The sequence below is a fragment of the Asterias amurensis genome, chromosome 10 (genome assembly GCF_032118995.1).
Source record: "Asterias amurensis chromosome 10, ASM3211899v1".
Taxonomy (NCBI): domain Eukaryota; kingdom Metazoa; phylum Echinodermata; class Asteroidea; order Forcipulatida; family Asteriidae; genus Asterias; species Asterias amurensis.
The window spans coordinates 7047281-7187583 of NC_092657.1; the positions used below are offsets into that span (position 1 = coordinate 7047281).

A 140303-nucleotide genomic window follows, 5' to 3' on the forward strand; every position below is an offset into this window, starting at 1 on the left:
TAACGAAATGGTTATTTTCCAAGTCCATGCACATTAGGACAGTTTGTGTTATTTTTTTTTACACATATTGAATGGAAATGAGGTTACTAGCAGGGGTAACTATTTGGGGTTTCAGTACATAAAGTTGCCTTCCTTTAGGTGGTTTACGTAATGGTATATCTTTATGTGTGTATACTGCATATACATGTAGTCACTGATGGTTCAGTCAGGTGACCGCTGTATGGGCATGCATATTTAGTTTGTATGAGTTGTGTTTTGTTTATGCTTCAAGTCACTGTACTTCTATTATGTGTTAACCACTTTCTTAACACATTGTTGTAAGCAATAGGATGGTTTTGAAAATGTACCAGTGATCCAGGGAGGAGCTTAAGAAAGCATAAATAGGAAACTTTTTGCCCGAAATAGAATGGCCGGACTGGGAAGGGACCCGCAAGGAAAAAGGAACATGACCGAACAGGATTTCACCAGGAGGAACAGTGGACGACTCAAGGAGTGAGGACTGGATTGGGTCATCGAATCCTTAAAGACACTGGACACTATTGGTAATTGTCAAAGACCAGTCTTGTCACTTGGTGTATCTCAACATATGCATAAAATAACAAACCTGTGAAAATTTGAGCTTGATTGGTCGTCGGAGTTGCGAGATAACTATGAAAGAAAAACACCCTTCACACGAAGTTGTGTGGTTAGATGCTTGATTTCGAGACCTCAAATTCTAAATCTGAGGTATCAAAATCAAATTCGTTAAAATTACTTCTTTCTCGATAACTAACAATGTTTTATACTATTAATCTCTCCCCATTACTTGTTACTCAATCGGATAATAATGAAAGAAAAATCACCCTTGTCAAACGAAGTTATATGTTTTCCAATGCTTGATTTCGAGACCTCAAATTCTAAATCTAAGGTCTCGAAATCAAATTCGTGGAAAGTTACTTCTTTTTCTAATACTACATTACCTCAGAGGGAGCCGTTTCTCACAATGTTTTATACTATCAACCTCTCCCCATTACTCGTTACAAAGTATGCTAACAATTGTTTTGAGTACTAATTACCAATAGTGTCCACTGCCGTCAAGGACTGTTTAGGGAAATAGTTGTAATGCCGACACTTGGTACCTCTGTTTGGGTTAAGAACCAACCCACTACACAGATACCGATATCCAAAGGATTTGTTCCACTAGGAATCCCCTAAACACTGCGCCATCCATTGTCTTCACCTCAACAGCCGTTTACTGTGAATCCTGGTGGGTCATCACCACACTTCAGCCCTTTTCACACTACATGCATGGAATTGTTTTTTTCGATCTGTTCACACTACAAAAACATTCCCGGGAAATAGCTTATTCCCGGGAAATAATTAACCCTGCTCAGTGGTAGGGTTAAAGGAGTTAACCCCGGGCAAAAACGTTTTTACCGGGAAAAGCAGCTAGTGAAAACGAAAGCGGGTTTAACTTACCCAACCTTTTGCTTCCACTGTGTTGAGACGTCATTAATCTCGAAAGGTCACAGACGTCAGAAATAGCGCGCCAAATAATTCGTGCGGTAACAATAGCCCTTCTTTGTTTCCTCCTTCTGAAAGTGTTAACATTTACGTACGAAAATAAAAGTGAATTACATATGTAATATACGAATAAATATAATTTATGAATTTAAAAAATATACCACGTGAATGGAATAGGAATAGAATAAATAGTTGTCGTGAACAAGCTTCCTTCTCGTACACACGACAGGTGTGTATGGTATTTCTTATTTACATGTACTTGGCCGTTGAAGGACTTGTGTTGCCCATGAGTCAGATTTGAGTTCTTCTATCGACATTGCTGTCTGACACCTGACAGTTAATATTTTAGTTCAATTCTTTTGCTCAATTTCTTACGATGGGTAGAAGTGACCGATGGAGTCATGATGAAATTTTGAAACTAGTTGCATTTTGGGCCGACGATGCAGTCCAAAACAGCTAGATGGGCATAGGCCTTCAAGAAACGGGAAATTTTTGTCAACATTGGCTGACTGCCTTCGTGGTGCTGGATATGAACGGACCCCTGCCCATTGCAGAAAAAACTGAAAACCTTGGGAAAAAGACTATATGTCGGTAGGATGTAAGTTTTGTTTTTCAATCCCTAAATATTGTCTATTGCATAAGTGTTCTCCTGCAAAAAAATAAATGCTAGCCAATATGGGGTTAAAGCCTATTAAGTGTTCATTCTTTGAAAAATGGAAAAACAGCACTATTGAAGATGGAAAGGAAGATTGCTTCTTTTTCTTTTACTTCTATTGTCAGATTGTGCAAAATCGACCATGCGGTATTTTTTCTATAAAACCTTTATTTACCTTGGCCCTAACATCATGGACATTATTATGCAAACCTTCGAAAATGCCATTCAGAAAGTTAGACCAGATTGACCTTTGACCAATACTTCCAGTGAGTGCCATGAAACCCGTCATTCGCACGACAAATTCCATCCGATTGTTTTACCGCATGTCTTTAAAACACTGTCACAGCAGTCGTCTTTTCCTGCAAGCCGTCAGCGACGTCTTCCCCGAATTGCAAGACTTCTTCTCCGCCGTAATCAAACAAATATTGGTATAACAACCCGCAAATACACAATGTGCAGCCATTTGGATCGCATTATGGCAATGATTTTGCAGCCGGCCACGTGGCATTGTGGGAATGGACTTCCGTCCTCTAACATTGGTAACTTCCACATGGGCTGACCTGTTTACCACATTTCCTGGGGTTTGATCGTAAGTGTGAAACGACCGTGCATATTCCTGGGGGAAAAATGTTACAAACTCCAGGGGTTTTCCCGGAAGTATATTTCCCGGGAAATAGCTCTGTAGTGTGAAAGGGCTTTAGTCACACCTAGTACAATTTTACTCATTAAAACAAAATAGTATTGATAATTTCCCCCTTGATAATGTATACCCTGTTGTTGGAAGTTGAATAAATATAATACTTTTGTTTCGTGTGAAGAGAAGCTGTCCGAACTTATTCCTTTACCTTCTGTTTTCATGTCTTTAAGGAATTACCCCTTTATTTAAAGTATTATTTATTCTAAATTAATCAATACCTCACACAGTTTCTCTATCCCTATTGGTGGAGAGCGCGTCACGTGGGGTGTTTAAACGGTTGTTAAAGGCGGTGGACACTATTGGTAATTACTCGAAAATAATTATTAGCACGAAACCTTACTTGGTAACGAGTAATGGGGAGAGGTTGATGGTATAAAACATTGTGAGAAACGGCTCCCTCTGAAGTGCAATAGTTTTCGAGAAAGAAGTAATTTTCCACGAATTTGATTTCGAGACCTCAGATTTAGAACTTGAGGTCTCGAAATCAAACTATCTAAACACACACAACTTCGTGTGACAAGGGTGTTTTTTCTTTCATTATTATCTCGCAAGTTCGATGACCGATTGAGCTCAAATTGTCACAGGTTTGTTATTGTATGCATGTTTTGAGATACACCAACTGTGAAGGCTAGTCTTTGACAATTACCAATAGTGTCCACTGTCTTTAAAGACCAGCTGGAGCTGTTTATAACCGGTTTGTTTTCAGGTATGTTTAGATGCATAAATAACTACGCGCTAGTTACGGGCGATGTGGACACTATCGGTGAGTCGCCTTTTAACCAAAACGGCATTGAATGGGAATAAAAGAGTATAGTGACTCGTTCCGTTTTAAATCTCGGCTCGGGCCTTTATCACACGGTAACGACCCTGTCGGTTTTAAACGGCAGTTTAAGAATGCGTCGCTACCCTTTTATTCCCTTTTTTAGTGATAAATCCTGTGTCTTTCCGTCCAGCGGATCCGCGTACCTATCTGCTGGCAGCCGCTCGTTGACAAGGGTTTTAGGGTGTCAGAAGTTCGAGTAAAATCACCCACTTGTATAGTCTTGGCCCAAGACGATGGTGCTTGATTCTGGATAGTGTACTACGCGCGGTTGAATCGCCAAAGCGCGCCCGCCACGGTATGATTTAGTTACGTGGACGGCTTGAAATCTAGACTACACTCTGCAAGCTACCATCGTCTTGGCAATCCTGCAGCGCTGTGTTAACTTTTTCATTGTTTTCTGCTACAGCTTTGCAACGGACCAATCAGCGTGCGATCGTTGTAATAAATTAACATAATGTATTAGTTGACCCCGGGGTCATTCATGTTATGATTACACGGCATTGGCAGCTCCGTGTTTGTCGTGGAGGAAAAATCGTAAGAAAATAGGAAATATTCACAATTATGAATGCTAAAGATGAACAAGTGAGCCGAAGCTATATTGATCTGCTATCCAGATGGCAATTAATGAACGACTATGTCAAAATATACCAGCTAGTGCCCTCTCTGCGGACGGTCTGGTTTTGCGATAAACTCCGTCAGTTCTCGTGTGCTTCGTCTGCTGCAGTTAGGCAGTTGGACCATGTCCGGGTGTGAATATACTATGGGAAACTAGAGCATGATACATACAACCAACGTTTGCAACTGAGCAAGTCATGGATCCCAAGTCATTATGTAACTGTCAGTGTCACAAAGTGGTGAGTGGAGAGAATCTTGTTTATATTGATCGAATCTGTCTAGAATTAGAAAACGTAAAGTCATAAAGTAGTCATTGTTTGTCATGTTTGAATACTTCAAAACTTGTTGTTATTTATGTAGGTAGACCTCCTTCCTGCTAAATAGTAGTGCTATTTCATCATGCGAAGCACAATTTTCTTGTGTCTCACTTATGGAAGGGCAGCTCGTAAAATGATTGCCTCACCAAAATTCACTTCGCATTTGCATTCGAAGGAAGTATGAGCCTACTCCTTGGTTTTGTTTCGGTTTGGAACGAACATAGTCCAGCTTTATGTGAGATTGGATTTGTCTGACTCGAGTCACCAACACTTCAATGCACACAGATACATATCCCTTGATTTGAAAATGGCTCGTGGCTGAAATTTTCTGTTTTTAACTTACACTTTTCTTCTGTGCACATAACACTTGTTTACAATTGCTATAGTTGGGTTGATTGATGATCGTAACCCTCGCTGGTCAACGGTTTAATATTAATAATCAAAACAGATATACATTTTACATTAAGCTTGATGCAGAAAAAGTTTAGCACAATGAGACCCAATATAATCACTGAACTTATTCTATGATTTGTATTTGTTTCATTCTTCTGATAGGGCACATTTCCAGGACAGGAGTCTGTTTTTAGAGAACTGCTGCATGCCCACCTTGGAGTACTGATGCTTTTTGGGCCTCGTCTTGTCAGATGTCGACTGCTCTGCAATTAAGGAATGGAGTTCTTGATTCAAGAGAGACAAATCTGTGACAGAATCAAGATTCAAGCGTATATAATTGTGGAAGAGATATTTTGCTGTTTTGCAGAGGAAGTCTCAAGAGAAAAGGAAAAGATGGAACATCATATTAACTGTCAATCAAGAAAGACATATGTGAAGAACTGTCCTCTACATTTTGCTGCAAAGTTCCACCACTGTATCACAATTTATTGTCGACATGTATCATACCATACCAATACAGAGATGGACTTTCAATTTCAAGATGAGTTTACATAGCTTTTTCAACCCTGTGGGAACTGTGTGCATACTCTTAGCAACCGATGCTTTTGGACTGGGGTTGATGTTTGTCATTATTTTGAACACCAAGATGAAAATGTACAACTAAGTGGAAGAGTTGGGCGAGATGAGCAACATGGTCTTTCAACTGCCATAAACTATCTATGACACAGAGAATCAGATGAAAACTGCATTGCACCCCACAATGTAGAAGAGTGGTCGTAGGCTCAGCCACTCACACAAGTACATAGTACAAACAGTATTGTGTATAACTGCTGTGATACCTGTGCACTTTAAATGCTGCTGTGGGAAAGCCTGTGATTGGCGACTAGTGGTGCGCACTACGATTGATGTCGAAATCGCAACTAGTTATTGCTTAGCCGAGGTTGCGACTGCCATTATTCACCTACTCCGTAAATCGAGCCACCACAACAACTAAAATAGTTGCGACTATTCCTGCTTGCTGAACAAATTGTGTCGCTCACAGTCACGACTTTTCACGACAACATAATTTACCTATGAAACACAACCAGACATCAGTAAGCCTATGGGCCACTAGTGTAAGTTACTACTCGACTAGTCACACCTCAAAAAGTCATGACTACGACACTAGTCACGACTTGTTTGCCGCAGGGGCAATATGGTAAATTTCGTGCTTAGAGGATTGAAGGATTTGTCACTGGTGTCACTGACTGTGTTTCGTAAGTAAATTATGTTGCCATGAATAGTCGTGAGCGATACAATAGACAGTTCACCAAACAGGAAGTTGTTACTATTTTTGTAGTACACGATTATTTAATTAGGAATTAAAAAAAGTAGTCGCAACACGACTAGTGATTTTAATAATCTCGACTGTGCGACAAGTTTGACAGTGTGTCGCACTAGTCGCCCAGCCCTAGACATAAAGTGACACAATCCTTAAATCATTTCAGCGTGAGTTTTACTCCATTGCACCTGGAGCAAATAATACGCCGCAATGCATTTTGGGGCATGAAAAATGACTATAGTGTGTTGAAGTTGCGACTATTTGAGGCACGAATAGTTGAGAAGCAAATTTCACTAGTCGCTCAGGCTTTAATTGTGGGGTATTCTTGTTTTAGCCTGTTTACAAACCTGATCATTTTAATAGCCACTGTTCTGTGAAGAATTTGTGTTTGGCAATAAAGAAATCAATTTTATGAACAAGTAATTTGTGTTGGCCTTTATTTAGAAATAATTTTAATTAAACTGTATCAATTGTTTTTAGACACAATACATCATTGTTAATTATAACATACTATTAGGTATTCATGTGATTGTGACACAATTAGTAGCCCTAAAGTTTAATACATGTGCAAAGTCGATGAGTCGATGCATGAACGACAATTAAATTGTACATGTTCAGTGAATAGTGTTTGCTGTAGTAAAACTACTAAACTGCGCCAATAAAGTATCTAAACACTTACAAATAGTCAGATTTATCGGAACCTGAATTAGTATGCCAAAGAATAATTATTCATTTCTATTCACCGTTAATTTCTGCACATTTTGACACATCTTGTGTTGCGCTACGATGTTGTTTAGTGGATTTATGGACACTTGAGTGGCTTAAGGTCGAATTTCAAAAGTTGCAAAAGCCCCTATTCACCCCAATTCCAGAAGGGAACTCACATAAGCATCACACTCAGACAAAATCAAGACAAAAGACACAAACTCGTTTCGTTTACTTGACCATGAAATTTATGGCCGTATCTTTAACTCTAAAACTGCTGATATCCTGTCCTCAATACTTGGTGTGTCCTCCATCACTGTTAACGGCAAGGAGTCGTCTTCTCATACTCCAAACGAGACATCTGATCTGTCCCTGGTCAATCCCCTGCCATTTCCTGATCAGGATGCGTCGCAATCCCTCGAGAGTGGTGTCAGGCTTGATGGACTTGTTCACTTTCTTCTGCTGCAGAAGCCACACTCGGGCGGCCACTCCTTGGCAGGTTGTCCACATTTCCCTGAGCTTGGTAGCCATTCCACCATTTTACTGACCGTCGCTGGTGACGTTCCAACTTGATGAGCTGCAGCTCGAATCGACATACCGGCTTCTATCAAACCAACGATCCGTCCTCTTTCCTGTTTGGTCAGTTGAGCCATCTTTCCTGTTATCTTGAAACACCTTTCCCTGTCTTACCATAATCAGGGATTCTGGCTCTTAACCCATTTTGTTGTATGCCTCCCATCTTTGACCCCTTTGCTTGGTTACTGACAATTATTGCTGATGTTCATCGCAACCGATTTATCCAAAACGCGACAAACAAATCATTTATAAAGGGCGGGCAAAAGAAACGCTGATCTTACTCGTCACAATACAACGATTTAGCTTGAATAGGGGCTTTTGCAACTTTTGAAATTCGACCTTAAGCCACTCAAGTGCCCAGAAATCCACCAAACAACATCGTAGCGCAACACAAGATGTGTCAAAATGTGCAGAAATTAACGGTGAATAGAAATGAAAAATTATTTTTTGGCATACTATTTCAGGTTCCGATATATCTGACCATTTGTAAGTGTTTAGATACTTTATTGGCGCAGTTTATATACGGTATCATGGAGGTTTCTACCTCCATGTGAGTATAATAATATGCACTGTGGGTAGTTCGTCTGTCAGTGGTTCATGTGATCTGCCTGCCCACGACAAATCATTCGGGGAAGTATAAAACTATGAAACAAACACGACACGTAACGAAGATGCAAGCATTTTGTTTCTTAATTCCTCCTTTGTCAGTTTTCTCTCAGACATTCTGTAGTCAGCTATTCTTCAGAATAACGACAATAATTATTATTGGGTTTTCTGGGAAAAGGTAATGTAGAATTTAAATCCCTGCAATGCGTTCGTTTAGTATGGCTAGGCAAACCACACTATAGTATCACTCGTTCGTCCGGTACGTCCGACCGTGGCCCGACTTCATTTCATGCTGCTGGGCGCTGCCATGTTGTTCATATTATATCGAATATGCATTATACAACCTTGACAACGGCCTTATTTACATAATACGGCAACGCCCACAGTGCACGCAGCGCTGCAGGATTGCCAAGACGATGGTAGCTTGCAGAGTGTTGTCTAGATTTCAAGACGTCCACGTAACTAAATCATACCGTGGCGGGCGCGCTTTGGCGATTCAACCGCGCGTAGTACACTATCCAGAATCCAGAATCAAACACCATCGTCTTGGGCCAAGACTACCACTTGTATGGTATCCCTCCTTTCTGCTCGCCGGCGGGAAGGGGGGTAAACAAAACTGTCATTTACACACACATGGATTCCCACTTTTATCATAACAACATATTTTTCTTCAACTACGATATTCAGTAACAAATGCATCATTTAAACCGTAGCATGAAATATTGGGAAATTCTTCAACAGAAGTACGTAACATATCGTTATGTTTAAAGCTATGAGTTAACTGGTGTAAACGTTGACTTGTTTTTTAAACAAACCAGAAGTAAACAAGCCAGAAGTGTTTTTGTCCATTACAAGGGTGTTTTTTCTTTCATTGTTATCGCGCAACTTTGACGACCAGTTGAGCTCAAACTTTCATACTCCTTGTTTGAATCTGTTTTAACCAAGTGCAACTAATTAGTTGCGTGTAAAAGACGAGAAGTAGTCAATAAATTCAAAAAGGGAAATTTAATAAGCTCAGTAATAAGCAAAACAAAATAAATTTAACTTAAAGACGAACAATCTCATAACATTATATAATATCGTGATTAATAATTTTTCATTTGTTACTCGATTTCACGAGCTGTATACAACCCTAGTTTCACATGTTGATTGTCGTTAAAAAAAATATGGTAAATGTTTGACATAAAGAGATCTGGGCCCAATATTATAGAGCTGCTTAAGCAAAAATATTTGCTTAAGCAGAAACATCCTTGCTTAGTAAAACCAGACTACCGGCCAAGACTCAACCCAATTGTTATGCTAAGTAAACAACAGCTAAATACCAGTCACAAGCAAGATATATGGCATGACATTTTGGCCAGTAACATGTGTAAAATAAGCGAGCTATTTTCGTGCTTAAGCAAATTTTTTGCTTAAGCAGCTCTATGAAATTGGCCCCAGGGCTAATTAAGTTTTAAAAATTTACTTAAACTTTTCAACGGGGAGATTTCCCCAGAATGCCGTTACCTGTTATGGGTTACTCACCACACTAGGGCTAGCTTAAATTCGGCTTCTAATTTTCATCTCGGAAAACTTGAGTGAGCGGTAATTGTTAAAGCTATTCCACATGAATCCACCCAGACGGCTGTATTCGGCATGGTGGAAATAAAGCCCGTTCAGATTGGACGAAAGACAGAACCTGAACCACCAGCCCCCTGGATACTCATGTGCGCAGTTGCCTACGGCATTGACGTCGTTGTCTTTGTCTTTGGTCGTGAAGCCCATTCTCTGGTGGGATTTTAACCCGTCAGCTGAAATATAAAAACACGAGGTCATAGTCATAAAACTACAGGTATGTGATATAGGATACAGAGGGGTAAGTATGAATTGGGCTTTTATGTTGCCTAGGTTATAACCACAATGCACAAACTGAGAGGATTCTTTTGTGAGAGATGTGAGATAATTCTCACAATCCGACACAGCTCAGTTGCAGGGCCTATTTGACAGAAGAGTATGCCGCAACATGAGTACACCAATCACTCTTACCATGTACGTACACGATGAGTCCAACATTAATAGTGTACGTACATAATAACTTCATGTACGTACACGATAGGTTCCAAAACTGATCGTGTACCCTCCGTGATAAGTCTAAACAAATATCGTGGATAATAAATACATGATAACTTACTGGGTATAGTTTACATAAATGATAGATCCAAACGTATCATGTACTTATGCGATAAGTCCCAAACGAACATGATGCACGATATGTTATTATGTACGTACACGATAAGTTAATGTGTACGTACACGATACGAGAGATATTTTGTGTATCTTTCGGGCGACCATACGCTTCAGAATCTTTACTATTCCTATTCAGTATAAATTGCTTAAGGCAAGGCATTCTGTAAGTTACCCCTCCTTGGTTGGCATTAGAGAGTTTCCGTTTGACAACGGATGGTTCTGGTGACGGTCAGTAGTTTTCAGCCAAACGTTGTCGTTTTCAGCAAAACGCAGATTCATCCGAAGTACTTTCCTAAAAATTTAGGGAAGACCGTCCTCAAAGCCGACGCATGCGCAGATTATGCCAAATGTCATCATATCCTCCGTAGAACCATTCGTCGTCAAAAACGAAAACTCTCTACAAAGGCGCTTCTGATTAAATGTATCACTGCCTTAAAAAGTGAATTCGTCTTACTTGCATTTCCTGTGTAACCCTCCACTCGCAGCATGTAGTTCTCACTCGCATCAGCGACGGTGAAGGAGTCATACTTGGCATACCCGGTAACCTGATCGAAATCTTGAACATCCACGCGTAGTTGGTACTCGCCCTGAGCGGTCAGAAGGTGCAAGTTGTCATTACCGAGCCAAAACTCTCCATCTACATTCCCAAAGCCACGGCTGTAGCTGGCATAGTCCAAAGAGAAATCTACACTGCCGTCCTGGCGCCGCTGGAACACCTAAAAGTTCACACAATATATTTAGAAGTTGTAAATTTGTATTGAATTTGTGACGTCATTCATTCACTACAGCGTGTTATCTTACCGTCCATCCACCACCGTCTGTTTCCATATCACAATACACCTGGAAAGCCTGACTGGAGCGTAGAGGTCGTACCATGTACACACCGCTCACCGACGCACCGATCGCAAGAATATCAGAACAATCCCGTGGGAACACATCTGTTGAGGTAGGGAGAAAACAAAACATAAACCCTCAATTACATAACTGCTAAAATTACTGCTGTATTGCTTTGATTGGACGCTCCAGAGCTTTAAATTGAGCCTGCCATTGAGATAGAATAGTCCTCATCTGTAACAGGCCCTTTTCGCGGGCTTAGAAACCTGAACCCAAACTTCATTATAATACTGACTTCAAAACTCATTTTAAACCTGACACTGGAAATGGGTTAATAACTGAAAAGAAAAAGAAAATTTGCTGTTAAGTTCTTGAGATCTGGTCCAACTTTTTGTCGACCCATAAATAATGTTCAAACAGGGGACATGGTAAACCCAATTTCAATATTCAATGATCATCGGGTCTATAACTAAAAACTACTTCCGGTTGACCTTTAACTAAAGGTCAACATGGGGTGAAGGTAACCAGAGTTCAACCGTCATTGCTCAAAGGTTCTGGAACTAAGCAGAAACTGATAATGGCGTATGTGCTTCATGAGATAATTAGGTCCCACTTTCGTTTGACCAGAAATAAGATCAACACGGAGCCATGGTAACACACGAGTTCAATCTTCAATACTTATGGGTTTTAAAACTGAAAGTAAATTGAACTATTTTGGGTGTATAGTGCTTGAAATTTGTGTTCGACTTCCGGTTAACCCGGAAGTAAAGGTCAATTTAGGATCATAGTATCCCAAGGCTAATGTTCAATGAGCAAGGGGTTCAAAACTGAAAAAAAAATTGTACATGTAGTTTATGAGATAACTAATGTTTCTCTCCTGGTTGACCCGGAAGTAAATGTCAACGTGGAGTTACGGTAACCAGGTCAACTTTCAACGCTCAAAGGGTCAAGAACTGAAAATAAATTGAAAATCGGTTGTGTAGTTTCTCGAGATAATTGTCCCACATCCGGTTGACCCGTAAGTAAAGGTCAACATGGGGTTAGGCAAACCAAAGTTCCATATTCAATGCTCAAAGGATCTATAACTGTAAAGAAATTGAAAATCAGTTGTGCAGTTCTTGAGATATGATCCCATTTCCGGTTGACTCTGAAGTAAAGGTCAACATGGGGTCACGGTTACAAACAAGTTTTAAAATCGGCTGAGTATTTTTTAAGATATGATGCTACAACGATTGAGTATTTTACACATTTAAATGAAGATCGGGTGGCTATTATAATAATAAGCTTTGAATTACAATAACTCGAGACCCAATGACGTCACAATGTGCTTGTCATACCATGGTCATACTAACCAATCCGTTAATGATGTAACTTAACCCAATCCTATACGCTTACCTCCTTCCGTCGTGGTCGCAAATTCATCAGTTGCATCAGAATCGTCAGTATCGGAGGTATCTACCAACAAAAGTAAAAGCAAGAGGACTTTAAAGTCACCTGGAAGTGGTATTTCGTCAAAATAAAGCTTTTGTCACCAAGATTATATGTTTTGATGAGTGAAATGTAAATAAACAATTAACTAAGGTTCTAAAAAACTAGCTCTAATTTTGTTCACTAATTTAAGATTAGGCCCAGACTCGTTAGGGCGCCGACCGATGACGATCGAGGGGTGGGACCGAGATGAAATACATCACTATCCAACCGCCATTTTGGACGAATCCAACGCGAAATTCAAATATTCATCTTCCCAAAAACATTCGTCACTCTGTAAGAGCAGGAATACGAAGTACTTCCTAATGCTACTCTCACACTAGGGAGAATGGAAATTTGCTTACGAACGGAAATATTTAACAATCGTTCAAACTTCGCAACATTCGCCGTGTCCTCGTAAGCGTTGGTAACAAATTCGGTACGTTCACACGTCATTCTCCACCTCCTTATGAAATCGGTCACTTTATGCTGCTCTCACCACACGGCAAATATGCTAGCGAATATGCTAACGAACTCCTTATTTGACAATCGCTCAAACTTTGCAACATTCGCCGTATTTTCGTAGGCGTTGGTAACAAATTCTACCTTCACAAATTATTCCCCACCTCCTTACGAAGATCGGTCAATTTAGAAACCGGTTTCTTAGTGTCAGCTATGGAGGTTCACAAGTGGACATCTGCTTTTCTGCTATCAGAAAAGCAGAAAAGCAAGTTAAACGTTGTTTCCTGAAGCATTTTACCACTTTTCTGCTTTTCTGCCTGCCTCCCTAACAGTGGATTGAACGTTTTAATTACATCCATTTTCTGCTTTTCTGCTTTTCTGATTTCAGAAAAGCAAATTTTACCTATTCACCTACACTGGTGGTCTTAAAGTGGACATCTTTTTTTTGGGTTTCCTGGACGCAGAAAAGTGGATTGAACGTTTTAGTTCAATGCCCTTTTTTACTCTTCCGCTAGCCGAAAATCAGATTGGACGTGTTGTTTCACAGTGGCTCAAAAAGGGACATCCTCTTTATCTGGATTTCCGCAACCCTTTACCGCTCGACAACCCCCTGTAATAAATGGACGCTTCCCAGTCGCGCGGCTTAATTGCCTTTGATGTTCCTTGTCCCGATTATTTGACCCGTCTAAAAGAAAGAACCAACATCCCTCAACAAATACCCCCCCCCCCCCCAAACAATAGAGGTATTTGTGTGGAAATTTGAATTTCCCCAATAAACATATAGTTCAGGGGGGCGGGGACGCGTGGTCCAGTAGTAGTTGGCATAATGTAGTCACAACCTAGAAAGTTAAAGGGGATTGGGATAACGGGCATTGGGCCCAATATACCAATAAACGAACCAATATACGAACAATATTATTGTTTGGTAGAATCAAATTAACGGCCAAGACTCCACTCGATTGTTATTATGTTTCAACTCCAATGCCTAAAACTTGTTCACATGTTGACAATTGTTTTTGCTTACTGCCTCCTCTGCTTATACTAAACGCTTAAGTACGGTCTCTGTTTCCTATATACATTTATTTTTTAGATAAATAATTCATAATATAAATTATTTATCTAAAAATAAATATATATTACAATTATTTTATTATAATTATTTTCCTTGGTTTCTTGTATGTCCTTCCTTTTCTTTATTATTGTTACATATTTTTAATTGTTTTATAGTATCAATCTTAGTTTTAATTTTATGTTTTATGTGTATAGTAAAAAAACTGACATTTTATCCTTTTGTTTGATCACCAATTCTAATTTATTTGTGACTGAATGGGCTTACCGCTTTTAAATGTCAATAGTCCTGTTTTTCGTTTACTGACTTGATGTTTTATTTTGTTTAAGATTGTAATTGGTGTGACTATATGACTTAAAGTCACCTGGAAGTGGTATTTTTTCAAAATAAAGCTTTTGTCACTAATGTGTTTTGATGAGTGGAATGTGAATAAACAGTTAACTAAGGTTTTAAAAAATCGGTTATTATGTTATTTACAAATTTAAGAGTAGACCCCGACCCGAGAGGGCACTGTTCGTGACGTCAATCGAGGCAGACTTTGCCTGTAATGCGTAGAGTAAACACAATTGCAAAGTACATGTACGGACCAAGTCGTGAGTTTGTACGCTTCAAAAAACAAAAATTGTTTTTTCCGGCAATGCCGACCAGGTGTATTGCTGCTGAATGCAGAAAAACACTTTTTGAAATGTACCAACTCACGACTTGGACGTACATGTACTTTGCACGTATGTTTACTATACGCATTGCAGGCAAAGTCTGCCTCGATTGACGTCACAAAAGGGGTAGGCGGAGTCAGCCCCCCAAACAACTTTATATATTTTTTAAACATATAAATCGTGACAAACAATTACTAAAAAAATTGTTTTATTGTTCGTGAGCATATACTCTTGTGTTTGAAAGAAAAAACAATCTATTTTCAGGTGACTTTCAATGTATTGTGTAATTTTGTAATTTTACATGATGTTTTATTATATTTATTGAATGAGTGGCCGTGTATAAACAAGTTTAAAAACAGTTACATGAGTTTATAGGCATTAATTTTCCGTGCTTCAGCAAATTCTGTGCTTTTAAGCAGCTCTATGAATTGAAATTTGGCCCGAGGCCCGTTATATCCCCGTCCCCTCTCCGTGACTGTCTAGGTTGTAACAACATTTTCAACTACTACTGGACCCACGCTTGTTTTTCCCCGGTACTTTGTTTATTGGGGAAATTCGAATTTCCATACAAATACCTCCCTCTCTTGTTTGAAGGGCGGGGGGGGGGCATTTGTTAAGGGATGTTGGTTCTTAATTCTTAAACAGCGTCCATCTGTTACAGGGGGGTGTGGAGCGGTAAAGGGTTCCGGGAAACCCAGAAAAGCAGATGTCCACTTTTAGGCCACTGTGTGACAAAATGTCTAATCTGCTTTTCGGCTAGTAGAAAAGTAGATTAATTGATTTGCCCCAACGTTCAATCTGCTTTTCTTGTTGTTTTGAGAGCGGAAAAGCAGATGTCCACTTTTCGACCTCCATATAGTCAGCGAATCTTGCGAAGACGTTTATTCGCCGTCGATTTTCGTAAGCATCGGTAACATGGTAAAGCGTGCGTGAAAGTTGGCATCGTTCGTAAAGCCATTGTCAAGCGTTGGTGTAAGCATTCGAAATAAAATAAAACAATCGTAAGATATTGGTAAGGGGAGGGCCGACCGAGGACGATCGAGGGGTGAGACCGAGATAAAAATATTCACTATCACACCGCCATTTTGGAGGTATTCAACGCGAAGTTCAAATGTTCATCTTCGCAAGAACATTCGCCACTCTGTGAGAGGGGCAATACGAAGCGCTTCCGTACATTCAGCGAATGTTGTGAAGACGGTAATTCGCAATCGATTTTCGTAAGCATTTGGTAAGCCATTGGTACTGTTGGTAAAGCGTGCGTATTATGCGTAATATATTGGTAAGGAGAGGTTTAAGGACGACAGAGAACATATTCACTGTCAAATCGCAACTTTGGGGCGATTTCATCGCGAATTTTAAATATTCATGTTCGCAAGAATATTCGTCCAAGTGTGAGAGTAGCATCAAGCTACGCTCACACTGGGGAGAATATGCTTAGCGAATGTGATTACGAACGGAAATATTAAACATCACTCAAGCTTCGCAACTATTATGTCGTGTCTTCGTAAGCGTTGGTAACAAGTTCGGAACGTTCACAAATTATTCCCCACCTCATTACGAAGATCGGTCAATTTAGAAACCGGTTTAATTTGTGAACGCGGTTAAGAAGATACGGCGAATGTTGCTAAGTTTAAGCGATTTTCGAGAATTTCGTTCCGTTTGCATAAAATTATTTGACTTGTGAACGTAACATTCGCTAGCATATTCTCCCCAGTGTAAGAGTAGCATAAACTCAGCACATATTATGAAGACGGTTTTTCGCCATCGATTTACGTAAGCATTGGTAAGAAATGGTATTGTTGGTAAACATGCAGTATTAATGCGTAAGATATTGATAGGTTGAGGGACGACCGAGAACACTATGAACTATCCAATTACAACAATTTCAAATATTCATATTCGCAAGATATTCACCACAGCGTGAGAGTAGCATTATAGAGTCTATTCTCTGACTTAAACTATTTCCCTCATAGTTTATGTAACAGTTTCAATGAAAAAGAATTCTAACAACTATAGGTAGTCTTATTTCGTATGCGTATGTCAAACGACGGTTTGTCACATTTTAGAACTATTTTACAATATTTTTAAGTATATGGGCATACTTTCTTGCAACATTATCGAGTACAACCTTAATATATTCCTAGAGTAATCTTTCTCATCTAAAAAAATGTTTAAGTAAATTGAAAGATAAAATTTGTCCAGCTATGTTTTGTTGCCCATGATATCTTTCAGTTTTGAAAGATAGGAATTTGTCAATTGAATTGTTAAAACTGTAGATTGTGTTCGAATCTACACTTTAGTGTAGATTCGGAGCGAAGTGTAGATTCGTAAAAATAATCTACACTTTCAACATTAGAGTGACGTCACGGAAATAGTCTACAATTAGGGAGTTGCGACAGAACTTACCATTAGTAATGAGTTTCACCAAGGCAGACACTGAGACCTCTAACTCTTCCACTTTGCTTCTTGTTTCTTCCAGCTCAGATGTTATCTTTTCTCGATTATCAGAAGTGGCCACCTGTAACTCGTCTACTTTACCTCTAGTGGCTTCCAGTTCAGTTGAAACAGCTTCTTGAGTTTCAGCCATTGAATCTTTCAGCTCTCCCACTTGTTGTATTATGTTCCTTACTTCACCGTTAACCAGATCTAGGTATTCTATGAGTATGCCCTTTAGCTTGTCTACAATTACGTCTTGATCACACGAACCCGTTGCCTGATTGCTGGAAGATGCACTTTGTCGTGCAGCTATAGACTTCATGATCATAACGATCAAGAGTGAACGGATCAACAACCCCATTGTGCTTAGCTAACACTTCAACAACAAACCTACACGAGTTCTTGACGTTGATCCTCTGCGTACAGATGTTCGCAGTGAAATGAGCAAGAACTTGCCAAACCGTTATTTTATATGTTTGAGGTAATGGTTCAAACGATTCAATCTTTGTTATCCTCCCTATATATCTACAAGGCTAAACCGAAAACGGAAAAGAAACAGGAAACCGGAACCAGAAGGAGCCTCGTCCTCACAGCTCCGGATGCAACTACTAGGACTCAATAAATAGCTTAGCAGAAGAAACCTTGAAGATATGTAAAATCTAGTTAAGTCAGTTCACTCCACCACCAACAAGCTAAAGCCGTGTCCAATTTGGCATCCACGGCTACAGCTACGGCTACGGCTGTTGCTAAGGGTATTGCTAAGGACATCCTATATCTCCACGCACGATGATACGGAAATCTAGCTGTAGCCGTAGCTGATGCCGCCCATTCTCACACGGCCTAACTGTCTGCATGGATATAAAGATCTTGCAGTAACTTGTAGTCCATGTCTCCCATCAGCTATCAATGTTGTAAACTACCCTTATTTAAATGCTAATAATGCTTATGTTAATAACAAAATAAAACGTGTTTGCTTTTTCATTAAGTAATTCAAGAGCTGGCAAAAAAAATATCGCAACCCCCTCGATAACCCCCTTATTTTGTGTCATTACAAAGTGTCCACTGCCTTTAAATCTTACAATAATACTTCTTAGCAAATACTGGTGACCACAGAGGCCAAGCATAAGTCTGTCTAGGTTTTCATTGAGAATCACACATATTATTGGTGACCAGTGGAGCATCACAAAGAATTACTAAATCAGCCCTTTTAATAGACAGTAACCCCATTGCCCGTGGAGCATCACAAAGAATTACTAAATCAGCCCTTTTAATAGACAGTAACCCCATTGCCCGTGGAGCATCACAAAGAACTACTAAATCAGCCCTTTTAATAGACAGTAACCCCATTGCCCGTGGAGCATCACAAAGAACTACTAAATCAGCCCTTTTAATAGACAGTAACCCCATTGCCCGTGGAGCATCACAAAGAATTACTAAATCAGCCCTTTTAATAGACAGTAACCCCATTGCCCGTGTACAAAAACATTTCCTAGGTATGGTGCAATAGATGGTGACATTTCCCATTCAAATACTCGACCAATCAGAGAAGGTCCGAACGTACCAGGCGGTACAGTGACACAATCCCTTCCCTGGATATAATTATTAGCATATAATTGGAACTGCAAAGATTTAAATAATACCAAGGGTTGCAAAGATATAAACTAAACCAAGGTTTGTAAGAAACCGCCTCAGTACAGTCAACATTAACAATACCCTGGGGGAAACAAAGAGCAGATAATTGAGTGAAGTAAACTGCAATTTAAGTGTTTACACGAGTCATAAGGCCAATTAGGCATGTCTTGAACAACCGAAATGAACGAGGGATTAACTCCTGCTCTGGCAACCGTATTATGAAGTTTCATATCAAATACAATAAATAGCCGGGAAATTGAGTACCATTTTAAAACATAAGCTCTTTTTAAGGACTTGTTTTATACTGTACATCTTCTAGTGCAACTCAACCACATCGGTTGTCATACTGTTCATTCCTTTTTTATGTTTTTATGAAATAAACCAATAAATATAATATATATAGGACGTGGGTGCATCTTCCTGGGCGTCAAACTGTCGAGCCATCGTCCTCTCAGTGTTTCGTCGTTTGAGTTTCAAGCAATACACTAATGGTTTTTATAAAGGCAGTGGACACTATTGGTAATTTTCACAGACTCGCCTTCACAGTTGGTGTATCTCAACATAAGCATAAAATAACACACCTGTGAAAATTTGAGCTCAATCGGTCATCGAACATGCGAGATAATAATGAAAGAAAAAACGCCCTTGTCACACGAAGTTGTGTGCGTTTAGAAGGTTGATTTTGAGACCTCAAGTTCTAAATCTGAGGTCTCGAAATCAAATTCGTGGAAAATTACTTCTTACTCGAAAACTATGCCACTTCAGTGGGCGCCGTTTCTCACAATGTTTTATACCATCAAACCTCTCCCCCATAACTCGTCACCAAGAAAGGTTTTTTGCTGATAATTATTTTGAGTAATTACCAATAGTGTCCACTGCCTTTAAAGTTAAGTTTGGTCCATTTTATGAAGATCAGTGCTGTATTTTGCCAAAGTCAAACAAAACAAAATCCATGTTTTTTTAACAATTTAGTGTGGAAATTCAAAATCATTTGAACAATGCAAACTACATCGACCAAATCTTTCACGGTCACAGATGTCATTGTAACACCAAGTTTACTCAATGATGGCGAATATTTCAGCTATGCTTATTCAACCACATTTTAATTATGCACAAGGGTTAGTAAAACAGTGACGCCCTCAAGCGTTTTCAATGTATAATCTGATTTCAAATAATCTGTTGCATAGACATCAAAAGCTCTCTGTTTTTGCTGATCCAGCAAATGAACCTTAGATGACTCCACATGGCATTAGTATGATATGACGTGGAGTAACGGTATTATCTTGTATTCATTAATACGTTCGCTGGCAGTGAAAGCATTTAATGTATCCACCATATGCAAAAACTGACAAACCTGTAGAAGCTCGAGATCGATCGGCCATCTGGGTCATGAACAAATAGTGCAGAACATACTTTCCATGACATCGCTGCAAAAGAAAAGAATAAAACGTTCACTGAGCGATAAACTCCAACGTGAAATTAGAATGTTTATTTCTCATCAAATATGAAATTTCAGACAGAAATTTGTCAAGGGTGTTCTCCACAATCATTATCATTGGACCGAATGTTTGATGAAAATCTGTGATATCGCGATTTAGTTTCTTACCAATATTTTAATGTTCCTTTAACTGTAGATTTGTTACCAACCAAAGTAATAGTTCAACTGGAATGTCTTTCAAAATTGAAAGATATCATGATGTGCCAAACTCAGCTGACAACATTTGATTTCAATTTCCGAAAACATTTTAAGTTTATAAAATAATGTTACAAAATAGTGTAAGGGCAGTGGACACTATTGGTTATTAGTCAAAATAGTTCTAAGCATAAAACCTTCCTTGGTAGCAAGTGATGGGGAGAGGTTGATAGTATAAATTGGCGTGAGAATCGGCTCCTTCTGAAATGACGTAATTTTCGAGAAAAAAAGAATTTTTCACGAACTTGATTTCGAAACCTCAGATTTAGAAATTGGGATCAAGCATCTGAAAGCACACAACTTCGTGTGACGAGTGTGTTTTTCTTATTGTTATCGCAACTTGGACGACCGATTGAGCTAAAATGTTGTTATTTTATGCATATGTTGAGATACACCAAGTGAGAAGACTAAGTTGACAATTACCATTCGGGGTCTGGGAGGGCACATCGCTTTGATGGCAGTTTTTAACACTTTCGCCTGACCCTGGACGGCCCCAGCAAACAAAGCATGACGTCCGAAGATTTAAAATAAAAATACACATAAAATATTGTCCCGTGTCTTTAAGTCGGTAAAAAGACTCTAAAGTGTAGATTCGTTGCAACAATGTACTATTCCTTCGGCTCTCATATTCCACGAATCTACATTTTTTGGCAATATTAACAGCTTGGAATGCTGGTTATCCTTAGTTGAAGCTGAAAAGCTAAATATTAAAACGAAGGACCCGGCTACAACGTGTTCGAGCTACACGTTAAGAGCGCCCCTGGCAGCCTTAACTCGACCAGACGGCAGAGCACAGCCAGAGATCGGAAGTGTTTTATTGATCCGGAGAAAGGAAAACCAGAAGGTCACAAGATTATACTCCTGTATAATCTGTACCACTTTGTACCATTTGTTACACAAAATCAACATTGTACCACTCTATGTAAAATGTGTACCCCATGTGATTGCTATTTTCTGTTGCTCTGTGATGTACCTAATAGGCCTGCCATACTATGTTTTACCCTATATGTACCATTTTACCTCATAGATAGATAAACTGTTTGGTTTATTGGTTTTTACACTCGGCCTACTGCCAAATTACAGTAAAGCTTACAATTTATACAAATATATAGGTTTTACTCGTGACTGAAGAGCAGTTGTCAGCTGTAAAGCTTTGAAAACACCTAAAGGTAGCGCAAGTGCTTCCAAATATGCATCGGCTTCGCGTCCTGCGGTTAGACACTGGACACTATTGGTAGTTGTCAATTAATAGTCTCCACAGTTGGTGCATTTCTACATATTATAACAAACCTATGAAAATTTAAGCTCAATCGGTCGTCGAAGTTGCGAGATATTAATTAAAGAAACAACATCCTGGTCGCACCATGGTAACACGAAGTTGTGTGCTTTCAGATGCTTGATGTCGAGACCTCACATTATAAATCTGATATTTTGAGGTCTCGAAATCAAAATCGTGGAACATGATTTATTTCTCAAAAACTGCGCCACTTCGGAGGGAGCTGTTTCTCACAATGTTTTATGATATCAACCTCTCCCCCATTACTCGTATTTCAGAAAGGTTCTATGTCACAAATTATTTTGTGTCATTACAAAGTGTCCACTGCCTTTAAATCTTACAATAATATTTCTTAGCAAATACGGTGGTAACCAAAGAGGCCAAGCATAAGTCTGTCTAGGTTTTCATTGAGAATCACACATATTATTGGTGACCAGTGGAGCATCACAAAGAATGACTAAATCAGCCCTTTTAATAGACAGTAACCCCATTGCCCGTGGAGCATCACAAAGAATTACTAAATCAGCCCTTTTAATAGACAGTAACCCCATTGCCCGTGGAGCATCACAAAGAATTACTAAATCAGCCCTTTTAATAGACAGTAACCCCATTGCCCGTGGAGCATCACAAAGAATTACTAAATCAGCCCTTTTAATAGACAGTATATAACCCCATTGCCCGTGGAGCATCACAAAGAATGACTAAATCAGCCCTTTAAATAGACAGTAACCCCATTGCCCGTGGAGCATCACAAAGAATTACTAAATCAGCCCTTTTAATAGACAGTAACCCCATTGCCCGTGGAGCATCACAAAGAATTACTAAATCAGCCCTTTTAATAGACAGTAACCCCATTGCCCGTGTACAAAAACATTTCCTAGGTGTGGTGCAATAGATGGTGACATTTCCCACTGAAATACTCAACCAATCAGAGAAGGTCTGAACGTACCAGGCGGTACAGTGACACAATCCCTTCCCTGGACGTAAATATTAGCATATAATTGGAACTGCAAATATTTAAATAATACCAAGGGATGCAAGGATATAAACTAAACCAAGGTTTGTAAGAAACCGCCTCAGCACAGTCAACATTAACAATACCCTGGGGGAAACAAAGGGCAGATAATTGAGTGAAGTTAACTGCAATATAAGTGTTTGGGCCATGAAAATACCAAGTGTGTAATAAAGTTGTCGCGAGCTGGTATTGTAGTTTTATGAATGACCATGTAAATAAGAAACGAGTTTCTCTGGCCGCCGCCTCTTTTTGTTTTTACCCCCCCCCCCGAAAAAACGGGGTAATTCATGAGTGGGGAATAAGTTCCTTATTGTTTGCCTTAAGAACGTGTTCCCTACGACTCTTTTCACCACACTGCAATACAACAGCCGTTCGTAGTAGTATTCTAAAATTCTACAAAAAGCATGCATCGCATGTGATGAGCCAAGCAGAATATGAAGTGAGTGAGCCTGGCGTCTATACTATTTTTTCTACCTCCTTAAATCGTGATACAAAATTATGCTCGTGTTACATTTAATATTGCACTTTTTTTTTTCGACTTATTTCACAATCCAGTCGCTTGCAAATTTGTTGACTTCAGCTTCGTATTGTGTAACACGCTAGCTGAATTTAAAAAAAATATATAAAACGCCTGGAAAGTGCGCCTAGCTTTCTGTGCATTTTGGTTTCCCATTGTTTATTTTTTTCGCACCAAATTACGTGGGTCAGCGATATTTAGGATATCGGTCATCTTTGAAAAAAATACCTAAAATTTGGAAAATACTAAAAATACAAGCGCCATCTCTAGTGTATGGCTTGAACACAGTTACATCGTGTATGTTATAGAAAGTAACGGATAAGTAAGTATGAGTTGTTATCATCGAAGCCTGTTCACACGTAATTTGGTGCGAAAAAAAAGTAATGGGAAAAACAAACCCAACTGGTCATGTGTGGAGGTTTTTTGTGTTGTTTATTCATGCATAACTTTACCTGCGGTTTCACAATACAGATCTGGTTAATAGGTAAGTGATAACGCTGTTGTTTCCAGATTCACAAGCTCTATTGGCGTGGAGGATTATTGTTACCCTAAGCATATATATTAACTATTGGAAAGCTCTTGATCTGCAGAATTCAGAAATACCAATAGCTACAAAAAATAATTCCCACTTTTGGCTCATTTTATGGTGACAGGTCACATACTCCTGTCAGAACAGAGTTCTTTTCAAATTGGACCAGATCCAGCACTAAAAATTCATCAATGTACTGCTTGAAATTCAATGACGTAACGACATAATATTGGGTGCGTTCGTTTAGCTTCCCTGTGTCTACCCCGCGGTGCTCACTCGGGTGAGCCCCTGACAAGAGCTAAACGAACGACCACTCACCGCTGTCGTATTGACATCGCGCACCTGGGGCCAGCCCCCAAGTGACCCACTCCACAAGCAGGGCACTGGGGGCTGACCCAGGTGAGCCCCCCCCCCCCCCTGGAATGACGTCAAAGCTATTCGAACGCACCGGGGGCAGACCGGGATCGACCCAGGGAAGCTAAACGAACGCACCCATTATTGAGGTGACCTCCAAAGGTTGTTCAACAAGGCCCGATAAGCTTCCGTACACTGAAGGTCGACGGCTCCACATTTGCTGCCCAGGACGATGCACCCATATCCTTAAATAGTACTCAGTAAATTCCTCTTCCCTGGCTTTTATATTGGCTACGAAACTTCATAATGCGATTGCAAAGACGGGGGGTTAATCGCTCGTTTATTTTACTTGTTCAAGACATGCCCACCTGAAATGACCTATGACATTTTAAAGTGGGGCTAAAGAATGCTCTGAAGTATAAAGTTATTACATTTTTCTAGTAGATGGAGTCCATAGGACACAAGAACAAAATATAGCGAGTCTCTTCTTAACGTTCAAACATGGTAAACATGTTTTTTCTCCGAAACACTCCAAGCCAAAATTCTGAAGAACGCAAGGTCATACAAACCAACGCGGCAAATGAATCATGACGTCATCGGCGCTATTTGATATGGAATAGTGCGCCCTCAATTGGTCACAGCTGGAGAACTGTGCACAAACCATATGGGAAGTATAGCCATTGACGTTAAGGGGTCAATGCATATCATTATCATACGTAACCCATATCCTCCGACCTACGTCAAAATCCGTATCCGGAAACAAATCGCTATACAAACGCCGGGACAAACGGATTTTCCCGTAGAAGATTTGTTTGGTTTTTTTTTCTTCATAGTTTAACCCTTTGGCCGTCTAAAGACCAGAAATGTATCCCACAATCTTTTGCTGCAATACATTCTTTAGTCACACAGGTTTCGCTGAGTTTCATGACGATTTTGATCAACGTTTTGGCTGAAAAATTACGGCGGCATCAGCTACGGCTAAAGCTAGATTTCCACGTCATTACGCGTTGAGGTATAGGACGTCCTTAGCAACACCCTCAGCTACAGCCGTAGCCGTAGGTGTAGCAAATTGGACACGGCTTTAGCTTGTTGGTGGTGGAGTGAACTGACTGAAATAGATTTTACATATCTTCAAGGTTTCTTCTGCTTCTCTTTTTATTGAATCCCGAGCTGAGAGGACGAGGCTCCTTCTGTTTCCTGTTTCAGTATGTTTTCCGCTTCCGATTCACCAGCAGGTTATCTTTGTAGATCAACGGGGAGATTAACAAAGTTTGAATCGTTTGAACCATTACCTCAAACATATAAAATAACGGTTTGGCAAGTTCTTGCTCATTTCACTTCGAACATCTGTACGCAGAGGATCAACGTCAAGAACTCGTGTAGGTTTGTTGTTGAATTGTTAGCTAAGCACAATGGGGTTGTTGATCCGTTCACTCTTGATCGTTATTATCGTGAAGTCTATAGCTGCACGACAAAGTGCATCTTCCAGCAGTCAGGCAACGGGTTCTTGTGACCAAGAAGTAGAAAAACTGAAGACTATGCTAATAGATTACCTAGAACTGGTTAACGCTGAAGTAAGGTACACACAACAACAAATAGAAAAGCTGAAAGATTCAATGACTGAAACTCAAGAAGCTGTTTCAACTGAACTGGAAGACACTAGAGGTAAAAGTAAACGAGTTACAGGTGGCCACTTCTGATAATCGAGAAAAGATAACATCTGAGCTGGAAGAAACAAGAAGCAAGATGGAAGAGTTAGAGGTCTCAGTGTCTGCCTTGGTGAAGCTCATTACTAATGGTAAGTTCTGTCGCAACTTCCTAATTGTAGACTATTTCTGTGACGTCACTCTAATGTTGAAAGTGTAGATTACTTTTACGAATCTACACTTCGCTCCGAATCTACACTAAAGTGTAGACTCGAACACAATCTACAGTTGAGTGTATCTGTCAACGCCTCAAAGTTGAATTGCAGACACTGGCACCCAGTTAAGCCTGTGGGTTTGAGAAATACAGCTGGTTTGTCCATCAGTGCCTGAATTGGAGATTGCTGCACCTATACATTTGTTTGATGATACAAAAGTGTTTAAAATAATGTTCTCCCAATAATTACTGTCGATGTCTCCTTAGGATGCTTGTAGTATCCGTAGAAAGTTAGAAAATACATAATGAAAGTAATGTTTCCACATTCTGAACTCAATTACGATATGCAAGACCCATAATGACTGCAATCACCAAGCACCGAGTCTATGCGCGCAAAATATAGGTACGCGGGTACTTCCACCACTGTGTTTACTACGGAAGCCCATTAGTGCCACTTTGCGTTCCTCTTAAACGTTGTAGTGTTTCTCTTTCACGTGGTAGTGTTTATCTTTCACCTGCATGGTTACCGCCACTTATTAACTGGCGGCCGCCACTAAATTAAAAGGCGGCTGCCACTTAATAACCGGCGGCCGCCAGTTAATTAAGTGGCAGCCGCCGGTTATTAAGTACTTGTGAATGGGAAACACTACCACGTGAAAGAGAAACACTACAACAATAAAGAGAAACGCAACGTGGCACTTATGGGCTTCCGTGGGTTACAGCTCCTCAGCAAGTAATTATTGGAGCTTTCTATTATGATTAGTTTTGTGCAAATCTGTGAGGACATTGACTTCATTTTATAAAGGAATAAACAATTGAACAGACCCGAATTACTCGGTATATTTTGAATTTTGTTTGTAGATACCTCCGAACCTGACGATTCTGATGCAACTGATGAATTTGCGACCACGACGGAAGGAGGTAAGCGTATAGGATTGGGTTAAGTTACATCATTAACGGATTGGTTAGTATGACCATGGTATGACAAGATTATTGTGACGTCATTGGGTCTCGAGTTATTGTAATTCAAAGCTTATTATTATAATAACCACCAGATCTTCATTTAAATGTGTAAAACACTCAATCTGTATAGTATCATATCTTAAAAAAATACCCAACCGATTTCAAAACTTGTTTGTAACCGAGACCCCATGTTGACCTTTACTTCAGAGTCAACCGGAAATGGGATCATATCTCAAGAACTGCACAATCGATTTTCAATTTCTTTGAGCATTGAATATCGAACTTAGGTTCGCCTAACCCCAGGTTGACCTTTACTTACGGGTAAACCGGAAGTGGGACCATTATTTCGAGAAACGACACAATCGAATTTCAATTTATTTTGAGTTCTTGACCCTTTGGGCGTTGAAAGTTGACTTGGTTACCGTAACTCCACATTGACATTTACTTCCGGGTCAACCAGGAGAGAAACATTAGTTATCTCATAAACTACATGTACAATTTTTTTCAGTTTTGAGCCCCTTGATCATTGATGATTAGCCTTTGGAAACTATGACCCTAAATTGACCTTTACTTCCGGGTTAACCGGAAGTCAAACCAAAATTGCAAGCACTATACACCCAAATAGTTCAATTTCCTTTCAGTTTTAAAACCCATAAGTATTGAAGCTTGAACTCGGGTGTTACCATGGCTCCGTGTTGATCTTATTTCTGGTCAAACGAAAGTTTGACCTAAATATCTCATGAAGCACATACGCCATTATCAGTTTCTTTTTAGTTCCAGAACCTTTGAGCAATGATGGTTGAACTCTGGTTACCGTCACCCCATGCTGACCTTTGATGAGGATCAACCGGAAGTAGTTTTTTTTTAGACCCGATGATCATTGAATATTGAAATTGGGTTTACCATGTCCCCTGTTTGAACTTTATTTATGGGTCGACAAAAAGTTGGACCAGATCTCAAGAACTTAACAGCAAATTTTCTTTTTCTTTTCAGTTATTAACCCGTTTCCAGTGTCAGGTTTAAAATGAGTTTTGAAGTCAGTATTATAATGAAGTTTGGGTTCAGGTTTATATATAGGCCCGCTTTTAGCGAAAGGGCCTATTACAGATGATGGCTATTCTATCCCAGCCAATGGCAGGCTCAATTTAAAGCTCTGGAGCGTCCAATCAAAGCAATACAGCAGTAATTTTAGCAGTTATGTAATGTAGGGTTTATGTTTTGTTTTCTCCCTACCTCAACAGATGTGTTCCCACGGGATTGTTCTGATATTCTTGCGATTGGTGCGTCGGTGAGCGGTGTGTACATGGTACGACCTCTACGCAGAAACAGACGGTGGTGGATGGACGGTAAGATAACACGCTGTAGTGAATGAATGACGTCACAAATTCAATACAAATTTACAACTTCTAAATATATTGTGTGAACTTTTAGGTGTTCCAGCGGCGCCAGGACGGCAGTGTAGATTTCTCTTTGGACTATGCCAGCTACAGCCGTGGCTTTGGGAATGTAGATGGAGAGTTTTGGCTCGGTAATGACAACTTGCACCTTCTGACCGCTCAGGGCGAGTACCAACTACGCGTGGATCTTCAAGGTTTCGATCAGGTTACCGGGTATGCCAAGTATGACTCCTTCACCGTCGCTGATGCGAGTGAGAACTACATGCTGCGAGTGGAGGGTTACACAGGAAATGCATGTAAGACGAATTCACTTTGTTTAGGCAGGATATAGATTCAATTATCAGCAACCCCTTTATATTGAGTTTTCGGTCTTTACGGCGGATGGTTCTGCCAAGGAAAATTGGTACATTTGGCGTTATCTGCGCATGCGTCGGCTTGGGTCTAGTGCCCCTCAATTTCTACGAAAGAACTGCGGATGAATCTGCGTTTTGCTGAAAACGACAACGTTAGGCTGAAAACTAATCACCGTCACCAGAACCATCCGTCGTCGGAAACGAAAACTCTCAAATGCCAACAAAGGAGGGGCAACTTACAAAATGCTTTAAATAAAGCATTTCATAATGCCGCCACATAGGTACACAAAATCTCGTTCTTATCGTAAATGTACACAATAACTTATCGTTCATCATGTTCGTTTGGGACTTATCGCGTAAGCACATGACAAGTTTGGATTTATCTTTTCTGAACACATTAAGTTATCATGTATTTATTATCCACGCTATTTGTTTAGACTTATCACGGAGGGTACACGATCAGTTTGAAACTTATCGTGTACGTTCATGAAGTTAATATGTACGTTCACTATTAATGTTGGACTCATCGTGTACGTACACGGTGAAGAGTGATTGGTGTACTCATGTGGCGGCAGACTCTTCTTTCAAATAGGCCCTGCAACTGAAGCTGTGTCGGATTGTGAGAATTATCTCACGTCTCTCACATACAATACCCTCTCAGTTAGTGCATTGTGGTTACCTTGGCAACATAAGAGCCAAATTCAATATTACTCCTTCCCATCCTATATCACGTACTTGTACTCATACAACTATGACCTCATGTTTTTATCCTTCAGCCAACGGGTTAAAATCCCACAACTACATGGGCTTCACGACCAAAGACAAAGACAACGACGTCAATGCCTTAGGCAACTGCGCACATGAGTATCCAGGGGGCTGGTGGTTCAGGTTCTGTCTCGCATCTAACTTGAACGGGCTTTATTTCCATCATGCCGATCTCAGTAGTCGGGGAGTAACGTGGAATGCCTTTGCAAGTTATCGCTCACTCAAATTTTCTGAGATGAAAATTAGAAGCCGAGTTTAGGCTAGCTCCTAGTGTGGTGAATAACTCATAACAGGTTACGGCATTCTGGGAAAATCTCCAAATTGAAAAGTTAAAGCCCCTTTTTTAAGGTAATATGCTTATGTAAAAAAAATCCTCCTTTTTATACGACAATCAACATGGTAAAATTAGGATTGTATACAGCTCGTAAAATCAAGTAATGAAAAGTGAATGATCACAATTAATGCACAATGTTACGATATCAGTGTTTGGCCTGCTTTGTCCTCAAGTTAAATTAATTTTGTTATGCTAATTATATCTGAGCTAATTGAAGTTCACTTTTTTATTTTTCAAAAGGTTTGTTGACTACCTATAGTCTTTTACACAAATTATCTAGCTATAAACTGTAAAACATTTTCCAATAAACCAATTGAATCTGAACAAGACTTCAGGTCTAACGCTATTCACGGGTATCTGAAGGCACACAAGTTTGTGGAACAACGGTATCTTTTTCTTTCATTTTTTTTCTTTTTCTCGCAACTTTGATGACCAAATTGAGCGCAAAGTTTCACAGGTTTGTTATGTTTATGTACAGGGATACACCAAGTGTGGTTTTTGATCGTTATACCAAACGTGTCCAGTGACTTGAAGTCAGCTAGTTATTTAAATCTCACTATTAAATCTTGAGAAAGTACTGTTAGCTCTGCCTTTTCGGGCATTTGAAAGATTGGTTGTGTTCTTGAAACTATAGAGGAAAACAGAAATAAAGCTGAAATGAACGGACCGCACGAGAATGAGTTCAGCTTTGACTTATTTCCGTTATCTCTGATAACAAAAATCATTGCCCAAAATCCTATCACCTTGACCTTTTTTAAGGTGAGAAAATAGTTTCTTCACACCTACTGAAATATTTCTCAAACAAGTAAATTTTGTCCCTTTTCTTGTTCTGGTTCTGAGTGTTTGAAACAAGTCAAAGTTTGCATCAGTTAAGTCAATGCTATAAACATTATAGTATGTTATACGTACTTCTCTAGGAGAACCTCTCAATATTTCATATTATGGTTTTAATGATGCATTTGTTACTAAGTATCATAGTTCAAATAAATATGTTGTTATTGATGAAAATGGGAGTCCCTGAGCAGCTTTTGATGGGTGCGTTCGATTAGCTTCCCTGGGTCTACCCCGCGGTGCTCACTCGGGTGACCCCTGCCCCTGACAAGAGCTAAACGAACGATCTACCACCGTTCTCATAGTGACGTCATGCACCTGCCCCAAGTGACCCACGCCACAAGCAGTGCACTGGGGGCTGACCAGAGTGAGCCCATGGTATGACGTCAAAGCTAATCCAACCCACCGAGGCAGACCGGGTCGGCCCAGGGAAGCTAAACGAACGCACCCAACGTGTATTACGCCTATGTACAAGATTTAGACACGCTTCCACAGCGCAGAGCAAGTTCGAGTGGGCACATTTTAGTCGACCCGTGGTTGACTACTGTTCCCCTCTGCGCTCTACACACGTTCGAGTGGAACATGCTGTTGGGAGCAGTGAAGAAACTATGGGCTCGAGGCCGGTTCCAAATGGTCAACCAACCTGGGCTCGAGTGCAAATGGTCAACCTTTAGTTTATATTGTGCACGCTCGAACTTGCTCCTATAGATGTCTTTGAGCCAAGAACTTGACCGTTATTCCCCCTCCCCAGTGCGCAACCGACAAGTGAGCAGCACAACCCAATGGGCAGTCTAGTCTGGCACCCCGTGTTCGCCCATGCGTTTTTAGGAACAAAAGGGCTCCTAATCGCAAATTGTCGTAACTCTCCCAATATAGTAATTTCTTTTCCAAGCGCGAAATTTGGGCCGAGATTTGCATACATTGCTCCCATTGGCTTGCGGCGTCTGTATTATAATATCTCCACAGCACCATATCACACAATTTCTCGCAAGGCAAGTGTTCCCCTATTAAAACTATTTGTTTCAGTCTGCATTCCTTGCTCTTTGGTCTCAGCTATAATGCTGACCCTGCAAAATGACTTACAGACTGCTGGTACACGTATCATATGCAGGTGAAAGCTGGTCTTGCTCTGGTTAGGTTTCTATATACCAGGGATATAATCAAAATAAATTAAAATCAGTGATTCAGTTTGCTGAAAACCAGATGAGAAAAAATTGTTCCTCGACAGTGTTGTGGGCCCAATTTCATCATGGCTCTTCTGGATCTGCTCACCGCCAAATTATGCGCTTAGGAGCATCATTCTCCACTTACGTGCTAGCGCTGAATTTTTGCGCTGGCTTTATAAGCGTAGAATGCCTAGTAACGTAGAGTAGGCATGCGCATCAGCTAACATTCCCCCGTTAAAGACCCTGGACATTATTGGTAATTGTCAAAGACCAATCTTCTCACTTGGGTATCTCAACATATGCATGAAATAATAATAATAAATAATAATAATTACAACATTTATAGAGCGCTAAATAATAAACCTGTGGAAACTTGAGCTCAATGGACCCTTCCCATGAAATATGCTAATTACATTCACGCATGCGTACACACCCTGTTGGTTGGCAAACGCCACAGAGTTGTGCACTAAGCAGACGCACAATCGCGTCTGCGTCACGCAACCATTAGCCGTGTACAAAACAGCGCGATGTTCCCTCATTTTGCCAACCAAAACGTTAGTGCGCACGCGCTATGTGCAATTTACATATTTCATGGGAAGGGTCAGTATAATGGAGATCAATGGGAAGGGTCTATTGGTCGTCGAAGTTGCGAGACAATAATGAAAGAAAAGAAAACTACTTGTCACACGAAGTTGCGTGCTTTAAGAGTCTTGATTTCGAGACCTCAAATTCTAAATCTGAGGTCTCGAAATCAAATTCGCAGAAAACTACTTCTTTTCTCGAAAGCTACGTCACTTCAGAGGGAGCCGTTTCTCACAATGTTTTATACTATCAACCTCTCCCCATTACTCGTTACCAAGTAAGGTTTTATGCTAATAATTAATTTGGGTAATTACTGTCCACTGCCTTTAAAGTCATTATACACTTTCGGTACAGAAACAAAATAAAAGTTCACAGATTTACAAATAATTTACAGGGTTTACAGAAGGTAATGGTGAAAGACTTATCTTGAAATATTATTCCATGAAATGCTTTACTTTTTGAGAAAACATTAAAACAATATCAATTCTCGATAGCGAGAAATACGGATTTATTTTAAACACATGTCATGACACGGCGAAACGTGCGGAAACAAGGATGGGTTTTCCCGTTATTTTCTCCCTGCTCCGATGACCGATTGAGGCTAAATTTGCACAGGTTTGTTAATTATATATAAGTTGTGGTACACAAAGTGTGGGCCTTGGACAATATTGTAAAGTTTGGAACCTCCCTAATATCTCCCGTCTTAATCGTGAACGGTCTAGGGCGCCAAACATCATTTACAGGAGCAGTCAGTATTGCATTTCTTGTTAGTGCATAATGCGCACGTAACTTTAATTAAACAAATTTAATTAAAATTGACTGGCTCCTTTGGTACTTTGAAAATGTGTATACTTTATTTAAGAGGGTTACCTGTTTACAAAAATTTGTTGTGACAATGATATAAATTCTACTATCAGGGCCTGTTCACACATACACTAGTGAAAATAGGGCAAAAACGGTAATTTCTAATTTATGCAAATTATTCATATTTCCCGTACATTTTTTTTTATACGTTTTTTATACTTTGTTTTGGAGGGCTTCAAGAGACTTTTGCAACAAAATTTTTTGGTAAAATCGTAAACAGTTTATCTATTATCAGGTCGTATGCATGTGGGGGAAAAAAGAGGCAAAAACGGCAATTTTTTTCAATTAATGCAAATTAAGCATATTTCCCCTGCTTACTTTTTACGTTTTTGACATGTTGTTTTGGAGGGTTTGAAAAGACTGTTGCAAACAAAACCACATCTATTGCTATTTTGTCAAACAATAGATTGTATACAAATATTGACTGCTTCGAGTGCTATGGTTAAAGATGGACTATAACGGTACTCCTACATTAAAATCACTATCAGAACTTGTTTATGTTGTGTTCAGCTATCAATTCATTGTTGTGGTCATGTTTTTCTCCAAATAATTTTGCTACAATTTGACCGAAAAAATTTGACCTCGATTCTTCGATTTTGAAATTTCCCGCCCTGGACTGGTTCCCGGCTATTAAACCAACACTGAAATCCAAGCGGATTTGTAAACCAGCGGACGTCATGAACGCGGTCAAAAAATGGTGATGTCATACCCATGAAGCAACGAGAGTAAACAAAGATTACGCCATGTTACTCCGTGTGTTGTGTATGCGTTTTCATCCACACTATAGGCGTGCGTGTGTGCTACGAAGCTTTTTGTTTCTAATGTATCAGCTATAAATACTGCCGACTATTTGGTTGTTTGTGGATGCACTAGAAGTTTCAAAGTTTGTGTAAGAAGCCTGGATCGATTCCGAAATTTAAACCTCTAAGCATCGAGAGAATTCAGGGGGATCTTCTACCACCAGGCCCCAGCCAGTGCTGCTTGTGCATGTTACGACGTCGGCGGGGTCCCTCTGCCGTGGCCCTGGTCGCAAGTGGCCGTGGAACAGCAAAAGAATCAAGTGGCATTACAGAAAAGAGAGAGAGAAAAGCCTGGTAAGTACTTGTTAATAATTTTTAAAAATCTACTACTGAGAAACTATCTCCATTATTAATTCAGGCCCAATACATGTACATGTAATTGTAATCAGAAAAATAGTAAACAATCTCTACCCTTTTCATGCAAGGAACAATCATCTTGTTGTCAAATGACACGATGTGCATGCTCTGAATCTGACCCGACTACCATAAAATAGCTACATAGTGTATTGACTCTGTTGAGTGATGAATCCATGTAGCCACCCAAGTGCTTTAGGCATGTTTATGCCCTGGTTTACACTTTCTGGCATGTTCATGCTCAACCATGTGTGAACACTATATGAATCCATTTAAAAAGTTGATTGTTACAGTTAACAGTTTATTGGCCTCGCTGACATGTATTTATATTGGTCTATACTGGATTGCTGGACATTGTTTTTGCCAAAGAATTGTTTGCTTTTTTTTTTTAAGGCACAGCTCAAAAATATGTTCAAACTCTCATCCATATAATTGCCCATCCATGGTCATTCAGAATTTTTCTCTCCTAATTCAGGAATTACCAATTCCAGAGAAGTTTAGTCTGAAGTTTTCCTATAGCTGTGTTTATTGGCTTGGCACGGTTAATTATGGAGTGTTTACTATATTTGCATTTGTAAAATAAGCCCAGTTCTTTTTCAGCACTAGTTTTTTTGTTTATTTATTTATTTTTTGTTTTTATATTTTTTTTGTACAGAAATAACTCGCAGCTCTACACTACAATGAGAATGCAGGACAAAGACAATGCAGTACGAAGACATGCTAGCCAGAACTAGAAATGGAGACCTAAGATTCTCAATAGCACTTTAGGTAAGTAGTAGGCCTATGCATGCAAATTTTCAGAGGATCAGATGATTTCTTCATTTTTAGTTTTTCAGCTGCCCCTTTGAAAACTGTTCACGGTGGAGGGGGGGGAGGGGATGGGGTGTTGAATCGCAAACCCCCCCCCCCCCCCCACCCCGATCTGTACCTGAACAGTTTTGTACTAGGTGTAGATCTGGGGGAGGGGGGTCGTTGGAGGTCATGTTTTCTATCAGACATAAAGAAAACCTGCCCCCTTGGTTTTGTTGCATGTGGACTCCTTTTGTACTGGTTTTGCGTTAACTCATGTAAGGTTCTTTTCAAAACTACGCAAACTCAAAGAGAGATGGTCAGTACATGGTGTTACGTCAAACCTACCGAGATTGTATTTCTGCCTTGTAAATTTTCAAGAAATCCCACATAACGATTATTTGGTTTTGTTTTTTATTTTTCATTAAACAGATACGCATAGAATGCATGCACAATGCACTTGTTCATTGTCAGCAGGGTGACAAGACACGAAAACAACTTCATCCGCAGCTGATGTGTAACCCCCGTGTCATTGACATCAACCTTCACCAGCCGGAAAAGGATGCAACAGCTTTTTTTTTTTGGGGGGGGGGGGTGGGGGTTCAAAGGTAGTGGGTTCAACTTTGTTTGAAGAAAGAATGACCTGTGTCCAGTTTCGTGGATCTGTTCATCACCAAATTCTGCGCTTATGATCACCGTTCTCTGCTTACGTCCAAACGCTAAATTTCTGAGCTTACTTTGTAAGCGTAGAATGCCTGGTATAAACCAACTATGCACCCATGACCGGCAAAAGCCAAAATTCGCTGGTAACCTGTGAAACGCGCTTGATGTAAGCACAGAATTTCCTGCTTCCGCAAGTGTCGATTCTTTGTTTACAGTAAGCAGATCCATGAAATTGGGCCCTAGCTTGTACACATTGATGTGGGTTTTTATTTTATTTTTTATATATATATATTTTTTTTGGGGGGGGGGGGTAACCAGGGTAGTACAATCAACTTTGTTTAAAAACAGAATGACATGGTCTGTACACAATGATTTTATTATATTCTTTTAATGTACAACTTAATTTACAATTTACACAGAGAACCACAGCTAACTAGGTACATAACATGGCTTAGGTTTTCTTTTTTGGGGGGTGGGGGCGTTGACAGGGTTGTATAGTTAACTTTTTTTGATGACGGAATGTTCAGATGATTTCGCTATCACTAGACAACCTTTTTTCAATTTTGATATTTTAAACTCAAAAACAAACTATTGTCGTTTGCAAATACATACAGTTTTAGTGTTGTCGTTATTATGGAGGTGTACATGGCTTCTATTTTTTGTTTTGTTTTTATATTTCTGCTAACCAAGTTGAATGTTGTTACCATGTTAATCATAGTGTATTGTTGACAACAGGGGACAAGTTTATTGCACATAAGTGCTAAATTAATCAATTTGAACCACACACCTAATTTTATAAGCCATAGTAATTTACATTTTGTGTCTTTCAGAGGGGTGGGTGGTTCAAATTAAATTAATCAATTTGAACCACCCACCCATCTGAAAGAAACAAAATGAAATAATATACATGTACATTTATACGTAAATTATTATGGCTTATCAAATTATTTCTCACTCCCTCCGGATCATTATAACTTCGAAAATTGTTACGACTGAAGACAAATAAACCAAAGCAAAGCTGCCTAATCCGTTGGTGGATACGAAAATCCTTCCACTGTACTGTACACAAGGGTTTGGAAACGTCCTTCGTGTTGCTGCCATCAAACATGATGTCAGTGGCAGCGGTTGAACGGACAAGATAGTCCTAAGCTCACCACTTGCTGATAATCATCATTGCAGTGTTTTCTGTAAAACAAAACAAAAGAATTCATACAAAATTATTAACAAAAGAATTCATACAAAATTATTAACAACAGATTTGTGGTTTGCATGGTGAAGTGTTAATATTGCATGTGTGTACCTGAATTGCTTTAAAACTATACCCATGCCAGAAGGCAATCATAATCCAAAGTAGCAGTTACATACATGTACATGAGATATTTGTGTAGATGCACATGTGTCAACCACCATGCAGTTACTTGGTGGAGAAAAACAACAACATAGGTTATCTACAATATCAGTTTAAATTGATAATGTATGAATTTTGCCAACAAAGTATAAAACGCAAGACAAAAATGACCCCTCCCCTCACATTTCTATACTGCCCAAGTCAGTGCATGTGTTGTTCACATACATGTATTATAACGTGAATGGAGGTAAACAATAAACCTTGTCCATCATGTTCGTTCATGTTTTAATTTAGTCAAGGATAGCCTTCAACTATTTTTGGGAGTAGAAATAAACTGATCAAACGAAGCATCATTCAGTATAATTCATGAAACGTTTTGTGGCCTTACCAGTCTGTCTTTAGCCGTCGATCATCAGGGTTTGGCTCATCGTCTTCGGCCTGACGATCATCGTCCCCGGGCTGGTTAACTACATGTACTCATAACACGTCTTCGGCTTCTCTCTCGTCCGGTGAGCTCCCCTTATCGCTAGAGCCCTCACTTTCCTCTGAAGTGCCTCCCTAAAATGCCTTTTCCTCATCTATACTGTGGTTTTCCCGAGACCCGCTGCCATCGGACAGTTTCACTGTTTTTTTGTGTCAACAAAAATGCAGCCTATAGTGTCCGATGTTATTCCACATTCAATGTACATGTAAAATGCACGCACACGATCGACCTGACACACTGTGTACAGAGCTTCGGTACGTGGTGTGACGTCACACACTGTGTATGAATGGTTCGTGGGTCACCGGCTTTTGCCGAAACTGAGTTTTCTGGGTCGGAGTACGCCGCGCGAATTCGTGTTTTTTTGCATGAAGGTAAAGGTTTTATTGAATACTACTAAAATATCAGTCCTTATTTTACATTTCTTGTACAAAAATAGTAATATTGGCTATATCAATAATCTGTTATAGTCCACCTTTAAAACTATGACTCCCGAGGTGATCCACGGAGCGTTCTATTTTCCCGAGGCGAAGCCGAGGGAAAATAGAACGCTCCGGGGATCACCGAGGGAGTCATAGTTTTTAACCATTGCACGAGTAAAAGCAGTCAATATTTGTTTTATAACACCCCAAACATTTCTAAAACCTGTATTATTATTATTAAGTTACAGACCTGAATGCTACAATCCACGGACGACGCGAACACAGATTGCAAACACTTTTACCTACTGTGTTGCATGTATAGTGTCGGACAATCTGAAATGGTTACAGACTATTAATTTATCATCCTCGTACACGCAACGGACGTCTGGGTAATGCACGCCGTGTGCTAGTCTGTCGGACTAGCGCACGGCGCCATGTGCTAGTCTTCGGACTAGCGCATGGCAAACCGACGCTCTATCACACGGCCGTCGTCTAGCAAAACTAAGACATGTCATGTGACGCGCTCTAAACCAATGAGCAGGCACAATACTTGCAAGGGGTGTTATAAACTAGACTATTGCTCATGCCCACAACTAAGGTTTTGTTTTAATGATAGGACCCGCTAAGATAAATTATGTACGTGACGGAGTAGAGATTCCAAACAATGTTTGAATACACGCCAATCGTTGCATACATCCCCATACTTCGGTGCAATTGGTTGACCATGTATTGTGTCTGGAAAACGCAATTTCACTTGCTGTGATGTTTAATTCAACTTTGAGTGTTTGTTTTTTCAACGGTATAGTATTACTTAGTTATAAGCGTACATATGCGTCTCAGTGGCGCTCGAGGCGGCTTAAATGGAAGGTACACGTTTGGTATAAAACATTGTGAGAAACGGCTCCCTCTGAAGTAGCAAAGATTTTAAGAAAGTGGTAATTTATCACTGAAATAATACAAGACTTCTAGCCAGAAGTATTTTTCTTTCAACAAGGGTGTTTTTTCTGTCAACATTTTCTCGCAACTTCGATGACCAATTAAGCTCATATTTCACAGGTTTGTTATTTTATGCTTATGTTGGGATACACCAAGTGAGAAGACTGGTGTTTTACAATAACCAAACGTGTACCTTCTCTTTAACAAACGTTTTTTTTTTCCTGCTAGGTATATATGTTGGACTATGTTTGATGCGAGACCTATACTTCTTTTACACAGCACAATGTAATAGTTAACAAGGTGCTGCTTCGCAATATGCTGCCAATGAGACATACTCCTCTTACATATCACCTGTAATAGTTAACAAGGTGCTGCTTCGCAATATGTTGCCAATCAAGCATGACAGCGTGTTTTCAAATAATGAGGCTTGCCCGAAAGGACCACATTGTCTTGGATCGGAAGGGTTGGTCTATAAAAAAAGCGTTTCAAACCGTTGTGAAATGTATATGGTTGGAAAGATGTTTTAAAAGAAGAATATAATGATCCACACAAATATCACTCAAAACTCCACGGTTTTCATTTTACGTCGCGAATTAACACGGTCGGCCATTTATGGGAGTCAACTTTTTTACTCCCATAAATGGCCGACCGTGTTAGTCGACGAGGTAAAACGAAAACCACGCAGTTTTGAGGCATATTTGTGTAGGTCATTGTATTCTACTTTTACATCTTTCTAACCAATCATTTTTATAACAAACGGTTACAAACGCTTTTCTAAGACCAACTCGACCGATCAAATGCAACGTGTTCATTGAACTTGTGACATTACGTTTTACCATTAGTGTGGAGCATAAGCGTTCATTAAGCGCTCCTTGTTAGACATGTTGTCTTAACAAAACAACATCTTGAAACAAGAGTAACACAAACGAGGTATATTCATGGTACTAACATCAGCGCTCCCACCATACAAATTGCCGTAACCTTGGCATTTTAAATATCGCACCGGTTTTGGGTGTGTATGTTAGTGATGTTAATTGCAAATGAACGCAAAATGCCCTTAGTAAGCATTTCAAGCGTCTGGCTCTCGTCTCTTCTGATTGGATGTGTTGTAGCTTATGTGTATGTTTATTCATGACTCAATGCTAGTGTTGGCCAATCGAAGTGTGCGCATGTTTAGCAGGTGAAACCACAGTTACGCTTGCTTGTGAAACAGAAACAGGAGATGTCATAACTGCTCTTTGCTACAACCATTTGGCTCGACTTTATCATTTAAAGAAGATCGTCATTCGTACTAGGAGAGATATCATAACTCCTCGGGTCTACTTTGTCTCTATTTGAAGAAGATAAATTGTACTTATTTATATCATGTCGTGTTAACTGCGACTGTGTGTTCATCAGCGCCAAACTGTTTCGTTTTAAAGGTATTTGAAAACTGTTCTTCGAACCGTTCGTGTGATAAACTTAAAAAGTGTTCCGAAATTATCTGCGGCAGTGAGAGGATAATACAATAATTGAAGGAAAACAAAAGGTTTTAGCGACTTCAATCTAATAAACTCTGTTTAGAAGAACCTGTTTAAATGTTTTAAAATATATTATGTACACTGAATTTTGGGTCGGTTTGAAATGACCAAAACATTGATAAATTCGTTAACAACCTAATTTGTGTAAAGAGCCAACGCAATTGCATACATTAGCATCAATATGCTGAGTTGTGTATTCTTGATATAAGCCACTGCATTGTTGGATAGCTGTTATTTCAAAGTGGTTGCATCTCAAGAAACGCAGTGCTATACATTTATGAGTCACTACTCCTCCTGTCCGGAGTCTTGGCATCACTGGGGAGACTCTTGCTACAGGATCACCGAGTCCAACGTTCCCTGGTCCGATGCTAGAGACGAGTGTAGTAAGCTGGATGGTGTTCTGGCCGCACCCAGCTCAAGTCAAGAAAACAATGTTATATTGGACTTGATTGAAAATAATGAAGAAGTATGGATCGACTGTAATGATCTAGAGGTGGAGGGAACATGGGAATGCAGAGAGGGTAACGTGGAGGTCTCCTACAGAAATTGGGGTGAAGGTGAACCCAATAATTACCTAGAGAAGGAACACTGTGCCCTTATTTCTAAGATGTATGGAAATAGGCGCCAGTGGCTGGATGGGACATGCAATGTAAAGTACTCAGCTGTTTGCAAACTGCCACGCAAACCGATCCTTCACGTGTGATATGGGCAAAATCAAACTACGCTGGATTAAACTCTAATAATACAATGTTGTGAGTGAACATCTCATTCATAAAAATGCCACCTAAGTCGAGTACTTCTACCAGTTCAACAGTCGGACGACATTCTACTACCGTATTAATATTCTTTCTGGCCGAAGCGAACGAGCAGCAGGGACGCCTCAGTCAAAGGATAATAAATGAATTAAATTCATAGAATGACTACTAAAAGCAAACTTGGTATCGCCTCATTATGTTTGAGGAATCGAGATGAATAAGCTTGAAGTTATTATCATTATGAGAGTTTATTACGGTTTTTGATACCTTTTGTCTCTGGCCATGATATGAAACACACCCACGTGAATGAGATGTATTCAAATCAGTTTACCTGTAGACGTTTCAGCTTCAATAGTCGTCAAGTTGTTAAGAAGAAGTAAAATGTTTTCAGGAAAGTCGCGTTAATCTGTTACATGCCAATATAATTTTCTCCCGATTGCGAAGGAAATTGTTTCCGTGATTTTATTTTACTAATTTCTCAAGAACTACAGCACCTCAGCAAGCATTTTCAAGGTAAGCACTATAACAGCACTATCTTTCAACATTAAGTTGATTGTAAATCTGTGGACGTTTTGCGTCTTACAAAGAATTTCTAAACCTCTCAAACCAATCATTAATTGTTTCCCCATGTGTTTCCCCATAATGTGTATCGAAGGACACAAAATATTTAAAAGCTCAATATTTTTCTTCGTGGATCAAAAGAACAACGAGGTGTTGCTTGTGGCTGAAGTTAAAGACAATGAACACTATTTGCACCACTGTAAACAAAGAGGGCGCATGATTCAAATCATTCGCGTTTCTGGCGTGCCCGCAGCTGGACGTGAACTGGTTCGTCTCCGGTTGGAGGATCAGAAACACATAGAGGCTTTATTGAGCGCAATACTCTGAAGGGATTTCGGGTGATGTATACAATTAATCATGAAGTAAAGTGACTAAGGGTATAACCCCGAAAAGGTACATGTTTTATTCGGGGTATTTCCGCCGTGTTACAGCCTTAAGTTTGCTGGCACAGGCGAGGGGTTAGTTTACGAAGAAGGATCTTCGGTACCGCTTTGGTGTGTCTCTTGCTCTATTGTAAAACATGCCCTTGGCACAGCAGTGCGGTTTTAGAGCAGAATGGTTCATACTGGTACACATCAGGGAGTATTAACATAGGGGGCACACGGAAAAGTTTTTCTTCAGAGGTGGTAGTAGATACCATCATTTCTTCGTATTTCATTGCCTTTTCATCCATTTAAAAATTATTCCGTGTCAGCCGGGTCAAATAAATTGCGGCCTTTTGTATGCATCGGGTCCTCCCTTCAGGAGTCTGCCGAGTATCCATCGTATACGAAAACGTATTAAAGGGAGCTATAGTAAAATGCAGAAAGGAACCCCCTAAAGTAATAGTAAATTCAACGTGCCAGTTTCATCGGCTCATCGTATAAAATAATGCACACAATTTGCGAATTGTATTTTCTGTACCATGTTTACTTTGGGGCAATTTTAATTTGAATGGGTTTAGATGGCGTACAAGGGGACCTTTTGTGTACACTGGTTGTTACTTCTTGAATCTCAGGCCATGAATAGATCACCGGTATTTAAAGTCACCTGGAAGTGGTATTTTTCTTAAATAAAGCTTTTGTCACTAAAATATGTGTTTTTACGAGAGGAATGTGAATAAAAAATTAACTAAGGTTTAAAAATCTTAGTTTTGATTGTATATACAAATTTACGAGTAGGCCCCGACCCGAGAGGGCGTTGTTCGTGACGTGTTTCAAGGCGCGATATTTGGAGAGAAAATTTGTAGTCGGGCCCCCGTACATTACGTCTGGGAACATGGCACATCAAAACAAATTTAGACACGATTTTACACACATACGTACATTGAAACTTGAACATGTTGAACGCCTAGTGGTTTTTACAAAAGCTATTGCTGCTACTTTTATTTAACTATGCGACTTTTTAGTGACCAAATGGGTTGTAAGATGTGGGTCTACGTATTATTATAGAAAATGGCCACGGAGCAGACTGCACGCACGCACTATGGCTGCTGTATAATGGGCGGACGGTAACATAGGACCTGCACGCACGGTGAATCGCATGCGGTACCAACACAAAAATCGTGTCACTTGGCAAAAGCTAAAAACATACCCTCAAAGTTCAAACTTACCCGATTTTTTTCACGTTTAGCAAATGCTCCTCTGAGTTCGTCACGTCTTTCAGATACCTTCTTCGACTTCCCACTAGCTAGAAAAACTGTTGGGACGGCGTCGTGTTTAAGAATGGCTCTTCTCGTCATGTCAAATGAGTTGTGTATCCAGGATTCGAAGCACGACGGCTCGAAGTGTTCGCTGCAGCGCTGAAAAAGACGTCGGACCGGACCACTTTGCTCTAGTTAATCTGACTTTCGCAGCCCACAACCGCCTATACTTGGGATCTTCAGGAAACAGATGAAGACTGACCCCATCTTTAGTTGTTTTGCTGCATCCAGCAGCAACACACCTGGTCGGCATTGCCGGAAAAAGACAGAAAAAACCTTTTTCGCAGCGTACAAACTCACGTCTAAGAATTACATGTACTTTTGCACGTGTGTTTATCTACGCATCGAGGGGGGTCTATGTTTGATCGAGGAAAAGTCTTCCTTTTCCTACGTCACAAAAGGGGTAGGCGGAGTCAACCCCCAGTCACTTAATTAATTTTTTTAACATATAAATCGTGACAAACAATTACTCAAAAAATTGTTTTATTGTTAATAAACATATACTCTTATGTTTAAAAGAAAAAAAATCCTATTTCCAGTCGCCTTTAAATCCTGAATGCACTGAACCGTTTTCATTATGCTTGGCGAACGCGGCTTTTCAGCTCGCCTACACCGGTCATCAGTGCCTGTCAAATCTGTGGTCACTGAGTCATGGACCTAACTCACAAGAAACGTGTCGGAGATTGTCCAGGTGAGCAGTATTTTAAAGTCACTATCTTCTTTGTTCGAGTCCCACACATTCGCTGTGGGGTTAAACAATGGTAGGCCTAAGTAGGATTTGAAACTTTGCATGGTGCAAATACGATATGGAAAAGTTTGCGGTAACACCATGTAGTGACTAACTCTAATTAGTTCTGAATAGAACTGTTGGTTAAATGGTAAGACTAGTTTGGAAAGCAGTACAGTCAGTGCCGGTCCTTTTGTTTCTTTTTTATTGTAAGCCTGCTTATCCAACCGGCTTATTTCATTAATAACATGTATGTTTACTGTTATAAACTTACTGACATTTAACTGTCGATATTTCTCATGGAAGAATGGAAATACAGGTGTATTTGATTCGAATTGAATTGATTTCTTCCAGGAATTTCGAAAATGCGGAGGCATAAATGGGGCCGCATGTGAGCCATGCAGCATAAGCTTCCGAGGAGTGCTGAAACCTTGGCACAAAGGTTGTGTCATTTGCCGCTCAAAGAAACACTTCATGGTTATGTAAATGTTACGTCCTTAAATGTAGCCAGCACTGGGCTCGATGGTGACCATTATGGGGCGGCCAATTAAGGGGGCCGTCTTCACATGTACATATGTAATATCATTTACAAAGCAAAGTTGGATGGACAAAGCGGAACGGGCCCAGTCAGCTAGGAATCACTTTTGGATGTACTTATAAAAAAAAAAAAATCATAAGTCTCTCAGGGCATAAAGACATAAATAATTTATGCAATGAGAGAAAAGTGAAATTACAATTAAGCAGATTACAAATCAGCAGTTTCAAACAATGAGTTAAACCGTGATTTAAAACAGTGAAAAGAATTAGCCTGGCGAATATGCTCAGGAAGACTATTTGAAAGAAACTGTGCAGCATACCAAAGATTTGTGGCCATTTAAAATGATAAAAGCTTTTATTGATAGATTTGACTGCATTAGTACTGGCATAATATTAATTTAGTAACAGTCATGAGTGTGAAAAAATCGCTGTAGTGTCATGAGACAAGCCTGAGTAAGCAATATGTATTAATTATCCATTACCTGAAGAGTCACGGGATATAAACATCAGTTTGAGTTGTAGAGATCAGGCTGAGATGACAACAATGGGTATGCAACAGGCCTACATAAGTATTACTATACGCCATGTAGATTAACACACCAAAAACATACATTTTGTTAAAAGGATCAAGGCCAATCCTTATGATAAAAACGCGGGAGATGTGGGCTTTTTATTTTGTGGAATTGTACATGTCAAACAGCTATTCTTATCAATCCAAAAGATTCACTATCAATCCAAAATATTCAGCAAATAGTGCGTTTCCGCCGTTTAGCGGCGTGCATCAAAGGGCATTATTTTGTCATCATAGTTGAAGCCTGCTTTGTTTTACTTTTACCAAAGTGCAACAACGCGGCTATACAAAACGGGGCACCACAATGTGGTTATAAACTTGAAACGGGCTTTGTGGCCCTTTCTAACTTCGCAAGTTTAGTATCAAAAAAAAAAAAAAAAAAAATCCACAACGTAGCCCTAAAAAGAGTACTACCCGGGCAGGGTCCCGACATAGTAGGATGGTTTGACCTCACGTATAAATAATAAGAATGGGCCCCGAAAAATGTGAGTAGATCTGGCCCCGAGGTGGTGAGAAATTTGGCCTCACAAATGAAGTACTATAGGGGTGGGTCCCGAGGCGGTGAGATGATTTGGCCTCACAGATAAAGTACTATGGGGCTGGGCCCCGAGGTGGTGAGATGATTTGGCCTCACAGATAAAGTACTATGGGGCTGGGCCCCGAGGTGGTGAGATGATTTGGCCTCACAGATGAATTACTATGGGGATGGGCCTCAAGGTGGTGAGATGATTTGGCCTCACATAAGTATCAATTTGATATTAAAAATAGTATTTATAGTAATGTACTAATTATGGTTAGTTGTAAGTATATATCTAGTTTTACAGACGAAGTTTTGTGGGGACGGGCCCCGAGTTTGTGAGATAATTTGGCCTCACAGATTAAGTACTATGGGGATGGGCCCGAGATCGTGAGATGATTTGGCCTCACAGTTTAAGTACTATGGGGATGGGTCCCGAGATCGTGAGATGATTTGGCCTCACAGAAGTAAATATGGTGTTAATAATGATTTTTGTAATAATAATAATAGTCAGATGTATGTTTTGCTCCACAGAGGGAATACAAATACAGTATATTACGAAGCCTACAGATTGCGAGGTGATTCTGCCTCGCAGAAAGTTATGAAATGATATTGCCTTAAATTTAAAGCATCTCCCGAGATGGCTAGAGATGAATTATATGAGTCCGAAAATAAAGATTTCCTAGTCAAAAAAAAAAAAATAAAAAAAATAAATAAAAAAAAATAAAATAAAAAAAAAATAATAATAATTTACTTTGGGTTCATAGGTGTGGGGACGGCACCAAATATGCTTTACCGTAAAAAGAGTGCTGGCGGCAATGAGCCGAGGTGGCGAGATAAGTTTGCCTCGCTATAAATATTAAGATGCAGGTATTTGTTCTGCGATCGTGTGAGAAATTTGGACTCGTAACAAAATGTGTTATTATTTATAGTTGGTTCCGAAATCGTGCGATCACTTGGCAAAGAACAATCATCGGTTGCGGCGTTAAACCTTGCTTGGCGCAAGTACGGGCGCAGTCCCTCCGTAGTCTAGTACACGAGTACGAAAGGGCAGTAAGTGTCGAATAGTATCATGGAATTTTGTAATTTCAATAAATTTGTGTATCTTATGTAAATTTTAATCCGTGCCACGTCAGCAACATGATGCTACGGATGGCTTGAATCCTCAAAGCCGTTCCATAGAAGCAGGGTAACGGGGCGTACGTTAGTGTATGTTAGCTTAGCCAAACAAACAGAGCAAGATGTTTTAACAAACATTATACTTAAAAGTATAATGTTTGCTTGCAGTTATATCAATTCAATTCAATTTATTTATTTCATCACAGAGTACAAGTAAAAAGAGGCTTATATTTACAGGCAAAGGGAAATACTGAGTGAAAGCGCCGGATATAAAAAAATACGTCTTTTTGCATTGCTTCCCTCTTCTCCCTTGAAGTGGGTAAGCCTAAGAAGGCCGGTGTTTGCAACAGTTGTGGCTTAGGCACAAACAAAACGCAAATATTTTCACTACAGCGTCCATTGTGTGGCACATTTTACCCGTTCCCAGTACCTCCACGGTCAACGGGACATGTTTTGTTTTGTTTTTAGGAGTATGGAAAGTACCTTCAAAATACTCAAGGCGCACCTGGGGGAGAATATTTCACCGCTTCAAAATCATTCCAGAGGAAACGAGAGAGACGGCGAGCGAAGGGTTGTACACTACGGTAGGAATGTCATGGACGCCGGCTTTAAAGAAGAAAGAAATAAATGGCACGCGTGTACATAGATTATAGAATTTGCATTTGACAAGGTCTAGGGTGAAGGCAACAAAGGTTTACAACGCGGGTCACCTACACAGATTGTGGTCTTCTAGAATGGAGGCAGACTTCTTGTACTGTTGAAGTTTTAGAGTACAATCGGGCGAAACCCAGCCAATGGAGTCGTCGAGGAAAGCCACTTTATTCTAAGGGAAATTGGACAGACCAGTTTGGCTTTGCATGTTTCTTTCTAAAGATACTTAGGCAGCCTCCAGATCCATATATGAGTAGTGACCAAATCTATTAACGTGGTTCAGTCGACGGAGGCTGCGGTCGGCGATAGAAGCTGAATGGTTTTATTTTTATATTATACTTTCACAGAATGTTCAATGGAGCGTGGAAGGAAGGCAAAGAGTGATGTGTTGGACTGATCGATGCCATCTTGTTGTCAAGTAGCCTAACGCGGAGGTTTTGCATGGTGGATATATAACTTAGTCGGTCTATTTGGTTTCGTGGTATGCAGTCTATCATACACGGTGCCGTTGAAACACCGTTGCGTTGGTCATCCCCAAATTGAGGAAGTTTTGTCAGGACAGAATCTAACTATGGTGACCTTGAAGCGTTATGGCAATTCTGTTTTCCTTCCCGCAGCTCTCACGAAACAGTCAGGCCGAGCTTAACGGCAGACTCGACGTTTTTCGTACAACCCACGGCCTTAAAGAGCATAGATTTCTGTTTAGAGCCTAAATATCTGTTTAAATGTCGGTTGCTAGACCATCATACGGTTGGGGATGACCATCTAGACGACAACTCTACCCGGATGGTGTAGTCATGTTTGACTGATAGGACACACGTGTAGCCTCATACGGAGGGAAATGACCTTACACGGCAACCTCACAAGGACACGGAGGAACCTTTTAGAGCTCCATACTATGGATGATTTTAGTTTTAATCGGCTGGGTCCTCAGGTAAAGCTTTTTATTTCTTCCTAATGGCTTGGGTCCAACACGAGAAAAGGGATATCACTGAAGTAGTATATTATTTTTATAGGCCGATACTTGCAACGGGTACAGAAGTACATTAAACCTTAGGAGCAGTCAGAGGCCCACGTCACGAGGAAGGAGCTGTCCATACGTTATAGGCGAGACCAGCTCGTTGGTGGTAGGCGAGGTTATGAGCCAGCTCCCATCAGGTCAAAAAAAAGAAAAAGAAAAAAAAAAAAAAAAAAAAAAGGTGACGAGGTCTGATGGCAGTGATCACTCCTTGGCAAACTCCGCGGGGATGTGTCCTCCCTTGTTTATTGCCCCTAAGCTGGCACAGTTTGCTTTTTATCAACAAATGAGTTGGTGGATGGGGGTTTTGTTGTTTTGTCATTATGCTTGCTTCATCCGACGATCTTCTATCACAGGAGGCAGTAGATTCTAACTGCTTCTCGCAGCATCAGCGGGTCGAGATGACTGCGCATTGTGTGCCCACGTGGTCGATTTTGGGGGTTTCCGAGTTTGGGCAACTCAAAGATGCGAGAATTCAGCAGACAGTCAGTGGCCATAGAGAAAGTATGAGAAGCATGCATGGGTCTTCTTCATCAGATGAAGATGTTACCGAGCATAGAGCTCAAACCTCAGCCTATACAAGTTGGCTATCTAGCTGTGTTGACGTTTGGCGTAGCAGTTTGACCGAATGGCGGGCGTTCCAACCTTTGGGCCGTCATTTAGGTTTGGGTGAGAAATGGGGAGTTTTGGTAAGAACCGGATGCTTGAGGCGGTCTGGGGTTTGGTGAGAGTTGGGAGGTTTAGGGTTTCCTTTGCTTTGTCGGCGTGAGGAAGCACGCCACAGGGTTAGAAGCGAACAATCGTTTACACCCATATCTAAACCTAAATGTAGAGTCTTGAGCCCACGAGTGTGCAGTGGTGCAAATAGTTTACTATTTGCACCACTGTGAACAAAGATGGCGCATGATTCAAATCATTCGCGTTTCTGGCAGGCTCAAGGTGGAGAGGGGATACGGGAGTCAGTGATACAGCAAGTGGTTTGTAGGTTAGCAAGGGGGAAATGTACCCACCCAGTCCCCCCCCCCCCCCCAGACTTCCCGGATCAGTATAAGAACTGTCAACCATCCTGTTTGGTGTACCCCTCCCTAAAAGTCAGTCTGGCTTTAAGTGAGGGGCACAACTTTCACAAATGGTCCAACACTTTTGGATGGTCCGTGGTCCCCCTAGGCAAAAGTAAATAGCAAAATCAGTACAATGTTTCATTTTAAATTTAGACGTAACCAGAGAAATTTGTAATGGCCAAATATGCGTACAGTGAGGTTTGGCCACTGGGCCGGTTTTACAGTACGTCTGAGTAGGGTACAACACTTTTTTTCTTTTTTTCTTTTTTTTTTGCATCCCACTTACCCATTCCACAGGGACAGTTGTAACAGAGGGAAAACTCCGGACTCGGGATTCTACACCCCCAATCGTTTACACCCATATCTAAACCTAAATGTCGAGTGTTGAGCCCGCGAGTGTGCAGTGGTGCAAATAGTTTACTATCTCAATGAGTCCCAACGTCTTCGGATACAAACTGAACTCGCTTTAAGTACTGCGAGTAATCTTAAGTTAGGAAGAGTTTGGTGAAAACGAAAACGATGACTGTTCCCCAATGCTTTCAACTACAAAAACTGCGTCCATTTAAAACATTTTGTTTAAAGATTCACGTGCCATATGCAACCACTCCTTTGTAACTTGCTTAAATATCTACACATTACACCGCCACCAAATTGACAATAGGGAGCTTTCGATTTGGGGCGGGAGGAGGAAGGGGACGGTAACGAGAGCGCACAAATTGATCAGCGCATGCGAGAAAATGAACAGGAAAATGAGCAGAGTTTGGGAACGGTTTATGGTTGAAATAACGTCCCGTCTAAGCACTACCGAATGGTTCCGTTAATTTGTACACGTTGTTATGGTTGTTATACAATGCACTTAACCGTGATCAGTGTGGCCGTGTCACCGTCCGGTTCATAGCTAGAAATACAAACAGCTTACAAATCAGGGCCCAATTTCATAGCGCTGCTTAACGCTACGCAAGTTTGCGTGCTTACTGTAGCAGAAAAAATGGTTTAGCCTTAGCGTGTTTCACAGGTTAGCAGAAAATTTGGGCGGCCATATTGCGTGTTTACCGTGGATTTGGATTGTGTTGCATTTATTTTCGTGCGGTAAGCACCGGAAGGTTAGCATGCCTCTTCGTTTGCTTACGGTTAGCAGCGTTATGAAATAAAAGTTGCACAGTAAGCACAAAATCGGCCGCTAAGCAGCGCTATGAAATTTGGCCCAATACGGGAGCGTGAACGCCGGGACCGCCGCGTTCGGTTACTTTTCGTCTTGAACGCCCCACCGTCCCAAATCGAAAGCTCTCTAAAATCTTTTTTTCTCAATCAATTCGCTCCCCTTTTCATTAAATCAACATACCAATGATTACCTTCAATATTTCTCCCGAAACATTGTTCTCAGTCGTAGTTTGCCTTGAATAAAGACGCTGGACCCTATTGGTCATTGTCAAACACCAGTCTTCTCATATTTAGTGTATCTCAAAATAAGCATGATATTACAATTCTGTGAAAATTTGAACTTAATTGGTCGTCGAAGTTGCGAGATAACTATGAAAAAACACCCTTGCCACACGAAGTTGTGTGTTTTCAGATGCTTGATTTCGAGACCTCAAATTCAAATTTTGAGGTCTCGAAGTCAAATTCTCGGACAGTTACTTCTTTTTTGAATACTACTTCACTTCAGAGGGAGCCGTTTCTAACGATGTTTTATACTATCAACCTCCCCACATTACTCGCTACCTATTGATGTTTTATGCTAATAATTAGTTTGAGCAATTACCAGTGTTCATTGCCTAAAATTCCAACACACTAATTGTTATGCTCACTGTTTCATTTGAATCTTACTCTCCTACTTTTACATGTGTACTCCATCACCCAATTTTCAAACCGGACTCAGTGGTATGTTAGTTTACATTTACATTTTAAACGTTTTGAAGATATAAGCTTCCTTTTAAATACTACTTGCTGGTGCTGGTACTGGTGCTGTAGTTTTTAAGACCTGAGCAAGTCATATTCACGGGAATAATTTAGGCATGTACAACGGATATACGCGTCTCCCCTAAAGGGTTTGGAGACTTTTTATAACACAAAACACACTGTCTGCAGATTAACATTCAGACACACAGTTTGACGCTAATGATAGCAGAAAGCCCCCCTTAAAATATCACAGACTGAGGTGCTGTCATTTTATTTATTTTTTTTGAGAAATGAGTAAAACATTGTCACAACAATATTTTCGTCTCAATTTAAGAAGTGGTATTGCCATTAACTGGGTAACACGTTTCGCTTTGCTTCATTGGTCATCGTTAAAACCGTCCAAATTGCTAATTCAAACATCCCAAGGTAATTTACTAGACCTTGTCACTCCACCCGAAACCCTTATTATGATGACCGATTGCTCAAACTGCATGGTTGTAATAAACAACCAGTCCAAGTAATATTTTTATAATTTGTAAATTCAGGCAAACATATTTCCTATGAATAATTAATGCACGGAGCGCTTATGCATTAGTTTTATGTTATTCACGCATTTCCAACCAATACTAAAGCTAAAAAGGGTCACTTCGCTTAAAGTGCGTACTTGACTGTAGTACGATCATGGGGGACAAAAAGTCAACCAAATAACGCAAACGAGTTTGTTGTGACGATGACGTCATTTGCGTCAGGTCGTGTCTTGGTCCAGCGAGGATCAAATTCCTAAAATCTCTTCGATACAGTTCAACACTTATTTCAAGTTCCTCAATCAATATAAATACAATGTTTAGACAGTGATACACAAAAATGTAGGACATTGGGGGCCACAACCAATTGGTACAGAGATAGCCTTGTCGGTTACATATGGGTCATATTAAAATCTCTGGTGCAGTATCCAATGGGCGTTTATCACATCGGCCATACCATTTGGGACTCATTTCACTTTTCATGGCTCTTGTGGGAACCATTTCATGGTCCATGTGGGGCCCATGTTATGGCCCATGTGGGAACCACGTCATGGCCGAATTGGGAACCAATTCATGGCCCAGGTGGGAATCATTTCATATCAATAATGCGACCTAACCCACTTGGATTTGACACACGGACTGTGGTTACAATAAAAAATAAAAAATAAAACGTTTTCCAGGTAAAACAATCTTTTTTGCCAGCGTGTTAACCGTTTCGCACGTACAGTGTGCGGTATCAACCACTACGAACACAGCATACAGCAAAGTGTATTAGAACAATTTGATTTTGCCGAATAACGTCTACTGCCTTTAAAATAAAGAGGTGATTTTTGCCTTTTTTTCTTCCTGAGAAAATATTAAAACAAAACTTTGTTTTGTCAAAGGTGCCCAGTAAATAATAAATAGTAATAACTATTATTTTATTAATAATTGAAATTTAAAAAATCACCCGTGTTTAAACTTTAAAAAATCATCCAAGGTGTAATGACTGTAATTGTACAAAGTCATCCAAGGTGAAATGACTAATTGTACAACCAAAAAGTCGTTGTTTTGCAAACAAAAGAATAACCGACTTTAAAGTGTTTGTTTTAAGCTAGTGTAAAATCCCTTGATCAATAGTGAAATGAAAGAATCTCTGAAAAAATATTGTGTTCGTAAAGAAAAGACTTGCCGATTTCCATTCTCGAAAAGCTCACAGATCAAACAGTAGGTTTTGGATCATGTGAAAATGAGGCCATTGCAACGTGTAAGCATCAAATAATATAATCTTTGGTAAGTGCAGAGTGAGAGCAACGTTCTGATGTAAGAGACCTACTGCACTCATTTAAATAACAACGTGTAACGGTTTACAAGGTACCGTGGCGCAATATGCTGCCAATCAAATATGGGGATGGATTTGACCCTATCTCGAGTTACGATGAGTTAGGACTAGCCTTTAGTTTTGTATACCTCCTTAGACTAGTCTTAAATTAGGACTAGTCCAAACTCTTTTTAAAATCGACCCCAGGAAAAAATTTCACTGGGTTACCATTCGTGCATTACACAGGACATAAAAAGAATGGTGATCAGTAAAGCCGGCTCTTGAGTAGGTTGTCTTATTCACTTGGTTACGACACGTCAAAATAACGCTCAAAGATTCCCGAAACTAGGTGGTTGTGAAAAGCAACTAGAAATGTTAAGTTTCAAACGAACTGAAATTAAATGTTGTCAGTGTTGATTGCTGTCTATTACGAAGATAATTTTGACAGTTTAGGTCACAAACAAGGACATTTCACTGCTTTTGTTGTACCAGTCACCGTTATTTACAGTCTAGATTCACCTGTATCGATAGAACAGACGCTCCGTGCAGTTGATTTATTATTACTCCTTGGTTTACTAACTGCATTAAGTGAGTTGTCTGAGTACCGTCCACGCCGTCTAACGCATTCAAACGCCTCGGTAAACGCAGCTCTGTATTGTGCGTTAAACGCGCAGTAAATGATTGGATTAACAACAGTGTTAATCCGTAAAGGACTTTGAACAATCCAATCTGCGTACTTCCCAAGAAGAACACTGATAGGATTATCAAGACCCTCAAAGAATGAGCAGATCCAACCAGTCAGAATTAACAAAGTGAAAGGAGCTTGACATAAGAAGAACACCACACCATTGACTACCAACATCTTTGCGACTTGGTTACGGACGTGCCGCGCCTTTGAATTAGATTTTGAATTCTTGCAATCTGCGTTAAAGTCTTTGCGTTTGTTCAGTATGTGGATAATGCGAGCATACATGTAGACGTTACCGATCATTGCAATACACCAAGGGATGACAAGAAGAGGCTCGCTGATGTACTGCATCCACTCAGCCCCCGGTATGGGACCGCAAAGTGAAATCTTTGATGGGAATCCTTTGTACATGTCTTCTTCGGGCCACCGTAGGCATAAGACTCGGTGATTAGCGAAACATGGAGTTATGATTAGCGAAAAACCTACTCCAATGCCCCAGCAGATTGCAACCATTTTATAGGTTCGTCTCCGACTGCGCATCTTAAGATGCTGGATTGGATGACACAATGCGAGGTATCTTTCAAACGTCACCATGGTAACCAGTGCAATGGATGTCTCCACTGCCGTGTTTAATGCAAAGTTAAATGTGACGCAGCCAAGAGTACTGCCGAATGGCTGGTGCTTTGACACTTGTGAGAAAGCAAACCTCCCCAAATCTTTCCCAGAAAACAAGATCAAAAAGAGCACATCGGACAGTGCCAAGTTTGCAAAGTACAAATCAGTTTCCGATCTTAGTCGGGGACTGCGGAAAAAGACGAACAAAAGTAACAAGTTGGTGAGAAGACCTAGGCCTAAGATTATCGGCACATTTAAGCCCATGTCACACGATTCTGTTGAACCCATTGTGAAACAACACTTTTCACGAAAAAATGGTGCGTGAACTTGTAGGTGTAACTGGCTCCTTAGAGTGTAAGTCGGTAATACCCAGATGTAAACTCACTGAACAATGGTGTGTTTGTATTGCCTTACGTCCAAGAACATTAACAAAAGGGACAATATGTTCTCACTAGTCGGTTCTTTGTTTTCAGGTGTCCTCACAAGTCCTTTGTGTACAAAACCATTGGTGATTGCTTCAATACAGGAACAACAGAAAGTACAATAGGTGTCGTCTAACGTATAGGTGTGATGTAGGGGTGATTGTGTAGGTGTGTGTGGCTCCAACGAGTGTAAGTCGGCAATACCCAGCTTGAGTAGCAAAACGAACGATATACGATGTATTAAATGACACTCAAAAAGCGAAGCACTAAACTTGCGGATTGGTTGTCTGCGTCTGCGCAGAATGTAGTCTACATGTAGTTTGAGTCCGCACTGCTGGTAGCAAGCATCGAGTATCTAATAACAAATTACAAAGTCAGTCTATTGTCTGTTTATCTATAAAGGACTGGTCTTTCAATCAACCGAAGTATTGTGAGCTTTCCAAGGGAATCCAGACTTTAGTTGAATAGATGACATAATTTTCAAAGAAAAGCCACGGTATGATGAAGCTTGAAGGTCAATGTCATATAATCAACTTGTTTTAACAAGTAATTTAAAAATTACTTACGCTAATACGCTGGTGCTCACTAATGACTTTCTGGTTTATTGGAAATCGATTGATTACTGTAAGCTGGAAGGCCGTAAAATTCCTGTTTGGCCTTAAGAGTCAAGATTCTAAAGAGCAATTGCATTCCAATGCGAAATAAGTAAATTAAATCTTTTGAAACTTTTTGAAATGTCACGGCTTTCTTTATTGTTTCCACTAAGGTTTGAATCCCAAGGTGCACACACCCTCCATTAGGGGAAGACTGCACAAATAAAACCATTCATAGGGGAAGACATTTGTTGATTAACGACCACAGACCGGTGGAACAAACAAACAATGGACTGACCCAGCGACTGGTAAGTAAAGACTTGTATAGACGATGTGACCTGTGACATCACTTGTTTACAAAAGAGCCACAGAGCCTGGACTTCCTGCAGGCACGATTTGTACACAGCATAATGAACAAAAACATTAAGTTGTATTTTTTATGGAGATCTGCACCGTTTAATTCCTAACAACTTTTGATATGATCATAGGGGGCACATTTTAAAACTTGTCCAGCTTTTACTTTCATCATTACCCTTGGATTTGTGTGGAAATTATGACACAAAATGTCAACTTTCCCATAAGACGGACCTTACTAGTGCTTTGCCGGCCAGAATACTCGAAGAGTGTACAAGGCCACATCTGATTGTAAACAAAGTTCACGTGGTCTACGTGGAATACCAGAAAATACACAGGGGCGGTAGAGGTAGCGCTACTTGTGCGCCACCGACTTTAAAAATATTCCCATTCGACCCTCGTGCCCGGCTACTGCACTGGTCGTAAACTGGGCTCCTGTCTTACTTGATATATAGGTATAATTTGACCCATATCACCCCTGGTAATACCCGATATCTAGGTCTAACTTGACCCATATCACCTCTGGTAGTTCTTTATATCTAGATCTACTTTGACCCATATCACCCCTGGTAGTACTTGATATCTAGGTCTAACTTGACCCATATCACCCCTGGTAGTACCCGATATCTAGGTCTAACTTGACCCATATCACCTCTGGTAGTTCTTTATATCTAGATCTACTTTGACCCATATCACCCCTGGTAGTACTTGATATCTAGGTCTAACTTGACCCATATCACTACTGGTAGTACCCGATATCTAGGTCAAACTTGATCCATATCGCCCCTGGTAGTTCTTGATATCTAGGTCTAACTTGATCCATATCACCCCTGGTAGTACTTGATATCAAAGTCTAACATGACCCATAGCACCCCTGGTAGTACTTGATATATAGGTCTTACTTGACCCATGTCACCCCCTGGTAGTACTTGATATCTAGTTCTAACTTGACCCATTTCACCCCTGGCAGTTCATGGTAGGACTTGATATCTGGGTCAATAACCCTCTGGAAGTACTTGATACCTAGGTCTAACTTGACCCATATCACCCCTGGTCGTACTTGATACCTAGGTCAAACTTGACCCATATCACCTCTGATAATACTTAATGTCTGAGTCTAACTTGACTCAAATCACCCCCGGTGGTACTTTTTACCAAAGGTCAAACTTGACCAAATCACCCCTGGTCGTACTTAATTTATGGGTCAAATTTGACCCATATTACCTTTGATAGAACTTGATGTCCGAATCCAACTTGACCCATATCACCCCCTGGTAGTATTTGATATCAAGGTCTAACAAGGTCTTACTTGACCCATATCACCCCTGGTCGTACTTGATTTCTGTGTCAAACTTGACAAATATCACCTCAGATAGAACTTGATGTCTAAGTCTAACTTGACCCATATCACCCCCTGGTAGTGTCCGATGTCTATGTCAAACTTGATCCATACCACCCCGGGTAGTTCTTGATATATGGGTCAATCGACCCGTGGTAGTACTTTATATTTGTGTCAAACTTGACCCATATCACCTCTGATAATACTTGAGGTCTTAGTCTAACGTGACCCATATCACCCCTGGTAGTGTTTGATATGTAGGTCTAACTTGACCCATATCACCCCTGGTCATACTTGATACCTGGTCTAACCTGACCCAGCTTGTGATTACAGGTGTAGGTTTATGGGTACTATGTTATAAGTGAAAGTTACACGAAAATCCATATCACCCCTGGTAGTACTTTGATATCTAAGTAAAACTTGATCCATATCACCCCTGGTAGTACTTTGATATCTAAGTAAAACTTGATCCATATCACCCCTGGTAGTACTTTGATATCTAAGTAAAACTTGATCCATATCAACCCTGGTAGTACTTGATATCTGCGTCAATCACCCCCTGGTAGTTGATATCTAGGTCAAACTTGACCCATATTACCCTCCTGTATTACTTGGTATGTGGGTCTGACTTGACATATATATTAAACCCGGTAGAACTTGATATCTGGGTCAATCACCCCCTGGTGGTACTTGGTATGTACGTCTAACTTGACAAATATCACCCCATGGTAGAAGTTGATATCTGGGTCAAACTTGACCATAACACCCCTTGGTAGTACTTGATATCTAGGTCAAACTTTACCCAAATCACCACTGGTAGTGCTTGATGTAGCTGGGTCTAACTTGACCCATATCACTTCCTGGTAGTAGGTAATATTCGGGCAAAACTTGAGCCATATCACTACCTGGTAACTTGATATCTGGGTCAAACATGACCGCCGCAACCCATGGCATTACTTGATTTCTGGGTCAACTTGAGCCATATCACCCCTAGTAGTTCTTAATATCTTGGTCAAACTTGACCCATTTCACCCCCTGGTAGTACTGGGTTTTTAAAGTAATGTGACCGGAACTCGCATTCTGGGTCAGTTTGACCTATCTATGTGTCATTTTGAAATGTATTCCGGGTCAAAATTACCCAGAACTTGACTAGGCCACATTTGGGGGCTCGGACTTCTTCAGAGTCTACACCATTGACGACCAGGTTACTGTGTGAGAACTTTGTGAAAGTTACTCAAAAATCAATAAACGAGCAAGCCCGCTGATGCGATATTTGTTCTCCTTTTCTAGTAGAAGCAATCAATCGTGTTAATTCGGTAACGGTATTCTACTCTGTTTAATGTACCCTTGACAATTATCTGCAAGCAAACAACCTCCCATGCATGTCTTTTAAAATAATTTTCCAATTTGGGTTCCTTTACAGCAAGATCCGTAATGGAAAGTCATAGATTATGTTTTGTGAAAGCCGGGTACTACCATAAACAGACAATGGACTTACCTTTGGTTCATAAAGGAGCATTTCAATGCAAGAGGGTACGTCAGCAGCCACGATCAGTGAAATTGTCATTCCTTAATGTTCAACGATTCGTTGATTGGATCGGCCTAGTTTGGGAAAATTCTTAAATAGAAAACACAATGTGTACCACCAGCAGTGCGGAGACAGCGCAAGTACGATACCAGCAAACGAGCAGCCACATCGTATCTATCCGGTATATCATTCGTTTGATAGCTAAACCTTAAACCATTGTTAGGGTCGTTGCCGTGTGATAAAGGCCCGAGCCGATGATATAGCTTGAAGATCATCACTTATATCAATTTGACGTGTTTAAGGAATTTATACAATCCTTGCTAATGCCCTGCTAATGGAAAACACCTGTAAGAGTTTATCACAATCACGTACGATGGGATCCGATATAACTGTAGACGATTGCAAGGTACAAGGAGCTATAAATATCACTGAGGAGACTCTTGAGCAGATCTTTAGTCAAGTTGATACCTTCATAATAACAATTGTGGTACCAATAATCTTAGGTCTAGGTCTTCTCATCAACTTGTTACTTTTGTTCGTCTTTCTCCGCGTTCCCAGACTTAGATCAGAAACTGATGTGTACTTAGCACACTTGGCATTGTCTGATGTGATCTATTTGATTGTATGTTCTGCTCGCGATATATGGAGGTTTGTTGCTTCACCGCTGTTATGGGATGAGCCATTCAGCAGTTCTGCTGGATGTGTTCTTTATAACTTTGCATTCCAAACACCATTTGCCGCATCCATGGCGTTTGTCACTGTGGTATCATTTGAAAGATACCTCGCCCTGTGTCATCCAATCCAACATCTTAAGATACGCAGTCGGAGACGAACCTATAAAATGGTTGCAGTCTGCTGGGGCATTGGGGTTGTGTTTGCCGTTCTAATAACTCTGAATTTCGCCAAGTACGGAGTACAGTGTCTACGGTGGCCTAAAGAGGACATGTATATAGAACTCCCGTCTCATCGTGCATACTGTACTTATCTATTTGGTTGGACGGAATACATAAGCGAGCCTCTGATAAACATTCCGTGGTGTATTGCAATGATCGGAAACGTCTACATGTATGCTCGCATCATCCACATGCTGAACAAACGCAAGGGTGTAAAAGCAGAAGGAAAAACTGTGAAAGCCAACTCAAAAGCGCGGGAGATCCGTAACCAAGTCGCAAAAATGTTGGTAGTAAACGGTATAGTATTCTTCTTATGCCAGGCTCCTTTCGCTACGTTAAACCTTTCTGCGTGGATCTGTCAAATATTGGGTATTGATAGTCCTTTAGATGAGGCATTCGGAGTACATGTTGACTGGATGGTGACTATCCCTTTAAGGATCAACACTATTGTTAATCCACTCATATACTGCAGGTTTAGTTCACAATACAGAGCGGCGTTTATCCAAGCGTTTGGAAACCGATAACACTAGACTTTGAAAGAGTGGGGAGTGGTTGTTGCGTTGAAGCGTCTGTTCTACGGAAACCGATAACACTAGACTTTGAAAGAGTGGGGAGTGGTTGTTGCGTTGAAGCGTCTGTTCTACGGAAACCGATAACACTAGACTTTGAAAGATCTTCTTCTTCTAACTCGAGTTATGCCGCTCTAATTATTCAGGATATCATCTAAGAGTGCAATAGACGCGCCTTGTTCTGTAGGGATACACGCATGCCAGTGCGAGCGGCCCAGATTACTCCAACGTACAATATGTCTATATGGCTATATTTAAACTACGGGATCATTAAAGGTACGTTAAGAGAAAACTATCTCATGACAACGGCTTTATAAGCAACAGTCATGACATTTTTTTTCAATGACTTCATACTCTTAAGTATGAATTTATTTGCATATTATGTCAAACTTATGACTTCTAATGATCATCATAATATACAAGTATCTGTTTTTGCAGTTTATTGCTGCATAAGAAAGCATTTTTCAAAATAATGTTGGAAAAAAAAAACACAACAACACAAGATTGTTTGCACATATATGCAGTTTTGGGTGTTTTAAAATGGCGACAGTGGTGACTTCAATGAACGTACTCAACCCGCTATCCAGTCAGTATAATAGAGATCAGTGGTGATCACCCAGTCAGCCGGTATTAGCATAATATCAATGTGAGACTGTTTTGGGGCACTAGGTGGCAGCAGATTTACAGAGTAGCACCCTGTGTTGCAGCCTGAACATCTGACGTCACATTGCGAGTGTGATCGTTCGATTAGCTCTTGCCAGAGGCTCACCCGAGTTGGCACTGCGGGGTCGACCCAGGGAAGCTAAACGATCGCACCCAAAGATACGCAGTCAAATTCTATTGCGGATGTGACAGCAGTGTGCATTGTACCCAATGGAATCACTGGAATCAGGGACCTGTCTTCATCCTCGTGGATAAAGACAGGGGCCCAGTCTCATACAGGGTGTGTTCATTTAGCTTTCTTGAATCGACCCCGCGGTGCTCATTCGGGTGAGCCCGTGCCAAAAATCGAAACCTCGCTAGTCTTTCCATTTTCCGGGGACATAAGGCCTTTTCGAATCCATGGTTTCGGCTTCAGGCTTCGTCCTCTCTTCTGAAGCCTGTACACCTGAAGCACGCGTAATATTGTCAAAACAACCGCGTAATATTGTCAAAACAACCGCCGACCAAGCTAGCCTGAGCCGAATCTAAAACCGAAGCCGTGGTTTCGAAAAGGTACATAACTCCGGGACAGATTTCACCATTATACTGTACTAGGACTCTCGCACGATTCAAAACGGGATGGTGTTGGCTAAGATGTAAAAGTACAACTGAACTCACTTGTTTTCAAATCTCATGGAAAAACTGGTTGAAAGAAGATTATGGACGCTCTCCTCTGGGACTAGATTCTGCATATTTAACGAAATGGTTATTTTCCAAGTCCATGCACATTAGGACAGTTTGTGTTATTTTTTTTTTACACATATTGACTGGAAATGAGGTTACTAGCAGGGGTAACTATTTGGGGTTTCAGTACATAAAGTTGCCTTCCTTTAGGTGGTTTACGTAATGGTATATCTTTATGTGTGTATACTGCATATACATGTAGTCACTGATGGTTCAGTCAGGTGACCGCTGTATGGGCATGCATATTTAGTTTGTATGAGTTGTGTTTTGTTTATGCTTCAAGTCACTGTACTTCTATTATGTGTTAACCACTTTCTTAACACATTGTTGTAAGCAATAGGATGGTTTTGAAAATGTACCAGTGATCCAGGGAGGAGCTTAAGAAAGCATAAATAGGAAACTTTTTGCCCGAAATAGAATGGCCGGACTGGGAAGGGACCCGCAAGGAAAAAGGAACATGACCGAACAGGATTTCACCAGGAGGAACAGTGGACGACTCAAGGAGTGAGGACTGGATTGGGTCATCGGATCCTTAAAGACAGTGGACACTATTGGTAATTGTCAAAGACCAGTCTTGTCACTTGGTGTATCTCAACATATGCATAAAATAACAAACCTGTGAAAATTTGAGCTTGATTGGTCGTCGGAGTTGCGAGATAACTATGAAAGAAAAACACCCTTCACACGAAGTTGTGTGGTTAGATGCTTGATTTCGAGACCTCAAATTCTAAGTTTGAGGTATCAAAATCAAATTCGTTGAAAATTACTTCTTTCTCGATAACTAATAATGTTTTATACTATTAATCTCTCCCCATTACTTGTTACTCAATCGGATAATAATGAAAGAAAAATCACCCTTGTCAAACGAAGTTGTATGTTTTCCAATGCTTGATTTCGAGACCTCAAATTCTAAATCTAAGGTCTCGAAATCAAATTCGTGGAAAACTACTTCTTTTTCTAATACTACATTACCTCAGAGGGAGCCGTTTCTCACAATGCTTTATACTATCAACCTCTCCCCATTACTCGTTACCAAGTAAGGTTTTATGCAAACAATTATTTTGAGTACTAATTACCAATAGTGTCCACTGCCGTCAAGGACTGTTTAGGGAAAGTGTTGTAATGCCGATACTTGGTACCTCTGTTTGGGTTAAGAACCAACCCACTACACAGATACCGATATCCCAAGGGTTTGTTCCACTAGGAATCCCCTAAACACTGCGCCATCCATTGTCCTCACCTCAACAGCCGTTTATTGTGAATCCTGGTGGGTCATCACCACACTTTAGCCCTTTTCACACTACATGCATTTACCGGGAAAATTCCCGGGAATCGTTTTTTTCGATCTGTTCACACTACAAAAACATTCCCGGGAAATAGCTTATTCCCGGGAAATAGCTTATTCCCGGGAAATAATAAACCCTGCTCAGTGGTAGGGTAAAAGGAGTTAACCCTGGGGAAAAACGTTTTTTTACCGGGAAAAGCAGCTAGTGAAAACGAAAGCGGGTTTAACTTACCCAACCTTTTGCTTCCACTGTGTTGAGACGTCATTAATCTCGAAAGGTTACAGACGTCAAAAATAGCGCGCCAAATAATTCGCGCGGTAACAATAGCACTTTTTTGTTTCCTCCTTCTGAAAGTGTTAACATTTACGTACGAAAATAAAAGTGAATTACATATGTAGTATACAAATAAATATAATTTATGAATTTAAAAAATATACCACGTGAATGGAATAGGAATAGAATAAAAAGTTGGCGTGAACAAGCTTCCTTCTCGTACACACGACAGGTGTGTATGGTATTTCTTATTTACATGTACTTGGCCGTTGGTGGACTTGTGTTGCCCATGAGTCAGATTTGAGTTCTTCTATCGACATTGCTGTGTACCACCTGACAGTTAATATTTTAGTTCAATTGTTTTGCTCAATTTCTTACGATGGGTAGAAGTGACCGATGGAGTCATGATGAAATTTTGAAACTAGTTGCATTTTGGGCCGGCGATGCAGTCCAAAACAGCTAGATGGGCATAGGCCTTCAAGAAACGGGAACTTTTTGTCAACATTGGCTGACTGCCTTCGTGGTGCTGGATATAAACGGACCCCTGCCCATTGCAGAAAAAACTGAAAACCTTGGGAAAAAGACTATATGTCGGTAGGATGTAAGTTTTGTTTTTCAATCCCTAAATATTGTCTATTGCATAAGTGTTCTCCTGCAAAAAAAATGCTAGCCAATATGGGGTTAAAGCCTATTAAGTGTTCATTCTTTGAACAATGGAACATGCTTCTTTTTCTTTTACTTCTATTGTCAGATTGTGCAAAATCGACCATGCGATATTTTTTCTATAAAACCTTTATTTACCTTGGCCCTAACATCATGGACATTATTATGCAATCTTTCGAAAATGCCATTCAGAAAGTTAGACCAGATTGACCTTTGACCAATACTTCCAGTGAGTGCCATGAAACCCGTCATTCGCACGACAAATTCCATCCGATTGTTTTACCGCATGTCTTTAAAACACTGTCACAGCAGTCGTCTTTTCCTGCAAGCCGTCAGCGACGTCTTCCCCGAATTGCAAGACTTCTTCTCCGCCGTAATCAAACAAATATTGGTCTAACAACCCGCAAATACACAATGTGCAGCCATTTGGATCGCATTATGGCAATGCTTTTGCAGCCGGCCGCGTGGCATTGTGGGAACGGACTTCCGTCCACTAACATTGGTAACTTCCACATGGGCTGACCTGTTTACCACATTTCCTGGGGTTTGATCGTAAGTGTGAAACGACCGTGCATATTCCTGGGGGAAAAAAATGTTACAAACTCCAGGGATTTTCCCGGAAGTATATTTCCCGGGAAATAGCTCTGTAGTGTGAAAGGGCTTTAGTCACACCTAGTACAATTTTACTCAATAAAACAAAATAGTATTGATAATTTTCCCCCTTGATAATGTATACCCTGTTGTTGGAAGTTGAATAAATATAATATCTTTGTTTCATGTGAAGAGAAGCTGTCCGAACTTATTCCTTTACCTTCTGTTTCGCATGTCTTTAAGGAATTACCCCTTTATTTAAAGTATTATTTATTCTAAATTAATCAATACCTCAGACAGTTTCTCTATCCCTATTGGTGGAGAGCGCGTCACGTGGGGTGTTCGAACGGTTGTTAAAGGCGGTGGACACTATTGGTAATTACTCAAAAAAATAATTATTAGCACGAAACCTTACTTGGTAACGAGTAATGGGGAGAGGTTGATGGTATAAAACATTGTGAGAAACGGCTCCCTCTGAAGTGCAATAGTTTTCGAGAAAGAAGTAATTTTCCACGAATTTGATTTCGAGACCTCAGATTTAGAACTTGAGGTCTCGAAATCAAACCATCTAAACACACACAACTTCGTGTGACAAGGGTGTTTTTTGCTTTCATTATTATCTCGCAAGTTCGATGACCGATTGAGCTCAAATTTTCACAGGTTTGTTATTTTATGCATATGTTGAGATACATCAACTGTGAAGGCTAGTCTTTCACAATTACCAATAGTGTCCAGTGCCTTTAAAGACCAGCTGGAACTGTTTATAACCGGGTTGTTTTCAGATATATTTAGATGCATAAATAACTACGCGCTAGTTACGGGCGATGCGGACACGATCGGTGAGTCGCCTTTTAACCAAAACGGCATTGAATTGGAATAAAAGAGTATAGTGACTCGTTCCGTTTTAAATCTCGGCTCGGGCCTTTATCGCAGGGTCACGACCCTGTCGGTTTTAAACGGCAGTTTAAGAATTCGTCGCTACCCTTTTATTCCCTTTTTAGTGATAAATCCTGTGTCTTTCCGTCCAACGGATCCGCGTACCTATCTGCTAGCAGCCGGTCGCTGACAAGGATTTCATGGTGTCAGAAGTTCGAGTAAAATCACCCACTTGTATGGTATCCCTCCTTTCTGCTCGCCGGCGGGAAGGGGGGTAAACAAAACTGTCACATACACACACAGCTGCACATGGATTCCCATTTTTATTAATAACAACATATTTTTCTTCAACTACGATATTCAGTAACAAATGCATCATCTAAACCATACCATGAAATATTGGGAAGTTCTTCAACAGAAGTACGTAACATACCGTTATGTTTAAAGCTATGAGTTAACTGGTGTAAACGTTGACTTGTTTTTTAAACAAACCAGAAGTGTTTTTGCCCATGACAAGGGTGTTTTTTCTTTCATTGTTATCGCGCAACTTTGACGACCAGTTGAGCTCAAACTTTCATACTCCTTGTTTGAATCTGTTTTAACCAAGTGCAACTAATTAGTTGCGTGTAAAAGACGAGAAGTAGTCAATAAATTCAAAAAGGGAAATTTAATAAGCTCAGTAATAAGCAAAAAAAATAAATTTAACTTAAAGACTTCACAAAGCAAGCCGAACAATCTCATAACATTATATAATATCGTGATTAATAATTTTTCATTTGTTACTCGATTTCACGAGCTGTATACAACCCTAATTTTACATGTTGATTGTCGTTAAAAAAAAGATGGTAAATGTTTGACATAAAGAGATCTGGGCCCAATTTCATAGAGCTGCTTAAGCAAAAATATTTGCTTAAGCAGAAGCATCCTTGCTTAGTAAAATCAGATTACCTGCCAAGACTCCACTCAATTGTTATGCTAAGTAAACAACAGCTAAATACCAGTCACAAGCAAGATATATGGCATGACATTTTGGCCAGTAACACGTGTAAAATAAGCGAGCTATTTTCGTGCTTAAGCAAATTGTTTGCTTAAGCAGCTCTATGAAATTGGCCCCAGGGCTAATTAAGTTTTAAAAATTTACTTAAACTTTTCAACGGGGAGATTTCCCCAGAATGCCGTTACCTGTTATGGGTAACTCACCACACTAGGGCTAGCTTAAATTCGGCTTCTTATTTTCATCTCGGAAAACTTGAGTGAGCGGTAATTGTTAAAGCTATTCCACATGAATCCACCCAGACGGCTGTATTCGGCATGGTGGAAATAAAGCCCGTTCAGATTGGACGAAAGACAGAACCTGAACCACCAGCCCCCTGGATACTCGTGTGCGCAGTTGCCTAAGGCATTGACGTCGGTGTCTTTGTCTTTGGTCGTGAAACCCATTCTCTGGTGGGATTTTAACCCGTCAGCTGAAATATAAAAACACGAGGTCATAGTCATAAAACTACAGGTATGTGATATAGGATACAGAGGGGTAAGTATGAATCGGGCTCTTATGTTGCCTAGGTTATAACCACAATGCACAAACTGAGAGGATTCTTTTGTGAGAGATGTGAGATAATTCTCACAATCCGACACAGCTTCAGTTGCAGGGCTTATTTGACAGAAGAGTATGCCGCCACATGAGTACACCAATCACTCTTACCATGTACGTACATGATGAGTCCAACATTAATAGTGTACGTACATAATAACTTCATGTACGTACACGATAGTTTCCAAAACTGATCGTGTACCCTCCGTGATAAGTCTAAACAAATATCGTGGATAATAAATACATGATAACTTACTGTGTAAAGTTTACATAAATGATAGATCCAAACGTATCATGTACTTATGCGATAAGTCCCAAACGAACATGATGCACGATATGTTATTGTGTACGTACACGATAAGTTAATAGGGTTTAATGCGTAACGCAGTAAACCGATTTAACACCAGGAAATATGCATAATTATAGTCAGGTTGCACAGTCGGGGCTATAGACAATGGGCCGTGAGGCTAATATCTCTTTAGTTTTCCAATTCAATGACCACCATCTGGGGTGGGGGTGAAAAGTGGATAATATGGGACCCAATACCCTTCTCAGCAACATATTTTTTTTCACAGTCGCAAATATTGCACATGAGCGAGAATGGCTGGCTCAAAGTTTAAGTTAACATCAAGTGTATGTTATAAATTCATTACAAAAAAACCTTAGTTACTAAGAAAAATTCAAATGAAATTTCATCATGAGAGCAATGTTTATTGATTTTGATGAAGGAAAACATACAAAAATAGTTGATTCTTTACATTAAATCAATAAAATAGTGGTTTTTAAAGTTTAAAAAATGTTGTATTTTACAACGTGTAGTTCATGTTTTTTTAGAACAAACCAAGAATGTATGCCTTAAACAAAAGTGAAAAACTCGCTCTAAAGGCATACAAATGTAGAATCTTTGTAAGGGGTGCTATATTATGCAACTACAGACTGCTTAGACTGCTATGGTTAAATCTCCAACTCCAGCGGTCAGCTTTGGAAGCGTAGCCTGATGAGAAATATAATGCTCTGGGGTCGCCATTGGATGCAAAGTTTCAACCACAACACTTCAAGCACTCAAAATTTTTTTTAACACCCCATACAGTTGTCCTATTGCACAACGCGCATACACGGGCATCTCCTGTCGGCCAATAGGGGTCGAAATGTGCGCAAGAGGATGGTACACGTGTTTACACACAAATGCGCATGTAAACATGTATGCCATCCCTAACCTTAGTGCATGTTTGACCCCTAACCTGGCCTAAATTTCATTACAAACGCTTTAAATCTCACAGTATGCTACCCTTGTCCAAGGCTTTTACGTAAGCACCCTGCCGCTTTGAATTCATTCATGCATTGCAGTAAAAACTTGATACAGTATACATGTACCCTGGGGATTGAAGCAAGTTTTTTAAAAAAAAATTTGCTGTATATCATGAGGTTGAAAAACCACTATTCGATCCCCCAGTCTGTATAACGGGCAGTACTGCGGTACTGCGCCAGAATTGAGCAGTTCGTCGTCCAACATGTGATTCATGCTACTAGTGAATTCAAAGCGGGATGCTTGAGTAAAGAGCCTTGGACAATTTTCAAGATGCTGAATGTTACACCATTTTCTGATTAATCTTTTTCAATTGGTAGATGATTTGTTGTTAGAGGATATCAGCAGATGAATAAACAACTTTTTGTACCCGAATAACTTTAGTACTTCCTGAGGTTATTTAAATCAAACTACATAAAAAGAGTCCATCCACTCTATTTAAACTTTTCTCTTCAGGATACAATGATGCAAACCTTAATGGGCCATTGGCACAACCTACATAGTATATTAAGTATATTTTGTTTCATTGACGCAGCACTGTGGCTTATTGATGCAAGTCTTTGTACTCACATTCTTATAAAAGCAGCTTTTCAAGTCCATCTGTGCGATTCTGTAATACTAGGAATTAGAAAAATAATCCCTGACACAAGTGCCTCAAATCAACAAAATATACTTGGCTATCAAGCATATGGCCCCAGTCTCTCTACTGTAATCATAGACAGTCAACAGTCAAATAGTTGCTCTAATCTTCTTCAGGATCAGATAACTCATCATCTTCATCTTCATCATCGAGGTGAGCATGTCCAGTTATATTGTTACAGTTCTCTCTGGCACACTTACAGAGATCAGTACATGGAACATTGTTCTGCAAACAAGTACAGGTGTTGGTATCACTGCATTTGTTCTTCGTGCAACTTCCAGAACAGTTGGCAAACTCCATGACACTATCTGGTGCTGGTGGAAGGGTCATCCAATTGATGAGAAGGTTACCATTTTCCATCTTCCATCCATGGTTAGAAGGTAGTGGGATCTCTGGAGTGGGTTGAAGGCTTCTCTTCCATATACCTGCCAAATCAAAACAATGAGTCATAATTACTAAATAGGTATTTTTTGGTAAACAGTAATTCCACGAATTACATGTCTGCAAATTATTAAATTTGAGAAAAAGGGCAACATGCTAGCCACAGACGATTGCACATCTAGAGTCATTTCCTTTTTTGCCAAAACGTTCAATGTGCTATAAAAAAAATTAGTTTCACACTGTTTTATGAGAGTTGATTGTGGATTTTAGGGTGATAAATTGCTTTGCCTCATTGATGAATTCAATTCAGAATTTGAAAACAACGCATGTTGTGGATACAGGGTACACTTTCATTTTATTACATGGAATATGTAATAATGAGAGAACCTCTATGCTTTAAACCATGTAAACCAATAATTTAATTTCATCTTATATAGTAAAATGATAATTTTAAAGCAGAGAGGTTCTATCATTATGTAGAAACTCCATGGAATTGAAGTCATAAAACCACTATCCATTGCAAAGTAATAACTGAGCGAACACTTCAAAAGCGGCACACAGTTGATTGTGTCCAAAATTAATCAATATCTTCATGCAGCACACACAATACACAGTTACAAAGTGTTTGTTCAATAGTAATCTGATAAATACAAGAACTTCAACATACCTGCTTGATAGTTTGCTCTTTTGATGTGTTGTTCAAGTGAGTCATGGTTGGGAGGCATGGCTATCTCTGACTTCCTTGATAGACGGAACATGTTATACCGGGCTTCGTTCACTTCAGTGGCATTCTTTTGTCCATAGAGCTTGCACACAAAAGTCTCCAGTGATGCTACCATGTTATGATCTTCTTCGAACCGCTCGCCAAGGTCTTTGAATGCATCACACAGCTGGCTATCTTTGAGCAGCATTGTTAATGCCTTCTTCTTCCCTTTCCCTTTAAAAGCACTGATGCTATCGCACCCGGTGAAGCAATGCAGCCCAATCAAGGCATTACAAACTTCGGCTCCTACAACCTCTTGGATGGCTTTTAGGTTTATTGTCCTAAGGTCAGTACCTCTCCCAGTATGAAGATACAGGTTGGCATTAATTCGTGGCAGTAGAGTGAGACCAATTATGAAGACATCCGTGTCGGGACTGATAATGACGACTTCAGTGTTGGTAAGTGCTGCATGAGCTGCATGCAGAAAAAGCCGGGTGTCCGCTTCTTCCTGTGTTGAGTGCAGAGATGGAACTTCAGCCACTTCGACTATCTGGTCTGCGGCAGTCCCTGGTGTGAAAGAGTGACACTTTTCACCGTGTGCCAAGAACACTTGGACACCTTTCAGCTCTGATGAATTAACATTGCTCCATGTCTCGAACAAATACTCTATCAGAGATTCTTTGCTCTCCCCATTTGAAAGGAACTTCTTCCACTGGTGAAGAGGGAGTTGTTGGCCATAAACCCGCGTCACTCGATCTACTCCGTCTGCAGCTGCAGCTCGTTTCGCCCTCTCTGCATTTTTAATTGACATCTTGGGGTAGGTGTCAATCACAAAATGTATTGTACCAGAATTGACTGCCTTTGCTCGATTGACTATCCGCTTCAAGATGATGAGGGCAAGATTGCGGAATGTTGGTTGACCTGGAAGCTTAGTCACATTGACCTGTTGAATCAGTGCCATCCCATCCACAATATAAACACTACCAGCAGGAATATCAACAACTGGCTTCTGTTCCGGCTGACTTTCAAGGGCATGAAGAAGATTGGCCTTGTTGGTCTTAACAAGACATCCCTGTGCAGTGGCCAATGAAAGAGGTAGAGGTCCGAGAGAAAATGACATCAGTTCCTGTAGGTTTATATTGCGATAACGACCAATGACGACAAGCCTTGCTAGGAGATTTCGATCAGCCTGTAGAATTACCTCCTTTCCACGTATTTTCCGCTTCAAGCTTTTGACCATGCTGGTGAATGTCTTCAACTTCATCTTTTTGATAGGACAAAATAGGTCGACTTCATCAGTTTGTAGTCGAGTCTTGCAGAGTTGGATGACCTCTGCATCTCCCCTATCATAGGCAGTAGACAGGTCATGCTGCACATCAATATTTGCTACCAAACCTGATGTTATCTGAATTAATTCAGCTCCCTCATACACGAATGGATTTGCCATGTTATTTGTCGTATCAACTATTTTCTGGACATCTTGTTTATCACGCTTCTTATGACTTGAAAGGAGGTCATTATGTGTAGAAGAATGCTCCCCTCTATTGGCCATGGCCTCACACTCTCGTGTTATAGCTCCTCTCGCATGATGTGCCCATATCCATCTGTTGACAGTGCCTTTGCTGGTTGTAATTCCAACCATTCCTCCTTTAGTTTTTGAGTCTCGATTGGCGGTTTGTTCAATGGTCTGGTCACAGGCCGTCTGAGCAAATGTATGCTGGCTTCTCTGTGATGTAAAATCTCCTGCCATAAAACTTGTATAAATGGCTGGATGGGATGTCGCTACATTGGCCATTTCGAGCCAATACACAGGAAGATATCGGGCGTAGTTGATGTGGTCATAAGCAAATATCCATGGCAGCATTGCTCGTGTGCTTGCAAGGTGTAGATTCCAGTCGGCCTCTCTGATGGATCTGAGGAAGAGTAGAAGGATTTGAACCATGTCGATGTATGTGGACCAATATCTAAAGGTCTCCTTTGTGTTACCAGCTTCTATAAATTGCTGATAGGAGGATGTCAGCTGATGAAACTCATCACTGTCCATATGTTTATTATAGTCCGATGTCGGGAAGTCTGCAGCCATGATTTTCATGAAATCCTTTGTTTTCTTTGCCTTTTCATCTGTTATAGACTCCAGATACGCATCTAGGCGCATATGTTCCATAGCTTCCATCATAAGCTTGTGGGCACGAACTGATCGATTGTAGTGTTTACCACTGATTACACCATTCACTGATCCAGTAGCAACAACCTCAGATTCTATGAGAATGTCTTCAAGACCCCCATCCCGGAACCGCTTGCCTATGCATCCAATAAACGACATAGAAGTATGGAAAGCACCAAGGCGAATCACTAGTCTCTTCATGAAGACAGCATTTCTCCATCTAATCAGCTGGGCTTTAGAGTAGATGGCCTGATCCATAACAATGACAAGTGTTTCTAAAGCCAGCTTGTCTGCAATTTCAACACTTCTTTGTAATATTGTCAGGACTGTGCTCATCTCAGTAGGGCTTGCGTCAATGACTGGCAGATAACCGATCACTGATTTGGGTGGTACTTCTACACTTGAAATTAGTTGGTTGTACCCAGTCCATGAAGGTATCACGGGTGTCTCTGTGGTCCATCGTGTGAGGTGATAGGCGAGGTCTCTCTTCTTGGGGCTTCTTAGTAATGGTGCATACACCGACAGCTCCAAAGATATCTCAGTTTCCGCAAATGATGGCGGCCCTGACTTCTTTACCCCTAAGTATGTAGCAAGGTTTGGTGGTGGTGGTTGCATGGATCTTTCTCGGGTACGCTTTAATCTAGCCTGAGGCACATTCGACGGAGAATCTTTGTCGGATGAAGATGGTCTTTGAATTACAATACCATTTGTATTGTGTGTTGTACCATGGCCAGTTGTCGTCTCTTCTCCGAAGTCATTATTGTCCCAGACCAGAGTTGTGTGCCTGCCTGGCAGTATTGTTGATGGTAGAGCACCTTCCCCGTGGCTTAGTTCCTGCTTGGCAATAGCTGTGTCAAGATTTAAGATGACAGAGTGAGAGACACAGTGACCAAACCCATTCAGCAAACCAATAACCTGTGCTGAACCTGTCAAATGACGGACTGCCATAGCCAATGACATGTGTTTCGGCGTTTGTTTTTTTCCTTTTCCCTGCAGATAAACAATATCCTGAGCTATTGACAGGATTTTTTTGTGAACTCCATCTGCTACCTTCACAAATACATCAGTCTCAGGATTATCAGAAGCCCCAACAATCCAAGCGATGAAGTTGAATAGGCAGGGGGGTGTCATTTGTTCAGCAGTTTTAGTAGTTAGGTGCTCTGATGTTGGGGGCCATGGCATTTTATTCTGCACAGCTGCTATGGCATTTCTCATCATTAATGCCGGCAAGAAGCCATCTTTCATGTGCGAATTTTCTTGATGGTCTGGCGGCGGTGGTGTTGATGGTGTTGATGGTTCTTCATTGTCAGTAGCACTGTTGTCCACACTGGTGGTATCATCATGTATAGCCTCTTTGCTGACTTTTTGTTCAACTAGCAATGTTTCCGTGGCGATGTCATTGACGAAGACAATATCTCCTTGACTTCGCATCCGAGGAGAATGGAAACACAGCTGCGGAAATGTTTTCTGTAGGCGGGTTTTGAGATTGCCTGTCTTATAACTGGAAGCGTCTATTCCATGGCAGATTCTAATTTGTTCGACAAACATTCTGGTCAGTCTTGTCAGTCTGTAGATCTCTTTCTGGTCGATGATGACTGACTTGACCATAGTGCAGAAAGCAAGATAAGCCTCAGCATACCGATGGTCTCCTCTCTCCAGCTCGGTTGGTGTCTGTTTGGATAAGTACCTTGTGTACTCTTTGTAACAGCGTGGATGGTACCTTACTTCGATGGCCACACAATCCTTGCTCTCAATTTGAAGGAGAAGAGCAGTGTTGTTGCTGTCCTTTGCTGCTTGTTGTAGATTCTTGGCCTCGATGGTTGAGCATGTGGCGAGCCTTTCTCTTTTCCTCTTGCGTGAATGAGCCTCTACAAAATATCGCTCCCTCTGACAGATCACACATATTTCAGGTAAAACATGCTCAGTCCTTGCTTTCCCTTTCAATTCCATACTTGAACGCAGAACACGTTTCTTCTTGGGTCTTTCTTCTGTACACACAAAAAAAGAAAGTAACACAACAAATAAATTGCAGGGAAAGATATCAAATTTACCATAAGTACGCAAAGCATTTCAAAACAGGCTATTTTGATTATAATCCAGGCAAAAGAATAAAAAACTTGGTCTAAAACCAAATTTTTACCAGATCTGGTATGTATATGTATGGTAAAATAAAATTATTTTAGCATCTACAACTTACTTACCAGTTCTGGTACATGTATGTAAATGTTAAAATAAAATTGTTTTAACATGTACACCGTATAACCAGTTGTGGTAACCAATGGTAAAATAGAATTATTTGAGCATGTACAACGACACCAGTTGTGGTACGTAAATGGTAAAATAACATATTATTTTAGCATATGTACAACAACACCAAATGTGGTACGTACATATATGGCATGTACAACGACACCAGTTGTGGTACGTTAAACGGTAAAATAAAAAGTTATTTTAGCATGTACTTGTAGACTGCATATTAACCAGTTCTGGTATGTACATGGTAAACAAAAATTATTCAGCATGTATAGCAACACCAGTTCTGGTATGTTAATGGTAAAATAAAATTATTTCAGCATGCACAGTGAAAGTGTTTATCAGTTTTGGTACGTACATGTAAATGGTAAAATTAAATTATTTTATTAGCATGTACAACGATACCAGCGTACATGGTAAAATAAAATTATTTTGTTAGCATGTACAACGATACCAGTTGTGGTACGTACATGGTCAAATAAAATTATTTTATTAGCATGTACAACAACACCAGCATACATGGTAAAATTTAATTATTTTAATAGCATGTACAACGATACCAGTTGTGGTACGTACATGGTCACATTATTTTATTAGCATGTACATACCACGATACCAGCGTAAATGTTAAAATTAACTTATTTTATTAGCATGTACATGTACAACGATACCAGTTGTGCGTACATGGTAAAATTTAATTATTTCGGCATGTACAAAGTGATACAGTTTTGGCAAGACATGCCAGGGTACTACATACATGCTAAAATAAAATAATTTCTGGCATGAACACTGTATGTACCAGTTCCTAGTTCCACTTGTGGATTAATTTAGCATATTAATCTGTTCTGATATAAAAATTAAATATTTTAGCAGTTGCGGTTTGTACATTTCTAGTAAATTGTAGTAGAACTTCTACCTAGTAGAAGTAGGCGTAGGCCCTCTATGCTAAAAATACAATAAACTTTAAAAGGGAAGCTTTCACAGTTTCAGTTTTACTAGAACAACCATATTAACAAACCGTGTTAAAAACAACTGTAAGTTTAATGGAAATCTTATGATGGTGTTGACATTGTGTATTTTGTCCTACAACATGTACAACAAGTACCCAAACCCTTTGTAGGCTATTATAATTAAGTTTTTGCTTGCTGCTTGATCTGTCCTGACTCTAATTGTAGTATTATTGTGTTGCCAGATCGGAAAGACTAAAATTCCATTAGTTAGACCTATCAGAGATATACCTGTCATGCTTGTAAAAAAATACATTTGACATACCTGTACAAGCAGAGCTGCTGGCAACCATTTCTCTGCTCTTCGTCATCCGTTGAGTTACTCGTAAAATGTGTTGCTTGTCGGTAAATCTCGAATAACAAATGCGGTGGAATCCTGCATCGCTCGGAATTGCCATCGCCGATGCAATGTTGTCGCCATGTCTGTTGAACTCGGCAGCATGTTTGTTGACGAAATCTTTTGCTATTTCGGCCTGATCGCCCTCTAAATGTTGCCATTGAAGAACAAACTCTACAAAACGAGCCCATGTCTTGCTATTACATTTCACTACCTTGGGTTTTTTGGCCGGGAAAGTACACATAAAACATCGTTTCTGAAAAAATTCTTCGTCGCTCGATAAAATTTCGTCCGCAGACGAGTCGGCCATTTTGTGCTATCCCGTCCATCCTGATGCCGATAGTAGAGCGCTTCTCATTGGTCCGCACGGACAGTGGGATTTTCGTCGGAGTTACGGCTTTTCTGATTGGCTAACCATTTTAATGGAGGCTCGTGTATTTTACAAAAGAATTGTGAAAATATTGAGACGTTCTTTGTATCATTGTGAAGTCAAAAGCCGGTATCTATCTTGTGAAAAGCTATGGTAATTAAGATTTATTTTTCTCATTACTATAATGGTTGTCCGACTTCCACCCCTTTCCTGGGTCATTAACTGAAAAGATAAACTCCCAGGGCCCATTGTCTAATCTTGTTGTCAAGTAGCCTAACGCGGAGGTTTTGCATGGTGAATATATAACTTAGTCGGTCTATTTGGTTTCGTGGTATGCAGTCTATCATACACGGTGCCGTTGAAACACCTTTGCGTCGGTGATCCCCAAATTGAGGAAGTTGTGTCAGGACAGAATCTAACTATGGTGACCTTGAAGCGTTATGGCAATTATGTTTTCCTTCCCGCAGCTCTCACGAAACAGTCAGGCCGAGCTTAACGGCAGACTCGACGTTTTTCGTACAACCCACGGCCTTAAAGAGCATAGATTTCTGTTTAGAGCCTAAAATCTGTTTAAATGTCGGTTGCTAGACCATCATACGGTTGGGGATAACCATCTAGACGACAACTCTACCCGGATGGTGTAGTCATGTTTGACTGATATGACACACGTGTAGCCTCATACGGAGGGAAATGACCTTACACGGCAACCTCACAAGGACACGGAGGAACCTTTTAGAGCTCCATACTATGGATGATTTTAGTTTTAATCGGCTTGGTCCTCAGGTAAAGCTTTTTATTTCTTCCTTATGGCTTGGGTCAAACACGAGAAAAGGGATATCACTGAAGTAGTATATTATTTTTATAGGCCGATACTTGCAACGGGTACAGAAGTACATTAAACCTTTGGAGCAGTCAGAGGCCAACGTCACGAGGAAGGAGCTGTCCATACGTTATAGGCGAGACCAGCTCGTTGGTGGTAGGCGAGGTTATGAGCCAGCTCCCATCAGGTCAAAAGCAAAAAGAATAAAAAAAAGAAAAAGGAAAAAAAAAAAAAAAAAAAAAAGTGACGAGGTCTGATGGCAGTGATCACTCCTTGGCAAACTCCGCGGGGATGTGTCCTCCCTTGTTTATTGCCCCTAAGCTGGCACAGTTTGCTTTTTATCAACAAATGAGTTGGTGGATGGGGGTTTTGTTGTTTTGTAATTTTGCTTGCTTCATCCGACGATCTTCTATCACAGGAGGCAGTAGATTCTAACTGCTTCTCGCAGCATCAGCGGGTCGAGATGACTGCGCATTGTGTGCCCACGTGGTCGATTTTGGGGGTTTCCGAGTTTGGGCAACTCAAAGATGCGAGAATTCAGCAGACAGTCAGTGGCCATAGAGAAAGTATGAGAAGCATGCATGGGTCTTCTTCATCAGATGAAGATGTTACCGAGCATAGAGCTCAAACCTCAGCACCAAAAGGCCTATACAAGTTGGCTATCTAGCTGTGTTGACGTTTGGCGTAGCAGTTTGACCGAATGGCGGGCGTTCCAACCTTTGGGCCATCATTTAGGTTTGGGTGAGAAATGGGGAGTTTTGGTAAGAACCGGATGCTTGAGGCGGTCTGGGGTTTGGTGAGAGTTGGGAGGTTTAGGGTTTCCTTTGCTTTGTCGGCGTGAGGAAGCACGCCACAGGGTTAGAAGCGAACAATCGTTTACACCCATATCTAAACCTAAATGTAGAGTCTTGAGCCCACGAGTGTGCAGTGGTGCAAATAGTTTACTATTTGCGCCACTGTGAACCAAGAGGGCGCATGATTCAAATCATTCGCGTTTCTGGCAGGCTCAAGGTGGAGAGGGGATACGGGAGTCAGTGATACAGCAAGTGGTTTGTAGGTTAGCAAGGGGGAAATGTACCCACCCAGTCCCCCCCCCCCCTTCTTCCCGGATCAGTATAAGAACTGTCAACCATCCTATTTGGTGTACCCCTCCCTAAAAGTCCGTCTGGCTTTAAGTGAGGGGCACAACTTTCACAAATGGTCCAACACTTTTGGATGGTCCGTGGTCCCCCTAGGCAAAAGTAAATAGCAAAATCAGTACAATGTTTCATTTCAAATTTAGACGTAACCAGAGAAATTTGTAATGGCCAAATATGCGTACAGTGAGGTTTGGCCACTGGGCCGGTTTTACAGTACGTCTGAGTAGGGTACAACACTTTTTTTCTTGTTTTCTTTTTTTTTTGCATCCCACTTACCCATTCCACAGGGACAGTTGTAACAGAGGGAAAACTCCGGACTCGGGATTCTACACCCCCAATCGTTTACACCCATATCTAAACCTAAATGTCGAGTGTTGAGCCCGCGAGTGTGCAGTGGTGCAAATAGTTTACTATCTCAATGAGTCCCAACGTCTTCGGATACAAACTGAACTCGCTTTAAGTACTGCGAGTAATCTTAAGTTAGGAAGAGTTTGGTGAAAACGAAAACGATGACTGTTCCCCAATGCTTTCAACTACAAAAACTGCGTCCATTTAAAACATTTTGTTTAAAGATTCACGTGCCATATGCAACCACTCCTTTGTAACTTGCTTAAATATCTACACATTACACCGCCACCAAATTGACAATATGGAGCTTTCGATTTGGGGCGGGAGGAGGAAGGGGACGGTAACGAGAGCGCACAAATTGATCAGCGCATGCGAGAAAATGAACAGGAAAATGAGCAGAGTTTGGGAACGGTTTATGGTTGAAATAACGTCCCGTCTAAGCACTACCGAATGGTTCCGTTAATTTGTACACGTTGTTATGGTTGTTATACAATGCACTTAACCGTGATCAGTGTGGCCGTGTCACCGTCCGGTTCATAGCTAGAAATACAAACAGCTTACAAATCAGGGCCCAATTTCATAGCGCTGCTTAACGCTACGCAAGTTTGCGTGCTTACTGTAGCAGAAAAAAATGGTTTAGCCTTAGCGTGTTTCACAGATTAGCAGAAAATTTGGGCGGCCATATTGCGTGTTTACCGTGGATTTGGATTGTGTAGCATTTATTTTCGTGCGGTAAGCACCGGAAGGTTAGCATGCCTCTTCGTTTGCTTACGGTTAGCAGCGTTATGAAATAAAAGTTGCACAGTAAGCACAAAATCGGCCGCTAAGCAGCGCTATGAAATTTGGCCCAATACGGGAGCGTGAACGCCGGGACCGCCGCGTTCGGTTACTTTTCGTCTTGAACGCCCCACCGTCCCAAATCGAAAGCTCTCTAAAATCTTTTTTTCTCAATCAATTCGCTCCCCTTTTCATTAAATCAACATACCAATGATTACCTTCAATATTTCTCCCGAAACATTGTTCTCAGTCGTAGTTTGCCTTGAGTAAAGACGCTGGACCCTATTGGTCATTGTCAAACACCAGTCTTCTCATATTTAGTGTATCTCAAAATAAGCATGATATTACAATTCTGTGAAAATTTGAACTTAATTGGTCGTCGAAGTTGCGAGATAACTATGAAAAAACACCCTTGCCACACGAAGTTGTGTGTTTTCAGATGCTTGATTTCGAGACCTCAAATTCAAATTTTGAGGTCTCGAAGTCAAATTCTCGGACAGTTACTTCTTTCTTGAATACCACTTCACTTCACTTCAGAGGGAGCCGTTTCTAACGATGTTTTATACTATCAACCTCCCCACATTACTCGCTACCAATTGATGTTTTATGCTAATAATTAGTTTGAGCAATTACCAGTGTTCATTGCCTAAAATTCCAACACACTAATTGTTATGCTCACTGTTTCATTTGAATCTTACTCTCCTACTTTTACATGTGTACTCCATCATCCAATTTTCAAACCGGACTCAGTGGTATGTTAGTTTACATTTACATTTTAAACGGTTTGAAGATATAAGCTTCCTTTGAAATACTACTTGCTGGTGCTGGTACTGGTGCTGTAGTTTTTAAGACCTGAGCAAGTCATATTCACGGGAATAATTTAGGCATGTACAACGGATATACGCGTCTCCCCTAAAGGGTTTGGAGACTTTTTATAACACAAAACACACTGTCTGCAGATTAACATTCAGACACACAGTTTGACGCTAATGATAGCAGAAAGCCCCCCTTAAAATATCACAGACTGAGGTGCTGTCATTTTATTTATTTTTTTTTTGAGAAATGAGTAAAACATTGTCACAACAATATTTTCGTCTCAATTTAAGAAGTGGTATTGCCATTAACTGGGTAATACGTTTCGCTTTGCTTCATTGGTCATCGTTAAAACCGTCCAAATTGCTAATTCAAACATCCCAAGGTAATTTACTAGACCTTGTCACTCCACCCGAAACCCTTATTATGATGACCGATTGCTCAAACTGCATGGTTGTAATAAACAACCAGTCCAAGTAATATTTTTATAATTTGTAAATTCAGGCAAACATATTTCCTATGAATAACTAATGCACGGAGCGCTTATGCATTAGTTTTATGTTATTCACGCATTTCCCACAAATACTAAAGCTAAAAAGGGTCACTTCGCTTAAAGTGAGTACTGCACTGTAATACGATCATGGGGGACAAAAAGTCAACTGAATAACGCAAACGAGTTTGTTGTGACGATGACGTCATTTGCGTCAGGTCGTGTCTTGGTCCAGCGAGGATCAAATTCCTAAAATCTCTTCGATACAGTTCAGGACAACACTTATTTCAAGTTCCTCAATCAATATAAATACAATGTTTACAAAGTGATACACAAAAATGTAGGACATTGGGGGCCACAACCAATTGGTAAGCACAGCTTGTGGGTTACAGAGATGGCCTTGTGGGTTACATATGGGTCATATTAAAATCTCTGGTGCAGTATCCAATTGGCCTTTATCACATCGGCCATACCATTTGGGACTCATTTCACTTTTCATGGCTCTTGTGGGAACCATTTCATGGCCCTTTTGGGAACCATTTCATGGTCCATGTGGGGCCCATGTTATGGCCCATGTGGGAACCACGTCATGGCCGAATTGGGAACCAATTCATGGCCCAGGTGGGAATCATTTCATATCAATAATGCGACCTAACCAACTTGGATTTGACACACGGACTGTGGTTACAATAAAAAATAAAAAATAAAACGTTTTCCAGGTAAAACAATCTTTTTTTGCCAGCGTGTTAACCGTTTCGCACGTACAGTGTGCGGTATCAACCACTACGAACACAGCATACAGCAAAGTGTATTAGAACAATTTGATTTTGCCGGATAACGTCTACTGCCTTTCAAATAAATAGGTGATTTTTGCCTTTTTTTCTTCCAGAGAAAATATTAAAACAAAACTTTGTTTCGTCAAAGGTGCCCAGTAAATAATAAATAGTAATAACTATATTTTATTAATAATTGAAATTTAAAAAATCACCCGTGTTTAAACTTTCAAAAGTCATCCAAGGTGAAATGACTGTAATAGTACAAAGTCATCCAAGGTGAAATGACTAATTGTACAACCAAAAAGTCGTTGTTTTGCAAACAAAAGAATAACCGACTTTAAAGTGTTTGTTTTAAGTAGTTACATGCTAGTGTAAAATCCCTTGATCAATAGTGAAATGAAAGAAACTCTGTAAAAATATTGTGTTCGTAAAGAAAAGACTTGTCGATTTCCATTCTCGAAAAGCTCACAGATCAAACAGTAGGTTTTGGATCATGTGAAAATGAGGCCATTGCAACGTGTAAGCATCAAATAATATAATCTTTGGTAAGTGCAGAGTGAGAGCAACGTTCTGATGTAAGAGACCTACTGCACTCATTTAAATAACAACGTGTAATGGTTTACAAGGTACCGTGGCGCAATATGCTGCCAATCAAATATGGGGATGAATTTGAATCTCGAGTTACGACGAGTTAAGACTAGCCTTTAGTTTTGTATATCTCCTAAGACTAGTCTTAAATTAGGACTAGTCCAAACTCTTTTTAAAATCGACCCCAGGAAAAACTTTCACTGGGTTATCATTCGTGCATTACACAGAAGGACATAAAAAGAATGTTTAAGTACACAACTGTCACGACTGGGATTCAAACCCGCAATACGGTGATCAGTAACGCCGGCTCTTGAGTAAGGTTGTCTTATCCACTTGGTTACGACACGTCAAAATAACGCTCAAAGATTCCCGAAACTAGGTGGTTGTGAATCGCAACTAGAAATGTTAAGTTTCAAACGAACTGAAATTAAATGTCAGGGTTGATTGCTGTCTATTACGAAGATAATTTTGACAGTTTAGGTCACAAACAAGGACATTTCACTGCTTTTGTTGTACCAGTCACCGTTATTTACAGTCTAGATTCACCTGTATCGATAGAAGAGACGCTCCGTGCAGTTGATTGATTATTACTCCTTGGTTTACTAACTGCATTAAGTGAGTTGTCTGAGTACCGTCCACGCCGTCTAACGCATTCAAACGCCTCGGTAAACGCAGCTCTGTATTGTGCGTTAAACGCGCAGTAAATGATTGGATTAACAACAGTGTTAATCCGTAAGGGACTTTGAACAATCCAATCTGCGTACTTCCCAAAAAGAACACTGATAGGATTATCAGCACCCTCAAAGAATGAGCAGATCCAACCAGTAAGAATTAACAAAGTGAAAGGAGCTTGACATAAGAAGAACACCACACCGTTAACTACCAACATCTTCGCCACTTGGTTACGGACGTGCCGCGCCTTTGAATTAGATTTTGCATTCTTGCGATCTGCGTAAAAGCTTTTGCGTTTGTTCAGTATGTGGATGATGCGAGCATACATGTAGACGTTTCCGATCATTGCAATACACCAAGGGATGACAAGAAGAGGCTCGCTGATGTACTCTATCCAGTCAGCTCCCGGTATGGGACCGCAACGTGAAATCTTTGAGGGGAATCTTTTGTACATGTCTTCTTCGGGCCACCGTAGGCATATGACCCGATGTTTAGCGAATAGTGGAGTTACGATTAGTGAAAAACCTACTCCAATGCCCCAGCAGATTGCAACCATTTTATAGGTTCGTCTCCGACTGCGTATCTCAAGATACTTGATTGGATGACACAATGCGAGGTATCTTTCAAACGTCACCATGGTAACCAGTGCAATTGATGCCTCCAATGCCGTGATTAATGCAAAGTTAAATGTGACGCAGCCAAGAGTAGTGCCGAATGGCTCATGCTTTAACACTTGTGAGAAGGCAACTCTCCCCAAATCTTTCCCAGAAAACAAGATCAAAAAGAGCACATCGGACAGTGCCAAGCTTGCTAAGTACAAATCAGTTTCCGATCTTAGTCGGGGACTGCGGAAAAAGACGAACAAAAGTAACAAGTTGGTGAGAAGACCTAGGCCTAAGATTATAGGCACACCTACGGTAATGATGAAGAAATCCACGGAATCGAAGATCCACTCTGACAAATACTCTTCCGTGATGATTCTGTGGTCGTCACATGATTCTGTTGAACCCATTGTGAAACAACACTTGAACTATTGTAAACACCGATGCCTATTCACGACAAAAATGGTGTGTGAACTTGTAGGTGTAACTGGCTCCTTAGAGTGTAAGTCGGTAATACCCAGATGTAAACTCACTGAACAATGGTGTGTTTGTATTGCCTTACGTCCAAGAACATTAACAAAAGGGACAATAGGTCCTCACTAGTCGGTTCTTTGTTTTCAGGTGTCCTCACAGGTCCTTTGTGTACAAAACCAATGGTGATTGCTTCAATACAGGAACAACAGAAAGTACAATACCGGTAGGTGTCCTCTAACGTATAGGTGTGCTGTAGGGGTGATTGTGTAGGTGTGTGTGGCTCCAACGAGTGAAGTCGGCAATACCAGCTTGAGTAGCAAAACGAACGATATACGATGTATTAAATGACACTCAAAAAGCGAAGCACTAAACTTGCGGATTGGTTGTCTGCGTCTGCGCAGAATGTAGTCTACATGTAGTTTGAGTCCGCACTGCTGGTAGCAAGCATCGAGTATCTAATAACAAATTACAAAGTCAGTCTATTGTCTGTTTATCTATGAAGGACTGGTCTTTCAATCAACCGAAGTATTGTTAGCTTTCCAAGGGAATCCAGACTTTAGTTGAATAGATGACATAATTTTCAAAGAAAAGCCACGGTATGATGAAGCTTGAAGGTCAATGTCATATAATCAACTTGTTTTAACAAGTAATTTAAAAATTACTTACGCTAATACGCTGGTGCTCACTAATGACTTTCTGGTTTATTGGAAATCGATTGATTACTGTAAGCTGGAAGGCCGTAAAATTCCTGTTTGGCCTTAAGAGTCAAGATTCTAAAGAGCAATTGCATTCCAATGCGAAATAAGTAAATTAAATCTTTTGAAACTCGACCATTGATTTCAATGTCACGGCTTTCTTTATTGTTTCCACTAAGGTTTGAATCCCAAGGTGCACACACCCTCCATTAGGGGAAGACTGCACAAATAAAACCATTCATAGGGGAAGACATTTGTTGATTAACGACCACAGACCGGTGGAACAAACAAACAATGGACTGACCCAGCGACTGGTAAGTAAAGACTTGTATAGACGATGTGACCTGTGACATCACTTGTTTACAAAAGAGCCACATAGCCTGGACTTCCTGCAGGCACGATTTGTACACAGCATAATGAACAAAAACATTAAGTTGTATTTTTTATGGAGATCTGCACCGTTTAATTCCTAACAACTTTTGATATGATCATAGGGGGCACATTTTAAAACTTGTCCAGCTTTTACTTTCATCATAACCCTTGGATTTGTGTGGAAATTATGACACAAAATGTCAACTTTCCCATAAGACGGACCTTACTAGTGCTTTGCCGGCCAGAATACTCGAAGAGTGTACAAGGCCACATCTGATTGTAAACAAAGTTCACGTGGTCTACGTGGAATACCAGAAAATACACAGGGGCGGTAGAGGTAGCGCTACTTGTGCGCCACCGACTTTAAAAATATTCCCATTCGACCCTCGTGCCCGGCTACTGCACTGGTCGTAAACTGGGCTCCTGTCTTACTTGATATATAGGTATAATTTGACCCATATCACCCCTGGTAATACCCGATATCTAGGTCTAACTTGACCCATATCACCTCTGGTAGTTCTTTATATCTAGATCTACTTTGACCCATATCACCCCTGGTAGTACTTGATATCTAGGTCTAACTTGACCCATATCACCCCTGGTAGTACCCGATATCTAGGTCAAACTTGATCCATATCACCCCTGGTAGTTCTTGATATCTAGGTCTAACTTGACCCATATCACTACTGGTAGTACCCGATATCTAGGTCAAACTTGATCCATATCGCCCCTGGTAGTTCTTGATATCTAGGTCTAACTTGATCCATATCACCCCTGGTAGTACTTGATATCAAAGTCTAACATGACCCATAGCACCCATGGTAGTACTTGATATATAGGTCTTACTTGACCCATGTCACCCCCTGGTAGTACTTGATATCTAGTTCTAACTTGACCCATTTCACCCCTGGCAGTTCATGGTAGGACTTGATATCTGGGTCAATAACCCTCTGGAAGTACTTGATACCTAGGTCTAACTTGACCCATATCACCCCTGGTCGTACTTGATATCTAGGTCAAACTTGACCCATATCACCTCTGATAATACTTAATGTCTGAGTCTAACTTGACTCATATCACCCCCTGGTGGTATTTTTTACCAAAGGTCAAACTTGACCAAATCACCCCTGGTCGTACTTAATTTATGGGTCAAATTTGACCCATATTACCTCTGATAGAACTTGATGTCCGAATCCAACTTGACCCATATCACCCCCTGGTAGTATTTGATATCAAGGTCTAACAAGGTCTTACTTGACCCATATCACCCCTGGTCGTACTTGATTTCTGTGTCAAACTTGACAAATATCACCTCAGATAGAACTTGATGTCTAAGTCTAACTTGACCCATATCACCCCCTGGTAGTGTCCGATGTCTATGTCAAACTTGATCCATACCACCCCGGGTAGTTCTTGATATATGGGTCAATCGACCCGTGGTAGTACTTTATATTTGTGTCAAACTTGACCCATATCACCTCTGATAATACTTGAGGTCTTAGTCTAACGTGACCCATATCACCCCTGGTAGTGTTTGATATGTAGGTCTAACTTGACCCATATCACCCCTGGTCATACTTGATACCTGGTCTAACCTGACCCAGCTTGTGATTACAGGTGTAGGTTTATGGGTACTATGTTATAAGTGAAAGTTACACGAAAATCCATATCACCCCTGGTAGTACTTTGATATCTAAGTAAAACTTGATCCATATCAACCCTGGTAGTACTTGATATCTGCGTCAATCACCCCCTGGTAGTTGATATCTAGGTCAAACTTGACCCATATTACCCTCCTGTATTACTTGGTATGTGGGTCTGACTTGACATATATATTAAACCCGGTAGAACTTGATATCTGGGTCAATCACCCCCTGGTGGTACTTGGTATGTACGTCTAACTTGACAAATATCACCCCATGGTAGAAGTTGATATCTGGGTCAAACTTGACCATAACACCCCTTGGTAGTACTTGATATCTAGGTCAAACTTTACCCAAATCACCACTGGTAGTGCTTGATGTAGCTGGGTCTAACTTGACCCATATCACTTCCTGGTAGTAGGTGATATTCGGGCAAAACTTGAGCCATATCACTACCTGGTAACTTGATATCTGGGTCAAACATGACCGCCGCAACCCATGGCATTACTTGATTTCTGGGTCAACTTGAGCCATATCACCCCTAGTAGTTCTTGATATCTTGGTCAAACTTGACCCATTTCACCCCCTGGTAGTACTGGGTTTTTAAAGTAATGTGACCGGAACTCGCATTCTGGGTCAGTTTGACCTATCTATGTGTCATTTTGAAATGTATTCCGGGTCAAAATTACCCAGAACTTGACTAGGCCACATTTGGGGGCTCGGACTTCTTCAGAGTCTACACCATTGACGATCAGGTTACTGTGTGAGAACTTTGTGAAAGTTACTCAAAAATCAATAAACGAGCAAGCCCGCTGATGCGATATTTGTTCTCCTTTTCTAGTAGAAGCAATCAATCGTGTTAATTCGGTAACGGTATTCTACTCTGTTTAATGTACCCTTGACAATTATCTGCAAGCAAACAACCTCCCATGCATGTCTTTTAAATTAATTTTCCAACTTGGGTTCCTTTACAGCAAGATCCGTAATGGAAAGCATTGATTATGTTTTGTGAAAGCCGGGTACTACCATAAACAGACAATGGACTTACCTTTGGTTCATAAAGGAGCATTTCAATGCAAGAGGGTACGTCAGCAGCCACGATCAGTGAAATTGTCATTCCTTAATGTTCAACGATTCGTTGATTGGATCGGCCTAGTTTGGGAAAATTCTTAAATAGAAAACACAATGTGTACCACCAGCAGTGCGGAGACAGCGCAAGTACGATACCAGCAAACGAGCAGCCACATCGTATCTATCCGGTATATCATTCGTTTGATAGCTAAACCTTAAACCATTGTTAGGGTCGTTGCCGTGTGATAAAGGCCCGAGCCGATGATATAGCTTGAAGATCATCACTTATATCAATTTGACGTGTTTAAGGAATTTATACAATCCTTGCTAATGCCCTGCTAATGGAAAACACCTGTAAGAGTTTATCACAATCACGTACGATGGGATCCGATATAACTGTAGACGATTGCAAGGTACAAGGAGCTATAAATATCACTGAGGAGACTCTTGAGCAGATCTTTAGTCAAGTTGATACCTTCATAATAACAATTGTGGTACCAATAATCTTAGGTCTAGGTCTTCTCATCAACTTGTTACTTTTGTTCGTCTTTCTCCGCGTTCCCAGACTTAGATCAGAAACTGATGTGTACTTAGCACACTTGGCATTGTCTGATGTGATCTATTTGATTGTATGTTCTGCTCGCGATATATGGAGGTTTGTTGCTTCACCGTTGTTATGGGATGAGCCATTCAGCAGTTCTGCTGGATGTGTTCTTTATAACTTTGCATTCCAAACACCATTTGCCGCATCCATGGCGTTTGTCACTGTGGTATCATTTGAAAGATACCTCGCCCTGTGTCATCCAATCCAACATCTTAAGATACGCAGTCGGAGACGAACCTATAAAATGGTTGCAGTCTGCTGGGGCATTGGGGTTGTGTTTGCCGTTCTAATAACTCTGAATTTCGCCAAGTACGGAGTACAGTGTCTACGGTGGCCTAAAGAGGACATGTATATAGAACTCCCGTCTCATCGTGCATACTGTACTTATCTATTTGGTTGGACGGAATACATAAGCGAGCCTCTGATAAACATTCCGTGGTGTATTGCAATGATCGGAAACGTCTACATGTATGCTCGCATCATCCACATGCTGAACAAACGCAAGGGTGTAAAAGCAGAAGGAAAAACTGTGAAAGCCAACTCAAAAGCGCGGGAGATCCGTAACCAAGTCGCAAAAATGTTGGTAGTAAACGGTATAGTATTCTTCTTATGCCAGGCTCCTTTCGCTACGTTAAACCTTTCTGCGTGGATCTGTCAAATATTGGGTATTGATAGTCCTTTAGATGAGGCATTCGGAGTACATGTTGACTGGATGGTGACTATCCCTTTAAGGATCAACACTATTGTTAATCCACTCATATACTGCAGGTTTAGTTCACAATACAGAGCGGCGTTTATCCAAGCGTTTGGAAACCGATAACACTAGACTTTGAAAGAGTGGGGAGTGGTTGTTGCGTTGAAGCGTCTGTTCTACGGAAACCGATAACGCTAGACTTTGAAAGAGTGGGGAGTGGTTGTTGCGTTGAAGCGTCTGTTCTACGGAAACCGATAACACTAGACTTTGAAAGATCTTCTTCTTCTAACTCGAGTTATGCCGCTCTAATTATTCAGGATATCATCTAAGAGTGCAATAGACGCGCCTTGTTCTGTAGGGATACACGCATGCCAGTGCGAGCGGCCCAGATTACTCCAACGTACAATATGTCTATATGGCTATATTTAAACTACGGGATCATTAAAGGTACGTTAAGAGAAAACTATCTCATGACAACGGCTTTATAAGCAACAGTCATGACATTTTTTTTCAATGACTTCATACTCTTAAGTATGAATTTATTTGCATATTATGTCAAACTTATGACTTCTAATGATCATCATAATATACAAGTATCTGTTTTTGCAGTTTATTGCTGCATAAGAAAGCATTTTTCAAAATAATGTTGGAAAAAAAAAACACAACAACACAAGATTGTTTGCACATATATGCAGTTTTGGGTGTTTTAAAATGGCGACAGTGGTGACTTCAATGAACGTACTCAACCCGCTATCCAGTCAGTATAATAGAGATCAGTGGTGATCACCCAGTCAGCCGGTATTAGCATAATATCAATGTGAGACTGTTTTGGGGCACTAGGTGGCAGCAGATTTACAGAGTAGCACCCTGTGTTGCAGCCTGAACATCTGACGTCACATTGCGAGTGTGATCGTTCGATTAGCTCTTGCCAGAGGCTCACCCGAGTTGGCACTGCGGGGTCGACCCAGGGAAGCTAAACGATCGCACCCAAAGATACGCAGTCAAATTCTATTGCGGATGTGACAGCAGTGTGCATTGTACCCAATGGAATCACTGGAATCAGGGACCTGTCTTCATCCTCGTGGATAAAGACAGGGGCCCAGTCTCATACAGGGTGTGTTCATTTAGCTTTCTTGAATCGACCCCGCGGTGCTCATTCGGGTGAGCCCGTGCCAAAAATCGAAACCTCGCTAGTCTTTCCATTTTCCGGGGACATAAGGCCTTTTCGAATCCATGGTTTCGGCTTCAGGCTTCGTCCTCTCTTCTGAAGCCTGTACACCTGAAGCACGCGTAATATTGTCAAAACAACCGCGTAATATTGTCAAAACAACCGCCGACCAAGCTAGCCTGAGCCGAATCTAAAACCGAAGCCGTGGTTTCGAAAAGGTACATAACTCCGGGACAGATTTCACCATTATACTGTACTAGGACTCTCGCACGATTCAAAACGGGATGGTGTTGGCTAAGATGTAAAAGTACAACTGAACTCACTTGTTTTCAAATCTCATGGAAAAACTGGTTGAAAGAAGATTATGGACGCTCTCCTCTGGGACTAGATTCTGCATATTTAACGAAATGGTTATTTTCCAAGTCCATGCACATTAGGACAGTTTGTGTTATTTTTTTTTTACACATATTGACTGGAAATGAGGTTACTAGCAGGGGTAACTATTTGGGGTTTCAGTACATAAAGTTGCCTTCCTTTAGGTGGTTTACGTAATGGTATATCTTTATGTGTGTATACTGCATATACATGTAGTCACTGATGGTTCAGTCAGGGTGTGACCGCTGTATGGGCATGCATATTTAGTTTGTATGAGTTGTGTTTTGTTTATGCTTCAAGTCACTGTACTTCTATTATGTGTTAACCACTTTCTTAACACATTGTTGTAAGCAATAGGATAGTTTTGAAAATGTACCAGTGATCCAGGGGGGAGCTTAAGAAAGCATAAATAGGAAACTTTTTGCCCGAAATAGAATGGCCGGACTGGGAAGGGACCCGCAAGGAAAAAGAAACATGACCGAACAGGATTTCACCAGGAGGAACAGTGGACGACTCAAGGAGTGAGGACTGGATTGGGTCATCGGATCCTTAAAGACAGTGGACACTATTGGTAATTGTCAAAGACCAGTCTTGTCACTTGGTGTATCTCAACATATGCATAAAATAACAAACCTGTGAAAATTTGAGCTTGATTGGTCGTCGGAGTTGCGAGATAACTATGAAAGAAAAACACCCTTCACACGAAGTTGTGTGGTTAGATGCTTGATTTCGAGACCTCAAATTCTAAATTTGAGGTATCAAAATCAAATTCGTTGAAAATTACTTCTTTCTCGATAACTAATAATGTTTTATACTATTAATCTCTCCCCATTACTTGTTACTCAATCGGATAATAATGAAAGAAAAATCACCCTTGTCAAACGAAGTTGTATGTTTTCCAATGCTTGATTTCGAGACCTCAAATTCTAAATCTAAGGTCTCGAAATCAAATTCGTGGAAAACTACTTCTTTTTCTAATACTACATTACCTCAGAGGGAGCCGTTTCTCACAATGCTTTATACTATCAACCTCTCCCCATTACTCGTTACCAAGTAAGGTTTTATGCAAACAATTATTTTGAGTACTAATTACCAATAGTGTCCACTGCCGTCAAGGACTGTTTAGGGAAAGTGTTGTAATGCCGATACTTGGTACCTCTGTTTGGGTTAAGAACCAACCCACTACACAGATACCGATATCCCAAGGGTTTGTTCCACTAGGAATCCCCTAAACACTGCGCCATCCATTGTCCTCACCTCAACAGCCGTTTATTGTGAATCCTGGTGGGTCATCACCACACTTTAGCCCTTTTCACACTACATGCATTTACCGGGAAAATTCCCGGGAATCGTTTTTTTCGATCTGTTCACACTACAAAAACATTCCCGGGAAATAGCTTATTCCCGGGAAATAGCTTATTCCCGGGAAATAATAAACCCTGCTCAGTGGTAAGGTAAAAGGAGTTAACCCTGGGGAAAAACGTTTTTTTACCGGGAAAAGCAGCTAGTGAAAACGAAAGCGGGTTTAACTTACCCAACCTTTTGCTTCCACTGTGTTGAGACGTCATTAATCTCGAAAGGTTACAGACGTCAAAAATAGCGCGCCAAATAATTCGCGCGGTAACAATAGCACTTTTTTGTTTCCTCCTTCTGAAAGTGTTAACATTTACGTACGAAAATAAAAGTGAATTACATATGTAGTATACAAATAAATATAATTTATGAATTTAAAAAATATACCACGTGAATGGAATAGGAATAGAATAAAAAGTTGGCGTGAACAAGCTTCCGTCCACTAACATTGGTAACTTCCACATGGGCTGACCTGTTTACCACATTTCCTGGGGTTTGATCGTAAGTGTGAAACGACCGTGCATATTCCTGGGGGAAAAAAATGTTACAAACTCCAGGGATTTTCCCGGAAGTATATTTCCCGGGAAATAGCTCTGTAGTGTGAAAGGGCTTTAGTCACACCTAGTACAATTTTACTCAATAAAACAAAATAGTATTGATAATTTTCCCCCTTGATAATGTATACCCTGTTGTTGGAAGTTGAATAAATATAATATCTTTGTTTCATGTGAAGAGAAGCTGTCCGAACTTATTCCTTTACCTTCTGTTTCGCATGTCTTTAAGGAATTACCCCTTTATTTAAAGTATTATTTATTCTAAATTAATCAATACCTCAGACAGTTTCTCTATCCCTATTGGTGGAGAGCGCGTCACGTGGGGTGTTCGAACGGTTGTTAAAGGCGGTGGACACTATTGGTAATTACTCAAAAAAATAATTATTAGCACGAAACCTTACTTGGTAACGAGTAATGGGGAGAGGTTGATGGTATAAAACATTGTGAGAAACGGCTCCCTCTGAAGTGCAATAGTTTTCGAGAAAGAAGTAATTTTCCACGAATTTGATTTCGAGACCTCAGATTTAGAACTTGAGGTCTCGAAATCAAACCATCTAAACACACACAACTTCGTGTGACAAGGGTGTTTTTTGCTTTCATTATTATCTCGCAAGTTCGATGACCGATTGAGCTCAAATTTTCACAGGTTTGTTATTTTATGCATATGTTGAGATACATCAACTGTGAAGGCTAGTCTTTCACAATTACCAATAGTGTCCAGTGCCTTTAAAGACCAGCTGGAACTGTTTATAACCGGGTTGTTTTCAGATATATTTAGATGCATAAATAACTACGCGCTAGTTACGGGCGATGCGGACACGATCGGTGAGTCGCCTTTTAACCAAAACGGCATTGAATTGGAATAAAAGAGTATAGTGACTCGTTCCGTTTTAAATCTCGGCTCGGGCCTTTATCGCAGGGTCACGACCCTGTCGGTTTTAAACGGCAGTTTAAGAATTCGTCGCTACCCTTTTATTCCCTTTTTAGTGATAAATCCTGTGTCTTTCCGTCCAACGGATCCGCGTACCTATCTGCTAGCAGCCGGTCGCTGACAAGGATTTCATGGTGTCAGAAGTTCGAGTAAAATCACCCACTTGTATGGTATCCCTCCTTTCTGCTCGCCGGCGGGAAGGGGGGTAAACAAAACTGTCACATACACACACAGCTGCACATGGATTCCCATTTTTATTAATAACAACATATTTTTCTTCAACTACGATATTCAGTAACAAATGCATCATCTAAACCATACCATGAAATATTGGGAAGTTCTTCAACAGAAGTACGTAACATACCGTTATGTTTAAAGCTATGAGTTAACTGGTGTAAACGTTGACTTGTTTTTTAAACAAACCAGAAGTGTTTTTGCCCATGACAAGGGTGTTTTTTCTTTCATTGTTATCGCGCAACTTTGACGACCAGTTGAGCTCAAACTTTCATACTCCTTGTTTGAATCTGTTTTAACCAAGTGCAACTAATTAGTTGCGTGTAAAAGACGAGAAGTAGTCAATAAATTCAAAAAGGGAAATTTAATAAGCTCAGTAATAAGCAAAAAAAATAAATTTAACTTAAAGACTTCACAAAGCAAGCCGAACAATCTCATAACATTATATAATATCGTGATTAATAATTTTTCATTTGTTACTCGATTTCACGAGCTGTATACAACCCTAATTTTACATGTTGATTGTCGTTAAAAAAAAGATGGTAAATGTTTGACATAAAGAGATCTGGGCCCAATTTCATAGAGCTGCTTAAGCAAAAATATTTGCTTAAGCAGAAGCATCCTTGCTTAGTAAAATCAGATTACCTGCCAAGACTCCACTCAATTGTTATGCTAAGTAAACAACAGCTAAATACCAGTCACAAGCAAGATATATGGCATGACATTTTGGCCAGTAACATGTGTAAAATAAGCGAGCTATTTTCGTGCTTAAGCAAATTGTTTGCTTAAGCAGCTCTATGAAATTGGCCCCAGGGCTAATTAAGTTTTAAAAATTTACTTAAACTTTTCAACGGGGAGATTTCCCCAGAATGCCGTTACCTGTTATGGGTAACTCACCACACTAGGGCTAGCTTAAATTCGGCTTCTTATTTTCATCTCGGAAAACTTGAGTGAGCGGTAATTGTTAAAGCTATTCCACATGAATCCACCCAGACGGCTGTATTCGGCATGGTGGAAATAAAGCCCGTTCAGATTGGACGAAAGACAGAACCTGAACCACCAGCCCCCTGGATACTCATGTGCGCAGTTGCCTACGGCATTGACGTCGTTGTCTTTGTCTTTGGTCGTGAAACCCATTCTCTGGTGGGATTTTAACCCGTCAGCTGAAATATAGAAACACGAGGTCATAGTCATAAAACTACAGGTATGAGATATAGGATACAGAGGGGTAAGTATGAATTGGGCTCTTATTTTGCCTAGGTTATAACCACAATGCACAAACTGAGAGGATTCTTTTGTGAGAGATGTGAGATAATTCTAACAATCCGACACAGCTTCAGTTGCAGGGCCTATTTGACAGAAGAGTATGCCGCCACATGAGTACACCAATCACTCTTACCATGTACGTACATGATGAGTCCAACATTAATAGTGTACGTACATAATAACTTCATGTACGTACACGATAGGTTCCAAAACTGATCGTGTACCCTCCGTGATAAGTCTAAACAAATATCGTGGATAATAAATACATGATAACTTACTGTGTAAAGTTTACATAAATGATAGATCCAAACGTATCATGTACTTATGCGATAAGTCCCAAACGAACATGATGCACGATATGTTATTGTGTACGTACACGATAAGTTAATAGGGTTTAATGCGTAACGCAGTAAACCGATTTAACACCAGGAAATATGCATAATTATAGTCAGGTTGCACAGTCGGGGCTATAAGCGGTTGGGATTGTCAGGGCGCATTCAGACGTGGTTCCATTGTTCTTTTCAACCAACCAAAGCAATGCATTTGGGGAAAGGGTGCTTGTCTTTCTGGGAACCGTCATTGAATATTCTGCCACCGAGGAGTTAAGATAGATTGTATAGTTTCGCAAAATTCGGTACCTTCTTGGCAACTCGCTGGAAGTGGGAACCGCATTGAAGAAATCCAAGTGATACCTGATGAGGAGGGCGAAGATGGGCGGCTACAGAGAGTGGTGAAGCCGATGGCTTACTAGCCGGGCCAATCGGGTGAGTCGCTACATTTTCAGACCTAATGCTGGGGCAAGTACAGCCCCAACAGTAACGCTAGTAGGTAACACGAGTACCGTGAATACGGAAAGGTTTCAAACATCTAGTATGTATAAAGGGCCAATAATTGCGAACATCCCACAGATTAATAGTCAGGATATTTCACGGCCTTTACACGTAACTCGGGGTATAACGGGCCAACATTCTCAAAGCATGAGTACAGGTACACAAGGACAAGAAAGGGCGGACAATCATAATTTTTCTGGCAGCTTGCCGTTTAATATGAAAGTTAGTCAGAGCTTGTGTCAGTCAGGCCAATCAGGAATAAGTAAGCCTAGTAGTTTAGTGTACAACTTGGCAAACTCTAGTCAATATTCAGGGTATTCCATACATAACAGGGATGGGGCATGTAGTAGGTTAGGAGGGACATCATCTTCAATAGAACTGGGTGGTGCCCAACTTTCAAATGCAGGGTGCAAAATAAGTACAGTAGGGAGCAGTAGCATGTTCGGGTCCATTGATTGCACAGCGGGCTCTTGAAGCATACCGATGGCGAATAACATGCAGCATATGAATTAACCATCAACTCCCTTTAATCCATTTATATCGGTTTGTAGCGAATTGGGCGAGGGCCTACCGCTAACCTTAAAATTTTTAAGATTATTCATAGCGAGTTTGTGGATTTTGCTGTGATCTTATAAAGAAGAGTGACCCTATAGTAGTACAAATAGCCTACCGCTAACCTTAAAATTTTTAAAATTATTCATAGCGAGTTTGTGGATTTCGCTGTGATCTTATAAAGCAGAGTGACCCTATATTAGTACAAATAGCGGTCAAGACAATAATTCTTGCTGGCTGTAAACGAGGGGGGTTTTATAATATGGAAAGATAATAAACACAGGCGTCCAATTACTTCTACACATTACATGGACCTCTGCATTTTTTGACTTATGTAGCAGTGTATTTGCGAGCTCATCTCCATAGAACACAGAATTATTGAAATATTGTCAGATCGTACGGGGGGATGAGGGGTAATAAGGGGGGATGGCGCACTTTTAGAATGAGGCAGCAATTAACACCAGTTAGATCATGGGCATAATTGACGATGAATTATGGGCATTGCACGTCACAGCACCATGTGTTAATCAAGCTCTAGAACAAAGTGTACATAAAGAATAGAAGGGCAATACCAAGTTTCATTATGACCTTTCGGAATGATTGATCATTATTAGGCACTAAATGGCCAGCTTCCATAAATCAAGGGGTAGCCTACTGCATAATATTAAAATTAAAGACCTTTGCATTTTCTTCCATTTGTACATACGTATCTGGTATTTCATATGTTTAATGAATAGGGTATAGATGGCCTTAGCTTTCGATCCAAACCGGACCTAGTTCAGAGGCATAAAACAAGTACAAACAAATACATATCCATTCCTAGAAAAAGAGAGGGGAAATGGATTAAATGAAGAATGAAGCGGGAAAGAAAGAAGCGGGAAAATAACAGCCAATCAAAGTTTCTATTTCAGAAACAATTGGTGGCTATGAACCAATACGAGTAGAGTGGCGAGGACAAAGGAGGTTTCATATGAAAGGATGGATTACTGGACCATAAAAGTGGTAAAGGCATTGTTCGTTAACAATGCAGGGAAACATGAAAGGGTAGAATTAGAGAACAAGTTGCATCATGACGCAATTAACAATGGTCAATTAATAGAGAAAAGCAAGATCAAAGGTACGATGGTATTAAAAATAGGTATGAGGGACCTGTGGAAAAAAGAAGGGGGGGTCCTTACATGAGATAGTTATTGTAACAAATATATAGGACAACTTTAAAAAATTAATTTATACTTGAGTTACAGAATATAAACAACATTATAGTTCTCAAGCAGAAGTGAAGTGGGGGTAACGGGAAGTTATTTAACACCAGTGTTTATGTTTAGTCCAAAGGACTTGACTGTCTTGAGTTGGTGAATCCAGTGTGATTCTCTATGCTTGCAGTTATATTTCATATGTTCATAAATTGCACAATTGGGAGGATCCCACGGGTAGTTTCATTGTTTCTAAGATGAAAGAGGATTGTAGACGCTTGGACCCTCGGCAAGATTCAAGATGTTCCATTACATTTCCAGTGCTGAGCAGTCTGGTTGGTATTTTACCGCCAGTCTGCAAAATATTGAATTATTCGGTTGGGTCCTGGGGCGAATTAGAATAAATCTGCTTTATACTTGTTATGTATAAAGAGTTACACGGTTCAATGGTTTGGCGGGAACATTGAATAGGACTGGGTGCGGTACCCAGGGTAAGGCTTATCTGGCTATGCTATCAATATACACGTTAAAGCTTTGTTAATTAATTTGTTTTTCTTAGTCGTAATATAGTTTAAGTGTCATCGGTAACAGTAGCAGCTACCATAGCTTAGCAGGGAGGTCAGTACTAGCTTGAACCTGAAAGCGTTGATTTGCATAGATCAGGTGTACGTTTCCAATATCGGTTGGTTTTTCGTATCTGGCGGTCAACACAGCACTGATGTTCCATGGCAATGACACGTTGTGTCGTAAAAATGTCGGTACAAAATGTAACGAACAATGGAGGCGGGCTAAACCGTAAAGCTTACGTATATGAACAACAAAGGCGCATGATTAAAAATTATCAGTTGATCCGGTTATTCAAGTTACAGGGTGTAATTATTGTCAGTGAAGACGAAAATTCGGTCGTTACAAAAAGTAACAAACATTATAATGTGGGACTAAACGTACAGAGTATGTACATGAGATGAGAAGACGCATGATTAAAAATGATTGAGTGATCCGGTTATTCAAGTTACAGGGTGTAATTATTGGCAGTGAAGATAACAATTCGTAAAGTGGTTACAAAAAGTAACAAACATTATATTGTTGGATTAAAATGTAACAGAGCATACACATGAAATGACAACATGCATAATTAAAAATAGGTTCAATTACAGGGTGTAATTTTTACAGTGAAGACAAAAATGTTCGATGCAAACGTAGAAGAGTGTGAAGATGAAAAGAGAAGATGAATGATTAAAAAGTAATCAGACATCTTCATCCGGTTGCAGCATAGCTTGCAGACATACCATATTTGACTTATATGACCTTTATTAAAGTAGCATAGTAAATGTTTAAAGTATAATCAGCATATGAAGTTCTGCTGTTAAAAGCAGCATTCTTGGTTGCCCTTTTCGGTTATTCTGAGGGTGAGTGAGTTTACAACTCACGATGGCAAATTCCCGGGCGTTGCGTATTGGTGATATTTCCTTTAATCAGGAAGGGAATTTGCAAGTAGTTCTAAGATATTCAAAAACGGATCAAGTGGGTAAAGTTCAATCATTTCTATTGACAGGAATGCCAATACTTCACTGTTTGTACATTGAGGGGGGACCCTATGTCAGCCAGACAAGTTAATCACATCTTAAAGTAGGGATTAAGGCCATCAGGTAAACCCCACACCCTTTTCAGTTCATAGTTGCAGGATATGTTTGGGGTTCGGGAGGAACAAATCAAAAGTATGGGGAGATGGAAGTCTGGAGCACTTGAATCCTACATTAGGCCAGACTTAATGTTTTCAATTGTCTAAAAGGGTGTAGCTTGTAGCAAGGTCATAAATAAGCAGTGTAGACAACCGCTTCTTTAATTGGCATATTGCTGTTTAAAGCCATTGGAACCTTTCGGTACAGAAAAAAAAAAAAAAAAAGTTCACAGATTTACAAATAATTTACAGGGTTTACAGAAGGTAATGGTGAAAGACTTCTCTTGAAATATTAGTCCATGAAATGCTTTACTTTTTGAGAAAACGGTAAAACAATATAAATTCTCGTTAACGAGAATTACGGATTTGTTATAAACACATGTCATGACACGGCGAAACGCGCGAAAATAGGAGTGGGTTTTCCCGTTATTTTCTCCCGACTCCGATGTCCGATTGAGCCTAAATTTCCACAGGATTGTTATTTTATATATAAGTTGTGATACACGAAGTGTGGGACTTGGACAATACTTTTTACCGAAAGTGTATAATGGCTTTAAGATAAATAATCATTTACAAGATTGGTGAATGTTGAGTTGGTTGTTAACAAATTGTGTACAACATTTTCAACTACATACAAGACTTTGACAAGATAAAATATTGGTCAGAACAGATTACCCAGGCTGTTTTTCTTTGAATTTGTTTTTATACAGATGTGTATCGGGGACAGTATCATTCGCCACAGCAGCGGCACAGTGGTGGTACAGTGACATGGAAAGGCGTGTCTGGGGCACGCCTGGACGGCTGGAACTAGGCTCAGGAGATACGGCAAAAGGCGAGGTCCGACGACAATAGTGTTACATCTAAGGACCAAAGATATCTTGAAGGAAAATTCGGGACAGAGTAGACATAGGGTAAAGAGAGCCTAAAGGTAATTAGGAACATCCTACCCAACACACGGTTAATTTGGTCAGACATTTTGTTAAGGGTGAAGTATCAAGGTAAAGTTAAAGGAGGGCAGAAAAACGCTGCACTTGGGATTTAAATATGTATGCAAAGAAGATACTTCGGGAGATGCAAAACGCACCTGTTATAAAACACCCCCATCTCATTAACCCTTCCCGGAAGGTGCGTACTGGCAAGACATGATTCATTTGGTTCCATCAAAATTGATCAGACGGGTTGAGGTTCTCCACTTCACACTCGGAGAAAGTTTTATAAAAAATAAAAAAAAATAAAAAAAAAAAGGGGGGTGTTTGGGCAAATTTTTATATCAAAATTTGCTTTGGCGGTAAGTTTAGGTTGTTCCTATACACAGCCTGTGAGGAAGTGGTAAATTAATTTATGTGAATTGATATGGATAAATATGGTGGTAATAAAATGATGTGATTGTATATAAAGAAGTAGATTAATTTGGTACCTTCTTGGCAACTCGCTGGAAGTGGGAACCTCATTGACCCGGAGTTTTCTCCAGTCAATGAGTGCATTTATAATTATTATAATTGTAATTAGTCTGGTACCTTCTTTGGCAAATCGCCGAGAAGTGGGAACCTTTGCGGATTGGAAATTTACCGTTCGCAAAGTGAGGAATTGGGACCCTTTGCGAATTGGTCGCAAAGTGTATTATAATGGGAACTGGTATACTTCTTTATGAGTGTGGATATCACTGGATGGAATTAAATAAAGGGAAATCCCTTATATTATTATGAATTGGCGTTTTACCACGGAATTCAGAGTACGGAACAAATTAACTCTTGGCAGAGTTCACAACAACAAATCCTTGTGTCTGTGTATATTTATCAGGTGGTAATGTGTACGTACACGATACGAGAGATATTTTGTGTATCTTTCGGGCGACCATACGCTTCAGAATCTTTACTATTCCTATTCAGTATAAATTGCTTAAGGCAAGGCATTCTGTAAGTTACCCCTCCTTGGTTGGCATTAGAGAGTTTTCGTTTGACAACGGATGGTTCTGGTGACGGTCAGTAGTTTTCAGCCAAACGTTGTCGTTTTCAGCAAAACGCAGATTCATCCGAAGTACTTTCGTAGAAATTTAGGGATGACCGTCCTCAAAGCCGACGCATGCGCAGATTATGCCAAATGTCACCATATCCTCCGTAGAACCATTCGTCGTCAAAAACGAAAACTCTCTACAAAGGCGCTTCTGATTAAATGTATCACTGCCTTAAAAAGTGAGTTCGTCTTACTTGCATTTCCTGTGTAACCCTCCACTCGCAGCATGTAGTTCTCACTCGCATCAGCGACGGTGAAGGAGTCATACTTGGCATACCCGGTAACCTGATCGAAATCTTGAACATCCACGCGTAGTTGGTACTCGCCCTGAGCGGTCAGAAGGTGCAAGTTGTCATTACCGAGCCAAAACTCTCCATCTACATTCCCAAAGCCACGGCTGTAGCTGGCATAGTCCAAAGAGAAATCTACACTGCCGTCCTGGCGCCGCTGGAACACCTAAAAGTTCACACAATATATTTAGAAGTTGTAAGTTTGTATTGAATTTGCGACGTCATTCATTCACTACAGCGTGTTATCTTACCGTCCATCCACCACCGTCTGTTTCCATATCACAATACACCTGGAAAGCCTGACTGGAGCGTAGAGGTCGTACCATGTACACACCGCTCACCGACGCACCGATCGCAAGAATATCAGAACAATCCCCTGGGAACACATCTGTTGAGGTAGGGAAAAAACAAAACATAAACCCTCAATTACATAACTGCTAAAATTTTAACTGGACTTTAGGTGTTTTGGAAGAAACTAAGGGATTTTCGGTCCTGTATTGCTTTGATTGGACGCTCCGGAGCTTTAAATTGAGCCTGCCATTGAGATAGAATAGCCCTCATCTGTAACAGGCCCTTTTCGCGGGCCTAGAAACCTGTACCCAAACTTCATTATAATACTGACTTCAAAACTCATTTTAAACCTGACACTGGAAACGAGTTAATAACTGAAAAGAAAAAGAAAATTTGCTGTTAAGTTCTTGAGATCTGGTCCAACTTTTTGTCGACCCATAAATAAAGTTCAAACAGGGGACATGGTAAACCCAATTTTAATATTCAATGATCATCGGGTCTATAACTAAAAACTACTTCCGGTTGACCCTCAACTAAAGGTCAACATGGGGTGACGGTAACCAGAGTTCAACCGTCATTGCTCAAAGGTTCTGGAACTAAAAAGAAACTGATAATGGCGTATGTGCTTCATGAGATAATTAGGTCCCACTTTCGTTTGACCAGAAACACCCGAGTTCAATCTTCAATACTTATGGGTTTTAAAACTGAAAGGAAATTTAACTATTTGGGTGTATAGTGCTTGAAATTTGTGTTCGACTTCCGGTTAACCCGGAAGTAAAGGTCAATTTAGGGTCATAGTATCCCAAGGCTAATCTTCAATGATCAAGGGGCTCAAAACTGAAAAAAAAAATTGTACATTTAGTTTATGAGATAACTAATGTTTCTCTCCTGGTTGACCCGGAAGTAAAGGTCAAAGTGGAGTTACGGTAACCAAGTCAACTTTCAACGCTCAAAGGGTCAAGAACTGAAAATAAATTGAAGATCGGTTGTGTAGTTTCTCCAGATAATTGTCCCACTTCCGGTTGACCCGTAAGTAAAGGTCAACATGGGGTTAGGCGAACCAAAGTTCGATATTCAATGCTCAAAGAATCTATTACTGTAAAGAAATTGAAAATCGGTTGTGCAGCTCTTGAGATATGATCCCATTTCCGGTTGACTCTGAAGTCACATGGGGTCACGGTTACAAACAAGTTTTAAAATCGGCTGGGTATTTTTTGAAGATATGATGCTACAAAGATTGAGTATTTTACACATTTAAATGAAGATCTGGTGGTTATTATAATAATAAGCTTTGAATTACAATAATTTGAGACCCAATGACGTCACAGTAACGCCAATGTGTTTGTCATACCATCTTCATACAAACCAATCCGTTAATGCTGTAACTTAACCCAATCCTATACGCTTACCTCCTTCAGTCGTGGTCGCAAATTCATCAGTTGCATCAGAATCGTCAGTTTCGGAGGTATCTACAAAAAAAAGTAAAAGAGGACTTTAAAGTCACCTGTAAGTGGTACTTCGACAAAATAAACCTTTTGTCACCAAGATTATATGTTTTTAAGAGTGAAATGTGAATAAACAATTAGCTAAGGTTCTAAAAAATAGCTCTCATTTTATTCACTAATTTAAGATTAGGCCCAGACTCGTTAGGGCGCCGACCGATGACGATCGAGGGGTGGGACCGAGATGAAATACATCACTATCCAACCGCCATTTTGGACGAATCCAACGCGAAATTCAAATATTCATCTTCGCAAAAACATTCGTCACTCTGTAAGAGCAGGAATACGAAGTGCTTCCTAATGCTACTCTCACACTAGGGAGAATGGAAATTTGCTTACGAACGGAAATATTTAACAATCGTTCAAACTTCGCAACATTCGCCGTGTCCTCGTAAGCGTTGGTAACAAATTCGGTACGTTCACACGTCGTTCTCCACCTCCTTATGAAATCGGTCACTTTATGCTGCTCTCACCACACGGCAAATATGCTAGCGAATATGCTAACGAACTCCTTATTTGACAATCGCTCAAACTTTGCAACATTCGCCGTATTTTCGTAGGCGTTGGTAACAAATTCTACCTTCACAAATTATTCCCCACCTCCTTACGAAGATCGGTCAATTTAGAAACCGGTTTTTAGTGTCAGCTAAGTTTCTGCTATCAGAAAAGCAGAAAAGCAAGTTGGACGTTGTTTCCTGAAGCATTTTACCACTTTTCTGCTTTTCTGCCTGCCTCCCTAACAGTGGATTGAACGTTTTAATTACATCCATTTTCTGCTTTTCTGATTTCAGAAAAGCAAATTTTACCTATTCACCTACACTGGTGGTCTTAAAGTGGACATCTTTTTTTTTTGGTTTCCTGGACGCAGAAAAGTGGATTGAACGTTTTAGTTCAATGCCCCTTTTTACTCTTCTGCTAGTCGAAAATCAGATTGGACGTGTTGTTTCACAGTGGCTCAAAAAGGGACATCCATTTATCTGGATTTCCGCAACCCTTTACCGCTCGACAACCCCCTGTAATAAATGGACGCTTCCCAGTCGCGCGGCTTAATTGCCTTTGATGTTCCTTGTCCCGATTATTTGACCCGTCTAAAAGAAAGAACTAACATCCCTCAACAAATACCCCCCCCCCAAACAATATAGGTATTTGTGTGGAAATTTGAATTTCCCCAGTAAACATATAGTTCAGGGGGTGGGGACGCGTGGTCCAGTAGTAGTTGGCATAATGTAGTCACAACCTAGAAAGTTAAAGGGGATTGGGATAACGGGCATTGGGCCCAATATACCAATAAACGAACCAATATACGAACAATATTATTGTTTGGTAGAATCAAATAAACGGCCAAGACTCCACTCGATTGTTATTATGTTTCAACTCCAATGCCTAAAACTTGTTCACATGTTGACAATTGTTTTTGCTTACTGCCTCCTCTGTTTATACTAAACGCTTAAGTATGGTCTCTGTTTCCTATATACATTTATTTTTTAGATAAATCTTTTTGAGATAAATAATTCATAATATGAATTATTTATCTAAAAATAAATACATATTATAATTATTTTATTATAACTATTTTCCTTGGTTTCTTTTATGTCCTTTCCTTTTGTTACATATTTTTAATTGTTTTATAGTATCAATCTTAGTTTTAATTTTATGTTTTATGTGTATAGTAAAAAAACTGACATTTTATCCTTTTGTTTGATCACCAATTCTAATTGATTTGTGACTGAATGGGCTTACCGCTTTTAAATGTCAATAGTCCTGTTTTTCGTTTACTGACTTAATGTTTTATTTTGTTTAAGATTATAATTGGTGTGACTTTATGACTTAAAGTCACCTGGAAGTGGTAGTTTTTTTTTCAAAGTAAAGCTTTTGTCACTAATATATGTGTTTTGATGAGTGGAATGTGAATAAACAGTTAACTAAGGTTTTAAAAAATCAGTTATTATGTTATTTACAATATTAAGAGTAGACCCCGACCCTAGAGGGCGCTGTTCGTGACGTCAATCGAGGCAGACTTTGCCTGTAATGCGTAGAGTAAACACAATTGCAAAGTACATGTACGGACCAAGTCGTGAGTTTTTACGTTTCAAAAAAAAAAAAAAAAAAGAATTGTTTTTTCCGGCAATGCCGACCAGGTGTATTGCTGCTGAATGCAGAAAAACACTTTTTGAAATGTACCACGACTTAAACGTACATGTACTTTGCACGTGTGTTTACTATACGCATTGCAGGCAAAGTCTGCCTCGATTGACGTCACAAAAAGGGGTAGGCGGAGTCAGGCCCCCAAACAACTTTATATATTTTTTAAACATATAAATCGTGACAAACAATTACTCCAAAAATTGTTTTATTGTTCGTGAGCATATACTCTTATGTTTGAAAGAAAAAACAATCTATTTCCAGGTGACTTTTAATGTATTGTGTAATTTTGTGATTTTACATGATGTTTTATTATATTTATTGAATGAGTGGCCGTGTATAAACAAGTTTAAAAACAGTTACATGAGTTTATAGGCATTAATTTTTCATGCTTCAGCAAATTCTGTGCTTTTAAGCAGCTCTATGAATTGAAATTTGGCCCGAGGCCCGTTATATCCCCGTCCCCTCTCCGTGACTGTCTAGGTTGTAACAACATTTTCGACTACTACTGGGCCCACGCTTGTTTTTCCCCGGTACTTTGTTTATTGGGGAAATTCGAATTTCAATACAAATACCTCCCTCTCTTGTTTGAAGGGCGGGGGGGGGGGGCATTTGTTGAGGGATGTTGGTTCTTAATTCTTAAACAGCGTCCATCTATTACAGGGGGTGTGGAGCGGTAAAGGGTTCCGGGAAACCCAGAAAAGCAGATGTCCACTTTTAGGCCACTGTGTGACAAAATGTCTAATCTGCTTTTCGGCTAGTAGAAAAGTAGATTAATTGATTTGCCCCAACGTTCAATCTGCTTTTCTTGTGGTATGAAACCAGAAACGCAGATGTCCACTTTTCGACCGCCAGTGAATGACAAGATGTCAAACTTACTTTTCAGCTATATAGCAGAAAGGAGAAAAGTAGAAAACTGCTTTTGCCTTACACGTTCAATCTGCTTTTTGCAAAGCAGAAAAGTAGAAAAGTAGAAAATACACTTAACACAAGACTTTCAATCTGCTTTTCTGCTGTTTTGAGAGCGGAAAAGCAGATGTCCACTTTTCGACCTCCAAATAGTCAGCGAATCTTGCGAAGACGTTTATTCGCCGTCGATTTTCGTAAGCATCGGTAACATGGTAAAGCGTGCGTGAAAGTTGGCATCGTTCGTAAAGCCATTGTCAAGCGTTGGTGTAAGCATTCGAAATAAAATAAAACAATCGTAAGATATTGGTAAGGGGAGGGCCGACCGAGGACGATCGAGGGGTGAGACCGAGATAAAAATATTCACTATCACACCGCCATTTTGGAGGTATTCAACGCGAAGTTCAAATGTTCATCTTCGCAAGAACTCTCGCCACTCTGTTAGAGGGGCAATACGAAGCGCTTCCTAAATTTCAGCGAATGTTGTGAAGACAGTAATTCGCCATCGATTTTCGTAAGCATTGCCCAGCCATGGGTACTGTTGGTAAAGCGTGCGTATTATGCGTTAGATATTGGTTAGGAGAAGCTTAAGGACGACCGAGAACATTATTCACTATCAAATCGCAACTTTGGGGCGATTTCATCGCGAATTTCAAATATTCATGTTCGCAAGAATATAGTGTGAGAGTAGCATCAAGTTACGCTCACACTGGGGAGAATATGCTTAGCGAATGTGATTACGAACGGAAATATTAAACATCACTCAAGCTTCGCAACTATTATGTCGTGTCTTCGTAAGCGTTGGTAACAAGTTCGGAACGTTCACAAATTATTCCCCACCTCATTACGAAGATCGGTCAATTTAGAAACCGGTTTAATTTGTGAACACGGTTATGAAGATACGGCGAATGTTGCTAAGTTTAAGCGATTTTCGAGAATTTCGTTCCGTTTGCATAAAATTATTTGACTTGTGAACGTAACATTCGCTAGCATATTCTCCCCAGTGTGAGAGTAGCATAAACTCAGCACATTATTATGAAGACGGTTTTTCGCCATCGATTTACGTAAGCATTGGTAAGAAATGGTATTGTTGGTAAACATGCAGTATTAATGCGTAAGATATTGATAGGTTGAGGGACGACCGAGAACACTATGAACTATCCAATTACAACAATTTCAAATATTCATATTCGCAAGATATTCACCACAGCGTGAGAGTAGCATTATAGAGTCTATTCTCTGACTTAAACTATTTCCCTCATAGTTTATGTAACAGTTTCAATGAAAAAGAATTCTAACAACTATAGGTAGTCTTATTTCGTATGCGTATGTCAAACGACGGTTTGTCACATTTTAGAACTATTTTACAATATTTTTAAGTATATGGGCATACTTTCGTGCAACATTATCGAGTACAACCTTAATATATTCCTAGAGTAATCTTTCTCATCTGAAAAATGTTTAAGTAAATTGAAAGATAAAATTTGTCCAGCTATGTTTTGTTGCCCATGATATCTTTCAGTTTTGAAAGATAGGAATTTGTCAATTGAATTGTTAAAACTGTAGATTGTGTTCGAATCTACACTTTAGTGTAGATTCGGAGCGAAGTGTAGATTCGTAAAAATAATCTACACTTTCAACATTAGAGTGACGTCACGGAAATAGTCTACAATTAGGGAGTTGCGACAGAACTTACCATTAGTAATGAGTTTCACCAAGGCAGACACTGAGACCTCTAACTCTTCCACTTTGCTTCTTGTTTCTTCCAGCTCAGATGTTATCTTTTCTCGATTATTAGAAGTGGCCACCTGTAACTCGTCTACTTTACCTCTAGTGGCTTCCAGTTCAGTTGAAACAGCTTCTTGAGTTTCAGTCATTGAATCTTTCAGCTCTCCCACTTGTTGTATTATGTTCCTTACTTCACCGTTAACCAGATCTAGGTATTCTATGAGTATGCCCTTTAGCTTGTCTACAATTACGTCTTGATCACACGAACCCGTTGCCTGATTGCTGGAAGATGCACTTTGTCGTGCAGCTATAGACTTCATGATCATAACGATCAAGAGTGAACGGATCAACAACCCCATTGTGCTTAGCTAACACTTCAACAACAAACCTACACGAGTTCTTGACACTGATCCTCTGCGTACAGATGTTCGCAGTGAAATGAGCAAGAACTTGCCAAACCGTTATTTTATATGTTTGAGGTAATGGTTCAAACGATTCAATCGTTGTTATCCTCCCTATATATCTACAAGGCTAAACCGAAAACGGAAAAGAAACAGGAAACCGGAACCAGAAGGAGCCTCGTCCTCACAGCTCCGGATGCAACTACTAGGACTCAATAAATAGCTTAGCAGAAGAAACCTTGAAGATATGTAAAATCTAGTTCAGTCAGTTCACTCCACCACAAACAAGCTAAAGCCGTGTCCAATTTGGCATCCACGGCTACAGCTACGGCTACGGCTGTTGTTAAGGGTGTTGCTAAGGACATCCTATATCTCAACGCACAATGATGCGGAAATCTAGCTGTAGCCATAGCTGAAGCCAATTCTCACACGGCCTAACTGTCTGCATGGATATAAAGATCTTGCAGTAACTTGTAGTCCATGTCTCCCATCAGCTATCAATGTTGTAAACTACACTTATGTAAATGCTAATAATGCTTATGTTAATAACAAAATAAAACGTGTTTGCTTTTTCATTAAGTAATTCAAGAGCTGGCAAAAAAAATATCGCCACCCCCTCGATAACCCCCTTATTTTGTGTCATTACAAAGTGTCCACTGCCTTTAAATCTTACAATAATATTTTTTAGCAAATACTGGTGACCACAGAGGCCAAGCATAAGTCTGTCTAGGTTTTCATTGAGAATCACACATATTATTGGTGACCAGTGGAGCATCACAAAGAATTACTAAATCAGCCCTTTTAATAGACAGTAACCCCATTGCCCGTGGAGCATCACAAAGAATTACTAAATCAGCCCTTTTAATAGACAGTAACCCCATTGCCCGTGGAGCATCACAAAGAATTACTAAATCAGCCCTTTTAATAGACAGTAACCCCATTGCCCGTGGAGCATCACAAAGAATTACTAAATCAGCCCTTTTAATAGACAGTAACCCCATTGCCCGTGGAGCATCACAAAGAATTACTAAATCAGCCCTTTTAATAGACAGTAACCCCATTGCCCGTGTACAAAAACATTTCCTAGGTGTGGTGCAATAGATGGTGACATTTGCCACTGAAATACTCAACCAATCAGAGAAGGTCTGAACGTACCAGGCGGTACAGTGACACAATCCCTTCCCTGGATATAATTATTAGCATATAATTGGAACTGCAAAGATTTAAATAATACCAAGGGTTGCAAAGATATAAACTAAACCAAGGTTTGTAAGAAACCTCCTCAGTACAGTCAACATTAACAATACCCTGGGGGAAACAAAGGGCAGATAATTGAGTGAAGTTAACTGCAATATAAGTGTTTGGGCCATGAAAATACCAAGTGTGTAATAAAGTTGTCGCGAGCTGGTATTGTAGTTTTATGAATGACCATGTAAATAAGAAATGAGTTTCTCTGGCCGCCGCCTCTTTTTGTTTTTACCCCCCCCCCCCCGAAATAAAAACGGAGTAATTCAGGAGTGGGGAATAAGTTCCTTATTGTTTGCCTTAAGAATGTATTCCCTACGACTCTTTTCACCACACTGCAATACAACAGCCGTTCGTAGTAGTATTCTAAAATTCTACAAAAAGCATGCATCGCATGTGATGAGCCAAGCAGAACATGACGTGAGTGAGCCTGGCGTCTTTACTATTTTTTCTACCTCCTTAAATCGTGATACAAAATTATGCTCGTGTTACATTTAATATTGCACTTTTTTTCTCGAATTATTTCACAATCCAGTCGCTTGCAAATTTGTTGACTTCAGCTTCGTATTGTGTAACACGCTAGCTGAATTTAAAAAAAATATATAAAACGCCTGGAAAGTGCGCCTAGCTTTCTGTGCATTTTGGTTTCCCATTGTTTATTTTTTTCGCACCAAATTACGTGGGTCAGCGATATTTAGAATATCGGTCATCTTTGAAAAAAATACCTAAAATTTGGAAAATACTAAAAATACAAGCGCCCTTTCTAGTGTATGGCTTGAACATAGTTACATCGTGTATGCTATAGAAAGTAACGGATAAGTAAGTATGAGTTGTTATCATCGAAGCCTGTTCACACGTAATTTGGTGCGAACAAAAATAATGGGAAAAACAAACCCAACTGGTCATGTGTGGAGTTTTTTTTTTGTGTTGTTTATTCATGCATAACTTTACCTGCGGTTTCATAATACAGATCTGGTTAATAGGTAAGTGATAACGCTGTTGTTTCCAGATCCACAAGCTCTATTGGCGTGGAGGATTATTGTTACCCTAAGCATATATATTAACTATTGGAAAGCTCCTAAGGTTGTTCAACAAGGCCCGATAAGCTTCCGTACACTGAAGGTCGACGGCTCCACAATTTGCTGCTCAGGACGATGCACCCATATCCTTAAATAGTACTCAGTAAATTCCTCTTCCCTGGCTTTTATATTGGCTATGAAACTTCATAATGCGATTGCAAAGGGGTTAATCGCTCGTTTATTTTACTTGTTCAAGACATGCCCACCTGAAATGACCTATGACATTTTAAAGTGGGGCTAAAGAATGCTCTGAAGTATAAAGTTATTACATTTTTCTAGTAGATGGAGTCCATAGGACACAAGAACAAAATATAACGAGTCTCTTCTTAACGTTCAAACATGGTAAACATGTTTTTTCTCCGAAACACTCCAAGCCAAAATTCTGAAGAACGCAAGGTCATACAAACCAACGCGGCAAATGAATCATGACGTCATCGGCGCTATTTGATATGGAATAGTGCGCCCTCAATTGGTCACAGCTGGAGAACTGTGCACAAACCATATGGGAAGTATAGCCATTGACGTCAAGGGGTCAATGCATATCATTATCATACGTAACCCATATCCGCCGACCTACGTCAAAATCCGTATCCGGAAACAAATCGCTATACAAACGCCGGGACAAACGGATTTTCCCGTAGAAGATTTGTTTGGGTTTTTTTTCTTCATAGTTTAACCCCTTTGGCCGTCTAAAGACCAGAAATGTATCCCACAATCTTTTGCTGCAATACATTCTTTAGTCACACAGGTTTCGCTGAGTTTCATGACGATTTTGATCAACGTTTTGGCTGAAAAATTACGGCGGCATCAGCTACGGCTAAAGCTAGATTTCCACGTCATTACGCGTTGAGGTATAGGACGTCCTTAGCAACACCCTCAGCTACAGCCGTAGCCGTAGGTGTAGCAAATTGGACACGGCTTTAGCTTGTTGGTGGTGGAGTGAACTGACTGAAATAGATTTTACATATCTTCAAGGTTTCTTCTGCTTATCTTTTTATTGAATCCCGAGCTGTGAGGACGAGGCTCCTTCTGTTTCCTGTTTCAGTATGTTTTCCGCTTCCGATTCACCAGCAGGTTATCTTTGTAGATCAACGGGGAGATTAACAAAGTTTGAATCGTTTGAACCATTACCTCAAACATATAAAATAATGGTTTGGCAAGTTCTTGCTCATTTCACTGCGAACATCTGTACGCAGAGGATCAACGTCAAGAACTCGTGTAGGTTTGTTGTTGAAGTGTTAGCTAAGCACAATGGGGTTGTTGATCCGTTCACTCTTGATCGTTATGATCGTGAAGTCTATAGCTGCACGACAAAGTGCATCTTCCAGCAGTCAGGCAACGGGTTCTTGTGACCAAGAAGTAGAAAAACTGAAGGCTATGCTAATAGATTACCTAGAACTGGTTAACGCTGAAGTAAGGTACACACAACTACAAATAGAAAATCTGAAAGATTCAATGACTGAAACTCAAGAAGCTGTTTCATCTGAACTGGAAGCCACTAGAGGTAAAGTAGACGAGTTACAGGTGGCCACTTCTGATAATCGAGAAAAGATAACATCTGAGCTGGAAGAAACAAGAAGCAAGATGGAAGAGTTAGAGGTCTCAGTGTCTGCCTTGGTGAAGCTCATTACCAATGGTAAGTTTTCTCAAACTCCTTGATGGTTAAGTGTTATTTGTTGGTTGTCCTATATTCAACTATACTTGGAGAGATACAACATGATTAGCTACTTTTGGGCAATCGTATTTCTGAACTTTTTCAGAGGCCCCTTTGGACGACTGGTGGTTTCAGTTTCGAAATAACAATAGCTACGATGGCGTTTACGAAGAGGCAATTTGGTAGAGCACCGGTATATATGAAGATTGGTAACATAGGGCTAGATAGCTCAGTCGGTAGAGCTCCTTCAGCATGTTAAGAACAAGTCACTTTAGTGACAGCTGTGACCGACCAATTGGTTTAAAAAAAAAAACATGACTGGCAGGACCAGTTATTTTAGTTTACCCTGTCATGGTGCATCTGTCAACGCCTCAAAGTTGAATTGCAGACACTGGCACCCAGTTAAGCCTGTGGGTTTGAGAAATACAGCTGGTTTGTCCATCAGTGCCTGAATTGGAGATTGCTGCACCTATACATTTGTTTGATGATACAAAAGTGTTTAAAATAATGTTCTCCCAATAATTACTATCGATGTCTCCTTAGGATGCTTATAGTATCCGTAGAAAGTTAGAAAATACATAATGAAAGTAATGTTTCCACATTCTGAACTCAATTACGATATGCAAGACCCATAATGACTGCAATCACCAAGCACCGAGTCTATGCGCGCAAAATATAGGTACGCGGGTACTTCCACCACTGTGTTTACTACGGAAGCCCATTAGTGCCACGTTGCGTTCCTCTTAAACGTTGTAGTGTTTCTCTTTCACGTGGTAGTGTTTATCTTTCACCTGCATGGTCACCGCCACTTATTAACTGGCGGCCGCCACTAAATTAACAGGCGGCCGCCACTAAATTAAAAGGCGGCTGCCACTTAATAACCGGCGGCCGCCACTTAATAACCGGCGGCCGCCAGTTAATTAAGTGGCAGCCGCCGGTTATTAAGTACTTGTGAATGGGAAACACTACCACGTGAAAGAGAAACACTACAACGCTAAAGAGAAACGCAACGTGGCACTTATGGGCTTCCGTGGGTTACAGCTCCTCAGCAAGTAATTATTGGAGCTTTCTATTATGATTAGTTTTGTGCAAATCTGTGAGGACATTGACTTCATTTTATAAAGGATTAAACAATTGAACAGACCCGAATTACTCGGTATGTTTTGAATTTTGTTTGTAGATACCTCCGAACCTGACGATTCTGATGCAACTGATGAATTTGCGACCACGACGGAAGGAGGTAAGCGTATAGGATTGGGTTAAGTTACATCATTAACGGATTGGTTAGTATGACCATGGTATGACAAGATTATTGTGACGTCATTGGGTCTCGAGTTATTGTAATTCAAAGCTTATTATTATAATAACCACCAGATCTTCATTTAAATGTGTAAAACACTCAATCTGTATAGTATCATATCTTAAAAAAATACCCAACCGATTTCAAAACTTGTTTGTAACCGAGACCCCATGTTGACCTTTACTTCAGAGTCAACCGGAAATGGGATCATATCTCAAGAACTGCACAATCGATTTTCAATGTCTTTGAGCATTGAATATCGAACTTAGGTTCGCCTAACCCCAGGTTGACCTTTACTTACGGGTAAACCGGAAGTAGGACCATTATCTCGAGAAACGACACAATCGAATTTCAATTTATTTTCAGTTCTTGACCCTTTGGGCGTTGAAAGTTGACTTGGTTACCGTAACTCCACATTGACATTTACTTCCGGGTCAACCAGGAGAGAAACATTAGTTATCTCATAAACTACATGTACAATTTTTTTCAGTTCTGAGCCCCTTGATCGTTGATGATTAGCCTTTGGAAACTATGACCCTAAATTGACCTTTACTTCCGGGTTAACCGGAAGTCGAACCAAAATTGCAAGCACTATACACCCAAATAGTTCAATTTCCTTTCAGTTTTAAAACCCATAAGTATTGAAGCTTGAACTCGGGTGTTACCATGGCTCCGTGTTGATCTTATTTCTGGTCAAACGAAAGTTTGACCTAAATATCTCATGAAGCACATACGCCATTATCAGTTTCTTTTTAGTTCCAGAACCTTTGAGCAATGATGGTTGAACTCTGGTTACCGTCACCCCATGTTGACCTTTAATGAGGATCAACCGGAAGTAGTTTTTTTTTAGACTCGATGAGCATTGAATATTGAAATTGGGTTTACCATGTCCCCTGTTTGAACTTTATTTATGGGTCGACAAAAAGTTGGACCAGATCTCAAGAACTTCACAGCAAATTTTCTTTTTCTTTTCAGTTATTAACCCGTTTCCAGTGTCAGGTTTAAAATGAGTTTTGAAGTCAGTATTATAATGAAGTTTGGGTTCAGGTTTCTAAGCCCGCGAAAAGGGCCTGTTACAGATGAGGGCTATTCTATCTCAATGGCAGGCTCAATTTAAAGCTCTGGAGCGTCCAATCAAAGCAATACAGCAGTAATTTTAGCAGTTATGTAATGTAGGGTTTATTTTTTGTTTTCTCCCTACCTCAACAGATGTGTTCCCACGGGATTGTTCTGATATTCCTGCGATTGGTGCGTCGGTGAGCGGTGTGTACATGGTACGACCTCTACGCTCCAGTCAGGCTTTCCAGGTGTATTGTGATATGGAAACAGACGGTGGTGGATGGACGGTAAGATAACACGCTGTAGTGAATGAATGACGTCACCAATTCAATACAAATTTACAACTTCTAAATATATTGTGTGAACTTTTAGGTGTTCCAGCGGCGCCAAGACGGCAGTGTAGATTTCTCTTTGGACTATGCCAGCTACAGCCGTGGCTTTGGGAACGTAGATGGAGAGTTTTGGCTCGGTAATGACAACTTGCACCTTCTGACCGCTCAGGGCGAGTACCAACTACGCGTGGATCTTCAAGGTTTCGATCAGGTTACCGGGTATGCAAAATATGACTCCTTCACCGTCGCTGATGCGAGTGAGAACTACATGCTGCGAGTGGAGGGTTACACAGGAAATGCATGTAAGACGAATTCACTTTGTTTAGGCAGGATATAGATTCAATTATCAGCAACCCCTTTATATTGAGTTTTCGGTCTTTACGGCGGATGGTTCTGCCAAGGAAAATTGGTACATTTGGCGTTATCTGCGCATGCGTCGGCTTTGGGTCTAGTGCCCCTCAATTTCTACGAAAGAACTGCGGATGAATCTGCGTTTTGCTGAAAACGACAACGTTAGGCTGAAAACTAATCACCGTCACCAGAACCATCCGTCGTCGGAAACGAAAACTCTCAAATGCCAACAAAGGAGGGGCAACTTACAAAATGCTTTAAATAAAGCATTTCATAATGCCGCCACATTGGTACACAAAATCTCGTTCTTATCGTAAATGTACACAATAACTTATCGTGCATCATGTTCGTTTGGGACTTATCGCGTAAGCACATGACAAGTTTGGATTTATCTTTTCTGAACACATTAAGTTATCATGTATTTATTATCCACGCTTTTTGTTTAGACTTATCACGGAGGGTACACGATCAGTTTGAAACTTATCGTGTACGTACATGAAGTTATTATGTACGTACACTATTAATGTTGGACTCATCGTGTACGTACACGGTAAGAGTGATTGGTGTACTCATGTGGCGGCATACTCTTCTGTGAAATAGGCCCTGCAACTGAAGCTGTGTCGGATTGTGATGTGAGAATTATCTCACGTCTCTCACATACAATACCCTCTCAGTGTGTGCATTGTGGTTACCTTGGCAACATAAGAGCCAAATTCAATATTACTCCTTCCCATCCTATATCACGTACTTGTACTCATACAACTATGACCTCATGTTTTTATCCTTCAGCCAACGGGTTAAAATCCCACAACTACATGGGCTTCACGACCAAAGACAAAGACAACGACGTCAATGCCTTAGGCAACTGCGCACATGAGTATCCAGGGGGCTGGTGGTTCAGGTTCTGTCTCGCATCTAACTTGAACGGGCTTTATTTCCATCATGCCGATCTCAGTAGTCGGGGAGTAACGTGGAATGCCTTTGCAAATTATCGCTCACTCAAATTTTCTGAGATGAAAATTAGAAGCCGAGTTAAGCCTAGCTCCTAGTGTGGTGAATAACTCATAACAGGTTACGGCATTCTGGGAAAATCTCCCAATTGAAAAGTTAAAGCCCCTTTTTAAGGTAATATGCTTATGTAAAAAAAATCCTCCTTTTTATACGACAATCAACATGGTAAAATTAGGATTGTATACAGCTCGTAAAATCAAGTAATGAAAAGTGAATGATCACAATTAATGCACAATGTTACGATATCAGTGTTTGACTTGCTTTGTCCTCAAGTTAAATTAATTTTGTTATGCTAATTATATCTGAGCTAATTGAAGTTCACTTTTTTATTTTTCAAAAGGCTTGTTGACTACTTATAGTCTTTTACACAAATTATCTAGCTATAAACTGTAAAACATTTTCCAATAAACCAATTGAATCTGAACAAGACTTCAGGTCTAACGCTATTCACGGGTATCTGAAGGCACACAAGTTTGTGGAACAACGGTATCTTTTTCTTTCATTTTTTTTTTTCTTGCAACTTTGATGACCAAATTGAGCGCAAATTTTCACAGGTTTGTTATGTTTATGTACAGGGATACACCAAGTGTGGTTTTTGATCGTTATACCAAACGTGTCCAGTGACTTGAAGTCAGCTAGTTATTTAAATCTCACTAATAAATCTTGAGAAAGTACTGTTTGCTCTGCCTTTTCGGGCATTTGAAAGATTGGTTGTGTTCTTGAAACTATAGAGGGAAACAGAAATAAAGCTGAAATGAACGGACCGCACGAGAATGAGTTAAGCTTTGACTTATTTCCGTTATCTCTGATAACAAAAATCATTGCCCAAAATCCTATCACCTTGACCTTTTTTAAGGTGAGAAAATAGTTTCTTCACACCTACTGAAATATTTTTCAAACAAGTAAATTTTGTTCCTTTTCTTGTTCTGGTTCTGAGTGTTTGAAACAAGTCAAAGTTTGCATCAGTTAAGTCAATGCTATAAACATAGTATGTTATACGTACTTCTCTAGGAGAACCTCTCAATATTTCATATTATGGTTTTAATGATGCATTTGTTACTAAGTATCATAGTTCAAATAAATATGTTGTTATTGATGAAAATGGGAATCCCTGAGCAGCTTTTGATGGGTGCGTTCGATTAGCTTCCCTGGGTCTACCCCGCGGTGCTCACTCGGGTGACCCCTGCCCCTGACAAGAGCTAAACGAACGATCTACCACCGTTCTCATAGTGACGTCATGCACCTGCCCCAAGTGACCCACGCCACAAGCAGTGCACTGGGGGCTGACCAGAGTGAGCCCATGGTATGACGTCAAAGCTAATCCAACCCACCGAGGCAGACCGGGTCTGCCCAGGGAAGCTAAACGAACGCACCCAACGTGTATTACGCCTATGTACAAGATTTAGACACGCTTCCACAGCACAGAGCGAGTTCGAGTGGGCACATTTTAGTCGACCCGTGGTTGACTACTGTTCCCCTCTGCGCTCTACACACGTTCGAGTGGAACATGCTGTTGGGAGCAGTGAAGAAACTATGGGCTCGAGGCCGGTTCCAAATGGTCAACCAGCCTGGGCTCGGGTGCAAATGGTCAACCTTTAGTTTATATTGTGCACGCTCGAACTTGCTCCTATAGATGTCTTTGAGCGAAGAACTTGACCGTTATTCCCCCTCCCCAGTGCGCAACCGACAAGTGAGCAGCACAACCCAATGGGCAGTCTAGTCTGGCACCCCGTGTTCGCCCATGCGTTTTTAGGAACAAAATGGCTTCTAATCGCAAATTGTCGTAACTCTCCCAATATAGTAATTTCTTTTCAAAGCGCGGTTAGGGCCGAGATTTGCATACATTGCTCCCATTGGCTTGCGGCATCTGTATTATAATATCTCCACAACACCATATCACATAGTTTCTCGCAAGGCAAGTGTTCCCCTATTAAAACTATTTGTTTCAGTCTGCATTCCTTGCTCTTTGGTCTCAGATATAATGCTGACCCTGCAAAATGACTTACAGACTGCTGGTACACGTATCATATGCAGGTGAAAGCTGGTCTTGCTCTGGTTAGGTTTCTATATATCAGGGGTATAATCAAAATAAACTAAAATCAGTGATTCAGTTTGCTGAAAACCAGATGAGAAAAAATTGTTCCTCGACAGTGTTGTGGGCCCAATTTCATCATGGCTCTTCTGGATCTGCTCACCGCCAAATTATGCGCTTAGGAGCATCATTCTCCGCTTACGTGCTAGCGCTGAATTTTTGCACTGGCTTTATAAGCGTAGAATGCCTAGTAACGTAGAGTAGGCATGCGCATCAGCTAACATTCCCCCGTTAAAGACCATGGACATTATTGGTAATTGTCAAAGACCAATCTTCTCACTTGGGTATCTCAACATATGCATGAAATAATAATAATAATAAATAATACTAATTACAACATTTATAGAGCGCTAAATAATAAACCTGTGAAAACTTGAGCTCAATAGACCTTATCGCAAATACCAATGCGCAAGCGCAGACTGTTGAATGAGGTGCATTGTGGGATAGATATGCATCAAATTTTGCTACCAGCTAGACCACAATGCACCTAATTCCAAGCTTTACGCGCGCGCCCCGGTATTTGCGAAATGGTCTATGGACCCTTCCCATGAAATAAATGCTAATTACATTCACGCATGCGTACACCCTGTTGGTTGGCAAACGCCATAGAGTTGTACACTAAGCAGACGCACAATCGCGTCTGCGTCACGCAACCATTAGCCGTGTACAAAACAGCGCGATGTTCCCTCATTTTGCCATCCAAAACGTTAGTGCGCACGCGCTATGTGCAATTTACATAATTCATGGGAAGGGTCTATTGGTCGTCGAAGTTGCGAGACAATAATGAAAGAAAAGAAAACTACTTGTCACAAGAAGTTGCGTGCTTTTAGAGTCTTGATTTCGATACCTCAAATTCTAAATCTGAGGTCTCGAAATCAAATTCGCAGAAAACTACTTCTTTTCTCGAAAGCTACGTCACTTCAGAGGAAACCGTTTCTCACAATGTTTTATACTATCAACCTGTCCCCATTACTCGTTTAATACCAAGTAAGGTTTTATGCTAATAATTATTTTGGGTAATTGCTGTCCACTGCCTTTAAAGTCATTATACACTTTCGGTACAGAAACAAAATAAAGTTCACAGATTTACAAATAATTTACAGGGTTTACAAAAGGTAATGATGAAAGACTTATCTTGAAATATTATTCCATGAAATGCTTTACTTTTTGAGAAAACATTAAAACAATGTCAATTCTCGATAGCGAGAAATACGGATTTATTTTAAACACATGTCATGACACGGCGAAACGTGCGGAAACAAGGATGGGTTTTCCCGTTATTTTCTCCCTGCTCCGATGACCGATTGAGCCTAAATTTGCACAGGTTTGTTAATTATATATAAGTTGTGGTACACGAAGTGTGGGCCTTGGTCAATATTGTTAACCGAAAGTGTCCAATGGCTTTAACTCGAGAAATAGCCTTAACGTAAGCAAACAATTCCCTTTCGCAAGCGTCAATTCTTTGCTGACGCCAAGCAGAGCCATACAATTGGGCCCTACTTGCACGACAGGTGTCTTATTTCGGCACTAGCCGTGTAAAGAGCGTAGAATGCTAAGCACCCCCCAAAACCGGGCTAGAGATAATAGTTTTGTAAAGTTTGGAACCTCCCTAATATCTTCCGTCTTAATCGTGAACGGTCTAGGGTGCCAAACATCATTTACAGGAGCAGTCAGTATTGCATTTCTTGTTAGTGCATAATACGCATGTAACTTTGATTAAACAAATTTAATTAAAATTGACTGGCTCCTTTGGTACTTTGAAAATGTGTATACTTTATTTAAGAGGGTTACCTGGTTACAAAAATTTGTTGTGACAGTGATATAAATTCTACTATCAGGGCCTGTTCACACATACACTAGTGAAAATAGGGCAAAAACGGTAATTTCTAATTTATGCAAATTATTCATATTTCCCGTACTTTTTTTTTTATACGTTTTTTATACTTTGTTTTGGAGGGCTTCAAGAGACTTTTGCAGCAAAATTTTAGGTACAATCGTAATCAGTTTGACTATTATCAGAGGGCGTATGCATGTGGGGGAAAAAAGAGGCAAAAACGGCAATTTTTTCAATTAATGTAAGTAAAGCATATTTCCCCTGCTTACTTTTTACGTTTTTGACATGTTGTTTTGGAGGGTTTGGAAAGACTGTTGCAAACAAAACCACATCTATTGCTACTTTGTCAAACAATAGATTGGCTAGACTATTGCTCATGCCCACAACTAAGGTTTTGTTTTAATGATAGGACCCGCTAAGATAAATAATGTACGTGACGGAGTAGAGATTCCAAACAATGTTTGAATACACGCCAATCGTTGCATACATCCCCATACTTCGGGGCAATTGGTTGACCATGTATTGTGTCTGGAAAACGCAATTTCACTTGCTGTGATGTTTAATTCAACTTTGAGTGTTTGTTTTTTCAACGGTATAGTATTACTTAGTTATAAGCGTACATATGCGTCTCAGTGGCGCTCGAGGCGGCTTAAATGGAAGGTACACGTTTGGTATAAAACATTGTGATAAACGGCTCCCTCTGAAGTAGCAAAGATTTTAAGAAAGTGGTAATTTATCACTGAAATAATACAAGACTTCTAGCCAGAAGTATTTTTCTTTCAACAAGGGTGTTTTTTCTGTCAACATTTTCTCGCAACTTCGATGACCAATTAAGCTCATATTTCACAGGTTTGTTATTTTATGCTTATGTTGGGATACACCAAGTGAGAAGACTGGTGTTTTACAATTACCAAACGTGTACCTTCTCTTTAACAAACGTTTTTTTTTTCCTGCAAGGTATGTTTGTTGGACTATGTTTGATGCGAGACCTATACTTCTTTTACACAGCACAATGTAATAGTTAACAAGGTGCTGCTTCGCAATATGCTGCCAATGAGACATACTCCTTTTACACAGCACAATGTAATCGTTAACAAGGTGCTGCTTCGCAATATGTTGCCAATGAGACATACTCCTTTTACATATCACCATGTAATAGTTAACAAGGTGCTGCTTCGCAATATGCTGCCAATGAGACATACTCCTTTTACACAGCACAATGTAATCGTTAACAAGGTGCTGCTTCGCAATATGCTGCCAATGAGACATACTCCTTTTACACAGCACAATGTAATCGTTAACAAGGTACTGCTTCGCAATATGCTGCCAATGAGACATACTCCTTTTACACAGCACAATGTAATAGTTAACAAGGTGCTGCTTCGCAATATGTTGCCAATCAAGCATGACAGCGTGTTTTCAAATAATGAGGCTTGCCTGAAAGGATCACATTGTCTTGGATCGGAAGAGTTGGTCTATAAAAAAAGCGTTTGAAACCGTTTGTAATGAAATGTATATAGTTGGAAAGATGTTTTAAAAGAAGAATAAAATGATCCAAACAAATATCACTCAAAACTGCACGGTTTTTATTTTACGTTGCGAATTAACACGGTCGGCCATTTATGGGAGTCAACTTTTTGACTCCCATAAATGGCCGACCGTGTTAGTCGACGAGGTAAAACGAACCCCACGCAATTTTGAGGCATATTTGTGTAGGTCATTGTATTCTACTTTTACATCTTTCTAACCAATCAATTTTATAACAAATGGTTACAAACGCTTTTCAAAGACCAACTCGACCGATCAAAGGCAACGTGTTCCTTGAACTTGTGACTATACTTTTTACCATTAGCGTGGAGCACCGGTTGAATGCATCGACAACGTTGAAGTATATGCCTTTCTTTCGTTCCTACCATGGAGGAAGGAATATAGAAGGAGCTCGAACGAAGGGACATCAAAAGTCGAACCTGCGGTACCGCGGTCGTTTAACGACACCTCGTAATCACCGACATACCTTATACAGACAATGGGCGACCTGGCGTATGTGAGTTTGCGCGTGCGCACTTGGTTCTTCACTCAACCATGGTGTCGTGTGTCATATGGATATAATATCCTGGTGTCATGTGTAGGATAACAGGAAAATTGTTCACAATCAAAAACTTTTTTTTTTTTTAAATCATCCATCCAATTTTTTAACATTAACACTTACACTTCATCGTGTGTTGACACTTTTCAAGTTTTTGGTTTTACGTTGCGAGAGACAGTCCGCCATTAACAGTGCTTGTGCATGCACGACATTGGAGCAACGTCACATGTTTTCACACCTTTCATTGGTTGGTATTTTATTGAATATTCAGAAACTAGTACGGCGTGCAAAAAAAAAAAAATATTATTCAATTACTACTTAACAAATTTAATTACGTTTTTGTCCAAAGGCATTTTGGCTACTATAGTAGAATCCAGAGATATCATAAGGCATGAAAGTAAAACACCCCACCCCCCCCCCCCCCTTGAAACACACACTTCATAACAATCCGTTTTCCACCATTTCAGACCAGTAATGTTTGGTTTCAGGAGATAAGAAACCAATCTATGATATTTTCGCTTTAATGTAGACTAAATATTTATTACGCTTATCGGAATTTATTACAGTATTCAGTAAATCAAAAAAAAAGAAATTTGGGTCACTTTCACTTAAAATATTTTAATATTTTCCCCATATTGGCACACCATAGAATCCCAAATAGTAGCCACCACACGTGATGGCACGTGATCCATCTAGTGACGAAATGCAGAATGAAACTCAATCTAGCAGATAGTAATTTTTTTTTTAACATTTGAGGTTGGATGATGTTTCTTTCACTCATTTGAATGTTGGCATAATAATGTACTAGTGATTAGTACCAAAAATCAATCATTTTATAAATGTTTGAGCATAACCAACGACAGGAAACGTTTTTCTCAGCATGATTAAGTCTGATGAAAATACAGACCATGAGTAAACTGCATAGCTTCTGTCACCGGCTGCTTGCACAGTCTCGCGGTAAACGGGAATCAAAGTTTGGGACCGAAAACATATGAGGGTCGATAACGTATGACGCTACGATACAGAAAAACAACTTTTTTGAGACCTGATAAAAATTGTGTACACTTGTGCTCACCAAATCGAAAAACACAATCGAATACCAATATCCCTCGTGTGCTAATACCCAACTTTTGAACCACCGCTAGTGACCGAAAAGTTAAAAAGAATGAAAAATATGCCATGATGTTTCAGTGAAACACCACAAATGGTAAATGAAACCGTGTGTATTCACAATTCTTGTCTCCAATGATTCAACTTTACACGAAGGCAACGGTGCAGAGCGGCGGTACCACACGTTCTGTACAAAGAAATCTAATCCTGCTCGTTAATCGGCCGTCCAGCTGGAGGTCTCCTATCTTTTTCCACTGGTTAGACGGGGGCATTTTCAGGGTATTCTTTTGTTACTCGGCGGTTTTGCGGGTCGTTCGAGCTCCTTCTATTCCTTCCTCCATGTTCCTACCAAAGCTATGTTTATGTATGCGTTCATTAAGCGCTCCTTGCTAGACATGTTGTCATAACCAAAGCAACATCTTGAAACAAGAGTTACACAAATGAGGTATATTCATGGTACTAACAAAAGCGCTCCCACCATACAAATTGCCGTAACCTTGGCATTTTAATAATCGCACCGGTTTTGGGTGTGTGTGTTAGTGCTGTTAATTGCAAATGAACGCAAAACATCAATATCTTAATTTCCCTGGCATGCCCTAATCAAGCGTTTCAAGCGTCTGGCTCTCGTCGCTTCTGATTGGATGTGTTGTAGTTTATGTGTATGTTTATTCATGACTCAATGCTAGTGTTGGCCAATCAAAGTGTGCGCAATTTAGCAGTTGAAACCAGAGTTACGCTTGCTTGTGAAACAGAAACAGGAGATATCATAACTGCTCTGTGCTGCAACCATTGGGTAGACTTTATCTCTCTGAAAAGAACATCACTCGCACTATGAGATATATCACAACTCCTTGGGTCGACTTTATCTCTATTTGAAGAAGATAAATTGTACTTATTTATCTCATGTCGTGTAAACTGCCACTGTGTGTTCATCCGCGCCAAACTGTTTCGTTTTAAAGGTATTTGAAAACTGTTCTTCGAACTGTTCTTGTGATGAACTTCTAAAGTGTTCCGCAAATATCTGCGGCAGTGAGAGGATAGTACAAAAATTGAAGGGAAACATAAAGGTTTTAGCGACTTCAATCTAATAAACTCTGTTTAGAGAAACCTGTTTAAATGTTTTAAAATATATTATGTACACTGAATTTTGGGTCGGTTTGAAATGACCAAAACATTGATAAATTCGTTAACAACCTAATTTGTGTAAAGAGCCAACGCAATTGCATACATTAGCATCAATATGCTGAGTTGTGTATTCTTGATATTAGCCACTGCATTGTTGGATAGCTGTTTTTTCAAAGTGGTTGCATCTCAAGAAACGCAGTGCTATACATTTATAAGTCACCACTCCTCCTGTCCGGAGTCTTGGCATCACTGGGGAGACTCTTGCTACAGGATCACCGAGTCCAACGTTCCCTGGTTCAAGGCTAGAGACGAGTGTGGTAAGCTGGATGGTGTTCTGGCCGCACCCAGCTCAAGTCAAGAAAACAATGTAATATTGGACTTGATTGAAAATAATGAAGAAGTATGGATCGACTGTAATGATCTAGAGGTGGAGGGAACATGGGAATGCAGAGAGGGTAACGTGGAAGTCTCCTACAGAAATTGGGGTGAAGGTGAACCCAATAATTACCTAGAGAAGGAACACTGTGCCCTTATTTCTAAGATGTATGGAAATAGGCGCCAGTGGCTGGATGGGACATGCAATGTAAAGTATTCAGCTGTTTGCAAACTGCCACGCAAACCGATCCTTCACGTGTGATATGGGCCAAATCAAACTACGCTGGATTAAACTCTAATGATACAATGTTGTGAGTAAACATCTCATTCATAAAAATGCCACCTAAGTCGAGTACTTCTACCAGTTCAACAGTCGGACGACATTCTAATACCATATTAATGTTCTTTCTGGCCGAAGCGAACGAGCAGCAGGGACGCCTCAGTCGAAGGGTAATAAATGAATTAAATTCACAGAATGACTACTAAAAAGCAAACTTGGTATCGCCTCATTATGTTTGAGGAATCGAGATGAATAAGCTTGAAGTTATTATCATTATGAGAGTCTATTACGGTTTTTGATACCTTTTGTCTCTGGCCATGATATGAAACACACCCACGTGAATGAGATGTATTTAAATCAGTTTACCTGTAGACGTTTCAGCTTCAATAGTCGTCAAGTTGTTAAGAAGAAGTAAAATGTTTTCAGGAAAGTCGCGTTAATCTGTTACATGCCAACATAATTTTCTCCCGATTGCGAAGGAAATTGTTTCCGTGATTTTATTTTACTAAGTTCTCAAGAACTACAGAACCTCAGCAAGCATTTTCAAGGTAAGCACTATAACAGCACTATCTTTCAACATTAAGTAGATTGTAAATCTGTGGACGTTTTGCGTCTTACAAAGAATTTCTAAACCTTTCAAACCAATCATTATTGTTTCCCCATGCGTTTCCACATAATGTGTATGGAAGGACACATAATATATAAAAAGTCAATGTTTTTCTTCGTGGATCAAAAGAACAACGAGGTATTGCTTGTGGCTGAAGTTGATTGATCAATACCGTCTTAAGGCACCTTTGGTAGTTAATGTCAAAAACCTGCATTCTCACCTGGTATATCCCAACATATTTTGCATAAAATAACAAACCTGTGAATTCAATTGGCCTCAATTGGTCATCAAAGTTGAGTAATATAAAAGAAAAAACACACTTGTTGCACAATATGGTTGTGCTTTCAGATGCATAATAAAATGCTTCAGCTGAAGTCTTTGATACTAAATTGAATGAGAAACTACTTCTTTCTCCAAAACTATATACGCAACTTCAGAGGGAGCCGTTTCTCACAATGTTGTAATCAACAGCTCTCCATTGCCAACTACCAAGTAAGTTCTTTTGCTGAAAATTATTTCGATTAATTAGCAATAGTGTGCAGTGCCTTTAACGAACCTCCATTGTTTCTGGATTGTCATGCTGTTTAGCTGGTATTCATGTTATTTAAAGTCCCCTGGAAGTGGTATTTTTTCAAAATAAAGCTTTTGTCACTAATATATGTGTTTTGATGAGTGGAATGTGAATAAACAGTTAACTAAGGTTTTAAAAAATCAGTTCTTATGTTATTTACAAAATTAAGAGTAGACCCAGACCCGAGAGGGCGCTGTTCGTGACGTCAATCGAAGCAGACTTTGCCTGTAATGCGTAGAGTAAACACAATTGCAAAGTATTTGTGCGGACCAAGTCGTGAGTTTGTACGTTTAAAAAAAAAAATGTTTTTTTTCCGGCAATGCCGACCAGGTGTATTGCTGCTGAATGCAGAAAAACACTTTTTGAAATGTACCAACTCACGACTTGGACGTACATGTACTTTGCACGTGTGTTAACTATACGCATTGCAGGCAAAGTCTGCCTCGATTGACGTCACAAAAGGGGTAGGCGGAGTCAGCCCCCCAAACAACTTTATATATTTTTTAAACATATAAATCGTGACAAACAATTACTAAAAAAAATGTTTTATTGTTCGTAAGCATATACTCTTATGTTTGAAAGAAAACAAATTATATTCCCAGGTGACTTTAAGATAGATGACATGACACGCTATGGCAATCGTGCTTGTTCGGTCATGGCTCCGACACTTTGGAACAAGCTACCCATTAATAAGCAAATTGTTGCTGAAAACCCATCCGTTTTGCCAATCTGGTTATGGTGCTTGAAAAGATACATATTTAGCGTTCTATAAATGTTTTGATTGAGATAAGTGTATTGGGTTCAAAGTGTACGGGACCAGCGTGACCAACTTAGTGTACGGGACCAACTGTACGTCTCAACCAGAGGACGATTCCTTTTACGAGTGTCTTGCTGAGAACTGATGACCGGGACTCGAACTTAATCTTAGAAACCCTGCCCATTGACCAGGTGTTATTAACTTAAAGAAATTTTCTGTGTTCAGAAATATTTTAATTCGCCATAGACGCACTTCGCTGTGTTTTAATTGTATTTATTTATTTATTTATTTGTGTTTTAATTGTATTTATTTATTTATTTATTTATTTGTTTATTTATTTATATTGTTTATGGGGCGAAATAGACAAGACACAATTCGTGATTTTTTTCGACTGGGGTGGGGTGGGAATGAACATTATAATGCGCCACCATTTGTCGATGCATGCACAGTGTCCCCCAAAACAAGATAATTATTGTGCATTATAATTTACACTTCGTATCTTTATAAAGAGCTATTTTTTAATTAAAATTGAGGCCCTCTATTTTAAACCACACTATAAGTTTGCATAACAATTTCCAATAAATCATGTCCTTGGTTGGGAAGATGCGCCCAGCTCTCCCTACTCTTATCTTGAACATGTTAAAAGTAAGCGCAGCCGGGTCATGGCCAATAATAAGCGGGGCAAAGTCGTAATGGAATCGCCATTATCGTACATCAAGCAGCGTAGTAGCATCGTGGTAAAATCTCCGTGGTCGTAAAAAACGCAGCACCGTCGGCAACCATTTCGAAGTAGAAAACCGCTTGGTCGGCAATGGTCTCGGTGTTATCGCCAGTAATCGTAGTGCAGTGGCAGCCAGTCAGAAACACTTTTTACGTAGAAGCAGGAAAGTTGGGCGCAGTCTTTAATTTGCCAAATATCGCTGGATTTTGACGGCGATCATACCCGACTTGATATTTGTTGAGATCGGGTTGATTGGCATGATCTTCGTAGGGTCGTAGTGTTGTGTAAACGGGGTATTAGATTGGTTGCATGTTGATGAGAAAGCTTAACCTACAAAATGTAGACATGAAAACACATAGAGAACACAAATGGTCCACACAGTGTTGGAAATTGAACCAATATGTGGGTTTTACACACAACCGCACATTGACTGATGAGTGTTGAACAACAATTTCCATAACAAGTGTCAAGAAATTGTTTTGCAGTTTTTGCAAATGAAGGCGATAATTATTAATATACCTTGTGATGCTTTAATTAGGTGTTTTCTTTATTTTTCAAGTAAGAGGAAATTGCATTGTACCGCACACCAAGCAGAAAACAATGTTACCGAATACGAGCTGACAAAGAAAATGGGCCAGGTCTATTGCTCTTTCCTAGTATAACAGACGAACCATACTTTTTAATTAATTACAGGAAAAATATTTACTATATCAATTCGGGCCCATTGCAAGCCCCGTTTATTGTTGTCTACTTCCGTCCCTCGTTCGCTATGTTTTTGTTTAGTTTCGGCTTTCAATAAAAATTACCTACGCTCACTTAACACAATTAGCCAAACAATCCAATTAGTTTCAGAATTTTAAACTGGGTGTTAACAATACTTACACGTGTTAAAGCAATTGAGGCGACGCGCCGTTAACCCAGCCTCCAGGTTCATGCATGACGCATCATTGTTTTGTTGTGCGTAGTTTGCTTTCGTAAGCTCAAACTCAGAAATATTGGCGAGCCAAGAAGCATTTTATCTCCATTACGACCCGTGACAAGCAATTGGTTCATGAACAGTTATCTGTAGCTGCAGAAAAAAACGTAGCATTTGACAAAGCCTCCAATGAAAACTGAATAGCATTTTTAATGGAATGCTGACGCTGTCTGTTTAAAACCAAATGACTAACCTACGCGACTCTTAATGGCAAGCATACTCGTATAATGTTGCCAGGGATAATTTAAAGTCATTGTAGCTGATGATGATTTATTTTCTCACTGCATAACCTGGAGTTACGGCTGCGAAACTTTATCTTCAAAGTGTTGGTAAGCATTGATATGTCGTCTCTAGTTTGCTTTATATTCTTGATGGCTTTGCTAGAAAGCTACTGTTTCAAAGTGGTTGCATCTCAATACCAGCAATGTTCTACTTTTATGAGTGACGACCCATCCTGTCCGGAGTCTTGGCATCAATGGGGAAACTCATGCTACAGGGTCATTGAGTCCAGAGTAAGCTTGTCGGAAGCTAGAGACAGGTGTAGACAATTGGGTGGTGTTCTGCCTGTACCAAGCTCAAGTCAAGAAGATGCGTTTATCTATACTTTGATTCCCAAGGGAGAACTAGTATGGCTGGACTGTAATGATCTTGAGTTAGAGGGGAGATGGAAGTGCAAAGAGGGCAACGTGGAGGTCTCTTACAGAAACTGGGATACAGGGGAACCAAACAGGCATAACGAGCACTGTGCGGTTTATTCTGGAAAGGCAAGTCATAATGGATGGCATGATGTTGAATGCAACCGTCAAGAGATGGTGATCTGCAAAATGGCATTCAGACCTGTTCTTCACGTGTAACACTAACAGTCACCATGGAGGTTACTCATGAAAAAATGTTGTGTAGACGCTGAAGTGCCAATCATTTTTTGATCATAAATCGACACTATTGGCTTTGGTGATATAGCTACATGACCTTCTAATCGACATCGTTCGACGAAAGTCCGTTCGTCTTGAATCAGCCTTAATGACTTTGACAGTGCTCTACTGCTACAACTCTAACTAATGATACACCGTTCTTGGATAGCGCTATCATACCATTGTGACGCTGCCGGGAGCGTTTCACTGCGCTCTATGCAAGGTATGCGGAGCTACACAAGTTTGTTTCCATTACGCATGGGCTAAAATAAGTGAAGTAGCGCTTGGAAATCAACTATACAAGTCAGAACACACTGGAGTGAATTCCTTCCCTCAACGATACGTGTTCTGGACACACGGGACCAACCAGAGGACGAATCCTAAGTCAATGCTCAGAACTTAAGACCGGGACTCGAACCTATACACTCAGATACATCTAACAATGAGTCAAGTGCTCTTGACAGCTCGGCTATGACACACCGCGTGTATCTGTATTAAAGTCTTAAAGGGAAGGTACACGTTTGGTAATTGTCAGAGACCAGTCTTCTCACCTGGTGTATTCCAACATAAAGCATCAAATATCAAGCCTGTGAAAACTTGGGCTCAATCGGTCATCGGAGTTGCGAAAAAAATTATGAAACAAAAAAACACACTTGTTAAACGAATTTGTGTGCTTTTTAGTTGGGAATAAAAGAATTCTTGCTAGAAGTCTTTTACTATTTTAGTGAGAAAATACCTCTTTCTCAAAAACTACACCACTTCAGATTTCTCACAATGTGGTTTACTATCAACTGCTCCCCAATACTCGTTACCAAGTCAGTTGCTATGTTAATATTTGTTTTGAGTAATTACCAATCATGTATATCTTTCCTTTAAGCATCGTTTATTACAGCCTCAATTATTGTGAGGTACATTTTGGAAAAGCATTGACATTGGGCGACATTTTGAATGTCATAGAAAAAAAATCATCAAAACGTTTTCATGAGTGAAACATCAGCGTGGGCTGACTGTTAATACCGATAGACGGATGGGACTAGGAAGTGAAGGTATCGTGGAGATGGGCTACAGACCCCAGGTCCTCAAAGGAGTAACTACATGAAAGCTCACGATTCGATGGTGAGTGATATTAAATAGACTACAGTAACTGAGAACCCGTTTTAAGCTGCACTACGCTTGAAATGGGACTTTATTATCTCCAGGCGACTCAATGTAAAAACAAAACAAATCAAAGACACTGTAATGTCGATTCAGTGCAGCCGTATTGGCTTATATTTAAGACTTGGGGATTAATCCGACAGCTTGCGCGCAGAGTATGGCTGCAAAACCAATCATTTCAAACCAAATATCTTTAGAGTTACTAACGCCATTGTTAATTCTTTTTGATAAGTCACGTCGTCATAATCAAGCTAGGGTTGAAACAAAGACCACAAGGAAACAGGAGCAAATCTGATAATCAATTGGTGGTGTATTCACAAACTGTTTATTGATCAACCGCAATAATATTAGATCACACTGTTTTACCATATCCGTTCGTGATCAAGAGATGGCATGCAACACAAGTGGGCCACCATTAGAGTATCTATTATTAAACTTTTGGAGTTATCCTTATCTCTGTGGCATCTGGGTAATTAGACTTGGGCACAAAGCGTAAAATGTCTGTCGACGGATAGTAGCGTTCTGACTCTCTCCACGATTCCCGCGAAACTGCTGGCCCCGCGAGACTAAACTGCTCTCGTGGGAGCAGTGTTCGATCGCAGAAACCTGAACCATTACGCCACCACCACGACTCGACTATCTCACCGCGATAGACCATTAACGACTTGTCCGCAAGAACTGTAAAATCTTACGTTGAAACACCGAGTTTTGACAAAATAAGAGGGTACCAGACTACTGCTCTGACGTTCGTTCTCTAAACCGTATTTCAAATGCACATATATATGTTGTTCATACACCGGGTTCGAGGTTGTCAAGCAGCTCCCTTAAATCAATGGTAGTCAATGTAGTCTGGGTACCAAGGTATCATGCACTAGTACATCGGTTGCTAGGCTGTCGTTGAATAGTCCATTGAGTAGTTACTTTGGTAGGTGACGTGTACAAGAGTTAAAATACACAACACCATGTGACACGCTATCGGCCAATCAACAGATAGAATCAAAGGAAGGGGTGTTATGTTACATATAGCGATACTGTAGGTGACGTCAGTCGTATAGATAGTTAAATGAAACAATAACCAATATTTATTAAAATCTCTGTTTTGAGTAATGTTTCAGCATACGGCGGGGTCTCAAAGATTGTAAAAGTTGAAATCATGAAATGTAATACATTGGTGAAACTTCGATTAATGACCTTTATTAAACAAACAACGAGCACACCTCTCGTATTTTGAAATGGCTTTTGTGCTTCTTTTTTTTTAATCAGTGATTGAATCGGTTTGTTTATTTGTCATCTTTGTAAGTAGTTGCTGTAGCTATAAAGAACATTGTGAGTTGGTATAAGGTGTTTGAATCAGTTCGTTGTCTAATTTAAAGAGACACCATACAGTTTGATTAACACTTAGAATGTCACTTTGCCGAAACTAGTTATGCACAGCAATTGATATAAATATTTAAGTATTAAAGGCAGTGGACACTATTGGTATGTGTCAAAGACTAGCCTTCACAGTTGGTGTATCTCAACATATGCATAAAATAACTAACCTGTAAAGATTTAAGCTCAATCGGTCATCAAAGTTGCGAGATAATAATGAAAGAAGAAAACACTCTAGTCACACTGAGTTGTGTGCGTTTAAGATGGTCGATTTCGAGACCTCAAGTTCTAAACTTGAGGTCTCAAAATCAAATTCGTGGAAAATAACTTTTATCTCGAAAACTACTCCACTTCAGAGGGAGCCGTTTCCCACAATGTTTTATACTACCAACCTCTCCCCATTACTCTTTACCAAGTGAGGTTTAATGCTAATAATTATTTTGAGTAATTACCAATAGTGTCCACTGCCTTTAAGCATTACCTGTTGAATAAAATAGTTAAACGATTAAGAATGCTGGACGAAAGAAATGTGAAATTCACAGCTCGGCCTTTGTCTAATTCCATGTACAAATTGATACTAAGGTTTAAAAAAAACACTCTAAAAACTTCCGGGTCAGAAATTGACCCGGATTTTGGTCCAGGGGGCCAGACCCATTTATGGTGTCAATGTGTCCCGGAACATTTCCGCTTTCAACCAAATTTCTGGTCACATTGACACGGATTCCGACCCATATTGACACGGATTTTGGGTAAAACAGACTCAGAAATGGGTCTGGACCCCTGGAACACAAATCCGGGTCAATTATGACCCAGGGGTTTTCAGAGTGTAAAATCTTTCAAGAAACCAGACTCGGTCCACACCCTCCCATTAGTTAACTTATTAAAAACTTATAGTTAGGTCTCAGAAAGAACCTGACTCATTTCTAAACCAAACTGACCCAAAATCGACTGCACTGTGATGAAGTCTCTGGGAATGGATGTAGAAAGATCAGGCGCTTCAAGCCATTATACACTTTCGGAACAGAAAAAAAAGTTCACAGATTTACAAATAACTTACAGGGTTTACAGAAGGTAATGGTGAAAGACTTCTAATAATAATAATATGTTAATGCATTTTTCTGGTAGTACATTTTAATTAACCATGCTGTTATTACATTAATACGTGTGACAGTCTATATAAACCTTGACATGTGGCATGTGTATTATAGTCCGTGATACATAATTATACAGTCTAGCATATTTTTTTTCCAATTAATTGGTTAAATTTGTTAAAGCCATTATACACTTTCGGAACAGAAAAAAGAAAAAAAAAATCACAGATTTACAAATTACTTAGAGGGCTTACAGAAGGAAATGGTGAAAGACTTCTCTTGAAATATTATTCCATTAAATGCTTTACTTTTCGAGAAAACATTAAAACAATTATCAATTATCGTTGTCGAGAATTACGGATTTATTTTAAACACATGTCATGCAAAACGTGCAGAAACAAGGGTGGGTTTTCCCCGTTGTTTGCTCCCGACTCCGATGATCGATTGAGCCTAAATTTTCACAGGTTTGTTATTTTTTATATCAGTTGTGATACACGAAGTGTGGGCCTTTGGACAATACTGTTTATTGAAAGTGTCCAGTGGCTTTAATTGATAATTACCTACTACTAAAGGATTTCTGAAAAAAAAATGAACAATTAAATACCTTAATGTCACTGGAAACTATGGGTAACTATTCGAAACAAATTGTTAGCATAAAAACTCGAGACCTCAGCTGAGGTCACGAAGTCAAGCATCTGAAAGCACCTTGTGCGACAAGGGTGTTTTTTCGTCCATTACTCTCTCAAAACCTCGACGACCATTGAGTTCAAATTTCACAGGTTTGTCGCGCTATGGAAATCCTGCGCCCGATCCTAAGACTGAGGCATAGAGTTATATACTACTCTATGGTCTGAGACCATATTGTTAATATATATAGCTTTATGTCTGAGACCTAAAAACGGTGTCTTTTTAATGATCGCGCGTCAAGATTATCGGCCGACTTTAACTCGGCCTTTATGCTACTCTCACACTTAGGAACATGAAAATTTGAAATTCGCGATGAATTCGCCCAAAACTTGCGGTTGGAAAGTAAATATGTTCTCGGTCGTCCCTCAACCTCTCTTTACTAATATCTTAAGCATGATACGCAAGCTTTACAAACAGTACCATGGCTTACCAATGATACCGAAGGAGATGGAGATTTACAGTCTTCTCAAAATTTGCTAAAACTTAGAAAGCGCTTCGTATTGCTGCTCCCACAGAGTGGCGCATGTTATTACGAAGATGAATTTTTGAATTTCGCGTTGAATTCCAAAATGGTGGTTGGATGGTGAATATTGTCATCTTGATCTCACCCCTCAATCGTCCTCGGTCGGCCCTCTCCTTACCAATATCTTACGAATATATTACGAATACTTACCAACGCTTGCCAATGCCTTTACGACCGTTGGCAACGCTTACGCACGCTTTACAAATGCTTACGAAAATCGACGGCGAATGACCGTCTTCGAAAGATTCGCTGAAACTTAGAAACCGGTTTCTAAATATTGACCGATTTTATTTAGGAGGTGGGGAATAGTTTGTGATTGTTCCGTATTTGTTACCAACGCTTACGAAGACACGGCGAATAGTTTTGCGAAGTTTGAGCGATTGTCAAATATCTCCTTTCGATAGCATAATGCTAGCATATTCGCCGTGAGAGAAGCATATATTGACCTATCTTCGTAAGGAGGTGGAGATGACTTTTTAACATACCGAATTTGTTACCAACGCTTACGGAAATCCGTTCGTAAGCACATTCGCTAGCATATTCTCCCTCGTGTGAGAGTAGCATAACACGATCAGCATAAATTATGGTCATCATTAGTATTAAGTATGCGTGTCTTATATGTTCTAGCTTTTGGTATAAACTGCAAGGGTATGGGGTAATGGGGGCAATACAAGTTACAGTGTCTTTGTGAAATCGTTTATACACTTGTCTGTGTTTTTTCCATTTCTAACTATTTTGTCGATCCAATCCATATTTTTCAGTTTCGCACGGGTCCCGCTAGAAGTTGTACTTTTCCAGTCCCTTTTGTACCCCATTTCGTTTATTTTATGATCAGTTTATTATTTTCCATGATCCCGTATCGATTATGAGTCATTTTAAATTTATTTCCCGAAGGCCTGTTATATCTCTGGCACCGTATTTGTTTTTTGCCGTACCCCGTCCCCTGTCCCACCTTGTGCCCCTGCCCTCTCCCGTCCCATATCTAATCCGCGCCTCGAGCTCGGTGTTCCTTCGTCCCTGCAAGCCCGTGCGATTGCATTGTTCTTTGCTTCCCGCTGTTTGCCCATAACTCATGTTTTCCAATTTAGTGCGGTTTAAAGCACTTAATCTTTGCTTACGGTAAGCAGAGCCTTGAAATTTCGGGGTACCCGTCCGTCTGTAGGACCCGCCAGGCGCCCTTTGTGATGATGTCAGAGTCAAAGTGCGAGCGTTTAGTAACTTCGGTGGGGGGGGGGGGGGGGGGTACCCCTGGGTTGTCAAGGGGTCTTCATTGTTTTATTACCGCCAAACGCCCATTGTGACGTTACAGTCACAGCGCGAGCGGCCAGTAACTTCGCGCGTACAAACAGTATGCAAGCAAAGAACAATGCACGGGATCACTACGCCATACGGGGACATACGGGGAACGGCACGGCCGGGGAAAACAAAAAGGGAATAACGATGACAAGGGAGACAAATTATGAACTGAAATTGGGAAAGATCCACTAGGGACGACCCGCATAAAGCTGGAAAACATTACTTATTGACAAATAAGGCAAGCAAAGAACAATGCCAAACACATGATCACCGCTTGTCTTAGGTGAGTTAGGGGGTAAAAGACGCGGAAACTGCATGAAAGTCGCTAAATTGCGTTACATCAGCAAATTAGGTATTTTGTCAGAACTCCAGTATTTTACTCTCTGCTTAATTTTGAAAATTTGTCAAGAATGTAGTACATCCTTGTATCATGTAGCCATGTCAGGGAAATTGCATAGATTGTTGAGGAAGACATTCAATTCCCATAAAAAAAGTGAAAATGAAATAGATTTTCTCTTGTCTTGGTGCACAAAATTAGGCTCAAGTACACCGCAGCAATGGCGCGCCGCACCCAGCACTTGCGGATTGGTGTATAGTTTTGAAACCATGGTGCCGCCTCGTCGGGTTTCTCTCGTGGTAGTGTGTCTCTTTCACGGGGAAGTCCTTCTGATTACTCACGAGGCGGTGTTTCTCTTTCACTTGGAAGAAGTTTCTCTTTCATGTGGCAGTGTTTCTCTTTGGCGTGGTGGTATTTCTCTTATACATAGTGGTAGTGTTTTTCTTTCACAGTGGTAGTGTTTCTCTTTCACAGCGGAAGTGTTTTTCTTTCACAGTGGTAGTGTTTCTCTTTTATAGTGGTAGTGTTTCTCTTTTATAGTGGTAGTGTTTTTCTTTCACAGTGGTAGTGTTTCTCTTTTACAGCGGTAGTGTTTCTCTTTCACAGTGGTAGTGTTTCTCTTTTATAGTGCTAGTGTTTCTCCTTTATAGTGGTAGTGTTTTTCTTTCACAGTGGTAGTGTTTCTCTTTTACAGCAGTAGTGTTTCTCTTTCACAGTGGTAGTGTTTCTCTTTCATAGTGGTAGTGTTTCTCTTTCATAGTGGTAGTGTTTTTCTTTCACAGTGGTCGTGTTCCTCTCTTTAACAGTGTTTCTCTTTGACAGTGGTGGTGTTTCTCTTTCACAGTGGTAGTGTCTCTCTTTCACAGTGGTAGTGTCTCTTTCACAGTGGTCGTGTTTCTCTTTCACAGTGTTTCTCTTTGACAGTGGTGGTGTTTCTCTTTGACAGTGGTAGTGTCTCTCTTTCACATTGGTAGTGTGTCTCTTTCACAGTGGTGGTGTTTCTTGTTCACAGTGGTGGTGTTTCCCTTTCACAGTGGTGGTGTTTCTCTTTCACGGTGGTGGTGTTTTTCTTTCACAGTGGTGGTGTTTCTCTTTCACGGTGGTGGTGTTTTCTTTCACGGTGGTAGTGTTTCTTTTTCACAGATGTGGTGTTTCTGTTGCACAGTGGTGGTGTTTCTGTTGCACAGTGGTGGTGTTTCTTTTTCACAGTGGGGATGTTTCTGTTGCACAGTGGCGGTGTTTCTCGTTCACAGTGGTGGTGTTTCTCAATTACAATGGTGGTATTTCCCGTTATAACGCGGTGGTGTTTCCCGTTATGACGTGGTGGTATTTCCCGTTATAACGTGGTGGTATTTCCCGTTATAACGTGGTGGTATTTCCCGTTTTAACGTGGTGGTATTTCCCGTTATAACGTGGTGGTATTTCCCGTTATAACTGAAACCACATTTTTGATATCAAAACTGAGTCCTACAAACAACATCTGAAGAGATGTGTTGCTGTTGTTTGTAAGGCATAATTTTGTGTTACGATATACGTTTAAGATAAAAAGTTTATTAGGAATTCAAGTATGAACATAGCTTGAATTTACGAATCACCTCTCTGCATTTTTTCCTAAACCGTCTGTTTGCAACTCCATAGATGAATGGGTTCACTACGTGGTTAATGTAAAAAATCATAAACATTTCATTCAATACTTGAAGGAGTATTGGATTAAAGTTCAGGCCGCTCTGTACGGCCAAACTAACAATGATTAAGATCCAATATGGCATCCATGTAACAAAGAAGACAAGACTTGCAATAAAGAGCATCTTCGTTGTCTTACGCTGAAGAATTTGACCTAAGTGGGATGATTGTTTAAGGCGTATTCTTTGACCGTTTGCCTCCAACCCTGACTCGGTATGCAGTGAAGATCGTGTTTGTAGATCCGCTGGAAGAGCTTGCTTTGCCGATGTTGAATATTTGCTGAAGCTTTGATCTTGAACGGTTTTTCCATGAAGTCTAGCAGCTTGAGTTGGTACAGATGTAACCCAGACTTCCTTCCGAACCTTAGAGGTGCTTGGTTTTGATCCATCGTTGATTGGGCTAGATTCAAGAACTACATCAGTAGAAGGGCAAATTGTCGAACTCTCGTTGTTACGCCTGCTCAACGAACTGGCGCCAACTTGTACATGTCGCCTAATTGCTTTGAAAACTAAGCTGTAAAACACGGCGACCATAACGAGCGTAGTTACACAGATTAAAGCATGACATGCTAATTTTATTAAGGGCAAGATAGGACTGGATGTTTTCGATAATGCACTAACATAATCAGGCACATTCACTAGAACTGAGAAGAATAATGATGCCCATGCCGCCATCCTACCCCGCTTGTTTGTGAAGAACCGCCGATGTGGACGGCAGACGCAGTCGTAGCGATCTACTGCAATCACTGCCGTTATCAAAATGGAAGTGCCAATGGCCGTCGTTTCAAATGCAATCAACAGATTTATAACAACAGGTATTTCATGTCCCATCATGAGTAAAACTCGGTATGTGATGTTAACTACCTTGATGAGGCAGACGGCAAGATCAGCCCAGGCCAATGTCATGATGAAAACGTGGGTGCTTGTCTTCAGAGTCTTGGTCCAGTACACGCGGAGGATTAGAGAGTTACCAGGAACACCAAGTAATAGAATAAGTGCGTGGAAACTTATCCTGAATATATTTACGCCGAGCTGAACGAAGGCAGGTTCAAGTTTTGTGTTGTTCCAAAGTTGGGTTGAATTGAATGCTGATGACATGTCTTCCATCATGTTACTGCTGTTGTACATGAACGTTTTAGACTTGAACGAAAAATGACAACTTTCGTTAGAACCAATGTTCATCAAAAGATATCAAAGCACCCGATGATGTGTTTTTATATCGCTCGGCTATTCCATTAGCAAAATCACTTGGGGGATGTAAATTGTCGTTATTGGTTCAGGTGAATCAAAACGTGAAAGAGCGAAGGTTGCACCTAAAACCTCATGCCACCCAATATCTGCGTAATTACTTAATGACCTTAATTCACTATGTAGGTATTTATTGTTTTATGCGACATCGCAAAACTAATTTACTTCTGTCAATGAGAAAATACAAAAACATGATTTAACAAAAGACCTGACGGTGACCTTAAGTGACACAGAGTCATCGCCATTGCTGGCCTTGCCGTCTAATAAGGTAGAAACCTAATATCGTTATCCCTCGGGAAAACAACGAACAAATAATTGGATGCGTATAAGGGTCCATTTTCGCAGCACATCATCTCGAGGTAAAATATGGACAAGCCTATATGTTACATTTCACTAGAAAAGCCACAACTCACTACTCACTCAAACTATTGTGTAAAAAATACCCGCAATATGGGACCAGCTTAGACTGGTATTCTGCTTTATCAGCATGGATAAAGGCATGCAGGTTGCTTTTTACAACCAGTGATTGCGTTGGATATAATGATTTCATTGGATAAACGTGCAGTGACGTACTTGCCATATCTGTGTTTTGGTTGGTTGGAGGTGATGTTGGTGCAGCTGACAAACATCACCTCGGACCAATCAAAACACAGATATGGAAAGCTTACTTTCGGTGGTCTGTATGCAGTGTGCAGATGTGTTATGTTAAGTACATGTAGGGGCATACATGTACATGTACTTGCATGTAATGTCGATGCAGAACTTGACTGCGTTGTCTCTACGAGAAGTGAATATAAATGAAAGGTTACTGACACACTTTCTTCTCCAAAGTGTAAGAAAAAGCTTCCCAGTTTTGACAATCCTTTGGGGAGTTGAAGGGACACACCGGCTCACC

At 40.2% G+C, this 140303-nt stretch overlaps 8 protein-coding genes, 2 long non-coding RNA genes and 2 pseudogenes across 10 annotated transcripts; 7 read left to right on the plus strand and 5 right to left on the minus strand.

Annotated features, from left to right (window-relative positions):
• Window positions 1-8849: 8849 nt before the first annotated feature.
• LOC139942549 (ficolin-1-A-like) lies at window positions 8850-18369 on the minus strand. Its single transcript, XM_071939393.1, has 5 exons — window positions 17332-18369; window positions 12667-12726; window positions 11239-11375; window positions 10892-11153; window positions 8850-10001 (listed from the first exon to the last, which is right to left on the minus strand). Exons 1-5 carry the CDS (start codon window positions 17720-17722, stop codon window positions 9751-9753), a joined length of 1101 nt encoding a protein of 366 aa, XP_071795494.1. The 5' UTR covers window positions 17723-18369; the 3' UTR covers window positions 8850-9750.
• A 7368-nt stretch (window positions 18370-25737) lies between these two features.
• LOC139942551 (ficolin-1-like) lies at window positions 25738-30721 on the plus strand (annotated as a pseudogene).
• Window positions 30722-33937: 3216 nt separating this feature from the next.
• Window positions 33938-35993, plus strand: LOC139942553 (uncharacterized). The gene is made up of 3 exons (XR_011786693.1): window positions 33938-34586; window positions 35302-35414; window positions 35868-35993. It is a non-coding gene; the product is annotated as an uncharacterized lncRNA (long non-coding RNA).
• Window positions 35994-36554: 561 nt separating this feature from the next.
• LOC139942554 (uncharacterized) lies at window positions 36555-38367 on the minus strand. The gene is made up of 2 exons (XR_011786694.1): window positions 37835-38367; window positions 36555-37283 (listed from the first exon to the last, which is right to left on the minus strand). It is a non-coding gene; the product is annotated as an uncharacterized lncRNA (long non-coding RNA).
• A 21271-nt stretch (window positions 38368-59638) lies between these two features.
• LOC139943468 (neuromedin-U receptor 2-like) lies at window positions 59639-60682 on the plus strand. The gene has a single exon (XM_071940279.1). The coding sequence runs from the start codon at window positions 59639-59641 to the stop codon at window positions 60680-60682; it is 1044 nt and encodes a 347-aa protein (XP_071796380.1).
• Window positions 60683-69411: 8729 nt separating this feature from the next.
• Window positions 69412-76716, minus strand: LOC139942552 (uncharacterized; annotated as a pseudogene).
• A 6118-nt stretch (window positions 76717-82834) lies between these two features.
• Window positions 82835-83989, minus strand: LOC139943469 (neuromedin-U receptor 2-like). The gene has a single exon (XM_071940280.1). The coding sequence runs from the start codon at window positions 83987-83989 to the stop codon at window positions 82835-82837; it is 1155 nt and encodes a 384-aa protein (XP_071796381.1).
• A 4225-nt stretch (window positions 83990-88214) lies between these two features.
• On the plus strand, window positions 88215-89258 carry LOC139943471 (neuromedin-U receptor 2-like). The gene has a single exon (XM_071940281.1). The coding sequence runs from the start codon at window positions 88215-88217 to the stop codon at window positions 89256-89258; it is 1044 nt and encodes a 347-aa protein (XP_071796382.1).
• A 4490-nt stretch (window positions 89259-93748) lies between these two features.
• On the minus strand, window positions 93749-108605 carry LOC139942550 (ficolin-1-A-like). The gene is made up of 5 exons (XM_071939394.1): window positions 108110-108605; window positions 103273-103332; window positions 101824-101960; window positions 101477-101738; window positions 93749-94910 (listed from the first exon to the last, which is right to left on the minus strand). The coding sequence occupies exons 1-5, from the start codon at window positions 108498-108500 to the stop codon at window positions 94660-94662; spliced, it is 1101 nt and encodes a 366-aa protein (XP_071795495.1). The 5' UTR covers window positions 108501-108605; the 3' UTR covers window positions 93749-94659.
• A 3458-nt stretch (window positions 108606-112063) lies between these two features.
• Window positions 112064-117675, plus strand: LOC139943082 (fibrinogen-like protein A). The gene is made up of 5 exons (XM_071939897.1): window positions 112064-112502; window positions 113701-113760; window positions 115030-115166; window positions 115252-115513; window positions 116352-117675. The coding sequence occupies exons 1-5, from the start codon at window positions 112118-112120 to the stop codon at window positions 116609-116611; spliced, it is 1104 nt and encodes a 367-aa protein (XP_071795998.1). The 5' UTR covers window positions 112064-112117; the 3' UTR covers window positions 116612-117675.
• A 7260-nt stretch (window positions 117676-124935) lies between these two features.
• On the plus strand, window positions 124936-125457 carry LOC139943472 (low affinity immunoglobulin epsilon Fc receptor-like). Its single transcript, XM_071940282.1, has one exon. It carries the CDS (start codon window positions 124936-124938, stop codon window positions 125455-125457), a length of 522 nt encoding a protein of 173 aa, XP_071796383.1.
• A 4021-nt stretch (window positions 125458-129478) lies between these two features.
• LOC139943473 (perlucin-like) lies at window positions 129479-129961 on the plus strand. The gene has a single exon (XM_071940283.1). The coding sequence runs from the start codon at window positions 129479-129481 to the stop codon at window positions 129959-129961; it is 483 nt and encodes a 160-aa protein (XP_071796384.1).
• The last annotated feature ends 10342 nt before the right edge of the window (window positions 129962-140303 follow it).

Excerpts from the sequence above, each read along its gene's own strand:
- LOC139942549 (XM_071939393.1), bottom strand. The coding sequence starts at position 17,722 with ATGGGGTTGTTGATCCGTTCACTCTTGATCGTTATGATCATGAAGTCT. Across the intron at positions 11,154-11,238 it reads CAGACGGTGGTGGATGGACG|GTGTTCCAGCGGCGCCAGGA; the intron begins GTAAGATAACAC and ends GTGAACTTTTAG. Across the intron at positions 10,002-10,891 it reads GGGTTACACAGGAAATGCAA|CTGACGGGTTAAAATCCCAC; the intron begins GTAAGACGAATT and ends TTTATATTTCAG.
- LOC139943468 (XM_071940279.1), top strand. The coding sequence starts at position 59,639 with ATGGGATCCGATATAACTGTAGACGATTGCAAGGTACAAGGAGCTATA.
- LOC139943469 (XM_071940280.1), bottom strand. The coding sequence starts at position 83,989 with ATGGGTTCAACAGAATCATGTGACGACCACAGAATCATCACGGAAGAG.
- LOC139943471 (XM_071940281.1), top strand. The coding sequence starts at position 88,215 with ATGGGATCCGATATAACTGTAGACGATTGCAAGGTACAAGGAGCTATA.
- LOC139942550 (XM_071939394.1), bottom strand. The coding sequence starts at position 108,500 with ATGGGGTTGTTGATCCGTTCACTCTTGATCGTTATGATCATGAAGTCT. Across the intron at positions 103,333-108,109 it reads GGTGAAACTCATTACTAATG|ATACCTCCGAAACTGACGAT; the intron begins GTAAGTTCTGTC and ends TTTTTTTTGTAG. Across the intron at positions 101,739-101,823 it reads CAGACGGTGGTGGATGGACG|GTGTTCCAGCGGCGCCAGGA; the intron begins GTAAGATAACAC and ends GTGAACTTTTAG.
- LOC139943082 (XM_071939897.1), top strand. The coding sequence starts at position 112,118 with ATGGGGTTGTTGATCCGTTCACTCTTGATCGTTATGATCGTGAAGTCT. Across the intron at positions 112,503-113,700 it reads GGTGAAGCTCATTACCAATG|ATACCTCCGAACCTGACGAT; the intron begins GTAAGTTTTCTC and ends TTTTGTTTGTAG. Across the intron at positions 115,514-116,351 it reads GGGTTACACAGGAAATGCAT|CCAACGGGTTAAAATCCCAC; the intron begins GTAAGACGAATT and ends TTTATCCTTCAG.
- LOC139943472 (XM_071940282.1), top strand. The coding sequence starts at position 124,936 with ATGCTGAGTTGTGTATTCTTGATATTAGCCACTGCATTGTTGGATAGC.
- LOC139943473 (XM_071940283.1), top strand. The coding sequence starts at position 129,479 with ATGGCTTTGCTAGAAAGCTACTGTTTCAAAGTGGTTGCATCTCAATAC.